Source organism: Plasmodium malariae (assembly GCF_900090045.1).
Source record: "Plasmodium malariae genome assembly, chromosome: 5".
Lineage (NCBI taxonomy): Eukaryota > Apicomplexa > Aconoidasida > Haemosporida > Plasmodiidae > Plasmodium > Plasmodium malariae.
In genome coordinates, this window is record NC_041779.1 from 378,926 (window position 1) to 488,235 (window position 109,310).

At 25.0% G+C, this 109,310-nt stretch overlaps 21 protein-coding genes and 2 non-coding genes across 23 annotated transcripts; 12 read left to right on the forward strand and 11 right to left on the reverse strand.

Moving 5' to 3' along the window:
- Positions 1–5,687: 5,687 nt before the first annotated feature.
- SIAP2 (sporozoite invasion-associated protein 2, putative) lies at positions 5,688–6,767 on the forward strand (the record flags this gene model as incomplete). The annotated part of the gene is made up of 1 exon (XM_029003357.1): positions 5,688–6,767. The coding sequence occupies one exon, from the start codon at positions 5,688–5,690 to the stop codon at positions 6,765–6,767; it is 1,080 nt and encodes a 359-aa protein (XP_028860310.1).
- Positions 6,768–8,857: 2,090 nt separating this feature from the next.
- Positions 8,858–12,843, reverse strand: PmUG01_05016200. Its single transcript, XR_003751931.1, has one exon. It is a non-coding gene; the product is annotated as an rRNA (ribosomal RNA).
- Positions 12,844–13,942: 1,099 nt separating this feature from the next.
- Positions 13,943–14,102, reverse strand: PmUG01_05016300. The gene has a single exon (XR_003751932.1). It is a non-coding gene; the product is annotated as an rRNA (ribosomal RNA).
- A 5,609-nt stretch (positions 14,103–19,711) lies between these two features.
- On the reverse strand, positions 19,712–20,242 carry PMUG01_05016400 (early transcribed membrane protein; the record flags this gene model as incomplete). The annotated part of the gene is made up of 1 exon (XM_029003358.1): positions 19,712–20,242. The coding sequence occupies one exon, from the start codon at positions 20,240–20,242 to the stop codon at positions 19,712–19,714; it is 531 nt and encodes a 176-aa protein (XP_028860311.1).
- A 3,949-nt stretch (positions 20,243–24,191) lies between these two features.
- On the forward strand, positions 24,192–33,980 carry PmUG01_05016500 (conserved Plasmodium protein, unknown function; the record flags this gene model as incomplete). The annotated part of the gene is made up of 1 exon (XM_029003359.1): positions 24,192–33,980. One exon carries the CDS (start codon positions 24,192–24,194, stop codon positions 33,978–33,980), a length of 9,789 nt encoding a protein of 3,262 aa, XP_028860312.1.
- An 876-nt stretch (positions 33,981–34,856) lies between these two features.
- On the forward strand, positions 34,857–36,179 carry PmUG01_05016600 (prolyl 4-hydroxylase subunit alpha, putative; the record flags this gene model as incomplete). The annotated part of the gene is made up of 1 exon (XM_029003360.1): positions 34,857–36,179. One exon carries the CDS (start codon positions 34,857–34,859, stop codon positions 36,177–36,179), a length of 1,323 nt encoding a protein of 440 aa, XP_028860313.1.
- Positions 36,180–37,357: 1,178 nt separating this feature from the next.
- LSM8 (U6 snRNA-associated Sm-like protein LSm8, putative) lies at positions 37,358–37,953 on the reverse strand (the record flags this gene model as incomplete). The annotated part of the gene is made up of 3 exons (XM_029003361.1): positions 37,358–37,484; positions 37,663–37,825; positions 37,920–37,953. 3 exons carry the CDS (start codon positions 37,951–37,953, stop codon positions 37,358–37,360), a joined length of 324 nt encoding a protein of 107 aa, XP_028860314.1.
- Positions 37,954–39,971: 2,018 nt separating this feature from the next.
- On the reverse strand, positions 39,972–40,790 carry PmUG01_05016800 (prohibitin, putative; the record flags this gene model as incomplete). The annotated part of the gene is made up of 1 exon (XM_029003362.1): positions 39,972–40,790. The coding sequence occupies one exon, from the start codon at positions 40,788–40,790 to the stop codon at positions 39,972–39,974; it is 819 nt and encodes a 272-aa protein (XP_028860315.1).
- A 1,014-nt stretch (positions 40,791–41,804) lies between these two features.
- PmUG01_05016900 (conserved protein, unknown function) lies at positions 41,805–43,549 on the reverse strand (the record flags this gene model as incomplete). Its single annotated transcript, XM_029003363.1, has 7 exons — positions 41,805–41,846; positions 42,099–42,194; positions 42,327–42,397; positions 42,533–42,623; positions 42,832–42,924; positions 43,062–43,163; positions 43,394–43,549. 7 exons carry the CDS (start codon positions 43,547–43,549, stop codon positions 41,805–41,807), a joined length of 651 nt encoding a protein of 216 aa, XP_028860316.1.
- Positions 43,550–44,711: 1,162 nt separating this feature from the next.
- Positions 44,712–50,163, reverse strand: PmUG01_05017000 (conserved Plasmodium protein, unknown function; the record flags this gene model as incomplete). Its single annotated transcript, XM_029003364.1, has 2 exons — positions 44,712–48,024; positions 48,284–50,163. 2 exons carry the CDS (start codon positions 50,161–50,163, stop codon positions 44,712–44,714), a joined length of 5,193 nt encoding a protein of 1,730 aa, XP_028860317.1.
- Positions 50,164–52,673: 2,510 nt separating this feature from the next.
- Positions 52,674–53,643, forward strand: PmUG01_05017100 (conserved Plasmodium protein, unknown function; the record flags this gene model as incomplete). The annotated part of the gene is made up of 3 exons (XM_029003365.1): positions 52,674–52,743; positions 53,078–53,227; positions 53,309–53,643. 3 exons carry the CDS (start codon positions 52,674–52,676, stop codon positions 53,641–53,643), a joined length of 555 nt encoding a protein of 184 aa, XP_028860318.1.
- Positions 53,644–56,584: 2,941 nt separating this feature from the next.
- GAMA (GPI-anchored micronemal antigen, putative) lies at positions 56,585–58,945 on the forward strand (the record flags this gene model as incomplete). Its single annotated transcript, XM_029003366.1, has 1 exon — positions 56,585–58,945. One exon carries the CDS (start codon positions 56,585–56,587, stop codon positions 58,943–58,945), a length of 2,361 nt encoding a protein of 786 aa, XP_028860319.1.
- A 945-nt stretch (positions 58,946–59,890) lies between these two features.
- Positions 59,891–63,118, reverse strand: PmUG01_05017300 (conserved Plasmodium protein, unknown function; the record flags this gene model as incomplete). The annotated part of the gene is made up of 1 exon (XM_029003368.1): positions 59,891–63,118. The coding sequence occupies one exon, from the start codon at positions 63,116–63,118 to the stop codon at positions 59,891–59,893; it is 3,228 nt and encodes a 1,075-aa protein (XP_028860320.1).
- Positions 63,119–65,925: 2,807 nt separating this feature from the next.
- FT1 (folate transporter 1, putative) lies at positions 65,926–68,086 on the forward strand (the record flags this gene model as incomplete). Its single annotated transcript, XM_029003369.1, has 4 exons — positions 65,926–65,992; positions 66,270–66,383; positions 66,479–66,556; positions 66,780–68,086. 4 exons carry the CDS (start codon positions 65,926–65,928, stop codon positions 68,084–68,086), a joined length of 1,566 nt encoding a protein of 521 aa, XP_028860321.1.
- A 2,073-nt stretch (positions 68,087–70,159) lies between these two features.
- On the forward strand, positions 70,160–72,181 carry PmUG01_05017500 (translation initiation factor eIF-2B subunit alpha, putative; the record flags this gene model as incomplete). Its single annotated transcript, XM_029003370.1, has 4 exons — positions 70,160–70,214; positions 70,449–70,524; positions 71,066–71,279; positions 71,492–72,181. The coding sequence occupies 4 exons, from the start codon at positions 70,160–70,162 to the stop codon at positions 72,179–72,181; spliced, it is 1,035 nt and encodes a 344-aa protein (XP_028860322.1).
- Positions 72,182–73,644: 1,463 nt separating this feature from the next.
- On the forward strand, positions 73,645–75,003 carry OXA1 (mitochondrial inner membrane protein OXA1, putative; the record flags this gene model as incomplete). The annotated part of the gene is made up of 1 exon (XM_029003371.1): positions 73,645–75,003. One exon carries the CDS (start codon positions 73,645–73,647, stop codon positions 75,001–75,003), a length of 1,359 nt encoding a protein of 452 aa, XP_028860323.1.
- A 2,053-nt stretch (positions 75,004–77,056) lies between these two features.
- Positions 77,057–78,888, forward strand: PmUG01_05017700 (conserved Plasmodium protein, unknown function; the record flags this gene model as incomplete). The annotated part of the gene is given in 2 exon segments (XM_029003372.1): positions 77,057–78,160; positions 78,175–78,888. The coding sequence occupies 2 exon segments, from the start codon at positions 77,057–77,059 to the stop codon at positions 78,886–78,888; spliced, it is 1,818 nt and encodes a 605-aa protein (XP_028860324.1).
- Positions 78,889–79,101: 213 nt separating this feature from the next.
- On the reverse strand, positions 79,102–83,472 carry PmUG01_05017800 (leucine--tRNA ligase, putative; the record flags this gene model as incomplete). Its single annotated transcript, XM_029003373.1, has 1 exon — positions 79,102–83,472. One exon carries the CDS (start codon positions 83,470–83,472, stop codon positions 79,102–79,104), a length of 4,371 nt encoding a protein of 1,456 aa, XP_028860325.1.
- An 850-nt stretch (positions 83,473–84,322) lies between these two features.
- PmUG01_05017900 (conserved Plasmodium protein, unknown function) lies at positions 84,323–87,301 on the forward strand (the record flags this gene model as incomplete). Its single annotated transcript, XM_029003374.1, has 1 exon — positions 84,323–87,301. One exon carries the CDS (start codon positions 84,323–84,325, stop codon positions 87,299–87,301), a length of 2,979 nt encoding a protein of 992 aa, XP_028860326.1.
- ROM3 (rhomboid protease ROM3, putative) lies at positions 87,298–88,965 on the reverse strand (the record flags this gene model as incomplete). The annotated part of the gene is made up of 4 exons (XM_029003375.1): positions 87,298–87,406; positions 87,805–88,245; positions 88,513–88,641; positions 88,841–88,965. 4 exons carry the CDS (start codon positions 88,963–88,965, stop codon positions 87,298–87,300), a joined length of 804 nt encoding a protein of 267 aa, XP_028860327.1.
- A 2,504-nt stretch (positions 88,966–91,469) lies between these two features.
- PDI8 (protein disulfide isomerase, putative) lies at positions 91,470–93,409 on the forward strand (the record flags this gene model as incomplete). Its single annotated transcript, XM_029003376.1, has 2 exons — positions 91,470–91,645; positions 92,134–93,409. 2 exons carry the CDS (start codon positions 91,470–91,472, stop codon positions 93,407–93,409), a joined length of 1,452 nt encoding a protein of 483 aa, XP_028860328.1.
- A 1,395-nt stretch (positions 93,410–94,804) lies between these two features.
- SET3 (SET domain protein, putative) lies at positions 94,805–101,356 on the reverse strand (the record flags this gene model as incomplete). The annotated part of the gene is made up of 1 exon (XM_029003377.1): positions 94,805–101,356. One exon carries the CDS (start codon positions 101,354–101,356, stop codon positions 94,805–94,807), a length of 6,552 nt encoding a protein of 2,183 aa, XP_028860329.1.
- A 4,150-nt stretch (positions 101,357–105,506) lies between these two features.
- On the forward strand, positions 105,507–108,116 carry PmUG01_05018300 (magnesium transporter, putative; the record flags this gene model as incomplete). Its single annotated transcript, XM_029003379.1, has 1 exon — positions 105,507–108,116. The coding sequence occupies one exon, from the start codon at positions 105,507–105,509 to the stop codon at positions 108,114–108,116; it is 2,610 nt and encodes an 869-aa protein (XP_028860330.1).
- Positions 108,117–109,310: the final 1,194 nt, after the last annotated feature.

Here is a 109,310-nt window from a genome sequence, read left to right on the forward strand (position 1 = left end):
AATAATTCTACTAATTTTTTGTAAAAATGGTATATTTATTTTTATTTTGCATGTGTCACCGGCACATTTTTTTACTAATAAAAAAAACATACATATAAAAACCTTGAAAATAATGAAAAAACAATTATTAAATTATATTAATGATTTATTTTTTTTAGTTATGAAACAGTACATAAAATTTAACTAATCTTTTAAATACATGTACAAATAATAATAAATTAGAATATAATTACTATTTAATAATAATATTTTTTTAATTATTTAGTAAAATATATACCCCTATACCCATTAGAATTATTTGTGAAATAGGATTTTTTTTAATAATATACTTTAATTTAATACGACCAAAATTAAAATACCTCTTATTTATTACTTATGACTCGTTGATACTTAATAGTAATTAATTGGAAATAGTTCGTAATTCACGATATAAGAAAATTGCTCCGCATAACAAATTAGGATATTTCCCCAATAGGTATCATATGTTATATGTATAATAATATGTTATATGTATAATATATATACATTTGTATGTATATGTAATATATATATAGTAATTTTGAATTAATACTTTTAAAGTTTATTACGAAATAATAAAAAACACATCATGTTTAAATTTTCATAGGATAAAGTCATTTGTAAATAAATATTTTTTAATTATTTATTTTTTATTCCTTTATAAATATGTTAATGATAAATGATGAAAAAAAACATGTTTAATATTTACTTAAAGGCAGCAATTTTTTTTTTTTTTTTAACAGTTTTTTCAAAATTATATTATACTGTTTTACATAAATAACACTATATGAAATTTTATTATATGTAGTGTAAAATAAAAAAAATAGAGTCTGTATATATATTTTATTTGTTTACACCTTATAATATTCAATAAGAACACATTAAAAAAATAAAAAAAATATATAATAAAATTTTTTGAATTTAATTTAATTTTTTTATTTAATCCATATTTTTTTCTTTTACTTCATCCTTGTATATATATATTTTGATCACCCCTCTTGTATATTATCAAAAATACTTTTTTATAATATATATCAAGCATTTTTTTTTTTTTTATATATAACTCTTTTATGTATTTTTAAAAGAAATATAGTAAAGTATAAACTATATTAACACACATTTGTGTATTTTTTTTTATTGTAATTTTCGTCTACTGTATCGCCACGTATATAGACATAATTTACATGTACTGCTTATTTAAAATCGCATAGGATTAATTTTATGTAGATTAAAAAAGTGTTTGTGTTCATTTATTGAACCAATCTAGATATAAAAAAGTATAATAATTGCTCTTTTTATAAACTTTAGTTGAATTTACACTTTTTCTTTTTCATAATAACTAATAATTTCTCAACACAGCAAATTGCATATATATAACTTTATATATAAGGGGAGAATATATACATATATCGCACTTAAAATAAGTATTTTGCATTTTTTTTATTATTCTATCTGAAAAATTGAAATTGTTTAAAATATATCAGCCTTTATATACATCTATGTTAGCATATATATGTATGTTACATTCCCTTAATTCATGTTTTTCTTTAAATATTATTATTATTAAAATTGCAAATACTTTGTAAAACATTTTCCATTTTTTTTACATGTTTAAATATTTTTATTTCTAAATAAACAGATATTAAAGGAAAAAGTTCATCCACTTCTTTTTTTTTTTCCACATTTAATTCACGTATTTCAAGAACAAAACCGATGTACAATCATATGTATGAAAATTAAATCCCATATAAAAGAGATTAGTATTTGAACTGTGTTTCCAAATAAATTTAATCTATATCCTTCTAGAATAATTTTTACCTTTTTGTAGGATACAAAAATTAATATTAAAAATGTTACTAGTGGCACAAGTATATAGGATATTTTTTCATTCACTACTTGTAAATAAAGATATTTTTGTTTTTTCCCTTTTATGTAATATATATTTTTTATAATTACAGCGCATATTACATGGAATGATATAATGTTTTCGTATTTTTCTTATGATAATTACATCGATGCAAATATATGAACCTATAATAGTACATGATAAAAATTAAAAAAAAATAATAATAAAGGATTAGTATATTTATTTAAAAAGTGCAAATATAATGAACACTTGAAAGAATTATTCATAGGAAATATACATTTTATTTAACAGTGCGTATAATTCTTTTAATTCAAAATGTTTTAACGACTACATAAGAATTTATGTTATTCTGAAATGTGTAAAATATACATATATATACGGAAATAAAAATAGTGCCTTATGGTACAAACGGATAAACCGACTATGCTCTATTTTAAAATATTTTTCGTTCTTTCATAATTTGTGTTGTTATTATAATTAACTCTTTTTATGTACCTTATGTTCCCCACCCCCATATAAAACGTTATCTAGAATGCCCCCATTTTTTGAAATGTTTATAACAATTTTTACAATCAAATGTTATTATTTCAGTGGCTCAATTATTAATACTAACGTTAGTATACTTATCATTATATTCAAATATACATGCTTACACCTAGTCATATATAATATCATAAATTTTAGTAATGGCTATTATTTGTACGAAATTTTAAAAAAATAGTAGAAATATAATAATTTTTCTTTTAAATCAATTACACATATTTATTATTTAATAGTTATCTCCTATCATGTAATATTAACCTTTGAAAAAGGAACATAAATGTGAAATTAATGCATATATATTGTATATCCTCAGTTACATTAACATGAGTTGACATTTTGGCGTATATTTTTAAAAAATACAATATACATTCAAAAAAAAAAAATTTTAATTACCTTCTGCTATTACATTTTTTTTATTTTATTTTTTCCACCCCTTTAATTTGCACATTTAAGTACCTAAAGCTAGTGTGGCCATGCACTGAACCAACATAAAATATTTTGAATAAAACGAAATAAGTGCTACTTGAAATGAATAAGTATAAATATAATACAATTTTAACGAACAAAAAAGTATGTTGAATCTTAATAAGTCTCATGTGAAATGTAAAATATTGCCTAAACTATAATTTATTTGTTATAATTTTTTTTACTGTTCTCTAAATTATTAAGGCAAAAATATAAAAAAAAGGTAACATACAATACATTTGGAAAAGGGGGGATTTATTGTTCAAAACATTATTACACACTGTTATGCAAAATAGTGCAATAACTTGTGATACATTTTCCTTCATTCCTTCATTCACAATTCATATATATATATATATATATATATATAGAAATACATATTTATATCACATTTTAATAGCTTATACAAAACACGCAAAAAAAAGGAAAATGATGAATATGCGAAAAATTGTTTAACTTTCTGAAAATTGTGTAAAAAAACATAAAAACTTATTTGAACTCGAATTTGCTTAATATGTCTTATTAATACCTCTTTTAAGTGAAAAATATAAAATGTAATGTGCAATAAATATATATTATTTAATTTTCACCAGTATATTTCAAATAAGTTCAAAAAAAAAAATATTCTTCAATAAATTATTAACTACATAAAAATGAGATTTTATGCTATATAATATTATTTATATTGAAAAATATTTTTGAGGCATAATTTTTTTGTTCCTTGTTTATTCATCAAATTCTTTTAAACGTGATAAATTTCATGAATTTTTACAATTATTTGTAATGGGTAAAATATAATATTACAAAAAATAAATTTATATATAAAATAATGTAAAATATACTACATAAAATTTATTTTCGTACGTATAAAAAATTAATAAATGTCATAATAATTACAATTTTTGTTTTTTGTTTTTTGTTCGGATTGTTCCCTTATACAATATAATTTTTTAATGAAATTTTTTTTAATTTTCAATCATTTTTAAAGGTGCAAAGTTCAATTAAACGCTTAGTTTTTATTATATAAGTAACTTATAAATTTATATGCTTTTTTACTACTGTTATTTTTAAAGGTGTAATAAGTTAAATTAAACGCTGAATTTTTATTATGTAGAGTAAATATAAATTTATCTGCTTTTTACTATTATTTAATCTTAATTATTATTGCTTTCTCAATTTTATATATATAAATGTATTATTTCATTGTAAAAATTATTTCACACGAAGCCGTTCTTTAATTCTTTAAAAAGACCTTTTTGTCTTCTTATATACAATATAAATAAATTTAATGAAATAAAATATCTTGTTCTAAATATATTATTTTAATAACATCTGATAAAAAGAAACTAAAAAAACAAATATAAATTTAAATATGTAAAATATTTTTATTTTTTACAAGTACACAATATGATGAAGATAATGGCTTTTTATTATTTTTTTTTTTTCCAGCTACATCAAAAAAATTGACCACATTTATTTAGTACCTCAAATTTTGGTTAATGCTTTTTGCCAAAGTTTTACTGTTGTACCATTTTTTTTGTTATCATTTAATATAATATTTTATTTAAAAAATATTATATAAATAAGGAAATGCGCAACTTATCTATTACAGATTAACATTAACATTTATATTATTTATTTTTGTTTTATTACATTTACTTTGTTTTTTTTGTGTCACTTGTTTTTTTTGTATCTTTTGATTTTTTTGTGTCACTTGTTTTTTTTGTGTCACTTGTTTTTTTTGTGTCACTTGTTTTTTTGTGTCACTTGTTTTTTTTGTGTCACTTGTTTTTTTTGTGTCACTTGTTTTTTTTGTGTCACTTGTTTTTTTTGTGTCACTTGTTTTTTTTGTGTCACTTGTTTTTTTTGTCACTTGTTTTTTTTGTGTCACTTGTTTTTTTTGTGTCACTTGTTTTTTTTGTGTCACTTGTTTTTTTAGTATCTTTTGATTTTTTTGTTCTTTTTTCTTTTGCTGTTTATTTTTTTTTTTATGCTTGCAATATAAGATGTTTAGATAAATGGATGTTTTATATTTATACATCTGGAAGTTGCATGCATATAAAGAATTTTTTACATATGGCGTGAATACAATACTGCAGTAAAAATATGATTTTACATGTAATAAATATTTCAAGTTCATATGATATAATTCTATTAAAGTGAAATAAAACCACATTAATTTTAAAGTATACGTTACGTAATTTAATTAATATACTATATATTTAAGGTTCAGAACCCTTAATAAGATACCCTTAAAATTAAAAAATTAAAAATATCTATTAATTTGAACCATAAGTATGAAAAAATAATTATATTATGAATTCATTTTTATTTTAAAATATTTAACGATAAAACTTTTTAACTGTACATTTATTGTCTTATTTTAATTACACAATTATAGTACTTTAATTTTTTTTTTTTGTCTTTTTTAAGGAAAAAATATATGCGCATAATATATATATTTGTATGTTCCACATGTGCCTTCAGTGATATAATATAAAAGATGTATCATAAATATTTTATATTTAACCAGAAAAAAACCACAGTTTTTAAATATTTAAAAAATAATTAAAATTATTCTAATCTAATTTTTATTATTTTTTCTGTACAATATTTTTTTAATGTCGTACATACCATTATAACAATAAAAGAACCAATATTTATTTAGTCCTTATAATATTTTTATCTAAAACTAGAAAATCCATTTTTATAATTCATATATATATATATATATAATTATTTATAAACACGAAAAAAAACGTACATGTGAGTACAAGTCAATATTGCCTTTAAAATGAAGTTATTAAAAATATATTATATTTTTTTTAATTTAGTATTATTTCTAAATATAGTTCAGTTAAGTTTATCATGTGAAACTCAATCTTCGCTAGAAAATCCAACATTTAACACAAATGTAGATTACGGACCTAGTATAGATCATATGTTTGGTAAATCCTTCAAAGAACTTGTGACATCACTTGAAGAAGATTTATTATATGAAAATTATTCATTACTATCAGAATTTAGTGGATCTCTCGAGAATTTTGAATATGTTCCAGAAGATGAAGGTTTTAACGAAATATATGAAGCAGTTAAAAATTCCTCAAAAAAAAAATCCAAAAAAAAAAATACGAAATCCAAAAATTACAAATCTCAAAAGTCAAAAAGCTCTTTGCCTCAAAACAATGAATACGATAGTTACGATTCATATGAAGAACTGGATGAAGATAATATAAATTTAAAAAGTTATGATAAAGAAGAACATAATGATTCTGAGGACTCATCAAGTGAATACAACGAATTAGAAGAATCGGACGATGAAAAAATAGTCTTTGGTAAGCTACAATTCTTCAATGTAAATAATCAGAAATCCGACTACACTAAAAATATACCTTCCCATGAAACAAATGCATCACATAATAAAAATGATACCAAAAAATCTGACGACGAAAACGATGGCATGGTTAATGCATTTAACGAAAGGTCTCGTATTAGAAAAAGAAAAAATAAAAATCCTTTTGAAAATTTTGTAATAAATTATACTTATGATGATTTTCTTGTAAAACATAATCTGAGCGATAATATTTCAGGACATAATAAAATGCCTGGAGAACGTTTTGCCCTTGACGAATTCTATAATAGAATAGTTAAGTATAGAAATATTGAAAATTATATATTAAAATTATTATTTGATAATTTTAAAAACCAAAATGATCTTGGTAGAAAATATATATTAAACAACTTTCAGGAGGTAGCATCTTTCGTTAAATTACTATTACGTAAGAATTTTGTACAACTAAATAGTTCTGAAGAAGAAATGTTATTCGAGAATGCTAAAAAATTATTACAAAAAACATACAAAAAATTAAATTAAAATATAGTCCTCGTACGTTATTATATTACAAATATGGTGTTTCTCTTTATTCCTAGTATATATTATTCTCTTCATATAATTGTTATATCAATATATATTACCCATATTTTAATATAATTACAATAAATATATATAATTTCCCATTATATTTTTAAACGCAAAATAAATATGTTTTTTGTCGTAACATGAAATATATCATAAATATACACTTTAATAATTCATTATACAGAACATTTATATTAATAACACATAATATATACAGTACAAATGTTTACTTAAACATATAAGTGAATAATATATCCGTTTATCCATTAATATTCTTATTTATATATTTTTGTTATCTTGTTCGTTCTCCTTAATGAACAAATTTTTAAAAAATTAAAATTTTAATTTTTTCATATTAAATAAAACAAAGATCTTATATAAATATGAAGTACTTATAAATAATTTATTAAATTTCAAAAAATAGTTTTTTGTTTTTCGTTCATTGTTGAATATAATATTATTCAATTTTTTTATTAATTTTACTCACATTTTATATTTGGTATAAAATTTTGCATGCTCCAATGAGAATTAATATATATTATGTAATGTGTTATATTATGTAATGTGTACATATAAATTTAATTTTTTTTTTTTTTAATTTATTTATAAGCTTTTATAACTTACCAACATTTTAAAGTAATATTTAAAAAAATAAAATTTCATACACAAGAGAAATAACGTAAAAAATAAGAAAGAAAAATAATAAAATTATTACCTCCTATTTAAATTAACTTCCAACTTTATGCTATTCAACTATATAATAATTATATCAAATAATATACATATGTTTTATTGGTGGTTGTAATTAAAAAAAATATTTTAAAAAATTAAGTACATATACATGGTGACTACTAAACTTATATACAATAAAGATTATGTATACATTTTATTATTTTGAAACAGAAATCGCATAAATAATACTTAAAATTTTTATAAGCTTTTCATTTTTTGAAAACAAAACACATATAAATACAATACGTATAATTTTTATAAGGTTTTAATTTTTTGAAACAGAAATCGCATAAATAATACTTAAAATTTTTATAAGCTTTTTATTTTTTGAAACAAAAATATAAATACAATACGTATAATTTTTATAAGCTTTTTATTTTTTGAAAACAAAACACATATAAATACAATACGTATAATTTTTATAAGCTTTTTATTTTTTGAAAACAAAACACATATAAATACAATACGTATATATAATTTTTATAAGCTTTTTTTTTGAAAACAAAACACATATAAATACAATACGTATAATTTTTATAAGCTTTTTATTTTTTGAAAACAAAACACATATAAATACAATACGTATAATTTTTATATGCAGGTTACTTTTTTGAAAAATTATTTCATTGATATAAAAATGTAATATTTAAAAAATTTATAGCAAGAATAATAACATATATTGTAAAATTAGTAAGGTTAAATAAACTTAACACCCACCATTCATGTATTACAGCAAGAATAATAACATATATTGTAAAATTAGTAAGGTTAATAAACTTAACACCCACCATTCGTGTATATTACATTACTTTTATTATTAATTAGTACATTTCTTATAATTTTTAAGTCATATTTTATAACTTATACAGTGAATAACAAAAAGTTAACTTATAAGCTTTAAAATTAACCATATAACTGTGATCAAATAATAAAGTTTAAAAATCAAAATTCCTTTTTTATCATTTTATCTTTTATATTAAGTCATAAAACACCATTACATCCATGCAAACACAAAATTAATATGTGAATATACATAAATATAGATACGGAAAAAATATACAAACACTACACATAGAAAAACAAACACGTAAAATATTTAAAACATGAACTCAACATATATAAGCAATAATATATATATGTGCATTTAAAAAATGACCATTGTTCCAATATTTTAAATAAATTTTATGTAAAATTTTTATATGGTTAAAACTGTAGAAAAATAACAAAATAATATGATCTTTTACAATGACCTTATATTTATTATTAATATGTTTTCATTATTACTGAAATTTATTGTTAATTTAAAGAAGCACAATTACCACAGGGGATAAGCCTCAACAGATCATAAAACTAAGTTTATTTTCATGTTTACAGCACCCCGAGGCAAAAAAGTCGTCTACAGTTTGTGAATTTCTTTTTTGTTGTTAAATTAAATATACATAATTTTATTCCTATAAGCCGAAACCGAAAGGAATGAAATTAAGTAATAGGATTATTTATATATCATAAAAAGCGTTACATATATTATATCTCTTTTACATTTGCAGTAAAATTATAACAAAAAAGAGCGTGATAATAGTATTGTTTAATCAGCATGGTTTCTGGCTTAAGAGGCGTTCAGCCATTATCCAACAGACTTAGCTTCGCAACACTGGTTTGTCAACCAATTGCTGTACCAATTGTCTGAACCAACTAATCCTCTCGTACCAAGTTGGATTACTGTCACAATACAATATATAATTAAAAATATACAAAAAATTATAATATTCATCAGTAGGGTAAAACTAACCTATCTCACGAAGGTCTAAACCCAGCTTACGTTCCCTATTAGCGGGTGAACAATCCGACACTTTGAGACTTCTGCGTCCCAATGATAGGAAAAGCTGATATCGAAGAATCAAAAAGCTACGTCGCTAGGAGCGCTCGGCAGCCACAAGCTAGTTATCCCTGTAGAAACTTTTTTCAGATACCTCTATATATATGCACATTAAGAAATAAATTCTGTTATTTTGCAAATATAAAGGATTGATAGGCCACGGCTTTCACGTTTTCTACTTTTTCTAAAAATAGAAATTAAACAAGCTTTTCCCTTTTGGTCTACAAGAGATTTCTGTTCTCTTTGAGCTTGCCTTTGGACATCTGCGTTTAAGTTTAACAACAGATGTACCGCCCTAGTCAAATTCCCCTCCTGGCTATGTTTCCATAAGATATGGGAGTGAAGCATGAACAAATAAGTAGTTACTTATTAATTCATATAATATATATACACCACCTTTCTTAAAGTGTGAAGTGTAATTATATTTCCTTATCAACAGATAAGTAAAACAACTTTAAAAGTAGTGGTAATTTCACTGTCGTAAAAACTTTTTTTAGTCCATACTCCCACTTATACTACACCTTTTAAGTCGTTTTACAAAGCCAGACTAGAGTATAAAGCTTAACAAGGTCTTCTTTCCCCGCTGATTTTGCCAAGCCCGTTCCCTTGGCTGTGGTTTCGCTAGATAGCAAGTAGGGTCAGTGAGAATCTTATTAATCTATTCATGCTCGTCACTAATTAGATGACGAGGCATTTGGATAACCCAAGAGAGTCATACGTATATTCCCCCGCCATTTATCTGGGCCTAAATGAATTTCACCAAAATGATATTCAAAGCATTGGGCAGAAATCACATTGTGATTATTACCATTTTTGGCATTTTTCACAATGCTATGGTTTTTAATAAAATAATTGGATTCTCTTTGTCCGTTTCAGTTCTTGATGTTAACATTTTGAATATTATTCTATCATACTGTCAGATACAATAAAACAATATCGAATAGAGGGGAAAGGTCAAAGAAATAGAAGAAGAACAGAAATATTAATGATAACACCCCTCATTGAATAAATAACGAATAATATCTTCAATATGTCTGTTCTCAACCATTCCCTTTTTCTTTTTCCTCTACTCAAATGTCCTCAGAGCCAATCCTTTTTCCGAAGTTACGGATCTATTTTGCCGACTTCCCTTACCTACTTTTTTCTACTTAACCAGAGGCTGTTAACCTTAGAGACCTGATGCGGTTGTTGGTACGCTCATACAAATACTTTGAGTATACAAACAAAGATATGAAAACTAAAAAATACCACGAAAGTACATTCTAACTTCCCCCCTTTATTTGCTGTTCCCTCCTTTTTTCATGGATAGTTCTTACCAACTTCGGATAATTCATAAAAACGAATTACTATTGCTACAAAACAAGTAAAGTAGAAACAAAATAATATATATATTCATAGAATATAACATACTATTTCCTAACTACCTCTCTTGAATTGCTTCAGCGAACCTCTTCTCCAAGTAAATTGATTCCAAGGTTTACTATAAAGGTAAAGTGCAAAGAAAACGCACCCCGAGAGTAAGACCTATGTAAAGGAGTTCATTTATATATATGTTACCATCTTTATTGCACTCAAAATATTATCGGCACAGGAATATCAACCGGTTTCCCTTTTGAGACGGAGATGTATATTTCTTACAAAATACACTCCCCCATATAAACACTTTTCAGCTATCCCTTAGGAGCGGCTAACTCTTGTACAATCACAGTTGACAAGAAACCCTTCTCCACTTCAGTCTTCAAAGTTCTCATTTGAATAGTTGCTACTTCCACCAAGATCTGCACTAGGGATATGTTCCATGAAAACTCACGTATTTCACTTCTATACAAAACCCCACGATTTTCTACTCATAAAAGGATTATAAAAAAAAAAAATAAAGAAAACTTTATTTTCCTTTTACTTTAAAAAATTCCTTTTATGGCCTGGTATCGGTAATCCGCTTTAGCGCCATCCATTTTCAGGGCTAGTTCATTCGGTAGGTGAGTTGTTACACACTCCTTAGCGGATTTCGACTTCCATGACCACCGTCCTACTGTCATTATGAACCAACACCTTTTATGGGATCTCATGAGCGAATATTTAGGCACCTTATCCAAGCGTTAGGAGCATCCCTCATCGCCAGTTCTGCTTACCAAAAATGGCCCACTTGGAGTTATTTTATTTAAAATAAAAAAATAGTGAACAAAATACAAAAAAGTTATTTTATTCCTTTTTACCTATTGGGAGTTTGAGAATAGGTCAAGGAAAACAATTTCCCTGATTCCTTTAATCATTATCTCTACCTGGTAAAATTATATAAGTCAACTCCAGCGATCCTGAGAGATATTTCGAAAATAACCAGCTAATAGGCTTTTCGATTAGTCTTTCACCCCTAAACGTGATTGAAATGAACGATTTGCACGTCAGTATCAATTCGATCCTCCATCAGACTTTCGTCTGACTTCAATCTCACCACGCTTAGTTCAAAGCCTCTCGGGTCCTACCAAATATGCTCTTACTCAATAAAGCTTAATTTGCTTACCGGTAATTGTATGCATTCAATGAAAATTACTTTTCATTCAATTCTACAATAAATATATATTACATTTATTACGCATAAAATTATATATTATAAAAATAACATATTTTTTGATTAATATCTTTATCACTTATACTTGCACATTTGCTAGACTCCTTGGTCCGTGTTTCAAGACGAGTGGGTTAAAAAAGTACTGTTTAGAAACAACTTAAAAAATAAGAATAAAAATTCTTACAATATTCAATTTCCTCAGCAATATAAATAATTATTAATATTAAAAAATATTTATAAAACCATATTTTTTAACCATTAGTGGAAAAAAAAGAAAGATAAAAAATAAATTTATATTCATTTTTCATCAAATAGTTTTATCTTAATTATCCAATATCACTGATGCTTCTTTTAATAAAGAAGAAAAATAACCCAAAAAAGAACTATTTTTCCTCCTTAATTTTTTTCTTTTTTAATCCGTTCCATCTTAACGATTTCAGGTACTATTTAATTGCTCATTCCTGAGTACTATTTCATCTTTCCCTCACGGTACTTGTTTGCTATCGGTCTCCTACACATATTTAGCTTTATGTGAAATGTATCACACACATTTGTGCTCCAATCTCAAAGAACACGACTCTACAAGAAATAATCTATTGAAAAAATAATAAATATAAACTATGGGCCTTTCACCCTCTTTGGAGGAGCATTCCTGCTCACTTCGTGTATATTTATTAAAAATAACAATTGAGTACTTCAAAAACATGACAATTCCCATAAAAGGCTTATAACCTTATAAAGGATTTTCCTATTTGAGCTTATCCTTATTCACTCGCCGTTACTAAAGGAATCATTGTTATTTTCTTTTCTTCCGCTTACTTATATGCTTTAAATTCGGCGGATTTGCCCTCCTATTTTATCAGTATTTATTTTAGTTTCTTTTTATTTCTTATACTCTTTTTATTGATATATAAAAATTATTGAAAAATACCACATAGCTTGTGATAACATGTTACCGCAAATACACGCTACCACATAACTATCCATTGTGCGGATAATATAGAATAATTATTTAGAAAAAACGTAAGGTATTATTAGTGCACATTAAAAACGTGCAAAAGTTTTATATAATCCATATAATTATCTACACCTCACACACTATGTAGTATATTTTAATAAAGTACCTAACATTACTATATATTTTATAAAAATATATAAAACATTTGAGTACTAATATCAAAAAGCTTCGTAATACATGCAGCATCACATTACATATAAAAATAAAGCAATTGCGCTATGGATTTTTATACTACATGGCAGCAAAGAAACCGAAGAACATAATCAAATGCGTTAGTATCATCACACTATAAAAGTGTAAAGAACAAGCACCTTGATCTTTTCGTACACATATAATAAAATACATATGTATATATCCATGCATTGTTTTTCCGACATTGATTCCGAAGCATAAAGACTTAAAATAAGATTTCTATTATACTCTGCAGCAAGGAACATTTTTCGCTTCTGTAGAAACTCGGCTTAGTAGTTAACCAATAAAAACAAGTAAAATCCAAAGTTTAAAAACATACCTCCTGATTTTCCTCTTGAAAGTCAAAAATGTTTTTATTATTTATAACTATTATAAAAAGAAAAAATATAATAAAATAAATAATATTATTTTCATTATCAAAAATGGCTCTTATGTACAAAAATATAAAAAAAAATAAAGCATAAATATATATTTTCTTCCTTCTCCTTCATATAATAAAAAGGATAAAAAAAAAAACACACCCTTATGCATAAATTTTTATATATTTTTGTACATGCGAGAAACATTTTTTTGTTCACTTTTGATACATTTCAAGGCGCAGTATATAAAACCTTATTCCTATGGTAACTCCAAACTCTTTCTATGAGCTCTCAGACAAGTACATGGCATCCTTCTTTTATACTAAAGCGTAAATTTGTCTACTGGTGGTTTTTAACAATATAAAAATTGCGTAAAAAATAAATCTAATAAAAATAGGAGTATACTACATTCAAATATTTCATGAATTAGTTTTGTTTACATTCAGCGTTCCGATGATTCACAGTTATTGCATTTTTCATTGCATATCACATTTTGCTGTGGCCTTCATCGCTGTAGGAACCAAGACATCCATCGTTAAGACTGTACAAAAATATAGTATATTTTATTTGTATGCCATAAATAATATAGGTGTTTATATATAAATATATATTTATTAATAATAATTATAATGATTTATTAAATATAACATACATAAAAGTATATATGAATATAAAAATAAATTAATATTATTGATTGAATGTTGTATTTGCATTAGTTTTAAATGAAGTTTAATATAATAAACTTTTGATTTTTATAAAGAAAAAGCTATAATAAATACAAATTTAACAACAATAACACTGAAAAAAAAAATCAAATGAAAAATGTTGATATTTTTAAAATTGTAAGTAGTTATAGCGAAACCATCCTTATCATTAGTATTATTTTAATGATACTGAATACGATGATGATTTTTAATTTTCAATTTTATTTCTATAAATTATTTTGTTTATATATACGAAATTCGTTATTTACAGTATATAATATTTAAAATTTATTAAAAAATTACTATAATAATTTATTTCAAATTTAAAAACTTTCTCATGTTAAAAAAAAAAAAACTGTGTGTTATAACAGTTGGCTATTTAAATGTTTGATATACTCTGTAATATATATAATTTCAAAATTTGTATATATGTTAAAAAAAGTTTTATTGCAATTCTTTTTATATTTATAATGTTATAGTTATATGTTGTTGCTTTATCATTATTTTTTTATATTATTTTTATTCTTATTTTGAGAATTATGATGATATAATAATAACATGCATAGTAAAAAATTTCATAATAACTTTTGTTGAATGGTAAAAATTGTAAGTATACACCTGCAAAATCATTCTTTTTAATATTTTTATATAACCTTTACTACATAAATATTTATACGAGTAGTGTTTGTAAAAAAATTCGTTATCCATAATAATTATTATTCAAATATAATAATATTAAAAAAGTTCAGAATATTAAAATATATACTCTATTAAAATATTAAAATAAAAAAATATATATAATATATTTAAATTACAAAATTTAAATATATTAAAAACTAAATATAACCAAATTATTAATGTTACATTTTATGCTCAAAAAAAAAAATAATTACTTAGAAGAGCCACCTATTTTTGGTGTATTCGAATATATTAATAATTATAATAATACAAAAATAACATATATATATATATATATATATATATAATTACTCTGAAAACTTATTCATCCTTGTGAAGAAAAAGTATTATATTTTTATGTGGTCTATGTATGCCATAAATTAATAATTTAAAATGTTTATATAAAAACTTATTCATCCTTGTGAGGAAAAAGTATTATATTTTTATGTGGTCTATGTATGCCATAAATTAATAATTTAAAATGTTTATATAAAAACTTATTCATCCTTGTGAAGAAAAAGTATTATATTTTTATGTGGTCTATGTATGCCATAAATTAATAATTTAAAATGTATATATAAAAACTTATTCATCCTTGTGAAGAAAAAGTATTATATTTTTATGTGGTCTATGTATGCCATAAATTAATAATTTAAAATTTTTATATAAAAACTTATTCATCCTTATGAAGAAAAAGTATTATATTTTTGTACGTGGTCTATATACTGTAAAAAAATTAATAATAAAAATCCTTATATAAAACTTTCGTCCTTACTAAGCAAAATTACTATTATTCATATGTTATAAGTTTTCTTTCCTAATTTCCAAAATTTTATTATTTTCCAAAAGGTAAATGACTTAAATCCTATATACTAAATATACTAAATAATTAAATATACTAAATATATTAAATAATTAAAACAATAAATACGTATAATAAAGAAAATTCATTTTTCTTTTTCAATTTTGAACAAAAAAATTAAACAAAAAAATTAAAATTTTGAATAAAAAATTGCAATTTTTTTTACTAAAAATAAATCAATTCTGATTAATGCGAAACCTCTTGAGTGCTTACGCACAATGGGATCGTTTTTCCCCAACGTTATATGTTTATTTATATATTGTTTTTTTTTTCCCTCAATCGTACAAAATAGGCAAAACTTTTGCTTCGGAAATCCTCCATATTAAAACCATACTAAAAAATTAAAGCAGTGGGTGGTACGTATAATAAAGAAAACTCATTTTTCTTTTTCAATTTTAAACCAAAAAATTAAACAAAAAAATTAAAATTTTGAATAAAAAACTGCAAGTTTTTTTACTAAAAATAAATCAATTCTGAGTAATGCGAGACTTTCTTAAGTGCTGGCGCACAATGGGATCGTTTTTCCCCAACGTTATATGTTTATTTATATATTGTTTTTTTTTCCCTCAATCGTACAAAATAGGCAAAACTTTTGCTTCGGAAATTCTCCATACTAAAACCATACTAAAAAATTAAAGCAGTGGGTGGTAAGTATAATAAAGAAAACTCATTTTTCTTTTTCAATTTTGAACCAGTAAATTGAACAAAAAAATTAAACAAAAAAATTAAAATTTTGAATAAAAAATTGCAAATTTTTTTACTAAAAATAAATCAATTCTGAGTAATGCGAAACCTCTTGAGTGCTTACGCACAATGGGATCGTTTTTCCCCAACGTTATATGTTTATTTCTATATTGTTTTTTTTTTTCCTCAATTGCAGAAACAAGGAAAAACTTTTGCTTTAACAAAATACATAATAAGAAGGATAAATCATTAAAACGCCTGCAAACATGAAAGAAAAGAAAATAAATAACATATTATAAAGTAACTCACTAAAACAGCTTGACCAAGACATCCTTGCTCCTAGGTGAAAGTACAAATTCATGTGAAATAGCTATATATACCACCAATATATGATATATATAACACTAACATTAATAAAAAAAAAAAAAAAAAAAAAAAAAAAAAGCTTGTTTAATATGGAATTAAAGGAATATCTTAAATAAATACTAAAGTTGAATTAAACAAAATAATATTATATATAAAAAACAAAAAAAAAATAGTATAACAAGGAATTAAAGGAATATCTTAAATAAATACTAAAGTTGAATTAAGCAAAATAATATTATATATAAAAAAAAAAAAAAAATAGTATAACAAGGAATTAAAGGAATATCTTAAATAAATACTAAAGTTGAATTAAGCAAAATAATATTATATATAAAAAACAAAAAAAAAATAGTATAACAAGGAATTAAAGGAATATCTTATATAAATACTAAAGTTGAATTAAGCAAAATAATATTATATATAAAAAACAAAAAAAAAATAGTATAACAAGGAATTAAAGGAATATCTTAAATAAATACTAAAGCTGAATTAAGCAAAATAATATTATATAAAAAAAAAAAAAAAAAAGCTAATATATTAAGAAAATAAAGGAATACTTTAAAAGGTATAAAGTTAAAAATAAATTATGAAGGAAAAATCTTAATGCTCAAAAATTTAAAACATTTATAAATAAAATAAAATAAAAAAAATCAATAAGAAAAATTATACTATGTGAAAATAAATGTAAATGCATAAGAAAAAAAAATATAAATATAAATATAAATAAAATTATATAAAAGAATTCAAATGTCAACAGTGTAACGAAATAATAGGACTACTATATCATATCAGCTTTCCTACTCCAATAATTCCCCTGCATTTAATTCATACATAAATATCATATTATATATATCTTGTTAATGGGGGGTGTATCTGAATATATGTAACCAGCATTTTACCATTTTTAAGAAAATGTACATGTAAGAGGCATAATTAATATTTTACTTCACAGGAGTTACAAGTTCGGCAAATTGCTGTTTTATATTTTACATTTCTTCTTTTATTGATCTTCCACTATTTTCATGTCATATTGTATGAAAAAATCCCATAAAGCTTTTGATTTTCTTTTTTGTTACATATTGTTTAAAAGTGTGAACTTTAATTTTTTTTTTTTTTATATACCACATTATATTGTATGATAGGCATAATTTTTATTCCCCTTATATGGCTGTAAAATCCTATTAAAAAAGTGTTGCATTAAAATATTTTGTTAACGCGCCTTCTTTTTAATTTTACATATTATCAGAACTCGAATTCGTTTTAACAAATTTTATTTAATTTTTTTTTATATCATCCCCAAATATAATTGGAAGAGTATTTACACTTATTACATATAAGGAATATATGACCCATTCTTACCAGAATATATATAAAGTCCATTTTGGTAATTGTAACTATCCTACAGGATAATTTAAACTTCAAATACAACATAATATATTTTTTACTCTTTAATACCATTAAATATACCTTGTTTTCAAGAGATGCTATAACTTTTTATGCACTCTCTATATTGTACACCAAAGCTTACATAAATTTTAACTAGGCATGTATCATCTCAAGTCCCTTTAGATAAATATATTGGAATAATATACTTGTGAGAACATGTTTCCCTGAACATATTTTCAATGCATAAGATTATTTATTCTCTCAATGTAAGTAGAGAATTCATAAAATGTTATAATAAAAATTTTTGAATATTAACAAGTATACATTTTCCCTAAAATATAATATCATTCTTATCGAATAAGATTCTTTACTACAAACATTCTTATTTTAATAACTATTTTTATTGAATTTGCTCTTTTTGGTTATACATTCCTCAAAAAATCTTAGGCTAGATGTCCCAGAGGAAAATTCGTTTCACACAACAATTCGAACCATAGAACTATACATAGGTGTACTAACCAAAAATATTTCATATACTCATATTAATAGAATGTGCAAATAAAAAGTTATAAAAGTTGTTTCTCTTATCATTAGTAGTATTTTTTTATGAAATTTATAAAAAAAAAAAAAAAAAAAGGAAAATTTTGGATGTTAAAAAAAGTGTTAATACAGTTTTATAATCCTATTAACTTTATTTTTTGTACTATTTGTAAATTATATGCATTCATTTTCGTTCTAAAAAAGATTTCTCCACCCATGCAAAGAGGAAGACTATAATATTTTTAAAATTTAGTCTATTATCAAAGTTGTCCATTAATATGTATCTATCTATCTATACATATAGATAGATATAGATATAAGTGTATGTATATATATGTACGCGTGCTTATGTTTAGGTAGGTATCAATATGTCGAAATTCTTTTTATTCTAATTTTCTTTTTTATGTTTATTATTTTATGTGCCTTACATGAAAAGAATTAATGTTTTATATTAATAAATATTTATAACTGTCTTTTTTTTTTTTTTAATATTTTATTTGTTTTTTTAAAATAAAACTCTATCAAGGTGTCCGCAAAACATAATATTTATGTATGTGTAACTACGAAGTTATGTATTATATACGAATAGAAAAATAAAAGTTCAAAATTGTATATATATATATATATATATATATATACATAACAAACTAAATTAAATTTCTCAAAAATATTAGTTAAACTTTACAGAATTATGTACAATTCATAAAAACAAATATACCATATAATTTACTAAAACATGTAATCATAAAAATATAAAATATTACTCATTAAAATCTAAATAATATTAAATAAATGTTATATGCATGTACTTTATGATCTTTCCTAAATGGTCACACCCTTCTTTTATCACATTTTTTAATACTTCATTATATATATATATATATATATATATATATATATATATATATATATATGTACGTACATAAGTATATATTATTGTATTTTAGTATTTTCATAGTTATAACAAGCCTTTCTGATATTAAGTTCAATATAAGGAATCATACGAATTAAATCCTGCTTCTGTGAAAATGTTAGATCCAGGTTATCACTTTTTAAATTCTTTAGAAGGTATTTCTTTATGTCTTTTTCACTTGGAAATGATTTATCAATATCTTTACCACCATAGTAATTCTTATGCGTAAACAGAATGCCATACTCTATAGCTTCTAGTACAAGGTTATGAACGTCATCCACTAAATCAGGATTATCCCATCTATCTTTACTACTTTGTCTACGATAAAAAATTCCTCCAACTACGGCTGACATTATGGTTATTAATACTCCTGCAGCTGCGGCTAACATTATCTTTTTTTTTTTATCATCATAATTCCTTAATTTGTTATTTAATGAATTGAATGCACTCTTAACTTTCTTCTGCATTACATTCTCTGTGCACATACAAGGCACTATCAAACTGACTAGAAATAAAATATTAACAAAATAGAAAATTGCTGAAACTCTCATTTTAAAGAAGGATGTCGCGATAAAAATCAATAAGATGTGTTTACAAATTAGTGAAATATTTATACAATATTTGCATATACATTTTTATATATGTATATACATACATATGTAACAGTGTTTATATGTACATATATATATATATATAACAGTGTTATTTATATGAAAATCATAAATGAATTAAATCTTCTAATATTAAAAAGTTCTTTTAATTTGTGACGTTATGTATTTATTCATTTATTTATTTATTTATTCATTTATTCATTTATTCATTTATTTATTCATTTATTTTTGTTTTTATCTTTTTTTTGTTTTAAAGTTACATCTGATTTATTCCTTTTATGTATGATTTCATCTGTTTATCACCTTATAGTGTCTTTTACATGCATGTGGACTTCTTGTAATGTAAGTGCATGTATTATGGAAAAGTCCATTATTATTGTTCTTTTTCCTTTTTCTTTTTTTCTCTTTTAGTGTTTTTCACTTTGGGTTATATAATAAATGAATTTCATTAAGGATTGAATTAATGTGTTTCATTTTATGTTAAGCTTATAATAAATAAAATGTCATGTACTTTTTTCCGATTGCACTTTTTTTTTTTTTCTATCTTAACTTCATTTAAAGAAAACATTATAACAAAAACAAAACAAAACAATTTCTTTTCAAATTAGTTTTTTTTAAAAAAAAAAAAAAAAAAATTAAAATTGGTTAATCACTGTTAACATAATTTTTAATATATTCCTCTCTTATAAAATGTATGTATATATATAAAAAATATGTATTATTACTTATTTTTGAGGATGCAATACAACAAAACAACAGTACGAAACAAGAAACAGCTTAAATTATATCTTTAACGAATATTTTAATATTTGATAAATAGTATTTGTGCTTAATTTTATATACTCCTTTCAATTTTACAAAATAAATTACTATTAATTTGGTCTTTTTAAAAATGACGTATATATTTTTTGTGATGCCCTTATTCCACTTAATTAATTTAAAATAATGTACAAAATAAAAATAAAACAAATGAGTTATCAATGCGTCTATGTTATATATGCTGTAACCATTTTATTATATAAAGAAATTTAACAAAAGAAAAAGATGATAACATATTTATACAAATAAATTAAAAGTATTATTGAAATATGCTATTAAATAGGTAGTTATCTTATGTTTTGAGGAACGGCCACCTCAATATGTTATTATACAAAAGTACATTATGTACTTATATGCATAGCATACATATAATAATATACATACGTAGCCCATCTTAAATTGCTTGAAATATATGTATTAAATTTATTTAAATTCATTTATACCATAATTAGCAAAAAAATATACAAAATTAATTGCGAATGTTATTAATTTATTTTAAATAAATTTTTTAATTTCAAAAACTTTCATCGAAAAATTTATTCAATATTGTAAATATTTTGTAATTTTTAATAAAATATATAATGCTTGACCTTTTAACTGTTTTACAATAAAGTCAGTTCGATATATGAATTTTAATTAATTTGAAAATATAGCCCTTGCTTATTTTATGTCACTGGTAAATACGTTAAATAAGACATATAAATGGTAAGAATAAAAAAAAAAGTATATTACTATTAAATTTATATATATATATATATATATATATATATATATATATATATATATATATATGTATAGATATATTAATACATACATATGTACACACATGAACGAATATACACCTTAATTATAGAAAAATTTCACAATTTTAAAGCATAAATTGTTGCAGTTATATTAATAAAGACGAACAGTTAATATATGAAAAGGCGTACAACCAGAATATTGTATTTACAAATGTGGATACTATTTATATTTATATTTATATTAATTTTTTACCCTTGCCAAAAAATATACATATTTCTTTTTCCTTTTATTAAATTTTATTCATATCTTAAATAAAAATAACCAACATATATTTCAAATAAAAAATATTTTGCTTAACTAGAGAAACTTTTGAGTAACAATTTACATTTCTTTTCAAAACTGTCCATAAAGCAATAAATGTATCTGTACTACTCTTACTACCATTTTAATTTTTTAAATTAAATAATAGGAAAAAATGTAAGAAACAGACGAATATAATATATACCCCTTTTTTTTTTTTTTTTTTTAAATAAATTAAAAAGTTTTTCACGTTAACATAAATAAGAATAAAATTACACTATATATTTACAATCATAAATATAAATAAATAATAACTGAAGACATGCTGTTTATAATATGTGTGTTTACGAAAATATGCTTAAGATAGGGATGCATGCAAACAATAAATATACCTATATATGTGAGGGGTGTGTGTAACACCACCTAGATCGTTATGAAGTTCTAAAAAAAAATATATATATAAATGGAAAAAAAAAGGGTATTTATAATAATTAATATCTGAAAATTACAGTATTAAGTAGCACTTCAATTGCACAAAGTTTTTATTTCCCTTCTTTTTATAATGTAATATAGGTCCTTTAACTAACTATTTTATCATTACAAAATGAACGTGCATTTATGTTTGGCGCATTTATCCCTTAATATGTAGTTTAAAAAAAAAAATACTTTCCAAAATAAAAATGATTATATTGGACTTAATTCTTTATATGTTCTAACTGTAGGGGTAATTAACTAATACGTGCAAATGTATTTTCTTTTTATAAATGAAGAAATATAAATATCCATACATAAAAAATTATTATAGGTGTGTACCAATTTTTTTTAATTATCGTCTTACCAAGATCTCTAAACGTTCTTACAGTTATTTTAACGCAAACTATAACCTTTTTTTTTATTTTTTTTATTTTTTTTATTTTTTTTATTTTGTTTTATTTTATTTATTATTATTATTATTATTATTAGAAGTAGTAGCAGTAATAATACTCGTAATAGTTGTAGTATTTTATTATTTTATGTTTTTTTTTTTTTTCAGATTCTCTCCTTTCACCTTTAATATAGTTTTTTAAATGTACATATTAAACCAAGGAAAACTATACTTTTATACAAGGATATGTCTACAATAATTAAAATACATTTGATAAATTCTTCCTCTCCTTTCTTTTATTAAGCCGAATTTGTTATTATATATTTGTTTAATTATGTAAATTATAAAATAATTTAACACTATATGTGTTCATAATTGTGTTTATTTATCCTTCCGATTATGTTCATGTGCATTATTAATATACGGAAAAATCAAACTAATATATATATATATATAATATATAATTCAACTAGTTACCTTTCATCTTTCACGTATTACCAATTATATCATTAAGTTCTTACGCTTAAATTATCTTGACAATTTCAATTTTTTTCATTAAAAATATGTAAATGAGTTACATTTAAAGTAGTTAATAATACTTTTATTGTGAATTTAGGTTATTAATCTATTTTTCCCGATTTTTATTCATATCGAAAGGGCCCCTTCATTTTATAAATAAATTGTATATATGATATATGTATATTATATATAATATGTATGATGTACTTATTTAACTAATTACCTGACTATTCAGCGATCTACTTATTTTTTATATACATTAATTAACAACGGCGTGCAAAATTTAACTATGAATGTTACTCGTCCTGTTATTTTTCTATGAATACATAGTTAGACAGCTTTTATTTTTCTTATTTTTCTTTACATATTTTTTTGTATTATATTTATTTTTAATTATTTTTATTTTCCTTGTAGAAATTGAGTGTTTATTAAATTCATAACTTTATTTTTACTTCCAACAGTTTTTATTAATTTGTAAAATTAAGAACTATTGCGCTTTACCTGATATATTCCTCTTTATGCTTCTTCTTGTACTTTTCATTATCTTCTTGTTGCTACTTTGTACAAGTAAAATTGAAAAGTGAATTTTCATTAGATAATGGGAAAATAAAAAACATTATATCCATTGAGAATTTTCAAAATATGAAAAAATTAAATTCAAATAAAAGGATTATTTCTTTGAATTATAAAAGTAGGTTGGTAAAGAAAAAATATATCAAAGGTAAATATGACAAAAACAAAAAGAAGAAAAAGCAAAAAAGATATATTCTTACCAAAAATAACCACAAGGATATTAATACATATCACATCATTTCGAAAAATAAGAAGACTAATTTAAATGAAAAAGAAGTGAAATATATTTTTGTTAATAATCATAAACTTTTTCAAAACAATAACTATGACATAAGATGTGTGCATCAAAACAAATGTACTAATCCTTCTTTTCAAGTAACACACTCAAAAAAAAGGGATTTCGGATTAATTCGGGAAGTAAGCAGTGAATATTTAACTAGAAAAAATTTTAAAAATATATTTTATAGTAAATCAAATGTCGTTAGATATTCTCCAGAAGATGGAAAATTCTTAATAGTTGATGGTGGAAATAAAAACTCTTCTACAAGAAGCTGCAGCAACTGTTCTCATAAAATATATAAAAACGAATTAGCCTCTACTCCTATACATGAGTCAAAAAACACCCAAAACAGTTTTAACAGAGATTATAGAAGAATTATAGAGGCTACTAATAAGAGGAAGATATGCCATATTCTTCTTTTAGATTCATTTCATAAGAATATCAACAAACGGGATAAAACTTGTATACAAAGTAACAAAAAATATTCGAAAATTTTTAAAAATTCGCAAAATTTACAAAAAAAAATGATCTATGTTCCACCCCAAAAAAAAAGAAAGATAAGCATAAATAATAATGAGAAGGTATCCAAAAATTTGAAAACAATTAATAAAGATAAACTTATCAAATATAAATATATAAATAAATCAGAAAAGGACAGCAAAAATGAGATGTATGTTCAAAACAAAACAAAAAAAACACGCACACATAAATCAAAAAAATGTAACAAGAAATATAACAACAAAATAAAAAATATGATAATTCAAAATAATTTAAATAAAATTATACTACACTCTAATAAGTGTCAAGAATCAAAGTTTGACAATCCAAATATTAACTACATCTCACATGACCAAAAGAACTACATAAAAAAGACCCTATATCAAAAGAACTTTATGATTAATGATACTGTTCTTAATGACGAAGATGCCAATAATGATTATAGTCATACGCCTGCGAATGATAACGTATTCAAAAATGAAATCACACCTAATAAAATGGAATTTGATAATGGTAACAGTAATAGTAGCAGTAGCAGTAACAGTGGCAGTAACAGTAGCAGTAACAGTAACAGTGGCAGTAACAGTAGCAGTAACAGTAGCAGTAACAGTAGTAGTAATAAGATCCATAAACAAAATATAAAAAGGGAGAAAAGAGAATATGATGCATATAATAATAACAGTTCCTTAATAAATAAAATAATAGATGACGCAACTATTCTAAATGACATAACACCCTCAAAGAGTCCTGTTCATATGGAAAATTTCTCTCATTCAAATTATGATTCATACAATCACTTATACGTTCCAGAATGCACTATAAATGGAAAAAGCAGCATAAAAATAAAGAATAATATAGAAAAAGAGAAATGCATACTGAATGCAAATGGAAAATACACCAAGAATTATAGCACACGAACTAATGAAAGCGGTAAAAAAAAAAAAGGTAAATATAGCAAAAATAGCAACAACGAAATAGAGCAAATTCCAAGAGAGCGTTTCACTACTCGTCAAACTGCTGCACGTGAAAAAAGTGAAGAAAAAATAAAAAGTCAGAAATGTTTAACTGAAGAAAAACATTATAGCAGCAAAGGAGATAAACCGAATAATATACCGAAGAATATTCCAAAACCCAGCGTTGTATATGAAAAAGAAGTTATATATGATGAAAGTGACAAAACACAAGTAATAAAGGTAAATGCGTTGACCAAATCAAATTTATGCTGTCGAAAAATCCTTGATAAAACGAATAAAAACAAAGAAAAAAAAGTACATGCTAACAATTTCAATGGAAAACACGTCTGTTCTGTTAAACCAAAAAAATATATAAAAAGTCCTCTTTCCATAAAATCTACAGCTTTTAAGAATAACAATAATGATATAAACGTAACTAAAGGAAATATCACCTCAACTAAAGAAGTAATCAATTTTATAAAATTAAAAAAGGAATATGTACTTCATACTGTTTATCATGATGATTTGACAGAGCACAATTCCAGTAGAAACCGATCCGAAAAGAAAAATACGTACAGGGAAAATAATTATCCACATAATGTGAAAGGAATATGCAATTCTGAATTTAATTCTAGATCTACTAGCAGTCAAGAAAATGGAAAAACGTATTCTCTTCAGATGAAACCAGAAAAAAGTGAAATTCCACAAGTGGAACAATCAATTGATGTCATAAATTTAAAAAGAACGAGCGAATTATGTATATACCCCTCATTTCATTTAACACAAACACACAAATCTAAGGGAATAATTAAAAATGGAAAAAAAAATTCCAGGAAAATGGATTCGGAAAAACTCCGTTCTTCTAGTCTGCTTAATAAATGCGGTGATTCAAATGTTAAACAAGTTTCAAATAAAAATAATGAAAAGGAAAAAATTAAGAAAGCAACGAAAATTAAAAATGTGGAAGAAACAAATAATAATTGCACAGTGGTTAGTCAATCTGGGAGAACAAACAAAAATATCAAAATAAACAAAAATAAAGAAGTCAAAACAAAAGGTCTTTTAAGAAAATATAGCAGCAGAAAAAATGATCAGACAAATAAAACATACAAAAATAATGACCTAAAAAAAAATGTAAATCAAGGAATTAATATCTGTGGAAAGAAAAAAAAAGAGAACATAGTGAAAAAGAAAAACACAAAAAAGCAGTTGAGTGAATCAAACGAATTACACACATATAAAAAGATAAATAAGTATGGGCACAGTCATCATCTTACTAAAAAAGGCACTAATACACAATTAAATAAAAATTTGAAAAAATGTAAACAAATACTAAAAGATAACATTTATCACAATATGGAATTTTATAAAAATTTCGATATAAAAAGTCAAAATAGTAACAGCATAAAGACAGAATATGTAAGCTCCATATCATCACCTACTAATAATTCAAGTGAAGACTATAATAATACAGATGATAAACAACAGAACGATAAAAAGATCCATAGATTCAAAACTTTTAAAAGTCAAGAAAGTTTACTATACGAATTAATAAACAAAAAGGATAATAAAAGTAAAATTAAAATATTTCTTGAAAATTCTTGTAAAAGCAAAGACATAGATGATGCAACAAATAAAGAAAAGGTTTCACCTAAGAGTGGTACAATTATATGTGAAGAAAAAATAGTATTAATAAAAAAGGAAAAGCAAATTTCTGTAAATAACGCAGATATAATATCAAAAACAAAGAATTATATAAATAACGAACATGTAATCAAAAAAAAAAGAAATTCTATTAATACAGCAGGTGAAATCAAAAAAAACAACTATGTCGGAATGAGTAGCACAAATGAAAAGACCTTTAACTGTAACAAAGAAAATTTGTCCAAATTATGTTCATCCCATGTTCCTAATACAATCATGGTGGAGACGAGCATTAACTGTAAGAAAGAGAAACAAATAAATCATATAAGTATTATTCCCAAATGGGAAAAAATTAGAAGTCAAGAAAGTTTACTGTACGAATTAATAAACAAAAACGATAACAAAAGTAAAATTAAAAAATTCCTTGATGACTCTGATAAACATCAAAATGTATATGAAACTAAAGATAAAGAAAAGGTATCTGCACAAAATGCTACAATAAAATGTGAAGAAAAAATAATGTCAATAAAAAAAAAAATGAGCAATTCTACTAAGCTTAGTAATATAATTAAGAAAGAGAATCATGTTGACCAAAAGGGCACAAATGAAATTACTACATGCATTAAAACAAAATGCAAGGAGCTAAGTTCGATACACAGAGACAAATGTAGTAAAAAAGAAGATTATAGTATAAATCATAAAAACAAGAATAATCTAAATTTACAAACATATAAACAAAAAGTTAAAAGTCAAGAGAGTTTACTATACGAATTAATTAACATAAACAGTAATAGAATCAAAATTCAAAATTTTCTTAAACAATCTAATCAATATGAAGCTAGTAATAATTTCCAAACTGTTCATGAAAATAAAGTTAATTTAAAAGAAAATGAAAAGAAAAACAAAATTATAAAGGATGTTTCATGCAAAGAGAGTACTTATGCTAGTAGACTTAGAACAAATAATAATTTTAAAAAAATATGTTTGACCAAAAACTCCTTATGGCATGTACATAATTCAACCAAAGAAGAGATAAACAATACTAGGGAAAAAAAATTACTACCAAAGGAACAAAAATTTTATAAAATGAAAAAAATATCATATCCAAAGAGTCCACCTCGCACAATTACTAAAAAATGTAATGATAAAATTGGAAATAAAAATGAAATGTTTAAAGGGAGTGAAAATAAAAAGGGAACTGAAGAGGGAAAAGATAATACAACACTTAATACAATAAATAACAAAATTAAAAATGGTATTAAATTAACGACTAATAAAAAAATGGACAAAAAACAAATTGTAAAAAATAGTAATAGGGAGCATAATGAAAAAATAAGGAATGAACTAAATAATGGTTATACTAAAGAAAATGAGACCAAAAAGAGGTTAATTGCAAGTTCTAAAAAAGACAAAATTATTAGATATAACTACCACATCAAATCTAGTAATGACCAAGCAAAAAAAACTACTAACATAAAAGGTTCCATATTGTCAATTAACAAATGCACAAATCTGAAATGGGGAAATGAAAATAAACAGAATTTTTGTAGGAACAACAACCTAATTATGAAAAAAGAAAATAAAACAATCAACCAAGCAAAATATTGCACAAATTTTAGAGTTCCCTTAAATCTGCAGAAAAAAGACAACACAGTATCGACGTTGTTCCACCTAATATACAAAACCCCCTTTGATAACACAAAAAATAAAAATAATTCTAGACATTATCTAAACGTAACAAAAGCATATGTAGAAAAAATTACGAAAAATAATAATGGTACAAAAAATAAAGAAAGCACAAATATTGCTGGTGATTACAAAATTTATAATAAAAATAATAATTATGATCTTGTTGAAAGAGAAATGATAATATATACTGAAGCGAACAAAGCAAAAAGAGACAGTCTTGATATTGATCTGGATAAAAATGTTGATGCATTAAAAAATAAGAAAAATATTATCACTCCAAAGTTTAATAGAAAACGTAAAATAAGTGAACTACGAATTGAATCAATAACTAAGAAATTTTATATCAAAACAATATTTGCAAATTCAATCATGAAATCACAAAAGAATAGTAAAAAAGTCATTAGTATGCACAATCAAATTGCCAATAATGAAGATCTTAAAAATAGGGACCCGTGTTATGATGAAAAAGAAATGAATAGTAAAAAATGCACAGAACGGATTATTAACACAAATCCTAAATTAAAAAAAAGGTATATTAATATCCTAGAACATGAAAAACGAAATATGGAAGTTCAAAAACATAACGTATTCTTAAACGAGACAAAGCAAAAGGTTGAAATTCGCATTTGTAATAAGACACACAAAATAATAGGCAATTATGTGAACAACCAAATCAGTGAAGCACCATTTATCTCACATGTGCTAAATCAAAATGTAAAAGAAGGAGTACCAAGATGCTTTAGAGAGGTACAAACAACAAAGACATATGAAGAAATTACTAAAATAAACTTTAGTGGTATATTAAAGGAACTCTTGAAAGAAGAGAAACTAGAAGAGATTGAATCTTTTTATGAACTAAAAAAAGAAATTCTACCATATAAAGAAAGTAAAATTTTACAAAGAAGAGCAAATAATTATACCATTTCAGCATGTTTAAAAAAAGAAGCAATGAAATTAAAAATTGTAAATGAAAAAATAATAGCACGAATTTTAAAAAAGACAACAGTACATGTAAAATATTTCTACTTAAAAGAAACATCTTTGCAAATTTCTAATAAGGTAATATTTGTAGTAAAAAATGTAAGCAAAGAAATTTGGAAAATAAAAGGACTGAAAAAAATGATAATACGTTTAGGAAAAAAAAAGATGAATAGTTTAGAGAGAAGAAAATACCATGTTGCAAATTTGAACTTCTTTAAAAAAGAAAATTGTTGGGAACGAGAAAAATGTTGGCCTAAAGAAATAACTAAAGAAAGATTAGCCATAAACTATCTTAATAAAAATAACTCTGAGCGAACGATAATAAAAGAACAGTACATGATGTTACATTTTTGGGGGAAAAAAATATATTTCAAAAATGTACCTATAAAATTTGTGCTTTTAGAATATTTAAAAAAAGAAGTTCCGATGGAAAAGAAAAAGCACAAAAAAAAAAAAAATAAAATAATAATGATAATAGTAATTATGATAATAATTAAACGTTTAGACTCCCAAAATTTAAAAAAATCAACGAAACAATTAACTATGATGCGAATAGAGAAGAAAGAATGCTTAAGCTGGGATATAAAGCAGAAGCTAAGTATCATAAATAAAGTCAAAAAATTGTATTTGAAAGAAAAGAAAAAGCAAATAACTGTACGAAAAATTTTAAGTTACACACGCAGTAAAGAAATGGAGCAAAAAGTTGTAATCACAGAAAACATGATATTGTATAACTTAAGTAAAAAGTACATTAAAAAAAATATAGAGAAAAAGTTAAATAATGAAGAGGGTAAATATATCACAATAATAAAGAACAGTCAAGAACAGAAATTGGGGGAAAGAAATAATGAATTGATTACAACATCATATATAAATGATATTAAAAAAGATATTTTTAAGCCTCAACAGATAAAAAAAAAAGATAAGCAAAAAACAGAAAAGGAAAAATTATTACTTAGTAACACAGAAAGAGAAATGATAATACCTAAAATTATGATAAAAGAAAATTTGCAAGAAATGAAGAAATACGTAATGATGATAAAATATTTGAAGGGAGAAATTTTTAAAGTAGGTAAAGGTATTTTTAATGTGCAACCTTTAAACAGAGAACCAGCAATGAGATCCATAAAAGAAGTCCAAGTAGGAACCTCAAAAGAAATTGAAGTAGGAACCTCAAAAGAAATTGAAGTAGGAACCTCAAAAGAAATCGAAGTGGGAATCTCCAAAGAAATCGAAGTGGGAATCTCCAAAGAAATCGAAGTGGGAATCTCCAAAGAAATTGAAGTGGGAATCTCCAAAGAAATTGAAGTGGGAATCTCCAAAGAAATTGAAGTGGGAATCTCCAAAGAAATTGAAGTAGGAACCTCAAAAGAAATCAAAGTGGGAATCTCCAAAGAAATCGAAGTGGGAATCTCCAAAGAAATCGAAGTGGGAACCTCAAAAGAAATCAAAGTGGGAATCTCCAAAGAAATCGAAGTGGGAACCTCAAAAGAAATCAAAGTGGGAACCTCAAAAGAAATTAAAGTGGGAACCGAAAAAGAAGTACCGAAGGAACGAATAAATGGTGACATAGAAAAAGAAATATTGGCCATAAAATACCTAATAAAGGAAATTCTGGAAGAAATAAGAAATGAAGTTATAAAAGACTACAAAATAAGAAGACCTAAAAGAACAAAAAAAGAAAAGATACATCATAAGAAAATGAAGGGATACGTTACTATCCGAGATATTGAAAATGAACACTTAAAATATAAAGAAAAGAAAAATAGACCGAATAAAAACATACAGGATGAAATAAATATAATAGAACGAATAAACGAAGGAAAATATCACAAAAGAGAAAAAGAAAAGGAAAAAGAAAAATTGGAAAATAAAAACTTAATAGAAATAAAAGACAAAGATTGGGCAAAAGAATATATCAACCAAGCCATATTGGTGGAAGATGTGAAATGTGAAAAAGAATTTTTAATTATTTCAGATTTAAGGGAAGAAAACAAGAACACACCGAGAGAAGAACTAAGGGAAGATCTTTTGACGGAAGTGTTAACGATAGAAGACGTAAGGGAAAAAACCTTAAACGAAATAGAAGAAGACGAAGAAGAAGCATTAACAGAAAAGGCTATGGATGAAATATTAATGATAACATCCTTAAGGGAAAAACACATGAACGAAATAAGAGAAGTATTAGGGGGAGAACTTATAACAGAAATGTTTACAATAGAAGACATACGTGAAAAAAGTATGAACGAAACAAAAGAGCTGAGGGAAGAACTTATGATCGAAATGCTTACGATAGAAGATGTACGTGAAAAAATTATAAACAAAACAGAAGAGGTGAGGGAAGAACTTATGATCGAAATGCTTACGATAGAAGATGTACGTGAAAAAATTATAAACAAAACAGAAGAGGTGAGGGAAGAACTTATGATCGAAATGCTTACGATAGAAGATGTACGTGAAAAAATTATAAACAAAACAGAAGAGGTGAGGGAAGAACTTATGATCGAAATGCTTACGATAGAAGATGTACGTGAAAAAATTATAAACAAAACAGAAGAGGTGAGGGAAGAACTTATGATCGAAATGCTTACGATAGAAGATGTACGTGAAAAAATTATAAACAAAACAGAAGAGGTGAGGGAAGAACTTATGATCGAAACGTTTACTATTACAGACTTAAGGAAAGAAACCCTAATCGAATCAAAAGAAATAATAATGGCAGAGTTCCAAACGGAAATAAAAAAGGAGAAAGAGGGTATCAAAGACTTAAAAAAGGAAAAGATAAAACAAGAAATTAAAAAATTAATTGAAATGGTCAAAGACTTAAAAGAAGCATATATAAAAGAAATGAAAAGCGATACATTAACTGAAGAAATTGATAAAGAAATTATGATGATGAAAAACTTTGAAGAGGAAATTACTTTCGAAATTGAAAAGGAGTTAATGAAAGAAACTGACATGGAAATTATTATGACAGATCATGAAAAAGTTGAATCAACTTTTGAACGTGCAAACGGAATTACAATGTTAGAGGATGTAAAGGAAGCATTAACGTTAGAACCTGAAAACGAAATTGCAGTGCTTGAGGACGTAAAGGAAGCATTAACGCTCGAGAGTGAAAATGAAATAACTATGTCAGAGAACGCAAAACATGATTTCTTCACAGAAATATATAATCAAGAATTGAGTAAAGAACGGGAAACAGACGATGAGGTGACAGATGAATTAGGAAATGACAGTATCTCAAACGACACAACTAAAAAATTAATTACCACAAACAATACGAAACAACGAAAAAAATTAAAAAGAAAAGGATTTAGTGAAAGATTTAAAATAAAATTAAAGCTGATGGACAACTTAAAGAAAAGTAGCTTAAAAGAAGAAAAAATTGAAAAAAGAAGAAATAAAAAAAAAAAAAAAAAGAGTTTGAAACAAATTATTAAAGATATATTAAATGAAGAAACTATAAAAGAAACCTTACTTGAAAACGAGATAAAAGAAATTTTGCATGAAAAGATATTAAAAAAAAATTTACTTTGTCAAGAAAAAGAAAAACTAAAACAAAATGAGGAATATCTACGCTGTGAAGAATATTCGGAGGGAAAATATGTAAGGGAAGAAAAAATTGTAAAAGGCCACTATGAAATGAAAAAGTCAAAGGAAAAATTAGATAGAGAAGAAAAAATAAAAAAAATTATGAGTAGTAAACGTGTAACATTAACTGAAGGTTTAGCCAAAAAAAGAGCAATTTTCAATGCAGAGAAAAATATGCAAGATTATTTTACTGATGATTTTTTTTGTCCTTGCTCATGATTTCATAATATATACAAAAAGAGAAGCAATTTAAGCAAAAAAATATATGTGGATTTCGAAAAACTATTAATAGGTGACATCTTATATTTTTTTTTTTGTGGTATACTTTATAAGAATAAAATATATTCGGCACGGTAATATTAAATTAGAAAACATACAAGAGATTCTTAAAAAAAAAGAAAGAAATCCAGATAAAATCTAAAAATAGGAGTAAAAAAATAAAATGATTACGCATATATATATAAATTTATACAAGTTTATGCATATATATATATATGATATACATGTATAAGTGTGTATATGTACGATATATGCGTAGTTGAATTCAAAAAAAAAAAATAAAAAAAAGAATAATAAAATATATGCATTTTATACTTTCTAGTTTATACTAAAAAGAAAAATGATAAAGTTCTTTCTTATACGTAAACATCCTAAAAACATACATGTGTACGTGTACATATATGTACAAATAACAGTCTGAACAAAAGCAACAATAATTGCGTATAATTTTTATACATGTATAGCACAATCTTCCAAAAAAAAAAAAAAGAACAGAATAATATATATACTTATGAAATGTTTGTGCAGCAAAATCTTAAAAGGAAAGAGCAAAAATTTTATATTATATATACATCATACACATAAACAAAATCTAGAAAAAAGGAAATATATGTAATTATGAATGTACAACGATATCTAAAATAGGAAGAGACAAAAAAGAAAAAAAAAATTAACAAATATATGAAGAGCAATCTTTTTTTTTTCTTGACCATATCGAGTTCAAAAAAAAGAACACAACCAAAAAGAAAAAAATAAGTTAGAAGAAGAATAAGAAGCAGTAAGAAATAAAAAGGAAAAAGTCAACATATATAAAAAATGGATATAAAAAAAAAGTTGCAAAACTCGAGAGATGAATATGATAACAATGATGAAAAGGAAAAATATACAAATATAAAAAGAAATGAAGAAAATTTTGAAGCTAGGAAAAATAGTGATATATATATAGATAACTATAAAATGCAAAAAGAAAAAGAGGACGAATTCGGTATTATATTATATGATAATGAGATAAAATACAGTGATGATATGCAGACAATTGTTCGAAAAGTAATTAATGAAAAGAATATTGATTTTTATAAAAAATACTCTTCTTTTCTTTTATACTTAAGCAATGAGACAGAATATAATGAAATAGATGAAAATAATACAATTGATAAAAACAATGCGAATGATGAAAACACGAAAGTTTTTTTTAAGATTCAACTAGCGCCCCAGAATATGAGCATTATTTATAATATAATTGATAAAAAGATGATTGAAAAAATTTTATCATTATGTGCTAATAAATATAAAAAAAGTAAAACATCAGTTGGGTATATAACAGATAAACAAGAACATTATAAAATTACGAATTCAATAAATAGAACCAGTTCCACTGTTTTTTTATATACTATTAGAAACCGATCTGTAATAGAAGAAAATAAATTTGATAATCAAAGTTCAATTGTATATACAAAGGATGAGAGTATCATTGAATTAGAAAATACCATATGTAATCTAGTTAAAATACCCTTGTGCTATTTAGAGCCATTAGCTATAGTAAAATATGAAAAAGATAATTATTTCAATTTACATCATGATGGAACATTCAGAAGAGCAACTCTTTTAATTTATTTAAATGATGTTAATAAAGATGGAGAAACTATATTTCCGTATTATAACTTAACTATCAAACCAATTCAAGGGTCTGGTATATTTTGGTACAATAATATACCTGTTGAAGAAGAATATGCAATTACTTATTGTGTAAATAGAATAAATAAAATATATGAACAAGAAAAATTAACACATAGCCAAAATTTTGAAGGAAATATAAATACTACTCCTACAAAAGAAAGTATTAAAAATGTACATTATCCTTCTTCAAAAAATGAACAACCACCAGAAATCTTACATAGTAATTCTAAACACGAATTCCCTAATGAAAATAAAAAGTGCATTAATAAAACAATGGATCTTATTAATTTTCTGAGCGAAAAATCAAACTTGCAGAAATTCTCTATTGATGTTATAAATGATGAACTTGGTAATATGTATATTGCTGATATGACCATGTTACACCAAGCTAACAAAGTTACAGAGGAATCCAAGTATGTTATTAATTGCTTTTTTAATGTAAACATAGTTCGAAATGTCTAATTTTTCCCTCATCCTTTTGCACAGGTTAAATCTTCCGAATGTTCAGCGTGCATATATATAAATACAGCAGGAGTGGGAAAAAACTATATTATCGCACACATGTGGAGTTTATTTTACCTTGTCATATCCACGCAATGAAATATTTTTATCCGTTGTAATAGAAAGTGGGAAATAAGTTTAAATACTTGAACTTATTCTATCAGTTATTAAAAAATGCAAAATACCAAATATATAAAATGAAAAATAGGGTAAATAGAAAAGCAAAAAAAAAAGTGCACAAAAATTGTAAAAAAAGCATTTAAAATTTTAAATGGATTAAATAATATAACTTAAAAAAAAATGAAACACACGTAATAAAACTAAAAAATATCGTGAATTTGTTAATATACACAAAATACATTTATATATATATATATATATATGTGAACATATGTACATAAGGATGTATATATGTATGTAAATATAATAATACCACTCTTTTTTAATTCTTTTCTTTTTCTTTCTCAAAGTTTATTTTTTTACTTATGTTTTCTTGTTCTTGAAATAATATTCCCTTAATAAATATTTGATTATGGGTATGCATATACATATGTATGCAAACTAACGTATATCATTACTTTACAAGTTATATGCTCCTTTTTTGTGTATAATTAAAGTATTTGTGTTACTTACGTTTTATCTTTTTTTTTTTTTTTCTGTCAGTTAATTAAAATATATTATACGTAAATAATTTATTCATTTAATATTTGCCTTTTTCTTAATGTTTTTTAATAAATTTTTTTACTTGATTTTCCCCTTTTCTGCACAATTATAATGTTGTGAATGTATATTATAATTTTTTTTTTATTTTAACAAAAATTTGTGAATTTTATAAAAAATTTTTAAAAGTGTCTTGTGATAATTAAACTTTTAAGTAATAATTCGATGATTTTGGAAATGTGATCTTCGAAAAAAAAAAAATTACTAATGTATAATCTAAAAAAAAAATAGAAAAAGAAAAGAAAGTATGTCATTACATGTATTCGTCGTACTTCATAGATTAGACCTACTTTATTAAATTTATAAGAAGCTTTGAAATGTTAACATTTTGAAGTTACAAAATTGGTGAAATTTTATAAATATGTTCACTTATGTAAAGATTTATATATACGCACACATGGAAATATATGCATAAATTGCTATATTAACAAAATATCTTGTGTTTCCTCTTTTTTATATCCAATTACTTGCTTCAGCATTTCCGGCTTAATTTTATTGTGTAAAATATTTTTATCTACGTCCTCGTCAATTTCACCGATTAGGGTTCTTGCAAAAAAAAAAAAAAAATTAAAAAAAATTTGAAAAAAATTAAAGGTTAATAAAACTCAAAGAAACAGATAACTATAGTAATTAAATGATGAAATTAAAACTAGTTAAGAAGCAGCTTTAATAAAAACAATTTTTTTTTTTTTTTTTTTTTTAATTCTGCTCTTTTGTAAATTACACAGTATCTCCTCTAATTATGTACAAGCCTAAACTTATTTTCTCCAACGATTCTTTATAAATTCTTTCATAACAATTTCCAAGTATTATATTTGTTGTTTGGTCAAAACCTTTTAATTTTCCCGTGAATATTCTACTATCATTTGTTATCACTAATATTTCATCTGAAAAAATAAAAAATAATTTAATAAATTTACAAATAACCATTTAGCAAAAATTGTTACGAATAATTACTTATCTTCGCAGTTTACTGCTTACTTTCTAAATAAGATTCAATGTTTATAGAAGTCATGATTCTGCAATTCTTAGTTTATTCAGGCATATAACACATATATGGTATATTTATACAAATGTATGTATGTACGTATAAATGTATATATTTTTAATCCTCTCAACTTTCCGTTCTTTTATTTTTAAGTTTCATAAAAAACAAAAACATTGGTGAACAGCATTCAGATTCTTCATCACCTTTGCTATATATATTAAACACTAAAAATATCTTTTGCTATATAGTAAAATTTCTAAAACTCATAAATAAATTTCATTTCATTTTTATCTTTTTAAAAAGGTTCAAAAAATGACTGTTGCACTTCATTCTAATATACCCTTATATCACAAAAATTACCTCTTAAATATTTATAAATACATATAATACTTTAAACATTTTAATTAAGCAGTGCTTTTATTATAGGCATTGGCCTATTTTTACGAATTCCGTGTGCACGTACAAATTTATTGTGTACTGCGCATATATATATGCGAATGTATATTTTTTTTTTTATTCTTCGCTCAGGTTTAATATTACTTTCTTATTTTTATTGTGCGTTATAATAAAAGAAAAACTATTTATGCAAATGTTAATATGATTAATGATGCAATATTATTTTTTCATCTATGCGTGTTTTATATTTTGCAAAAACGTATTTACGTTATGCAGTTACTCTTTAAAGGGGAAACGTAAAACTTTTTTTTTACCCACAACAGTTTATATGCAAATCAACAAACAATAGAATGATTAAGCAAGTATATACATATATATATATGCACTACTTCGTAAATATCTGTTATCAAACAACGGTTGATGGAGAGTACGAATATTTCCAAATATATTAAATATTATAACTGCGAAGTGTTCAAGGGGAATATTTAACGAGTCAAAATGTAAATCCTGCAACAAGATAAAAATTTTAAAGGAATATTTTTATTTCTTGAAAATTGTTTAGAGTTCAAGTATTGCATATATATGTGTATCCCAGTACTTACAAATATATTGCACTTGTTTCATTAAAGTATGTTTCATTTTATTGAGCTGAATAAAATCTCATCTTTTAACATATTTTTGCTTTTATATTTTTTTACCGGAATACATTTAAACGTGTACGTGAAATGTATTTTTATGTTATTATAAATAGGAGTTTATCTTTTCGAACTGAAGTATATTCCCCCTTTAAATATATGAGTAAAAAAAATTGCACAGTTTTCCTTCCATTTGTATTATATCTCAAGCAACTATTTCCGCTTGTATAAAAAGGGTGTCATATCAGATGTAAGAAAAAAGAAGGAAAATTTAATATATGTATTAAGGGTGATATAAGTAATACATAAACACAAGCGTACACAAATATACACATATATATATATATATATATATATATATATATATATATATATATATATATATATAACAATTGTGTGTAAATTCTGCCCTATTTTGAACTACATTTTTTTCTTTTTTTTTCCATACTTAATCATTAAATATTACACATTTTAATACAATACAATTAAGAAATTAGCTCCTTGTACAAATAAAAAAAAAAAAGTAGAGCTCTGAAAATATTAAATTTCCATTGTTATAATTCTGAAACTGTTTTATAATATTTTATTATATTTAATAAATACTGTTAGAAAAATATGTTCACTCAAATGAGGGCAAAAAAAAAAAAAAAATTTTAATTAAAATTAAAAGAAGCAAAAATGAAAGAGTAAAACCGCGTAAATAGTGTGCAAAGATGCACAACAATCATATTAACAAAACCTTAAAAAGGGAAATATTAAAAGAACTAATTTCTTCAAAAATATATAATATTAAAAAAAAAAAAAATTCCAAGTTAAAGGGTTAATATAATTACATATGAATTAGCTATAATCTAAAACTGTAAGTCTTTAATACACTTTTTTTTTTTTTTTTTTTTTTCCTTTTTTCTTTAGTCAAAGTATTCTACGGTTATATTCCCTTATTTTTAGCTATATATTTGTACTTCAAATATTCTTGCACTTATATTAGAATTACAACGATTAACATAATTGTCCCTATAAATTTTTTGGGTTTAACAAAATGTTTGAATTTGATGGAAAATAAGTAACATTTTTTGATTTGCTCAAATTTTCAGCTATTTCTTTAGCTGCTTCCAATTTTCTAATTTCAAGTAAACTATTCCCATATTCTTTAACTGCTGTGGATATTAATTTAGCAGCTTCTGCTTCTCCTTGCGCTTTAATAACAGCAGCAATTTTTTCTTGCTCTGTTTTTGCAACAATAAATTTTACCCTTTCACTTTCTTGCTGTGCAACTTGTTTGTCTTCAATAGCTTTAGCAAATTCTTTTCCATAACTTAAATGAGTAATTGCTACATCGTCTAATAATATATTAAAATGTTTAGCTCTTGCTGTAATACTTTCTCTTATTTCTTTAGAAATTTTATCTCTTTGAGTTAATAAGGATTCTGCATTATATTTTGCAACAACAGCCTTAAGTACTTCATTTCCAATTGAGGGTAAAACACGTTCATCATAATCTGGCCCTAAAGTACTATGCAAATATGGAAGATGCTTTGTATGAGGTCTAAATAATAGTCTTAAACTTAAGGTAACAATCTGTAAATCTCTTGTTCCTGTTGTCGTATTAATTACTTTCGGTTTCATTTTTATATCATATATATATGGAGTTTGAAACCAAGGAATGTAAAAATGACTCCCTTCTCCATATGTATTTTCACTTACTCCTCCAAAACGATTGAACATAACACACCTCTCTCCCCCATCTACATCATATATAAAAGTATATGGAATTAAACTTAACCCTCCTGCAACAACACTTAGCCTTCCTATTGAAGATAAAAGCTTCTCCATTAAAGAGTGTAACTGAGAAATGTGTACTTACGTATATAAATATATAAATATATATATATATATGCATGTGCAGGGGTAAGAACGCCTATCTAAGTATATACCCTCTGTTATCTATGTGCATGGACTACATATATATATTTTATGAAGTGGTGACAAAAAAAAATATCGTGGTTTAAATATATCTCTTTGGATGTGCCGTATTCTCCTATTTCATTTATACATATATATATATATATATATACACATACATGAGAACATACGAACTTACAAATATGCAAACATATACTATACACGTTATCAGTTTTTATTCATATTTTTCAGCCCATATAAAAATTACTCTTTACCTTTTAAATAAATAACCTTTGCTATTCTTTTAACAAATTCGTTTATATATATAAATTGTGTTGTTTCTTTTATTTTTTATTCTTTCTAACATTTACGATTATTTTCATATCTTTATAAAAATGAAAATATTGTAGAAGCTTTTTCCAGCGTTATAACGATGTTTTATTTTGCCTTTTAAAGCGTATTCATTGTTTCCTCTATACCCCTTATTAATGTAAATATTAAATAATATTTTAATTCTTATGTTAATAATTTTATATATATAATAATTTTACCTTTTTAATTATCAGTTTAGGGGGAATTTTTTACAATTCGAAAAATATATTATCATCAATCAAAATTAATATAAAAAAAATTGCATAAATAATGAGGTATATTTACGCAAACGAAAAAACTATATATAAATAAAATGAAAACAAGATCAAAATAATAAATTGGGCGTTACATACATGTACATATACGTATATGCATTATTTTCAAAGTATGGAATTTCTTTTCATTTTCGAAAATTTTTTAAATGAAAATAAAACAAAAAATAGAATAAATGAATAAAATAAAAAAGAATTAATTAGAATAAGATGCAAAAATCTTTAGCAATCTATTCAAAATAACTGAACTTTTTTTCCAGTACTTCCTGTTTTTCCCAAGTATTTCCATACGACATCAAATTTAATCTCTTTGGTTCATAGGGTTATCTGCCGACTTTTTGAACTATAAAGGAGGAAGGTAAACATGTAGGTATGTTTATTTATATGTATATATATATATGTAAGCGTATTTATATTTGTGATTATTTGCATGTGTTCATACTAATGTTTATTCGTTTAAGCTTGCGTAATTATGTGTATGAACCCATTACATATAAAAGCTTTTTATCAGTCTTATATAATTATATAACTCTTTTTTAATAATAGGTATCATGCGGCTTGATTTATTTAACACCGCGAATATATGTATGTATACCTGTTTCCATAGAATTTGCTTATACTGCGATAGTTTCAAGCCTTTATGCTCTTCTTTAACAAGCGGTAAATTTTCCTCTTCAAACATTTTATAAGCCTTAGAAAAAGGTAAAATAACATAATTAAATAAAGATATTTTTGTATGTTCTCATACATGTATGTATATGTACAATGGGATATATGTTTTCTTGAAAAAATAAAATAGATGTAATTTCCCATTTGAGCTTACAGCTTTAACACTTTTAGTTTTTTCGAATGACACATTATCCAAAGCAGATATAACATCATCAATTCCAGTAGCTAATAAAAAAAAAAAATTGTTCTTTTCTTATTTTAAGTTGTAATGTTTTTATAAATATAAAGGTTATTATAAATGAGTAACTACAAATATGCGAAAAATTTTATGTTTTTCCATGTGTTTTATCCCCCCCTTACCATTTATATACTCATCACAGTAGTTCATTTCTTCCCTTTGGATGTGATTAATGTTGTCTTCTAATTCCATCTGGTGCACGTTAATATTGTCCTGCAAAAAACAAACAAATAAACAATAAACGATAAAATTACTGAAAAATCTAAAAGAACTAATGTTAGCACAACCTTATACTGTGCTATAATTGAACAAAAGGAATAAAATCTTAAGTTTGCTAAAAACACCTTTTTCCATTTTTAAACTACATAGTAAAAAAAAAAAAATGTAATTTAAAACCTCTTAATTTATGTATATTCATTACCTTCTTTTTTTTTTCATTTTGTATTTCCTTCTTTTTCTCTTCAATCAACCTCTGTAATATTTGTGCCTGTGTCACCTTTGCATTTGTTGTTTTCTGAAAAGTAAAAAAAAAATTAAAACACATTTTAAAGGAGTTTTTTAAATTGTCATAATTAAAAGGAAAATGTTTAAATTGTTAAACGAACATTCCTGAATATAAATTTATTTTCTTTATAATATCAAAACACTTACGCCCTCTTTATTCGACTTTAACGATTTCTCTTCCTCTCCATATAATTCCCTCAATTCTTTTTTTCTGTCTAACTTTTGTTGCCTTTTATTTTCAGCTTCAGCCTAAAAGTAAAATGTGCGCATAAAGGGGATGATTTTAAGCATATCGCATATAACGATTACAAATGATGATGAAACAAAGGAAGAAAAAAAAAAAGAAAAAAGAACATATAAACAAACAAACATACGTACAAACAAACATACGTACAAACAAACATACGTACAAACAAACATACGTACAAACAAACATACGTACAAACAAACAAACAGACAAACAATCTACATGATGTTACTTTTCTTTGAATTTTCGCTTGCGCTTTTTTGTCATCATCTTTCCAAAATTCATCTAATTTTTTTTCTTCTATCTCTTTCTGTTTTCTGTCTTTTTCAATCTTTTTTCTTAGTCTGGCTTCTATAGCCCTTGAGTTTCCCGCACCCCATTGTGGCATTTTTTTTCAAAAATATTTTATTAAGATATTTAATAAATTAAAAAAAAAAAAAAAAAATCTAATTTACTTAGCTTGCAATTATTTACTGCATATAAAAAAAAAATTATTTATATATTCACATTTATATTCTCAAATATTAAGGCCTTTTTCCCATTTTAAAATCCACAACTTAACGAAATGCTATTATCATCGTTAATATATTTTTTTTTCTTAATGCTTCAAAAATAATTTTAAATTTTACAAAAAAATTAGCCCTACTTCGATTACTGCTGCGGACATGTATATAATAAAAAATAGTGTAATGAAATTGCAAAAATGTTTTACCCTTTTAATGGTAATTTCATTAAAACTTATATATATAGGCTATTTAATCGTAGATTTTCATTTTTTTTTTTTCCCCCCCATTAATTTTACAAATATACATTTATATATATATATATATATATATATATATATATATGCATAGGTGACCACTATTATTTCAAAAAAATGAACATAATTTTTTCTTTTGTTTTTCATAAAAATTGCGACCATTTCCTTTTTTGTGTTTACGTAGTCTCACATTTTAACAAGGGAAAAAAATAAAATAAATTAATGGTAATAGTAATAATAAAAATAATAGCAACAATAATAATAGTAATAACAATAACAGTTACAATAACAGTGGTAACAATATTAGCGGAAGGCCAAATCAGCCTATATTGGTGGAAAAATTCATATAGTGAAAAAAAAAATTTCTAGTACTATAAAAAATAAGTTAGGGGGTGAAACAATATTTTATGTAAATTCTAAAACGCTTTGTCGTCCTGAAAAAGTTGATTTTCCTTCATTCACTATATACATATGTACTTATACATATATATACTTATACATATATACTTATACATATATACTTATATATATATATATACTTACACATATATACTTATATATGTATATTTTTTTTTAATTAAAATAAAATTTTACGTGTATTATAATAAAGCCAAAAAAAACAATACGTTAGGAGTAAAACAAAAAAAAGAAAAAAAAAAAAAAAAAATGAGGGGAAAAAAAATAAATAAAAAGGAGAAATAACGAAAAAGCAAACAAAAAAACTAAGAAAGAAAACATAAAACATAATACATAAATAAAATTGTGCAACATATGACAGCAACACTTGATGCTATATTACAAATAATTCAATATTTTCTGATGAAAACACGTTTATATTGTTTTTTATTTTCGTTTTTCTTTTAATTAGTACATTAGGTAAGTTTACAAAACCATAGGTAAAAGCAATGAAAGACCATTTCAATCGAAGTGTTTGATATGGCAATAAAATATTTTTCATTATTCTAACTCCAGTAACTATATATTTCTTCTTACAGTTCTTATTTTCATCATCTGATATATAGTAATCTTGATCAATTAAATTTTCTAAATCATTTGATGAAAACGATGAAGAATCTGAACTACTCTGAGATACGCTTTTATTATTATAATATTCCTGTTTTGTCCTTTTTTTAAAATCTAAAACTTTATTATTACTTTTGTTATTACTATTTGTTTGATCCAAATAAAATTTATTAAGGTTCGCTTTTTTTTTTCGTCCTTTTTTTTTATCATATAAAAAAATAATAACTTCTTCTGTAATATTTGTTTCATTCCTTATTACTGACTCAACAATAAAAATTTCGTTACATTTTACAATTTTTGAATAAATTAGGTCTATTCTGATTTTGCTTTTTTTCTGCTCATTCATAGTAGAGTTCAATTCTTTAAAATAAGTCAAATCATCGTAAGGAACTTTTAAAGAGTTGGTAAATATTACATCCTTAAAAATTTTATTAAATGGAAAAAGGAAATTTCGATAATTAAATTTATATTTTATAAGTATATTTCTATTACTATGTATTGTTACTAAGTCACAATATGTACTTTTATGAGATAATGTTATTGTATTATTTAAATTCCTATTCGTTATACTTTTAAGAAATATACTATTTTTATTATTGTTATATACATATATATAATAGCTCGTTAGATCACTCCTCATCCTTCTGTTATCATCTTTACCAATATCCTTATGATTTTCCTCTTCTAAATTATACTTTTCTAATTTTCCTTGATTAATTTCATGTTCGTTGTTGCTACCATTAGCATTTCGCTTGCGATCACTTTCGTCTGCACATTCATATTTTGTATTCCAGACCTTTTCTACGTTATGCCCCTTTTCTGCACTTTCGATAGAATGTCTGCTTTGTGTTCTTTCCTCCACCTTGTTTTTATTCCATAATGCGTTTATTCGAGTAATCATAGTTATTATGGAAGGCTGAACTGAGTACTCAACTGAAAAGTTTAACTCATCTTGAAAATAAATGTTCTTAAAGGATAATTCAAATTTTATATTTACATTCTTGGTATTTGTTGGACGCACAAGAAACGGTATACATATCAGTTTATTCTTACCACTTGTATAAAAGGAAAAAATGCTTCGTGTACAATTTTTTTTCTTTTTTTTAATGTTATATGATATGTAGCATTCGTTGCAAAAATTGCTTCTTCCGTACAGTCTTTTAACACTTTTTTCTCTCCTTTCGTTTTTTTCTCTCCCTTTTTTTTTTTCTCTTTCTTTTTTATTTTCTCTTCTCTCATTTTTGCCTCTTCTTCCTTTTTTTTCTTTTGCTTTCCCTTTCTTTCTTTCTACCTCAAAAAAAAACAAATTCATTTCTTCATTGTTAATCCTCTCGTTCGTTTCATCGCTTAATTCATATGATAATAATTTATGAAAAGTTTCATCTAGAGCTAACTCTTTCACTTCCTCATTGTTAATTAATAAGTTAGCTGTATCATTTACACATTTATTACTGTCATTTGTTCGATCATCATCCTCTTCATCATTACTAGAACAACTACTGTTATCGAAACCTTCGGAGGTACTTTCAACACTTGTAACTTCATTGTTCTGATTGACCTCTTCTATCATTCCTTCTTTATCATAATTTTTAACATTTAAATGTGTCGTTTTATCATTTGTTCTCCCTTGAGATAATTTGCACATATTCTTATGGCCCTCGAATTTAACCTTTTGCTCCTTATTAATTTGTTGAACACCTATCACATTTGCACGTTTTGTTAATAAATAAAAGGTGGAATTATTCAAATTGTCAGTTATATATGAAAAATATAATTCAAAATTTTTTATACATTTAGAAAAAGTAATAAATATATATGAAATGTTGTACTCATTCAAATAGAGAATGTAATTATTGGGATAAACAAAATAATTTACATATTTCATTAATAACCTTCCATAGATATATTTATTTTTATTGCAAATAATTTTATTCTTATATTGATTTAAGTACAACCCTTTCTTTAATTTATAAAAATATGAATTATCAACTTCATCGCAATTATTCCTAATTTCAAATATTTTAACTTTTTCTATATTCTCTTCATTTGAATAATTGTAGGTGCTCTTAAACCCTCCTGTGATATTTTCTCCCCCATTTGCATAATTATAATCATTCTTCCTGCTGACCTGTTCAGAATTGTTAATAACTGGATCATTATTTAGCTTGCTTAAATTAGTTGAAATATGATCGTTTTTAAAAACTTTGGACTTGATACTTGTCAACAATTCTTCTTCTGTGTATTTATCTACTGCGCTTTCCATCACCTGTGACTGATGTACCTCCGAATCATCTATTCCTTCCAAATATTCTTTTCTTAGCATGCACGTACAAATTTTATCTATTTTTATTTTTATAATTTGCTTATATATGTAAAGATACAATTCAATATATTCAATGTCTATTTCATTCTCCACTATATTGAATAAACCTAGATTCACCATATTTCTTTCATTCAAAAAAAATAAAGCCTTCCTCCTCCTCCTCCTCTCTTTCAATTTGTTATCATTCATAGAATAATCTTCTTCAAGTAATAAATTTTCCTTCCTTATATGATCAAGAAAAAAGGATTCCTCTTTATCTTTGTCATTTAAAGCGTGTGCATTGAGGAAAATTGTTCCCTCATAAAAATTAGAAAAATTTAATTTAAAAATTAATATTTCTTTATTTATTAACATAGTAATAAATGGTAGAAAAACGAAATTGGTATGACTCTTATTTTTTATTTCTAAAAAAATCTTAAGATTATTCTTTTCAACTAAATAGTATATCTTTGCATAAACATAACAAATGTTTAAGCTCATCTCCATAGGAATAACTACATTTCCACCATATATGAGCTTAAAATATCTTGTAATAAAAATAACAAATTCCTTCTGTTCCTTATGTTTTTCATTCTTAATTAAAATATTTAAATATTCAAAGCATATCTTAACAAATAATACTTCGTAATCCTTAATATTAAATTTTTCATTCTTTAAATTCCTGTCATCTACTTCTATTCTTACCCTATCGTAGCTTAACAAAAAACCTAAACAGTTCAACACTAAATATATCATAGGCTCGTATGTATGTCCATTGCTGAAAAGGTGGAGAATAAATATTTCTTGCTAATTTTTACAAACACTGGAGTACATATGTATATGCATGAACACACGAGAAACTTTTTTTAAAATACAAAAGAAACATTTGCAGCTGATTCATAAATTATTATTGTGTAAAAAAATATTTTATAAACAGTAGTGCCTAACACTATGAATAACAGCGTAGACAATATGTAAAGGTACATGCAGATATACATATGCGTAAACATACAAATCACAAGAAAAGTTTTTTTTACCTCATTTTCAAATAACTGCTATTCCCGTCGAAATTTTGCAGAGCAGAATAAAAATCATTCAAGTTATATATCTCGCTTTTCAAAATAGCTGTGTCGACTGAACCAGAAAAGAAAAACTCTTCACCATTGTTAAAGAACATTAACAACAAATATAAGCAAAAAATATAATTTCCTTTTTCAAAATAAATCATACATAAAAAATAAATAACAATTCTTGATAAACTGCTAATTTTATTTATATTAATAATAGGAAATATTTCGATTAAGAAATTTAGAATAAAATCATATAAATATGATTCCGGGGCTAAATTAAAATAGGTAGCAAATTGTACATTTGAAAACTCACTAAGTAATTTGCTTCTTTTTGTAAGAGTTTTAATTTTATAATAAATACATAAACAACTGTATATGCCATACAATACTATATCATGAGTATTCATATTAAATGTTTCAATAATTCTATAAAAATAAAAGTAAATACATGAAAGTAAATTATAATATAAATATTCCTTAATAATTGTATCATATAATGTATGCACCACTTCGTTCATTCCTTCAGTTTTAGCTTTATTTAACTTGTTCTTCTCTTTCTCATCCTCGCATGCAAAATATTTTACATAGTTTATAAAATCTTTTCTGCTTGTAATGTTAAAATTATTAATAACTTCTGTAAGTTTGTTATTAGTATTGCTATTGTTACTGCTATTACCATTCCTGTTTCCATCATTGTAGGTACTACTCTCATGATTATCGTCATGTTCTGTATTTTCCTCCTCACTCATTAGAGCCAAAAAAATTATTTTGTTATGTGTATATATATGATGCACACTTTTCTTAATGTCTTTAAAATACAAATAAATAAATATCATTCTTATACTAATATAATTAAAAAAAATAACATACTCAAAAAATGTTGACTTATCTGAAAAGATTTTTTCTCCCACATTTTCATAAAATACTTTGCATAAATTCACATAAAGTTTCATACTTTCATCATACTTTTCTAGCATCTCTAATATATATGCTTTTTTAAAATTATAGTTAAAAAAACTTTGCATATTTTTTGCACTCTTACTTTCATAACTTACTATATATTGTTTGAAAAATGAATTAACACAGTCTTTTAACAAATTTTCTAATTTTTTTATTTTATTATGTATCTCTTTTAATCCTAACGTGATAAATATAGCACTTATATTCCTAGAATTTAACAAACTAATGTATTTAATATATTCTTCCGTATTCTGCGTATTTTCCGGTAATATAACTAGTAGAATTATTTTACAATTTTTTTTTCTTTCCATAATTATGGTATTTATTTCTTCTATTCTTTTAATTAATTCATTATTTACATCATTCATAAATTCAACATTTTGAACACAAGCGTAATTTGATAATTTTTTTTTTTTTTTTTTTATCTCATCCTCATTTACGCTATCTGCGTTTACATTATTTCGGCGAAGGTTTTCCATATCTAGAATGTCTCCATTCAGACTATCTATCAATGTGTTCTTGTTTTCTTCATTTTTACCATTAGTTTCATTATGCGTATCGTCTATATCACGGAAGTCAATGTAGTTATCCACATCATTTATAATATTTTGCCAGTCAACACAAAAAATAATAACAGATGAGACGATTTTTATTTTTCTTAACCACGCTTGTTGTAAGATACAACATTTTTTTTCAGGGATAAATGAATTATTCGTAAAGTTATTTATTTTATTAATATTGTTATAATTATAGCTATTTATTGTAACATTTTTATTTTTCATATCATTTTGAAGATTTTTAATTATTGTTTCTCTTATGTTATCATTAACTATTACAGCCACATTTATGTTTGCCCTATCGTATATTTCCTCGTTGTATAGCTCCATTCTTTTTGTATACAAAAATAAACGAAATGTGTATTATATGTGCCTAAGCACGTAAGATTTGTGTCTCCATATATATACATACAGTCATACATACATATATATACATAATTGCATACACACTTATTATGTGTGCTTTTTTATTATTCCCCAAATATTCATATATTAAGCCATATACTCTTCTCAAAAATTTTCATAAAAGTTTCCTTCATATGTACTCTCTTTTATTCTTTTCTTTTCTTGTTTTATAATATTTTATGTAATTTTTATAAACAATTAAATTACTCATAAAAACTATGCTCTATCGCAAGTTCATTGTCTGTAACCTCTTATAAATTTTGTGATATTTTTAAAAATACAGTTACGATGAAAATTCCTCAACACAGTTATACATTCGTTCATTCATTGTTTTAGCTATTTATTTTTCCTTTTTTTCTCTGTTTAGTAAGTGTTATAATTTTACTCAATAATGTAGCTTTACCACTACAATGACTTTTATTACTTTTTTTTTTTTTTTTCTTTTTTAAATAATTAAAATTGACAGGTGGAGGTAATCCCAATTTTTCTACACTAAAAAAAAAAAAAAAAAAAAATTCGTTTGCTTAAATATGCCATATATATACATAAACGTTCTCACATGTACATGCTGCATACATATATATATATATAATACAGTTTTTTATAGTTTATTTAAATTTAATACTTTAGATGCTCACATTTATATTTTTCCTACAGAAATATAAAAGACCTCGTTTTATTTTTTTATAATTGAGGAAAAGATATACCTTTGAGTTAAGAAGAAACCTTCAAATATTGTAGTAAATACATGATATAATATCATCATAAAATTTCGCTGTATGAGATGCAAAATATAAAAGCCAAAAATATTATAGCATTTCCTTATGCATTTTTTCTTGAACTACGAAATATTTTAATATAAAAATATGGTATTATGTGTATAAAAATTTATTCTATTTGAAAAAATTTTTGCCTTAGCAGAATTTGGTAGAAGTAATTTATAATATAATTTTCAGATAAACAAGTATGCATAGCAGTATAGCTGTAAATTAATGCTACAGTTAATTTGAGAGTATTATGGTGTTTAAGCCAAATTATATTGTGCTAAGGAAAATTTTTACTATCTGAAAAGTGTAGGTATTTAGGGGGAAAAAAAAAATAAAATAATGTGCTTCAAGAATTTTCTTATTCTTTTCTATTTATGTATTATTAATTTCATGTAAGCATTTTTTTTTTTTTTTTGTTAACAATAATACTAACATTATAAGTTAATATAATTACTTATATGCTAAATGAAGAAGAGAAAGAAATAATACTTTTGCTTTTATCTAAAATGTAACTGTAACAACTTAAATAACTCACACCTAATAAACATAATTACATGATCTCATGTTAATAATAATTTATCTAAAAAATATAGCCCTTTCTGTACACACATATTTATTAAACCTTTTATTAAATCTTTCATCTTGTGTAAACATAATATATATACACATATATATTTCAAGTTTCGATTTAAAAGAAGCCATTATATCTTCCCCTTTCAACACATTTTAATTTTCCTTATTTCTCCTATATTTAGAGATTTATTACAATAGAACTTTATACATACTTTTGTTTAATTGCATATAAATTTATATGTAACAAACTTTTTTTTTTTTTCCTTTTTTGTTCCTTAATTTTGAATATTTTTTTTATTTAAAATTTCAAAAAAAAAAAAAAAAAGTGCTATTTACAAAGATAAAAATTGTCAATACGCAGACAGTTTATAATCAATTTTAAATATTTTTATTAAGAAACAATTTTTGGAAATATTTAATATGTTTAAATATTTCTAAAAGTGTTACTAAAGAACAAATATATTATATATACATAAATATTAACTTCCTTTTAAGACTAACAGAAAACTAAACAAATTTTTTAAAATAAATTTGTAAAATCGGTATTTCAAAAAAAAAAAAATAAAATCATTTAGCTTCAAGATATATGTTTAATATATATTTTTTGTAGGCATAAAAAAATGCATCTTATGAAAAAACAAGAGAAGGAAAATCACACACACACAACAAAAAAAAAAAAAAAAAGCACAAAACAAAAATTAACAAACCCTTCATTCTGGACTCAGAAAAAATTTAACACTTTTTTGAATCTGTAATTGCTCTTTTTCTTTTTCCCCTTTTTTTGCGTATTCTTTTTTTCCCTTTTTTTATTTCACGCTTTACCTTATGCGAAAAATGAGCAACTAAAGTTGTATTAGTTAACAAAACTGGTAAAAAGAATTTATAAGGGAACAGTAATTTCCTCTTTTTCTTTTTATAAACCTCTTTTTACGAAAAGACAAATATGTTATATATAGCTAATTATAAATTTATATTGTACTGTATGTGTTAAAATGTTTAATTTCCTGTTTTGATGTTATTTACATTAAGCTTAGTACACAATCAAGTAAAATATATAACCAAAAATAAATAATATATATATGCACATTTTTGAAAATGGAGCCTGAAAACGCTGAAGCTATCGATGATCAAAATTCCAACCTGAATGATGACCAAAACAATGAAGGTAAGTTTAAAAAAAACTAAAAAAATATGCACATCTTTTCTTTTTCTCCTGAATATCTTCAAATGGATTCCGAATTTTTTTTTCTTTTTTTAGAGCAAACTGGGGTGACAATAGGTATACATTAAATAAGAAAATGAAAAAAAAAGTAGTTGTTACAACGACGAAGCATTAAGAAGTGCATATGTATATATATATATATATATATATATATATATATATATATATATATATATATATATATTTATATATTTATTTATATATTTATGATTATATATGCATGTACGATAATTATATTATTAAATATAGAAAAATTAAAAAAAATTATCTTTTTCAGCGCAAGAGGCGGAAATTGTATTAATAACAACTTCTCTTGGAGGAATAAAGTCATCATTTTTTTCTTCTTTGAGAGCACAAAATTTGTTAAATTGTAAAAAATTAATGTATTTTGTAATAGACTCCAATAGGGACACAAGCACAGCAAAAAGTAAAAAAAAATGTATATAATTTTATTTTTTTACCAACATATTGAATTCTTTTCTTGTTATAATATATAACCTTTTTGCAGACTTAAAAGACGGAGAATTGTTTAATAAATGGAAAGAAGATGAATTACTGCTTTCTAACGAAGCTGGAGTAATTTTACCTCAAATATTAGTTGATGGTGTTTCGATAGGAAATGACATCGCATTACAAAATTTAGAAGATGAAGGAAATTTAGATTTCTTAATAACTAGATTAAAATGCCCCAATTGTTTAAGTGATAAATCTAACACTGACATAAGTTGTCCTAGTTGTAAATATGATTATGTAAGTTTAATTTCTGAAGACTTAATTAAAAATAATGGCGTAATAAGAATATTACAAGGAGAATTATATAATGAAGAACAAATAGCACAATAAAAATTAATAATAGAAGAATTTATAAAATTGTAAAAAGTAAATTAAAAATAATTAATTTTTTGTCTTAAAATAATCCATTTTTTTATTATATTTTATTTTATATCAGTTCATCGCTTTTTATTGCAACTATCAAAACAAAATAATTTTAAATTTCACAAAAAATAAATAAATAACATATCACATGAGAACAGCATATATTTTCGCCCAATAATTATGTCCTATTTTTACATATTCAATAATTTTCACGTGTTCAACTTCATATATGTGCATATAAATAAAATCCTATTCTAGTTGCATTTGTCTTGACCTCCCTACCCGTGAATCCACATCATTTTTAATTTTTGTAATTGGGCTTTTTGAAAAAATATAAATGTCCTCTTTTTTAGTATAATAACTTATTACTTAATACTTATTTTTTATTAACTAAGTAAACTAAGCTTCTTTAAAACTTTCATTAAAAAAAAATTAATTTGTTAACATGAATAAATATCATGCGTATTTATAAAGACTCGCAAAGCACTGGAACTCTTACTTGTTTATTACTTAATTCCGAAAATTTAAAGGTGATATAGTAATCATTCTTACTTTCAGGATCCACTAATATGTTATCATGCCCCTTTGGTTATATACATACATATTTCCTTACGTGTTAACACAAATTTGAGACAAAAAATAAATGTGTATACATATACATACAAATTTTCTATTATCTCAAAGCTCTAGTAAAGTTACTTTGTTATAATTTTATCTTTTTTATATAACTCTTTCTAAATGTTTTAACCCTTTCATTTTTTCTATATATAAGCTTTTCATATTATAAAACGAAGAACATTTTAAGGAGAAAAAACATATTCTTAAAACTAGTGCATGTAAAAAAATATAAAAAAATTTTTATCTTTCCTTTAATTATTCACCATATATAACTTGAATTACAAAATATAATATAAATTCAATTAAAAAACTTACTGCAGAAAATTAAGAAAAATTCGTTTTTCTTTCATATATAACATAAATTACTTTTGAGATGATAAAAAATAAATATAACTTATGTTTTATGTATCCAGGTTTTATTTTTTTTTTTAAATTTAAAAACATCAAAAAAGAAACAGCCTTTTTTCTGAAAAAATGTTTCAATATTTTCCTTCTAGTAAATTTTGCAAAAATTAAAAAAAGGAAAAGAAAGAATGGGAAAAAAAAAAGGAAACAGAGAAAGATACATTTTTAAATAAAGGGTTTATGTTTTTTAAATAATCTTAAAAAGTGTAAAAAAATGTTATTAGGGATTATATCTGTTATTTATAAATTATATTTACTTTTTTTTTTTTTTCCACGTAGCTCGATGCATGCAAATTAGTAACTTTCATGTTTACACATGTGTATATTAAGGCAAAAGCAAAAGTTTTTTTTCATAATGTATAAATATATATATATAATATACATTTATATATATATATATATATATACATATTATTTATATTTATTTATACAAACAATTTAATATTATTTATGAGTACTATAAAAATGTCTGTAATAAGTAATTTTTTTTTTTTTTTTAACATATTGCAACTTAATTAAAATGTGTAACATTGATCCTTTTAATTTACGACACACGAAAAAATTGAACATAAATGAACCTTATGGAATCAACTGCATGTGTTAATTATAATACCTTTATAAGAGAAAAACAAAAAATTTACATAAAAAAAAAAAAAAGAAAGAAGAAACATAAAAATTATATAATGTTAAAATTTGTAAACTCCTTTGTGTCTCTCATATATAATAAAATTTTCAATTTACGCATTTTAATTTGGAAATTTTTTTAAAGTTTAAATGTTGATGATTTTAAGTCTTGTTTTTTTTTTTTTTTTTATATATATTATTATGTTGTTTTGAAAGAAAAATGACATTTGTCCTGAAAAACAATTATTTTTTTTTTTGTTTTTGAAAATTATGTTTTTTAAGAATTACGTTTTTTTTATGTATATGTTTTGAAAATATTGCTTGTTAATGCTCTATTCAAAAATTTATTACAAGTCAGAAAAAATTCATACTTAACTATATATATAAAGAGAGTAAGAGTTTTTTTTTTTTTTTTTTTTTTTTAACGTTACATACGAAATAGCCAAAGTTTTCCTCATTTGTGTATTTACATAAATTTGTAACATTTTTTTTTTTTTTTATAACTATTTTTTTGGCTTGTTCTTTTTTTTTTATTTTTTTATTTTACTATTTGTTGGAGAAAAAGTTGACTCGTTTTATATATATATAAAAGGTGAGGGTTGTTTTTAATTTTCTACAAATAGGTTAATTATTTATATACGCTTCTTTTTAATTTTTTTTGTTCAATCGTTGCTTTTTTGAGATCATAAATAATTCTATGTACTTACATTTCAAAAATAAAATAATTTTAAAATAATACATATATTATTCTGCAGCATATATCGCTGTCTTATTTTTATTTTTTTTTTTTCTGTGAACAATTAATGGTGTCTTTATGAGAAGAGGCCAAATAAAAAGAATTTCATTTTTCTCTTTAATTGATTAAGAGATAAATTTTAAAATAGTTACAAAGGTTAAAAAGTAGGATACACGAATATTTTAAAATTTATTTTTCTTAAATATAGAATAGAAGGGTCAACGACATTTAATAATTGTCATAACGTAAAAAAAGGAGGAAATAATATAGAAAAAAAAAAAAGGCACAGAATAGAATAGAACAGAACAGAACAGGATAGAAGAACCAAAAATAAACATATAAAAATAGAGAAAATAAGGAGAAAGTATCATATCATCATATAACGTATTAGAACATATGTCATAATAAAAAAAAAAAGGATTTTTATTTTGAGATTGTATCTTCAATTTTTATGGTACAATCACAACTTTTTAAAATCCGAATTAAAATAGTATTATATAGAGAAATATACATATGACATAAAGGATGAAATATAATAACTTCTTCTTCGTAGTGCTAACAATTGCATTATTCAATCTTGTAAATACTCTAATAAGAAATGGAAACAATAATACGCAAGCTTTAATTCCTGATAAGAATAACAGTAAAAATGACAACCAAAATAGCATGTCCAATAATAATAACAATAATGAGAACACATGTGAGATCCAAAATATGGCAGAAGAAATGATGGAGAAATTATTAAATGAAAAAGATGTATTTTCCTCCATAATGGAAGCTCTACAAAGTAAATTAAGTGATGACTCTCTTTGCACACAAACAAAATATACAAACATTTGTATAAATGAAAAGGATAAAGTCCCTTTAAGCTTCCCATGCACTAGCCAGAAATATGAGCATTTAATTCACCAATTTACATATAAAAAATTATGCCATTCTAAAATAGCTTTTAGTAATATATTGCTCAAATCATTCATCGATAAAAATAACGAAGAAAATACATTTAATAACATCATCAAAAATTATAATGTTTTATTAAGTTGTATTGATAATGATTTAAAAGATATTTACACCTCCTCTATTAAGCTGTTTTCTGATTTAAGATCTTCTATTGTGGATGTAACCGAAAAATTGTGGTCTAAAAATATTACTGATGTTTTAAAAAAAAGAGAACATTTAATTGCAGGTATTTTTTGTGGATTGCGAAACGGAAGTAAATCAAACCTGGTGTCCAATAGTTTATCATATGAAAATTTGGGGATTTTAAAAATTAATAGTGAAGAATTGATAAATGAAGCCTTTTATGCCTTCTCTGAATACTATTATAATTTTCCATTATTTACGATGCAATTATTAGAAAGGGGAGGGTTGGTAGAAAGATTAGTAGCTATACATGAAAAGTTAACCAATTATAGAACTAGAAACATATTGAATAAAATAAATGAGCGGTCAAAAAATGAAGTATTAAATAATGAGGATGTTCTTCACAATTTAAGTAATTATAAGCACCACAGCCAAAAAACTAATGGCTCTTTTGTCCAATCGAAAGAAATAAAAATCATTTCGAATGTAGGTCCCTATAATAATGCAAATGAAAATGCAAATCCAAGTGCAAATGCTAGTACAAATGCCAGTACAAATACCGATGCGAATGCTAACACGAATGCTAACTCAAACGCTAATACATATGTCGATGCGAATACCAACACGAATGCTAATAAAAATGATAACTTAAATGCTAACACAAATTCTAACTTAAATGCTAACACAAATTCTAACTTAAATGCCAACAAAAATGTCAACACAAACGCCAACACAAATGCTAACGCAAATACCAATACAAATGCTAACTCAAATGCTAACTCAAATGCTAACTCAAATTCTAACTCAAATGCTAACTCAAATGCCAACACAACTACCAACTCAGATGCCAACACAAATGCCAACACAAATGCCAACACAAATGCCAACACAAATGCCAATACAAATGCCAACACAGCTACCAACTTAGATGCAAACACAACGATAAACAGCCAAGGCGGCTTACATGCGAATGACCCATTAAATAACCCTTTATATTCAACAAGTTCATTAAAACCTAAAAATGTGGCACAATTAATAAAAGACTTAATAAAAAACTTAGACATTGTAAAGTTTGAAAATAATGAACCCACTAATAAAATAGATGAAGAAGGAATTAAAAAACTTATAGGTAATTCATTCCTTGATCTAAGTGACAATATTATGTTAGTTCGCTTGTTAATAAAACCACAGGCTGCAATCCTTTTCATAATTCAGTCGTTTGTTATGATGACTCCTTCACCCACAAGGGATGCAAAAACATTTTGTAAGAAAGCCTTAGTTAACGGACAATTAATTGATAGTACTAATTTAGGTGTAGAATCAGAAGAAGAGAACTTAATCAATAACTTCGCTAGTAAATACAATTTAATTTATGAAAAAATTAAATTAGAAGAATTGAGAGAACTAGAACAAAGTAAGAAAACTTTAAAAAGTTCCAATTCCCATTTATCCGCATTACAAGTTCGAAACACAGAAAATAATAAAGAAAGTAATACAGAGAGTAATACAGAAAGTAATACAGAGAGTAATACAGAAAGTAATAAACAAAATAACAACCAAGGGATGAATTTTAACAATAATTTTAATCTTAATAACAGTGCTCCGTTAATTGCTATAGTAAGCGACCCATTAGGGGAGAAAGCAGATGATATAATAAAAAATAATTTAGATTTGTCTAGTTTGTCATCTGGTGTTGAACAAACTTTTCAAACTTTAAATGCAAATAGTAGAAGTTTTACTGCGAATGTTTCATATGTGGTCCTTCTCTTATTTTCCTTTTTTTTATCTTACTTAATTTATTAATTTAATTTGTCATTTAAAGCTGTAAAAATTAGGCTATTCTATACTAGTTTTCCAAATGAAGCTATTATATTAATACGCATAATTAGACGAACATGTTAATTTTCCCTATTTATTACTCACATTAGTCTACCGAATTAAGCTGTTAATTTAATTGGTCATATATATATATATATATATATTTGTCTTATTCACTTCTTAACTTTATTTTATTTTTCTGTGAGTGCTTATTTTTCCACTTTAATATGTACACATGATATTCTCATATTTATATATGTGTGTAATATGCATGCTACAGAGCGCATATTTGCTTTAATACATTTTTTTTATTTTGTTGTTGTTTTTTCAATTTTTATGTGTGCTTTTTTTTTGTTATATACTTAACTTTTTCTTTTTACGAAACATGAAAAAATTTAATTAGATATACTTATGTGTATAAGTATATAAATATATATATATATACATAATAATATAAAAATACTAAAAATTAATTAACTCTTCTACATTTTTTTAACTTAACGTAAGCACAAAATCCTATTAACAAATTAAATTTTGGGAGATGATAAAAATTATGTATGTAGTTTTTAAGCGATGATTTAACTGTTCTGTACAAAAAAATCTCTTACATTTGTAAGTTCATAATTGAGAAATGGGGGTTTTAATATTTTAACTTTGAAGTCCCGATATGGAAAAAGGGCGATAAATAGGAAATAATATATGTACATATGTAGGTGCTTACAAATATATACATGTATATTCATATATCGGATGAGAGCTATTTTCAGAAAAGCAGGTGTATATAGGGATACATTCTTATAGACATAAACGTCCACAAATGTATGGGCATAGACGTGTTTAAAACTTTTCACCATTTAATAAATTAGGAAAAGATGAAATTTGGCATGTGATATACATAGTATAATATCCATTTATTTTATACTTATTGTTTTACTGAGCTTCTTCTACTACGTTAAGTATTTCCTTAACAAATTCATTGTCCTTACAATTGTTGAGACATTCAAAAAGAAAAGATATTTTTTCTTTTAATGACTCCATCTGTATTTGTTTAAATATTTTTTTTTCCAACGAAATATTTTCAGATTTATTATCATCCTTATTGTCCATATCTTTCTTCGTTGTCTCAAATATGGGTAATTTTTTGTTAGTTCCAATAAGATTTTTTAATTGATTGGAGGCTCTCTCAATTTTTATGAATATATCATTAATTGTATACTCCATTTTTTGGCTATTTTCCTTTAAGGTATTTATTTGTTCTTCCATGCTTTTACTCTCTAGTAGCACATTGTCTAGTTGATTTTCTGCTACTTTTACTTTTTTATTATAGTCGTTAATATTTTTCTCTATCTGAGTTATTTCTTCATTAATTTCATTTAATTTTTTATTTAATTTTTTTTTTTTTTTAAAAAGTAATTTATACTGAGGATCTATACATTTTATATTATCACTAAACGTTTTGTTAGTTTGCAAAATATCATTTAATGTCTTTTGAAATTTCTGTATTTCATTATTTTCTTTGTCTACTTGTTCGTCTAATTTCTTTAATTCTTCCTTCAGTTTTATTATATCTTCTTCTATTTTTATTTTATAATAAATATGTTTATTTGCACTTTCTTCATTAATAACGTTTTCGTCATCTTGTTCTTTATTCATTGCAATTATACCATTTAGTTTTAGTTCCAAGTTATTGCATTTACTTTTTTTATCATATACTTGAATATTTAATTTATGTATTTCATCATTAATATTCTTCATAATATTTCGTAGTGATTCTATATGAGCGTTCATATCCTGTTCATTTAATTTAGCAATTTTTAAATTTTCCCTTTTTTGGTCTTTTAAAATATTTAAATTATCTAAATGTTTTGCGAACTTTCCCTTTAATTTGTCAAGTTCTATTTTTAAATTCAGTTCTATAAGCATAATATTTTCCTTCTCTTTATTTTCATTATTTACAGTATTTTCTAAAGATTTAATTTCTAACTGAAATTTTTCGCATTCTTGTATAATGTCTAAGTTCTGATCTTTTAAATCACATCGATGCATATTTATACTTTTTAATTCTACATTAATTCTTTTAATTTCGTTGTTGAGTGTATTAAAAATATCTTCATGTTTTGACAGTTCCTTTTCTAAGGTCAAAATTTTTTTTTGGTTTTCTTTTTTTTTTTCAAACGTACTATTACCTGATACTACATTTAGCTTTTTTGTTAAGACTTGTATTTGAAAATCGAATTTATATAAAATTTCTTTCTGTCTTTCTAGTTCTTGTTCTATTTTCTTTATATTATTTTTCATTTGTTTTATTTTTATATGTGTTCCCAAAACTTCTGATTCTAAAGTAGTATATTCATTCTTGCTCTTTTGTAACACTTGTGATAAGCGAAATTTTTCTTCATCTAATAACTTTATTTCGGTTATTAGATTATTTAATTTATTTTTTTGTTCATTTAATATATGTTCACTAGATTTTATTAATTCATTTTTTTCCACATTTTTTAATTCTTCTTTATGGAGTTCTTTTTTTGATTCCTCTGAACTTTCCAAAAGGTTTTCCCATGTCTTTGTCAACTCCGTAAGGGAATTTTCTAAATTTTTTTTTTCTTCTAATTTTTCTTTAAAATTAAACTTTGCATGATCATAATCTTTATTCAACAAGTCTCTTTCGATTAGAACCTTTGCCCAAGTGTTATTTACATTCGTTTCTTCTTTTCTTAATATATTTAAAGCCATTTTAGTTTCTTTTATTTTATGATTTAATTGATCGTTTTTACTTTTTTGAGCATCTATATTTTTAGTAATATGTTCATATTTTTGTTTCAATTTTTGTTCCTTGTTAAGGTATTTTCTAAAATATTCCTCAAACTTCATAACAGTATGATCTCTGTTATTTATAGCATCTACTATGCATTTCCATTTTTTCAACAGATCTTTTTTTTCCTTCTTTATGTCTTCATTATCGTTAACAGTTGCTTGTAACTCAATATTTAATTTCATATTTTTTGTTTTTAATGTATTTAAGTTCTTTTCACTTTCAACATTTTCTAGACATAATTTTTCAAGATTGTAAGATAATTTTTCTATTTCTTTATCTTTTATTAGTCGGAACTTCTCGATCTCATATTCTTCCTTTTGTACCTTATTAATTTTTTCAAACCATTCATTTAATTCGTTTTCTTTACACATTAACTTTTTTTTTATTTCTTCTATATCATTATCACATTTGACCAAATCATTTTGAGTCTTAATTATTTTTTCATTATTTTTTTCTCTCTCCTCTTTTAACTTTTTATTTTCTTTATTTAAAAATACATTTTTCATTTCGATATTCTTACACATTGCATTTTCTTCTTCTTCTATCTTAGTTTTATCCTCTATACTTTTTTTTAAATCCTTCATCTTTTTTTTCTTTAAATTTGTAAACTTCTCTATTTTACTAAATCGATTTTTTAGGTTCCATATATTTTTGTTCTCTTCTTCTAATATCTTTTCCTTTTTTCTTATCTCTTCCGATAATGCACTTAATTCATTGTTATTCAAATTTTCGTAAATAAGTTCTTGACCACCCCTGTTCTTTGCATCCTCCAACATTCCACTTATATCATCATCATCAATTCCGCTTTCAGTTTCTAATCCGCTCAAAATCTCATCCGTAGAAATGTCGCTCATATCGTTTTCTCCCTGCAGAGTTTTTTCGTAATATTCTTCATCCCAGTTGGTACTATAATTGCGACTATTATCATGACTACTATCATTATCATCATTGTTTTTATCCTTACTAATGCTGCTGCTATCTTCGTTCTTGTAGACACCCTTACCGTTCTGGTTTCTTAACCCTACATTATCTTTCAAACTGATACATGAGTCATTTAACGCTTCAACAAAATTCTTTTTAAAAGGTTTCCTTTGATCATATTCCTCATTTATATGCTTTTCTTTTTTATCCATATTATCTCTTTTTAATTTTTCAGAAAATTTTTTGATATCATTATTTTCTAACGTATTGTCAATACTGTTGCTAATCATTGTCGTATTATATTGATCACTTAGCTCAAGGAGACAGTTTTTTTCTTCCCCATATTTTTTACAATTCACTTCACTGTCTACATTATCACCTTTTGCCTCACTTTTTTTCTTTTTAATTTTTTTTTTTTTCATTTTATTATACTTTCAGGAATGGCAAAAATATTTATCTCGATGTTGTATCAAAATAAAACGAATTTTTTGAAAAAAATCTAGTTTCTTAAATGGCATTACTCTTATTCAAGGGTGCTAAATTTTTTTTTCTTCTCGTTGATCTATTTCGCCAAAAAAAAGCGGGAAAAACAGATGACAAAACGAAGAGGTATCGTTTTGAAGCTTTTTTACAACTTACATGTATATATATAATATATAAACTTGCATATATGTGTATATGACCAAACAGTTCACTACCTTTTTACCGATTTACTTACTCCTTTACACTTAAAAATAATAGACCTTGGAGGAAAGAACAATGAAAGTATATTTTCTAAGGTGGTGATATATTTTGCTAAATGGCAACTTCAGAAATTCATAACTAGGCAAAAGTAAAGAAATTATATACATACATATATATATATATATATATATATATATATATATATATATATATATATATATGTATTCGTATGTATACGCTTATATATACACGTATATATTTACTTATGTATATTCATGTATACGCTTTTACTTCCCCTCTGTTGAGAGCGTTTAAAAGCATTGTATTACACTGAGAAAAATTGCAGAACATTATAACGCAACGTTGAGACACTGTTTATTCTGCTTTTTACATTAAGCGGTACTTTTGTAATCACTCAAAAGAATATTTACATAAATGCATATATATGCTTATGCATATGTACATCTTATAGGCTCTTTTTACTTTTAAAAAAATGGCCATACACCTAGTCATACTTTCTAGCGCTTAATGTGTAATTATGACAGCGTCTATTTCTGCTTATGAATGGATGTATATGTTATTTCATTAAATAAAGAGTTTTATAAAATTTGAAATTAAGCTGATGCACATATGAACGTATGCCTCGACATAGTTCAGACAAGTACATTACATCAAAATAATACTTGCATTTTTGCAAACCGTCGTACTACCTTTTAATATTTGAAAAATAAAATAAATATAACAAAAATAAAATAAAATAAAGCAGAATGAATGAATTAAATAAAATAAAGCAAAATTGATGAATTAAATAAAATAAATAAAATGGATGAAATAAATAAAATAAACCAAATGGATAAAAGAAAATTACGAAATGAACTGTTATTTTACTCTTAATATCATTCATGAAATACCTAAGAAAAGAAGTGATTTATGTTCGTTTCCATTTGCTTCATATTAATTATATTTTATTATGCCGTTAAATGATTTATTTATTTTTTTTTTTTTTTTTAATACTTTAATTCTAAAGAAAAAATGTACTACAAAAAAAAAAAAAAAAAAAAAAAATATGCATAACAGGAAACTTGAGTCTATTCTTTAATTTCCATTTTAAAAATATAACTTTCGAGAATATATAATACAGTATTTTTAAATATTAAAAAGAAAAACAAAAAAAATTTGATTATACTAAAAAAAAAAAAATTATTTAACACTTCATATTTCACAAGATGAGTAATTTCGCACATTTTCAAAAGTCAAAATGTAAGAAAATGTGCATAAATTAAAATTTAAAATTAATTTAGCTAATTTTCTTTTACGTTTATATTTTATGTTTGTAATACATACCACAAAATTCATTTTACTTCTTTTCACTCTGCTTCATTTTATTTTTTTGCTCATTCTTTTAATTTTCCGTGAAATTCCATCATACTTTGTGCAATTGCATGTTTGCGCTATTTCGCGTTAGCTTCATTGTATAATCTTTCGACTGATTTATAGTGTGAGTGTTTGACTGTTTTATTATATAACAGTTTTATTATTGTCTGACTCTCTGATTACTTAATTTTTTTCTTTGTACGAACAAATATAGTATTTATTTTCCTTAAATTATACTGTTACTTGGTAGTTTTATTTCTACATTTTTCATTATTTTACTAATTTCAATTTAAGTACATTGTTTAATGTTCTATTATTTTATAATAATATATATTTTAAACTTCTTTTACGAAATGAATTGTTACTTTTAGTCCATTTTTTTACATAAAAATATAAGATGCAACTTCTACTTACAATATTTATCATTAGCTCAACCCATGAAAATATATCATAATACATAAGTGTATACAATTATATTAATGTAAATATTTTTCATAATTATTTACGATATTTCTATAAATTTATAATTAAACAAAATATAATCCATTCATTCAAGTATATTTTACTTTCTCAATGTTTTAATTTGAACGTTTTTTTTTTTTTATTTCATTTATATGCTTCTTTTATTCATTTATTTATTGTACTTTTTAGACAACTCACATTTCCTAGTTATTCTCTTTTTACACAAATTTTTGTGTTATTTATTTTCTGACTGTATTAATTTGCATGTCCTTTTAATTATACTTTAAAAATGTTTTTCATATGTAAATAGGGGAATAATTAATTAATTAAGCTTTTTTTTTTTCTTTTTTTTTTTTTAAGTTTATTATTTTTTTCTTCGATCTGTGTTCAAAATGATTTATACGTTTAATTTCTCCAAATTGTGATAATTTGTTGTTCCTCTCCTTTTTCTTTTTCCTTTTTTTTTTTCTTTTTGAGTTTTTAATTAAATTTTGAAGAAATGAAAACCAGGGCATATTAGTTAATTACAATAAATTGATATTTTCAAAATAGAATAATAGCTATATACCATAACCCGAAAATGCAATACTTTTATATAATCGTCTGTTCGTTTTTGTTATTTTACTTTATTTGATTCTATTTTATTTTATATTTATTTTATAACTAATTTATTTTACTCCTTCATTGTTGTGATATATTAATTGACACAATGGACAAGGACGACTTCGATGCGACAGAAAAAAAAGATAGCTTGGAAACTTGCAGTACCTTAACAAGTAGGCTTAAAAGAAAAAAAAAATTAGAAATCTAAAAATATGAACAAATTACACACGAATACAACTGTTTTTTCTGTGTAACACATAAATGAATTCACCTCTTTTACTAATTTAGATGTTCGCGTGCAACATACATGTATATAATATATACATACATTATAATTATAACAATTACATAAATCGTAATCGTAATAATAATAGGCTGTTCTGCAGTAATATAAATATGTGTTTGTAAAAAAAAAAAACAAAATAGACTTCCTTCTTTTTTATCCTTTAGTTACGTCCTGCAATTCTTTTAACGAAAGTAGCTATCTAATTGAAAAAGTAGCACATGATGAGACAGATTTTGATGCTGACTCTATTTTTAACAAAATTTCTTCAAGTCTTATAGGTGTGCATATATTTTCAAAATTAACATCCACTAAATTACTTTCAATATATTGTTCACAAAACCTTTTATGTATATTTTTTTTTTTCTCCATTTAGCCATGCTTCAAGGGGTTGAAGTGCTATGCAACTTTTCAATTTTATACCTCTTTAAAGATAACTATGAACTACACCCAGGTAATAAAAAAAAAATATAACGTATAAAATATAAATTAAAAAATATAAAGTATAAAATATAAATTAAAAAATATAAAGTATAAAATATAAAATAACTACACCAGCACCATACACACAAGCTATTCACACATGTATATTATGCCTATCACACATATAAGCACATTTACACATTTTTACGTTTCATGTATTACATTTTTCGAACACATTTCTCTTAATTTTGTAGCTTCCTTAAATGTAATCCTCAGTTTGATAAAAGTTCCTTGGTCTATTAAACTGCTATGGGCAGTACTTTCGGACAGTTGTCCTATATTTGGGCATCGAAGAAAATATTACTTACTATTTGGATCGTTTTTGTGCGTATTATCTTTAATAACCTTAGGCTTAATAAACCATACAAATATTACTTTAACTGTTATCTTGTTAACAACATACTTTTTCGGTAGTTCTGTTTGTAATGTTATAGGAGAAGCACAAGTTGTTGAATCGAGTAGGAAAAGTAGTATCAACTGTTCAACAAAGAATGTATCCATTTTTTTTGCTTTTCGAAAATTAAGTTTTGCCATAATGTCATATTTATCAGGGTACTTACTATCTATTATGACAAAACAACATATATTCTTGATTGGATCCTTTTTACCTTTATGTGTTTTTGTATCTGCATTTTTTATAATTGAGAAAAAAAATTATAAAAAATCCTCTATTAAAGCACAAGTAAAATGTATTTATGATATAATAAAAATATCGTATATTAAAAATTTCATTTTATTTATTTTTATTATGATGTCCATGCCATCATGTGGAAATACATTATTTTTTTATATGACCAATGAATTAAAATTTAGTCCTAATTTATTAGGGAAAATGTCCATGTTTCAATCTTTAGCTAGCCTAATAGCCATATTATCCTATATGTTCTTTTTTAATAAAATAGATATGGCAAAATTATTATTATATTCTACAATTATTATTACTCCTTTCTGTTTATTACCATTAATAGTTGTAAAAAAATTAAATGCTTTCCTATATATTCCAAATAGTCTCTTTATTATAACAGATACTGTATTAATAGAATTTATAGGCGAATTTCAGACTATGCCAATATTAGTACAATGTTCACGAATAATACCTGAAGGTTTCGAGTCAACCATTTACTCCCTTTTATTATCATCAAATAACTTGGCAATAGTTATAAGTTCATTTTTTTCTTCTACATTAACATATGTACTTGGAATTACATCAACTAACTTTAAAAATCTGCCTATTCTGATAACGGTTTGTTGCCTAACAAATATCATTCCAATATTCTTTCTGTATTCTTTACTTGGCTTTAATAACGAAAAGAAGATGAAGAAGGAAAGGAAAAAGAATAGGGAGAAGAAAGATAAGAACGGAAGCTTACCAAAATGTGGACTTACCTCTGAATATTATCATTACCAAACTACTCATTATTTCTCTCCTGAAAATTCAGATATCGACGAAATAACACATCTTTCAGGCAAACTTGAAATTAATGATTTAAACGATGAGTAGATTAACTAGATGGGTAAAGTCATCTCCCATGGGTACTTGTTTAAGAAGGGCATCAAGATGGATGAAGACAGTTGGGAAATGATAATGAAAAATATATAGGGGAAATGGAACAACATTAGGAAAAAATATTTAAGTACTTAAATGACTAAAAATAAAATAGAGATATAGTGGAATAAAGGATCAATGAAAAACAACATACAGTCGTAGTTACAACAACCACGTAGAATTTTTTTACATATTTTCATCAAATATTTCCTTAATTTTTGCCTTCCTACAAAGAAATATGTTCATTTTTAATCTTAAATATAATTATATAAAAATGATCAATGGAGTAAATGTTTCGATTTGCTTTCCTTTTAAATCATTTCATTTAATAAAGCTTTATATTAACATATCTGAGGTGATACATGTACACGGATATATATATATGTGTGACCATTTATATGTACCTGCGTGCTAACGTCGATTCATTATGGTATATTCTTTAATTACGAAAAAAAAAGCTAGAGGTGTACCTCTTCCCATTGTTGATTCTATTTTTGTGAAATTCGTAAACACTATTTATTAGAGTATTATTAATTATGCTTCTTCTTTTCCTTTTTTTCCTTTTTTTTATTTTTTTTTATTTTTTAGTATTACTTTATATAATAATTATCCGTTTCAAAGGAGGAAAAAAAAAAAGAATTTTTTTTCCCTTTCGTAATAAAATTAAAATCTACCATTTGTTCTTCTACTTTATTTTATTTTAAAAAATAATCTAATATGCTAAAATTTTCTTTTTCATTTAAGCGCATTATATCGGTTAGACATCATCAAGGAGCGTTTTTATTTTAAAAAAAGGGTTGCGCAATCATAACACGTTTAACCAATTTGTCATTTATATTTCTACAAGTTCAAACGTAAAATAGTAACCAACTTTTTCTTACAGAATTTTAACTTACCTTTTTATTTGCTCACCATTTGTTTATGAAACGAAAATACCATTTTACTTACCGGGAAAAAAAAAAAATTTTATTAAAGTGAAAAATCTATCATTTTAATTTTGAATTAACTAAAAAAATATATATATTTATATATATGTTTTGTGTCTCAAACGTTCCTAAATTATTATCACTTTAATAAAGTATAAATCAAAGCACTGCTATAATGAGTAAAAATAAAAAAATAAAAAAAAAGTCCCAATTATTTTATACTTTCAAAAAATACTAAGTCCTTTTCTTTTTACATAGTATGAATCCTTAAACAATTTATCCGTTTGATGTAATGTTTGCTATATTATATGAACATATACATATGTGAGTATGTAAATATATATATACATATATGTAAATATATGCACATAAAGACATATATATTGTATATGTGTGCATATGTATGTATATATAAGTATATATTTATATATGCATGTACATATAAGCATATATATAAATATATATATTTATATTTATATTTACCTACAAATATAAGCAACATGAAGAACAGCTTTTTTAAAGCAAGCACTAGAAAAACTTTAATGTTAAAAATTTGAAAAAATAAAGAAAAAATGTACTTCTATTAAAAATTGACATATGCTTAACAAAAATCAGGCTTTTCTTTTTCTTTTTAATCTTTTCTTTCATTTCATGTTTGGGGATTTACTTCAAAAAGAATTATAAATATTTAAGGACTCGATAAAATACATCATTACTAATTTTTCAAGTGTAGGAAGAATAACTGGGAACGTTCAGAAAATAAAAAACAAAAATAAAAATAAAGAAAAAAAAAATAAAAAAAAATAAAATAAAAAAAAAAAAAAAAAAAAAAAATAATAAATGCCTGTAAATGAAAAAATAAAATAAATGCCTGTAAATGAAAAAATAAAATAAATGCCTGTAAAAGAAAAAATAAAATAAGTGCCTGTAAATAAAAATTAAAAAAAAATAAATAAAAAATGGCCAAAAAGATAAAGAAAAAAGCAAAACATGAGAAAAGGATTATAATCTTTTTTTCACAATAAAATATTTCACACAAACATTTATAATTAACCATTTTCAGTGGAAAACAAATTAAATAAAAAGAAAACTACAGTTGACAATGGATCAATATGGTAACGATTTGAACAAAAATGATTTGCTGGAAGAGCATGAAGGTATGCAAACTATTACAATATTATTATTATACAAATATATGTGTATATATATGCATAAATGTATGTAATATATGCGTGCTTTTTGTAATTTGTGACCAGGTTATGTGATTAATGATTCTTATCTTTAAAATTATATATATTTTTTTTTTTTAAACAGCTATTACACATTATATCATATCATGAGGTTTATATAAAAAAGTGACTTATATTCATCCGTGTACTTTTTAATTACAGTTGTTAGAAGTTTCAAGAAATATTATTTTGTAGACAAAGATGAAATGCACATAGCTGCCATAAAATCTATAGCAAAGTTAGCGAATAAATATTTAAGAAAAGAAAAAATAACGCATGTAAAGTAACACGCGCATAGTGAAAAATGAAAGAAATTTAAGTACCATTTCTAAACAAATGAAAGTAGCAGTGAAAGTTAACAATGAAACAAGTTTTCCATGTATACGATAAAGAAAAAACACAACGAACGCATATTATCATACATGAAGAAAAAAAAAAAAAAAAAAAAAAAAAAAAAAATATATATATATATATATATATATATATATATATACATATGGCCGCTAAAGGCCAAGTGTTAATACAAAATAAATGGGAAAGGAGCTACATAATAACATAAGTGATAACATCTTATATTACACTTTTAAAATACAAAACATTTTATTAATATATAAGAAAAAAGTTATAAATTTACATGGTAGAAAAAATAATAAGTGTGTAAGTTTTGCTACCGTATATGCGCATACTAATTTACGGATACATACATATGTGTATATGTTTGTATATATATACATATATATATATACGTGTGTATTAACTTTATAATTTAACCCTTACAGCGTTATAAAAAGTAGCTTAACCAAAACGAATTTCGAACTGTTTATTAGTTTGAATGAAGCTAAATTTAAATTGAACAATTTCATAAAAGATAGTGAATCACAAAAAGTTATTATATCTGAGCCACACTCAAAAAGAATGACAATATACCCGATTATTTCATCTTGTGATATTTATCATCATTTTGTTGTAAAAAAATACACCTACAATGAAAATGTAATAAAACATGGACTTGTACAATCACGTGCTTATTCCTTTTCGTATATACATGCATACCTATATATAAATGTACTCGTTTATTCATGAGTTCATTAATATCCCCTCTATTTTTCACTAACAACTTCAGATTATTTCATGTCCACATTTATCTGCATCCTTTTTGACTCATTTTTTTCATTTTCACTTTTATTTTTTTTTCTCTTTAAAAGAACTTCAGCGACTTGAAGAATATCATGTCTACCAGCGCAAGTGAGTTTCCAAAAAGCTTGGAAAAGAGTTTAAGTATAATAGGAAATAGTAGTCATATAATGTTTTCCAATAAAAAAACGGTTATTCTAACGCATAGTAATTCTGAGTGTGTAAAAAGTTTATTAATAAACGTTGTTAAAAATCAAAATAAACAAATTTCTGTTTATTTTACAACTACGGAAAATATATGCAATAATTATTTTGAGAAGGACAAAAAATTTGATGATAAGTTTATAGAAGATTTAAAAAAAGAAAGAATCAATGTAAGAAAAATTGATATTAACAAAGTTAAAAATATATTCAATATAATTGATTTTGTAGTAATAGGAACAGAATTAGTTATAGATAATGGAGGAATAATAAGCAAAAAGGGTATCAAACTATTATCTACATTATGCTTACTAAACAAAAAGGAATTTTATGTAGCTTGTGAAGCATATAAGTTTTTAAAAATAGAAAAAATTGAAAATTATTCTCAGGAGTTCTATGCATATTGTACAAAAAACGTATCTAACGAAAATAATAATCTTTATGAATTTGTTCCTCATCATCTTATTACACTTTTTTATACAGATATTGGCATATTTCCGCCATCCGCTGTTTCGTATGAATTGAATAAAATATATATAAATGATGCATTTTCATTTTGAAATAAAAAAAAAAAAAAAAAAAAGCATCTTTGAATGAACATATTATCCTGGCTACGTCTATATACTTACCAATACAACGCTTGTGTATACATCGCTATGTTAATTTAAATACCTAATTTCCCCTTTTTTAAATATTTTGATTCGTACACATGCCCACATATGTATATACATGTTTGTGTGCATAGATTGTTACCTATGTGCAACTTCTTTTTTATTGTTTTTTCTTATTTTATTTTTTGTATACATTCGTTTCTTAATTACTAAGAAATGTCCATTTTGTAACGGGAAAAAAAAACGCTACAAATTATTTACATATATTTTTGTTATTTCAATTTTTAATTTATTTCCATTTTTCTTAAATAAATTTTTTAATTCCTCTTTAAAATTTTTTTTTTTTTCCATATTTCATAATGATGAATTTATTTCGAACATAACAAAATTTGATTTAATTTGTTATGTATTAATACAAAAAAAAAAAAGAAAAAAATAAAGATGAAATTAATTAAATTTCTTTGTATGTGTTGTATTATTTGGATTTCATATCGTAATTTATTTAATTCTGTAGTACCTTTTTACTTTCACAAGTGCCACATTATATGTAATACTGTACATCATGCGACATCTTACCTCTTATGTATAACGTTTTAATTAATATTTCCCTATTAACTTTTTTTCTTTTTTTTATTTAAGTGAACAAAAAATATCTTTATTTATTTAACTCCGTTTCGCTGAACTATTCCTTGCGATGTTACATTTTTCGACGCTTTTTTTTATACTTCTTTTTCATCATTGTTAAAATTTAAATTTGTAGAAAAAGAATATGCTATTTTTACGTTAATTAAAAAAAAAAAAAAAAAAAAAAAAAAAAACTGCATATCTTTTAAACATTTCTTCTGCATATTTAAAAATTTGATATATATATAATATGCATACATATACATATGTGTATACATGTCCATATATACACAAGTTACCCGAATTTACTTTTCCCTTTTAACCACTTTTAAAATGTACACGTGTATACATGATGAAAGAAAACAAAAAAGAATAAAAACACTCTACACATAATTTCAGAGTACAACTTTTTTTTTTTTTTTTTTTAATTTAGCAAATAGTTTGGAGTTCCCTTATGATGGTTATTTGCTTGAAACAATGATTTTTTCATATGTTACCCACTGCTATTACGAAAAACTATACACATGTACATTTTGCGAAATAATGTGAATTCGCAAGGAAAAGGAAAAAACATATATATATTTGTATGTATGTGTAAAAGGTGACTATATAATATATTAATTTTGTTTGTTTTTTCCTTTTTAAAGCAGTATATGTTTATGAAGTACGCATTTATTTCATCTTATTAAACTGTCACACTTCGTAATAACGCCCATGTATAGATAGTGTTATACTATTTCTTATTCATTCACTTCTTTCATTCGCACGTTTATTTTATTTTTTTTATTATGAACTTCCCCCTTTTACAAATTAAGCTTCATAATGGACAACTGAAGAAAAACTCTTTAAATATATTTCTTAGTAACACCTTTTTTAAAAGAGGAAAACATGACTGTAAAAGGAGTTGGAATAATAATAGCACCCGTTTGCGTAGTATAGATTTAAGACGTGTAACAAGCAACCACATCCCTTCATCTTCATGTTTTGTCGCCCTTCGCAATTATTTTAATTATGTGAACAGTGTTGTGTATAACGAATGTTTCACGGAAAATGATAACAGTCAAAAAGAGAATGGAGTCAAAGATACAGCACACACACACAAGATGGAAAAAATAATTGACGAAGAGAAAACAAAGGAAAAAAGCAATAAACTATTTAATAATGAAGAAGAAGGTGTAGCCTCAGATAGTGCAGTTACACAGAATATATATGATACATGCTCTACGTATACTGATTTTATAATAGATAAGTGTAAGGATAATATAAAAAATGATGAAGACACATTTGAAAATACTTGGTATGTTAAAGTAATATATGAGTTGTTGAACTGTACAAAAATCATGCTTGACTGTTCATGGGTAACGTCAATTATAACAACAACTGCTTTTATGAGAATAATTATTTTGCCCTTAACAATATCAGCTGAAAGGGATAGAAGAAAACAACAAATATTGAATCCTTTAATAAAAGAATTAACAAATAAATTAAAAACAAATGCCCAAAATGGAAATATTAAAAAAGCATTAGAATTTAAAAAAAGAATTTTGAATATAAGAAATACTCATGGTATATCTTTAATACCTAAATCAATTATATTAATGGCTTTTTTCCAAACTCCTTTATTTTTTATTTTTTATTTTTCTATGAAAAAAATAGCATCACATCCTGATGTTTTTAAAGAATTTACATTAGAATCCCCATTATGGTTAGACAGCTTATCTTTACCTGACCCCTATTATATTTTACCTTTTTTGTCTTCTTTATTATTACTTTCAAATAACGAATTAACAGCACTGATTGATAAAAATTTAAGTAGTAATATATCGAATAGTACGTATATAAGCGGAGCAGGGGAAGAAACCGATTTTCAAAAAAATATCAGAAAAATATCAAAGATAGGCATTAGATTATTTTATATATCTTCAGCATTCTTTTTTAAGTCTATGCCCTCAGGATTATTTATATACTTCATCACCAACACCTTTTTTCAGTTATTAATAACCCAAACATGTAAAATTAAAGTTATTGAGCGATTCTTAGATCTACCTCCTTTACACTCCAAAGGCTTGTCATTTCAAAAGATGGATGACCATACCAACATTAAGAGAAAAAAAAGTGTTCATATAAATGACTTAATTCAAGATTAAGCTATAATGGTATAATTACAAATAAGAATTGTGAATATATGCGAACGGAATATTTTCCTATTTATGCGTAATTTAACTTTTCTTTGGTATTTATAAGCCTTTATTCAGCTTTGCACAGGATCCTACAGCCCTAAATGTCTATTCGTACGCTTGTGAATATATGCATATATCTATATATATACATTTATTTATTAATTTATTTTCTTACTGTGCGTGTGATTTTCCCCCTTCCAAGTATAACACATGCGCTGTAAAACTTGTAGCACCTTCCCATTATGCACATTTTTTTTTGTGCATACCAGTAAAAATAAATATATTACAGCGCTTAAAATATTGTTTATGCACATATCCTCCTTATGCCCTACACAATTTTGAAAATAAATACACTACTAAATCTTTATTTTTATTATTATAATTTTTTATTTTAATTTTTTTTTTTTTTTTTTGTTTATATATCTTCAAAGTATCACTTTAAACTTAACACGTTTTGATACACCTTTTAATAAATAATAATTTTTGAAAAGTAATATATTTTTTTAAGTTCTCAGTTTTACGTGTAAGCATTCCCGTTTTGGTATGTAAATATATGCACATTCGCATATGTACATGTGCATGTTTGTATATATGTACATATATACACATGCAAATATGAAGAATAAGCAGTTTCATACGAAATTGCACTTAATTACATTTCCACCCCCATAAATCTCGTCTGGCACATAAAGTTTATGTACATATGCATGTATATATATAATATGTATAGTACATACGTACATATAAACGCATATATATATATATATATATAAGTGTACAATATATATATATGTTTAGTGTATAAGTTTATATAGTAAAACCGCATGTGGGTACACTTACTGCATTCTTTAAAATATGCTAAAAATGAATAGGTACGGGTCACCGCCAATCTAATAGATAACGTATACACCATGCTATTTTTTAGAAAAAAAAAAAAAAAATACAATATTCACGTTAACTTCTATTTATTTTTAAAATAAAAGTTTAATATATTTGGTAATTTTTATTTTTTCCTTTATTTTAACAATAACTCTTTTTTTTTTTTCTTTTCTTTTATTCAGTTTTATTTTGTTCCATTCATTCGTTTCCATTTTGTATCTTTTCCATTTTTGTAAAATTATACACAGGAATTTATTTTTTTTTTTTTTGTGCACAAAAATTAAGTGAAATTTTTTTGCATTTATATATATTCCTCCTATTTGCATTTTCATTTTTCTATTTCAAATGAACTGCCTTTTCCTCGTTCTTTTTTCGTCATCCCCATATTATATGTATTATGTTATATATATATATATATATATATATATATATATATATATATGTATACATGTATATACCGCTAATCGACATTAAAAGAACATAGAGGCAATAAATTTTCCATTGAAATCGCATTAAAATATCAGTTTGCTTCTGCTAATATACGGCTATTTGTACTTTTGACCTTTTTATTTTATTTTGAAATAAAAAAAATGCCGCTACAAAAATATCATTTTATGAACATTACGTTGTATATATTTCTTACTTCAATTTTATGTTTTTTCGTTCGACATCTACGCAGATATAGCTGTATGCACAAATTTTGGAATGGAAATTGATTGAATATTTTGCATTACTGAATAGTATATATTACACATATATGCATATATATAGATATATTTATTTACATGTAAATATGTATATATGCATATAAGTAAACGTCTTTATTTGTACAAATAAGTGAGAGTGTGAATATATATGTGTATATTCAAATGTATGTGCAATTATACAGGCACTTAAACATTAACACAATCAAGTGTTCAGCTAATCGAAGCTTCACTAGAGAATAAACAGTTCGGACAATCAGTATTTAAGTAAAAAGAAAGAAAGAAAAGAAGAAAAGAAGAAAGAAAGAAAGAAAGAAAGAAAGAAAGAAAAGAAGAAAAGAAGAAAGAAAGAAAGAAAGAAAGAAAAAAAGAAGAAAGAAAAGAAGAAAAATATAAGAAGAAAAAGAAAAAAAGAATGTTGTTCAGGAAAATAAAAAATGCATAACAACGAAAAGGAAAAACTCCAAAATTTTGAAAATGATAATGATGTCAAGAAAACATCTAATTATAAGAAAACAACAAGCAATGATTTCAACAAATTATATTGCTCTGTTAAAAAAACAGAAAAAGAGAATTTACAGAAAACCGAATATAATGAGAGCTATAAAATCCCACACAAACATTGTTCTGAAAGGGAAATTACAAATTATAAAGTGAATTATGATGACAATGCAACTAATGATAAGCTCAGCAGTGATCAGGCATCGAATGATAAGATGACCATTGATCAAACACCACACGACAGAATGAGCGGAGACGAAACTTCAAATGATAAACGGAGTAATGGCGATTTTGAGGACAAAATAATAAAGAATTATTTAAGTGAACAAATGAATAGTTTCGGTTTAATTAAAAACCAAGAAAAAAAAAAAGGAGATCATAAACACGTTAGTGTTATCATAGAAAACAACAGCGATATGGATGACATACCATTACTAGAAGTGCTTAAGGCAGAAGAGAAATGCAAAAAGGAAGGAAAAGTGGAAGGTGCCTTATTAAAGAAAAAGGAAAAAAGTCATGATAATGATAAAACATTGATCCAAAAAAGGCGTTCATTAAATAATTCTAAATGTACTCATGAGAAAAAAAAAAAAAAAAATCAGGAATCAGGTGTAAGTAGCGATGATGAATTTTTAATAAATTTAATTAAAAAAGATAGTATATTAAATAAGGATAAAAGTAAAGAGCTACTTACAAGATTGAATAATTTAAATGAAAACGATAACAATAAAAATAAAGATAGCGATTTTTCTGATTCATTAAGTGCAGATTCAGATGAACCCCTTTTAGTTTTAAGTAAAGGAGAAAATAAGAATAATGACACGACAAATAATGTAGGCAACAATTTTAAATATAACAACATAGTAAAAAATAGTATTCAAGTAAAAGCTAACAATAAAGTAATTGATAAAAAGTTAAATGATAATTCTAAAAAAAAAAAAGAGAAAGCAATAAAGGATAACGTAGCAAGAAGTAGTGGTACTATTAACAAAGAAAAAAAAAAGATTAAGGATTTGAAGTCGCCAACAAAAAATAAGAGGAAAAAGAAAAAGAAAAAAAAAAAAAAAATAATAATAATAGAGTAAATAGTAACGTAAACAATAAAGTAAACAATAAAGTAAACAATAAAGTAAACAATAAAGTAAACAATAAAGTAAACAGTAAAGTAAACAGTAATGTAAACAGTAATGAAAAAAATAAAGTAAAACATAAGCAAATCCAAAAAAAAAGGACCTCAGAAAATAGCAACATATATAGTTATAATGACAACGACACTGAAACAGATTCTATTATTATAGGTACATTTGATCCTCGTAATAGATCAGCGAAAGAAAAACTAGTAGCTCAATTACTAATTCGATGGTGGTATGTGCTACCTGACTGGCCAATACCTGACTATGATTATAAAGACGAATTAACAAAAAGGAAATTAAAATTAGTTTCTTTAGAAGAATATGAAGATAAAGAAGATATAGATAAAGATGGATTTAGAAAAGTATATCAAATATCAGCGTTTCCAGGTGTTTTCCGAGATGCAATGGGAACAGCTTACGACTTAAGGGACAAGGATACATGTCCGTGTTATAATAATTTTATAAAAAAAACAGATCTTGAATTATTAGAATTAATTTGTGAAGCTATTAAAAATCAAATAAAATGTTTAAAAAATTCGGTTTACGATGAAACATACAAAGAAAAAACATTGGAAAAGGAGCTTAAAGAAGCAGAGTTAAAGCTAAATAGAATTACAAAAAAAAAGCGGCAATAATGAGCCTCAAAAAAAAAAAAAAAAAATTACATAAAAAAGTGGGATATTTTATTACCCCATTTGGCACTGCTTTTACGTGGGTGCAGTATACATATTTGTTTATGCGTGCATATATTAAATTTGTGGGTTTTCCTTTTCTTCTTTTTCTTCGTACCTTATTATTATTATTATTCATTTATTTTTACATATATATATATTCCATAATATTTGTTCTTATTTTATTATAAAATTGATTACCTTATTAGGAATATTTATAATGTTAAATATTTTTTTCCCCTTTTTAATTTCATTTTGTATGCGATCCTTTATCATATTTGTTGCCACACTAATAATATTTTGTTCATTTTGGGGATTATTTTGAATAATAGCAATATGCTTATTATTTATTTTAATAGACACATTTACAAATTTATTTTCTTCTTTTATTTGAAATAAGGAAGGCCATTTTGCATAATATAATAAACTAGAATTACAAAAATAGCAAATTTTTTTTCTTTTCTTTTTTTTATATTTTATTAAATAATAAAACCAAAATTCTTCGCATATATGAGGACAAAAGGGGTATAACAATTTTATGAATGTTAAAAATATTTTCAAAGGAATGTAATCCCAAGTCTTTATTTCATTAAAAAATTTCATAAAAAAGGAAACAGCTGTGTTAAGTTTGATCGTACTTATACAATTCGTAATTCTTTCTATATAATAGTTTGCTCTTTCTTTTTTCTCATTTTCAATTTCATCAACTTTTCTTTTCTTAATTTTATTTGATAATTTTTTAAAGATTTGAGATTCGTCCCTTAGTAGCTCGAAATATTTCTTTAGCTTATCCCCTCTTTCGCTACTAGTCACTCTTTGAGCCATCCCTTCACATGTGCTTCTACGCGCGCTTCTATCCCCCCCAGTACTATCCTCAAAGTTTATAACCAATTTTTTATTCTTCTTTCTATTTTTGCAATTTTGGCAGATTATGTCCTCACATTTTATTGTAGTACCAGTTTTATCCGCTATATCTTTGGGGTTCTCTTCTCTTTCCCTGTAGTCTTTTCCATATAGATGTTCTTCCTCGCCATGTTTTCCCTTTTTATCAATTGCATGTGCTCTCTTTTCATTACTCTGTATAAACAAATTGTACAAATTGGTAAGAAATTTGAAGGTACCCTTAATGCCTTTAATGCTCCATCTTTTGTCTTGATCCAAGGGACCTAAAAATAGCACGTGCAATCTTAAGCAGTCTGATCCATATTCTTTAATTATATCCATGGGGTTTATTGTATTTCCTTTGGATTTCGACATTTTTTCAAAATTCGGCTGCACTTCAATTGAAGGAAAATCTTTCATATAATATCTTTGCCTCTCCTCTTTTACATATTTTTCATCAATTAGATATTTCTTGTATATACCTTCTACTACTATGTAGTTATCACTTTTTAGTATTTTTTCTTGCACGTCAATCTTATTGTTCACCTCTTTCTTTTCACTTGACAGAACACTCTGTTCGTACTTCACATGTAAAAGCACATCTTGCGCCTCCTTCATATATGCCTCATTTTCTACTTTATTTCTAGCCCCATTTTCTGCTTTATTTCTCGCTCCATTTTCTATCTCCTTTTCCAATACAAACTTTCTTAACTCCTTGCTGCTTTCCTTAGAGTAAGCCAAATTTTTTTTTTCACAATTCTGTCCCCCCCCTAAGGAATTGTTACTTTTATTGAGCTCATAATTTTCTGTCATTCTCCTTCTTTTTTCTAACTGCTCAGCAACCTCACCATAACTCACTAACTCATTCTGTAAATTTGTATATAAATAAAACGAAGTAATGTTCAATAATATTCCCTGATTATACAATTTTTGAAAAGGCTCCTTATGTTTAACTAATTTAAGGTCATATAAAAATTTATGAAAAAATCGTGCATACAGTAAATGTAAAACTGCATGTTCGCTTCCTCCAACATATAAATCAACTGGAAACCATAATTTTGCTTTTTCCTCATCAACTATTTTTTCTTTATTTTTCGGGTCAATATACCTTAAGTAGTACCAACTAGACCCCGCCCACTGAGGCATTACATCACTCTCTCTTTTATACAGTATTTTTTTTTTTCTTTTGACAACCCAATTTTTAAATCTTGATAAAACAGAGTGTACACTTTTTATATTATTATCTTTTTCGTATATTCTTTTATTAAATTTTGGTAAGCAAAGTGGAATTTTATCTATATATATATCCTTTGTAGGAGTATTCATCACTTCCTTTATTCCTATTTTGAATGAGCAACGTTTCTCTTCACTTAGAAAATCCTCATTACAAGTACCCACCTCTTTATTAACTCCACTTACTAGGTTACTTGCCTCGCAATTTGTATTTCCCCCCTCTATGGTCTCTCTTTTTGCCTTGCTTTCTGTCTTCCTTACTGCCTCTCTTTTTTTTTTCTCCCCTACTAACTCTTCTATTGCCTGACTTGCATTTCCCCCTTCTACCTCTCCTTCCACTTTTTCCTTTTTCCCGTCCTTCTTTCCCATTTTGTACAAAACGGGAAATGGCTCTCCCCAATATCTCTGCCTTGAAAACAGCCAATCCTTCAAATTGTATATGCTCTTTTTTTTACTATATTCAGAGGAGAGCAACAATTTGTAGATGACCTTTCTTCTTTTATCGTCCCCTACTGTTTGCACTTTTTTTAGAAACAGAATACTCCTGTTATTGTCTAGAATGTAGGAACAAATATATATTGGGACAAACTTGTTTATTATAGAGTTGTAAATAACTGAACCGGAAAAATAAATCTTGTCATTTTTTACTCTCTCCGTGTCCTTTTGAACAACTGTTTCGTTTACAAAATCTAGCAAAATTTTATTCTCATTTACGATCTTCTTAATATTAGGATGATTTACACTCACAAGAATTTTATCATTTTCTAAGATAGCTTCATTTTCATTTAGAAATATTTTAACATATATGTCATCATCATTTGTTACTTCATTACCATTTTTCCTAAAACTTTTAAGATAATATCCTTTTTCTTCCAAGTTGTATATGCCTTTTTTCGCTTCTATATAGGTGAGAAAATTACAACTACTTTCGCAGGCGCTTATCTCAGTATATGCATCAATGAATACATTATTGTTTGCATTGTCGCCTACACCACTCACATCGCTATGTACATCGCTCCTTATATCGATAATGGCGTCCCCATCATGTAAAGGCTTTTCCCTTCTACAGTTATCATCATTTACTGGGGAAAAGGTAGTAATATGGGAACCTGATCCCCCTGCTTGTCTTCTAATACAGCCATGCATTTTCCTTTCCTGTTTATGTATTTCCAAACCGCTTTCACAATTTACTGGTCTTAGGATGGAAGAAAAAAAAGGATAATTTACCTTAACATCCTCACATATTCTTCCTTCGATAATAATGTAAAAATAAATATAATTAAACAGAAGAAATAACGAATGGTTGTAAATACTGTTGTAACAAACGTGCACAAACTTGCTTGGATGTTTACACAGAATTTTACTCCTGATCAACTTGTTAATTGGAATAATTTTCGCCTTTAAAATAATACCAGATTTTTTGGATATCCAATTTATTTGCATATTTTTAATTTTATTCGGCCAGTCAATTAATTTTAAGTCCCTAATTAATCTATTGGCATATTTCGTAATTTTAAGATACCATTGTAATAATTTGACTTTTTCAATTTTTAACTTTTGTAAGTTCAGTTCATTTTTTAACTCGTCATTTGAAATAACACAATTAATTTCTTTTGACCAATTTACATAGGACCATTTTTTATATGCCATTTTGTTTAAATACATTTGTATGAATATCCATTGAGTCCATTTAAAATAAGTTTTTTCACAAGTATTTATTTCATTATTCCAATTAAATAAAAATCCTAATCTTATTAATTGTTTCTTAAAATTAGATATATTTTCTTTTATAATTTTTCTTGGGTCAACTTTTAATTTCATAGATAATCTATCACAAGGTAAACCAAAGCTATCCCAACCGATAGGATGAAAAACACAATGATTATTCATCCTCTTAAATTTGCTAATAACATCTGTTATGGTAAAGCACAAAATATGACCTACATGTAAACCCTGAGAAGACGGATATGGAAACATATCCAGAATATAAAACTTCTTTGCCATTCTGTATTTTCTTTTTGAACCACTATTATTTTCATTACATACTTTTTCATCCATTTGTTGACCTTTTTCACCATCAACTTGTCTGCATATCTCATCCGGAACTTTGTCATATACAACATTTTCTTGTAGACCTGTATATGTACTTTCCCTTTTTGCGCACTTGTTATATTGTTCAAAGTCTTTATCTAACAACCTCTTAGAATTCCATATGACTTGCCACTTTTTCTCTACAGAATTGAAGTTATACTGTTTGTTTTTTACTGAATATAATTTCTTGATTCCTTTTTTCCTCTTCAAAAAGTTACATGTTTGCAAAAAGAAATACCTCCTTCTTTTGTTCGTTCGAATTCTTAGAGTATACACATTATTATTATTTTCATAAAATATAATGTATAAAACAACTATGATAAAAATTAAGTTGAATAACATAACCACCTGACATATTACAAATAACTCACGAAAATGTGCAGCACGCTAAAAAGGGGGCCATGCACACTCTATGCCCATACGTATATATATATATACATATATATACATACATATACATACATATACATACATATACATACATATACATACATATACATACATATGCATACATATACATACATATACATACATATACATACATATACATACATATACATACATATACATACATATACATACATATACATACATATATGCATTCATACAAACATATATAGGTGGATGCTCATGTACGCGCACTTGAGGCCCCTTTCAGTATCAAAAAAACATGCATATATATACATGAATTTGCGAATACGTATACATTTACTCGTTTTTATTCTCTCTTTGTGCGGTTAGTATTAAAAAGTCAGAATGTTTTCACCTTACAATACAAACGCAACTATTGTCATTTGTCATAAAAATAAAAAATAAATAAATAATAATACAAGTTACGAGAAAAATAAAATATTATCCACATAAATATTGGAAAAACACGTTTTTTTTACCTCTAAGGGAGGCATTGTTCCATTAACTTTATACATGAGCCGAATGAATAAATGTTTTTTTCGTTATATACTTCTTCTTATACTTCTACTTCTTATACTTCTTTTTCTTTTTTTATTTGCTCTTTTTATTTTTTTTTTTTCTTTTTATAACTCCATTTTTCGGATTGTTCAAACTTTTGCACTCGTTAAAAAATTACAGCACCATGTAGTAACTAAAAGGAACCACAACTGAGACCCTCAAATTAAAATATGAATAACAACTGTATAATTTATCGTTTTTTGTATTTTCCTTGTTTGTTAAAATGTTTAATAGAAGAGGCTCATCAAGTACATTTTCTAGTAAAAATTACTTGCTATTAAAAATGTATCACATAAAATCATATAGCTTTAAAACTCATAAAATAGCCATTTGTGGTAAAGCCAAATGCAGAGAACAATGTCGCTTTTTTCATAATGCAACTTATTTGGAAGACTTAAAAATGTATGATTTAAACTTCATTGAACGAGTAAAAACTGATAGCAAAGAAAGGTACAAAGAAGGTGAGACATATGGTAACGTGCAGGAGAATTCTGCAAATGTAGAGTTGAAAAGGGGGTACTCACAATGTAGTAGGGATGTAATACCTAAAGACTGTAAATATGATATATATGGTAAACATGAAAAATATGGTAAATATTGTAAAGATGGCGAAGAAGAGGACGACCCAAAGTACAAAGAATCCCCTTCCAGTAGTAACCCTAATGAGGTTCAAAAAAATCGAGAAACAATCAAGAATAAACTAATATATGAACTATTAACCGGGAAAGAAAATAAAAGTGAAAGAATCTACTACCTTTTAGAATTCCTATCAAATGAAAAATGTAACAATAATAACAACTTCTCTACCCTTTTTATGATAACAAAAATGTATAAAAATGTAATTATGAAAAATGATAAGGCTCGTTGTTCTAACACCAAAATTATAAACTATGTTAAAGAAAGTATAAATTTTGTAACACATTATTATAGGTATCATGATTACTTATTTAAATGCTTTGAACTTCTATGTATATTTAATATAAGCGATATTAAACTATATCAGAAAGTCCTTTACCTAATCCTCAAGCATTCAACTAATGAAGAGACAAATATTATTTCATGCTATTATATTATTAAACATTTATATAGTAAGAAGTTATACAATAAATTAATTGGTAACTTGTTAGCTAAATATCTTATGAGAAAATCATTTTTCAATTTTTTGGAAAAACAAAATTGTGTAAAATCTAGCTTTTTAATATTTTTGAATTATATCATCCACTCTAATGTGTATATAATATCTCATGATGTTTTACAGAAATATGTACATTATTTTAGTGATGTAATATTAGTGAAACACTTAGAATATAAAAATGTAAGTAATGTGAATGAATTAATAGAATTTCAGAATATATTATTAACATGCAATTTCTATAATGACAAATTAAATTCATTGATTAAAAAATATATACAGACATTTTTAAATACCATAATAAGTCCATCTGATATGCTACTACTCTCATCAAACTTGTTGCTTAGTTTTACAAGAAATGATCATATTTTGATTTTTCCAAATAAGAAATGTCCAAATTATTTTAGCGAAATACCATCAGAGGGAGAAAAAATGATTAATAATGTTACACAATTTAATCAGAATTACAGAAATTTTTTATGTATGAAGACCCTTGCAAATACAGTTGTTAGAACTAATGACAACTACATTTCAAATGTTAATACAAACACTAACCTAGATTATATTCTAAGATATTTTGTATTATCTTCATATTGTCATTTTACCCTATTCTCCAATTGGTGGTCTGACACTTCTATATATTGGAAATTAAAAAAAAAAAAAAAAAAAAAAACCATTTTAAGGGAAAGATTACCATATAAAAATCATTTAAGGGAAAAAATTACGCATCTTTTAAATGTTATACTATACAAGTATAAATATTCTAAAAAAGCTAGCCAAAATAATGTAGAACAAGAGGAACAAAATGCACTTTTGGAGGACCAACAAGAAAGAAAAAATATAGAGGAAGAAAACGAGTTACAGTTACTTAGATATAAATACGTACCATATTTATTCAAATCACTTGTTCGAATATCGATATTTAACACCAATTTGATACGAAGCGAACCTATTATTCTATTATTCGAAAATTTATTTTTAGATTGTGTTAATGCTTATATAACGAACTATGAAATGGAAAGGGGGAAAAATTATATGAACACTGATAACTCTGCAAAAAAAAGTGACCAGAGAAAATTGGGACCCTCTATCACGTATACTAATTGTACTAATAATGAGATATCAAATATTGTGTACAGGTTAATAAAAACACATGAACAGTCAGATTTATTAGAAAATTATAACCTTAGCCTATATGAAATAAGTTCTATATGTGAGTGTTCTTTTCTTTTGAAATATTTGCAAGAAAAGGAAATGGAAAATATGGAAGTAAGATTTACTCTAAACACTTCTGTTGATATATTTGAAAAAACGCTATACATGTTTTTAGATAAAATTAGTATAAAATGTATGAATACAAAACTGAATCATTTTATCTTAAATAGACACTATTTACACAATATCTTATTGCATGAGTACGTAAATTATGGAAATGCTTTTTTTAAATACTATTTGTTGTTAAGAGTAATTCTACCTCTACTGTTTAGTGATTCCCTCTCAGAATGTTTAAGTGTAACCAGAAGAACTCTTGTTCATATCATGTCTTTCTTATTTGTCTCTAAATTATCAAGCTTCTCTTCGCTTAGAGATGATATAAACGAAACAGCTTTCGACATCAGCAGAAGCCGCAACAGCAATAGCAACATCAATAGCAACAACAACAACACCAGCAATAACGCCAACGATAACACCATCAACACTAATAGTAGTAGTAATAGTATCATTTTAAATAATTATGTCAAATGGGAAAATTCTATCATATCTATAAACAATCAAAGAAGAATAAGAAAGAAAACGAAAACAAAAAGATTCTTATTGGATTTCATATACGCTGGAGAGTTAATGAGGCCTACTTCCATATACATTATGTGCTTATTTCAGATAACTAAGTATGATGATATGTACGATTATTTTTTAAGAGATGTTTTAAAAACTGATTATATCACTCCTGAAAATAAAACAGAGTTTTCAATTTTTATAAATAAGTTGAGTGCCTCAACAAATGTGAGTATTAGGAGAATTCTTAATGATAACAGAAAAAAAAAAAAAAAAGAAATACAAAAAACCTAATACTCAAGTTCACACGGCATATTAATGACAAACAGCCTAACGGGAAAATAAAAAATAATTAAGGCACAAATAGAGGCAAAGCTATAATATAGTGTCTTTTGAAAGCTGCAAAAAAGAAGCAATAAAAAAAAAAAAAAAAAAGGTGAAGGCATGGCGCATTAAATTTTTTTTATATTTTCATCTTATTGTTCTATCATTTTTCTCATTTTCTATCATTTTTCTCATTTTTATCATTTTTCTTATTTTCTATCGTTTTTCTCATTTTCTATCGTTTTTCTCATTTTTATCATTTTTCTTATTTTCTATCGTTTTTCTCATTTTCTATCGTTTTTCTCATTTTCTATCGTTTTTCTCATTTTTATCATTTTTCTTATTTTCTATCGTTTTTCTCATTTTCTATCGTTTTTCTCATTTTCTATCGTTTTTCTCATTTTCTATCATTTTTCTCATTTTTTTTTATTTTTCTTATTTTCTTTAATTTTTTTCAGTTTTTTTGTCTGTACAAGTCATATCCCACAAACTTGTTGAAGTGGCAGGCCAAAAAGGCCCCACACAAGAAACCCCCTATATGGCCAAAAAAATCAACAGTCGGAGAAAAACTAACAAATAAAAAGAATATTAAAAAAACGCATATATTGAAAATATAATACTTTTTTGCCTTCTTCGATAAATTTTTCCAAGCCAAGAATATTTCTAAAATTGAACAACCAATTAACCCAAACCCACTAGTTGATGCGCCAACAGCAAGCTGGCAAGGGTTACATATTGTAGTTAACACATTCCCTGTTAAACCAGACAAAAAATATATTAACAGAAACTTGCTTGATTTATATTTACTTTCAATTACTAAACCTAAATTTAATATGCATATAATATTTATAATTAAATGCCACCAATTCGCATGTAAAAATATGGGAAACACCAATCTCCACAATTCTCCTTGCCTGTTCAGGTTTTTTTTCCCGAAAAACACAAAGAAAAAAGTACACATACATATGTATATATATATATTAGCAGAGGGTTCATATGAAGACTAGGAAATAGTCATCGCTGCTGTAAAACATATTCGTTGGCAGTTAAACTGGGGTGCATTTTATTGTACGTTGTAAAAACATAGTATTATATAAAAGTGCATATTTATATATATGTATACACATCAGATAAAAGGATATATATATATATATATATATATGTATATATAAAGGAAATACTTAATAGACGGGCCGTAAGTAGCACCAAGAAACATCAAGATCTGCACATTTGGCAATGCTAAGTTTTCGCTCAATAAACAACTTATTATATAAATTATTATTTGGAAAAAACTAATCCATACGATTATTCTACATGTGAGGAGCGGAAGAAAAATACGTATATATATGTGAACAAATGTATGTGCCGTGCTTCTGTGTTGCACAATTTTGTTTGTATATATTAATATATGCTTAATATTCATATATAAGTACATACATACATATAAACAAAAATACATGCATGCACACGTTGATATTTTATGTCGAATGTTTTGCCAATTTCATTTACTTATTTAGAGATATTTCAGGAAACAAAATATCATAAAATTTATTCTTTGAGTTGCTATCAATCAATTCAATAGTTTCAGGTGACAAATGAGCGATTTCTTCATTTTCCCAATCTCTTCTTAACATTATTTATGTTTATATATATGTGTATATATATGTATATATATTAAAAAAAAAAAAGAAAAAGTCAACAACACTATTTATTTAACAATTTACAGTGTTATTTTTATAGAGAAGTAAAACTATTCAATACATATACATATGCTTACGTACTCATATAATTCTATATATAAGCGTATACATGTTTTTATGTGTTTACATTCTAGTATATATTTTTTTCATATACATTTATTTGTGATGTCCATATATCATAATGATAATATTTTACCTATTTAATTAATACATTAGATATTTACACCAAAAAAAATTATGCGCCTCTAAATAATTAAATAAATTATTAAAATTTACTTACAATACATTTTCGTTAATTTGTCTTACATTAACATTAAAAGCAACAGCAAAAATAAAAAAAAAAAAAAAAAAAGGAAAATAATGTGTAAATACACATATATTCCTTTTTTCTTATCCCCTAAATAACAACTTTACAAATACCGCATTAAATATATATATATGTATTAAATTCTAGAGGTTATTCCCCTTAAGGAATAAAAAAAATATCCAAAGGCATGTTTGCTTGTAATAATCAACAAAAAAACAATCGAGTGTTAAACGATCATAGAGGATAACAAAAGTAAAACAAAGGAATAGTAAAGAAAAATATATATGCTGAAGTAGCTTTGATGCATAAAAGAAAACAAAATGATATGACATAATCACTAATTTTTTTTTTCTACTTCTAAAAAATATATTTTTTTAAAAGGGTGCATAAATGGAAATTAATCTAGGAACAATTAAGCATAGTTTCCTCAAAATTAGAAAAAAAGAAAAAGAAATGCATCAAAATATTTATCATATGGTGTTGATTTTCCCTCCAAATTTCAATTTAGTTCGAAAAAAAAAAAAAATATATATATATATATGCCTACATTTAATATAACCGTTTCACTTATACTCTAGGAATTAGTTCTTTAAATGGTAAAAATAAGCCCCAAATATATAAGTTAAAAAAAAAAAAAAAATATATTATATATATATATGCCTACATTTAATATAACCGTTTCACTTATACTCTAGGAATTAGTTCTTTAAATGGTAAAAATAAGCCCCAAATATATAAGTTAAAAAAAAAAAAAAATATATTATATATATATATGCCTACATTTAATATAACCGTTTCACTTATACTCTAGGAAGTAGTTCTTTAAATGGTAAAAATAAGCCCCAAATATATAAGTTAAAAAAAAAAAAAAAAACTACCAAGTCTTCATTTATCATATATAAAGAATAAATAATATACTCATATACATCATGATAAATTTATTCTAAAAAACAAGAATTAAAAAGTTAAAAATTAATGAGTACCCATTTAGACCTAATTATTATTTAAAGCCGTACCTACTATTACTAAACATTTATTAAAATTTTTTTTTAAAAAAAAATTGTACCTTCTATTAAATATATTTATATATATATATATGGTTTATACAAATTTTAAATATACATATTCTTTCACATATTATCAGAAGTAGAGTTTTTAAATATGTTCTTCCCATATTTAACATTTTAAAAGCAAGGTAGTTACTATATTCCTCATTACCGAAAAAAAAAAAAAAATGCACTTTAGTTTTAAGTGCACACATACATTTACTTACCCTTGTTAAGAATACACTTCTATAAATAATATAATATTCTTTTTGTTTTTTTTGCTTTTATTCTCTGATATATGAATTTTTCCGTTTTGCTTATTAAATACTATTTTATTTAATTCTTTTCAATGCATATATACATATAAGCACACAATGAAGGAAAAAAAGTCCAAAAAAAAGGCATAAAATTTAAAACCGTTTTACATGCGCCATAAATAAATATGCGTTCTAGTAATAGAGCTATAGGCGTCAACTGTATAATGTAGTATCTTCATATTCATATATATAGATATATATTATATGTTTATTTTTATACATATGTATATTATTTAACGTATACACGAGTTTCCATATACGTAGTTTAAGTGAAAAAAAAAAAAAAAAAAAAAAGCCCAAAATACATTTCTTCAAAAGTTGAAATAATTATGTAAGAATAATAAATAAGAACGCATGAGGAAATAGTAGATTTTTTTTTTTTTTGAAAAGATATTTTTTTTTTATATTGGAATTTTATTTTTTTTAAATGAAAAAGCACCCTTGAAGAAAAAAAAGTATAGTGTACATAAGAATTTACATTATTTATATTATATTTATATTGTATTGTTTTATATACACATTTACTTCGCATATTCACAAATATTGAACGTTATAGTTATATTTAACTATATATATATATATATATATATATATTTATTTATTTATTTAAATATTGTTTAAAGAAAAAGAAAACAAGATCCTTTTAAAAGTTAGCATATTTTTGTTTAATATTTTTTTTTCCTTCACAAGATTAAAACACAGTTATAGTAATAATAATATTCATATATGATAATATTCAATATACATTTATATAAATAGGCTTAAAAAATGAATAATGCAAAGTATATTTCCTTTTTTTTATTTTTAATTTTCGTTGTTTTGCAAAAACGTGCCTATTCTCATGATGATCTTTTTAATGAGAACGTGAAAATTTTACATACTGGCGAACTAAGCAAGTTTATAACAGATAATGACATTGTTTTGGTCATGTTCTACGCACCATGGTAAGAACAGTTATAAAGAAAAAAAAATAAGAAAAGAAAGGGGAAAATGAAAGGGAAAAAGAAGAAAAAAAAGGAAAAAAAGAAAGGAAAAAAAGAAAATGAAAAAAGGAGGGATCAAAAGAAAGGAAAAAAAGAAAATGAAAAAAGGAGGGATCAAAAGAAAGGAAAAAAAGAAAATGAAAAAAGGAGGGATCAAAAGAAAGGAAAAAAAGAAATTGCAAAAAGAAAAAGTTTATATTTCCGCAAATTTTTACATTTTCCAAAAGTTTGTTTTCATTGTTAATTATGTGATACTATATACATTCGTCCATATGTCAATATATATGTATATATATGCGTCTGTAGATGCATATGTACATCTGTACGTGTGAGGTGTATGTGCACACGTGAATACATATACCCCGCGTATATATGTGTATGCATATACATATATGTATACGTGTGCACATTTTAATTGCGCTTCACTTCTTTCCCCCTCCCCCCTGAAGGTGTGGACATTGTAAAAGGCTAATTCCAGAATACAACGAGGCAGCAAATATATTGTTAGAAAAGAAAAGCGAAATAAAATTAGCGAGCGTAGATGCAACGACAGAGAGTGGACTAGCCCAAGAATATGGAATAACTGGTTATCCCACTTTGATTCTATTCAATAAGAAAGTTAGAGTAAATTATGGAGGAGGTAGAACAGCGCAATCAATCGTAGATTGGTTATTACAAATGACAGGTCCAGTGTTTACAGAAATAACAGGAAATATAGAAGACGAGTTAAAGGAAAAAAAACCCTCTGTTGCCTTTTACTATGAATATAAATCGAAAGATGATGAACTATATAAAAAATTTAATGAGGTAGGTGACAAAAATCGTGAAATTGCTAAATTTTTTGTTAAGAAAAATGATAAACATAATAAAATTTATTGTTACAGGAAAGATGAAAAAAAAGTAGAATATGATGAAAACACCGATTTATCTGAGTTTGTTTCAACAGAATCCTTTCCATTATTTGGTGAGATAAATACTGAAAATTATCGATTTTATGCAGAGAGTCCGAAAGAATTAGTATGGGTTTGTGCTACGATTGAACAGTATAATGAGATAAAAGAAGAAGTACGTTTAGCTGCAGCAGAATTAAGAAATAAAACACATTTTGTTTTATTAAATATTCCTGAATATGCAGATCATGCTAAGGCATCATTAGGCTTAAGTGAATTTCCCGGTTTAGCATATCAATCGAGTGAAGGAAGATATATATTAACAAACCCTAAGGAATCTTTACGTAATCATAAAGCAATTATAGCCTTTTTTAAAGATGTAGAAGCAGGGAAAATTGAAAAATCTCTTAAATCAGAGCCCATACCAGAAGATGATAAAAATGCACCCGTTAAAGTAGTTGTAGGGAATTCATTTGTAGATGTAGTTTTAAAAAGTGGAAAAGACGTACTAATTGAAATATATGCACCTTGGTGTGGACATTGCAAAAAATTAGAGCCTGTTTATGAAGATCTTGGTAGAAAGTTAAAGAAATATGATTCCATAATTATTGCAAAAATGGATGGTACTCTAAACGAAACACCAATTAAAGATTTCGAATGGTCAGGTTTCCCAACCATCTATTTTGTAAAAGCAGGAACTAAAGTTCCTTTGCCTTATGAGGGTGAAAGGTCCCTAAAAGGATTCGTAGACTTTTTAAATAAACATGCTACCAACACACCTATTTCTGTTGAAGGGGTTCCTGAATTTGAAGATGGAACTACAGAAGAATTGTAATTGGTCCTTCAAACTTGTGCATATATTTATATATTTGTAAACATGTTAATACAGAAAGGGGAAAATAGATATGCATGGACCCGAAGAGATGACATATTAAAGGTGTACCATAATTACTTATTTTGAGAATAACAAAATGTTATAAATAAAAAAAATAAAAAAATGAAAAAAAATAAAATAAAAAAATAAAAAAAAAAAAAAAAAAAAATATATATATATATATATATATATATATATAAAATGAATAAAAAAAAATCATAAAATATATAATAAAATATACATTTCTCATCAGAATCTACAAACTGTATACATTAGTGCAGGGAATAAATTAAAGGTGCATAAGCAGGAATATATACGTCTACCATGAAAGCAGTTAATTGTTACTTAACCCTATCATTAAATCTTGAACACTTAACGAACTAGGAATGTTGACAGTTTTTCTGTGTACATATGTATATATGTATATATATATATATATATGTGTGTGTATATGTTGCCAAATGCATATTAAGATATTTGTGTATACAATAATATAACCTTATGGTTAAAACTACATTTTTTTTATCCCACATGTGAGTAAAGGGGACATTTTATTTCGATTATTAAATAAAAAATACTGTTATGAGAATATATTTATTTGTAGTGCATTTTTCTAAATAAGTTTTACTTTTATTTGCATGAAGGCATCATATATTTTTCATACGATAATATATATATATATATATATATATATAGCTGTCATATGTATTAGATATATATATGTACATAGTTATGTACATGTGTGCACGTAGTACATGGGAGTTTTTCATATTTTCCTTTTCAAACGCTTCATAATTCAACTTTAATCAAGGTTGTAATTTATATGAACACATTGCAAAAGTGGAAAGACGTCTGTAACTCATTTTTTAAAAAAATAAAGGAGTAAAGGTGGGTATAAAGAAAAGTTTCCCTTTTTTGTATAGCAAGAAAGTGCAAAAATTGCGCAGTTCAGCTTCGTGTGGGACAAACATGTTTATATATATATATATATATATATAAGGACACACACGTAATAATATAATTCCACTTTGCAAAATGGAAAACTTTTAAAAATGTTTGACAAATTTTACGTTATTCACTCATTTTAATGCTACACTTGATAACTGAAAGTTACACAAGTATGTATATTTAACTATAAAAAAGCAAGAGAGGTAATAACATACATACATATATATATATATATATATATGCACCCCATTTTGCGTTTAAACGCAAGCACAGGAATTAAAATTTTCTACTAGAGTAATTTTCATATATATATATATATAACCAAATGAAAGTAAAAACGAAATATGCACAGGGGGGGAATTTTTTTTTTTTTTTTTTTCTTCCCCTTCAAGGCAAACACATATTTTATCATCCTATGTACCCCTTGCACTTTTTCGAATGACACATACACTTAATATTTTTGTAGTTAATTCCATAATGATATTTCAAGGGTTCATCTGGTTTTATATCTCTTGAAGCAAAAATGCCAACTGATGGATAGTTGTCACCTCTCCATATTGTAATGACATTTACATTAGGCTCACATGAATGGTTTAAAAAGCGAGCAACATTAGAAATAAACAGAGCATCAATGCATGGAATTTTCCAATCATCTGGATATGTTTCATCTACTTCAGCAGTTTCGATAAAGTAATTAAAATAACCTTTTTTGTCATATTCATGTTCTCGTGAAATCATTTCTTTTCTTGTTGTTATTTCACCAACGTAATGCATAATTAACGAATTTGCTTTAATATATGAACAAGAAACAATATCCCATCCAATATCTCTTGTTTTAACTACCTTAACAGGGTAATGTAACCCCTCAGGGAAAACGTTAGTACATTTTGAAGGGTCACATAAACAATTACCTGAACATGCAGCTAAAACGTTAAAATCATTAATATCATAATTTTTATTTCCATCGCAATAGATTCTGTTTGTCCTTTTATGTCTTAACCCTTTGCAATATCCATTAATATATATTTCATCAAATTCTTTTTTATTATAATTTTGAGGAGCACATCCTGAACAAAGTGGTAATAAATTATATGGAGGAAGTCTGGAAAAAAAAATGGTTTTATTTACATAAGTAAAATTCATAGGTGGTAATGCATCATCTACAACATTCTCCACTGGTATTTTAAATTTTTCCTTTCCAGCAGATAAGTCTTCATAAGGATTCCATGAATCACAAAATGGTTTTTTCAATTCAATATATGCTGATATAGCTTCTTTACTTTTTATTGGTATAAATAAATGAGCTGGTCTTTTGGCTAGCTCACAGTTTATTGGAATTTCTGTTCTTTTAATAGATATATCTAAATTTTTCAAATTTTTCATTTTTACTCTTTGATTTTCATTTATTTCTTTTTCAAAATTTAACGTTTCTAAAATGAGCACAAGTGGTAAATATTTTCCTAAACACCAGAAGGGGAATTCATTAATCAAATTTTTACTCTTATTTTCATCATTATGACATTTATTTTCTTTATTTAATTTTTCCTCCGATATATGTTCTTCTCTACCCGCTAATGCTCCGTAATTTGTAAGTCTTCCTTCTCCATTAAACTCCTTTTCACTATTAGGATACAACTGAGTAGTTTTTGTATTATCATCTTGTTTGTTCCCCCACCCAAACTTCTTATCTGCTATTATACCACACTCGTTGGAATAATCTTCACGATTTGAATGATTATTGTTCATCAATATATTCTTTTCATTATCTGATGTGTGTAGTAGTACACAATTTGATTGGTCTTCAATTGCATCCACTTGTTGTGTTGTATCATTTTTTATCTTCTCACCAGAAGCAGCACTATGAACTACTTCTTCTTTAAGTCTTTTCTTACATTCTTCATACATTTTCACATCTGTTTTGATCCATTCTGTAGCCAATTTCTCATTAATACATTTTTTTCTTATAAATTTATATATATGATTAAAGTTGGTAAAAGTAGTAGATTTATAATTTTTCAAGTAAGGAACAGTTAAGGTCATAACTATTTCTTTATTTAAAAAGACATTAATTGACACAGAATTTTTCTCAATAAGATATTTTTTCCTTTCATTTCTATTATCAAAAATACGACAATTATTTGGAATAAAACATTTGTCCACATATAGTCTTTTAAAAAAGTAAAGAATATCCCTCTTATATTCAGAAGTAGAATAATCATTTATCGTATATGCATTAACTATTTTGTATATACCATCATATCTTATACCGTAGTTTGGACTATATTTTGTTTCTAAATTATTATGACGAAAAATTCTTATAGGCATTTGTAATAAATAAGAATTATATAATGCATTAGCATAACATTTTCTAAGACTTGATATTTTGTTACTTAAAAAGGACAATAAATATCTTAACACGAAAAAATTACCATTATCTGTTAGTACATCATTTTTTGAATTCAATATAATTGAAGAAACGATATGTTCATTTTTATTTATTGGATGTAAAAACAAATTATATGATGTATATTTACACAAAAAAAATAAAGAAATATGATAATTATGAGAAAAATGCGTATTAACCTTTATATCTAAAATGTTGAAGTTGTTGCTATATAATGAGTCTACTGTTAACATATACCTCTTTTCCTTATCCGTCATTTCATTCCCATTATAGTAGTTATAGCCATAGTTAAAATTGTAGCTATTGTAATTATCTTTGCTACAACTAATATTATTATTATTACTATTATTGCTGTTACTACCGATATTACCACTGTTAACATTGTTATTATAATTAGTACCCCCGTCATTACTACTGTTACTATCATTATTACCAATAGTATCTTTTTTATTATTTCCATTAGTATCATTGTTTTTACTGTTGTACACGTGGTTGTACTCATTAAAAGATTTCATTCTGTTAATTTTTGACTTGTTCATTTTTCCCTCCATCTCTCCATCATTACCATAACAGTAATAATCCTCTCCATTTCTATTCTTTTTATTAAGTTTATCATTCTGCATAATCATTTTATAATTATTTTTTATTCTTTCTAAAAGCATCACATTTACATTTTCAAGCTCATTTACATCTTCCGGGTAGCACCCTTCCTCTCTCTTTTTTTTTTTCTTCTGCTGCTGTTGATAATGCTGATGTTGATATTGCTGTTGTTGTAATTTATTTTTTTTGCCCTTCTCTGAACTCTTCTTACCTCTAGGTATTCGGCCCCTTCTACGTCTGTTCTTCATTAGAGAAAGATTATTATTACAGAAAAATTTCTTCCTCCCCCTTTTAATAGGTACATTATTACTATTATTATTATTATTACTAATTTGTTTAATTTCCTTCTTTTCTTTCACATTCCTATTTCTTAATATCAACTTTTTTTTATATTCTCCCGTTGATTCACTGTTTTTTTGAACTCCTTTCTTTTTAACAATATCTTTACTATATTCCTCTTTTTTTTTTATTTCAGCATCCTCATATTTGTTCTTATCGCTATCAAACTCAACAGAGACGCGATTCCCCTCACTATTATTATTCATAACATCTTCACATTTTGGTAATAACACAGGAATTTTTTTTTCTTCCCTTTTGCATTTTCCCCATTCTTCTGCCGCACTGTTCATATGTACATCTTTCTTATGATAATTTGCTTCAAAATTGTCTTTACTCTTATCTTTCTTACCATTTTCAGTTAAGTCGATTTTTTCGCCCCTTTCGTCATTTTCACCCCTTTCACTCTTACAATATTTCATCATTACCACATCCTCATTTATTACACTATATTCATGCTCATCCTTTTCCTCTTTTTTATTAACCGAATGATATTCATTATGGTTACGTTGAAAACACTCTTTGTTCAAGTTAGCAGTTTTTCCTTCATTTTCGGATAACATCTTCTGCTTCTTATAAACATATGCATTGTTTTCCTCCTCATCGCTCGAAAATAATTTTCTTCTCTTTCCTTCACAATTAAGAAAATCCTTTTTTTCATCAGTCATGTCATCATCACTAATATGCGAACTTTCCTTTTGTTCACTAGAAACACATAATTTGTTTTTTTCATTATTTAAAATTTCATTTTTTTCTGTTTCCTCAATTTTGCAACTTGTATCTTTCTTTTTCAAAGATAATTCATTATCTTTCTTTCCTACGCCTGTAATATCATTGTAATCAAAGTTTCCATTCTCTGTACTTGTGTCAATAGTACCGCAAACACCATTCTTACTGTTTTCGTTCTTTCCTCTGCTTATTTGTGGTGAATCTGAAATGGAGATAACTACTTCTTCCTTTACCACTTCAGGAATGACCTCTTTCGCTTCTCCTGTTCCTTTTGCACTACTACACACATGAAAGCGATCAAGTTGTTTATTTTCATCTGCTCCATCTGGGAGTTTATGGACCGCGTCGATATAACTACTTTCCTTATTGTCTACTTCTTCCACAGCATGTTCTACTAATTCATTCCCATTCCTACCAATGTTAACGTCATGGTGTTCACCCTCCTTTGGGGAATTCTTTAGGAACGCAGAGTTCTTCTCTATTTTATTTGTAGTTTCCTTTAGAGCACTTTTACGCATAGCACTGTTACACTCGTTTTCGTCATTCGAATAACTAGAGTATAAATATGGTCTATTTTTATACATAGTGCTAATTTTTCTATTATCCTTTTCGGGTAAAATAATATCGTCATATGTTTTATTAGATTGCACATTTTTTTTTGCAAATTTTATATTATGTATGTTAAAGTAGTAGGAATTTATAAAATCAGCTATAGGTATTTTTTGCTTGTTAATATTTTTATAATAATTATCAAACATAGCTAAAATAATAGAATGAGTGTCAATTAAATTATCTTTAATTCTACAATTTGAAATAGCTTTTTCATCTATATATATATTTTTGTTTTGTATTTGATAATATAATCGTAAATTTTTAAATAAACAAAAGGTATATATAAACTTTAAGGAGCTCTTTAAAATTGCAATATCGTAAGAAAATAAATTATATAACATAAATTGTTCTACTAACGAATCTTTACTAGATAATGAATCAGTAAAATTGAATCTTTTCATATGTTCTTCACGCACTAAATTTAAAAAAATAGCATTTTCATCATCTGTTAAATATCTTTTCTTAACTTCATTAACAAAAGATATATCATTATTTTCATTTTCATCTAATATAATAATTTTTTTTTGAAAACATTTATTATTTAAACAAAAAGAAACTGAACTATTCTTACTTGAATTATCATCATCCATTTTAAGAAAAAAATGTTTTGAAATATTTATATTCGAAAATTTATTATTCATATCGTTCACATTGTTATAATAATTTTCTGTTAACTTACTTTTATTTTCCTTTTTATTTATATTCCCTACATATCCTTGATCATATTTATATTTACTGCCACTAATACTACTATTATTATTATTTCTATTATTATTACTGTTATTGATATTTCTTAGTGAAGAACGTAGTATTTTCTTGCGTGTGTTTCTTCTTCTTTTCTGTTTTATCCTTCCCCGGCGTAATTTTCTTTTTCTTCTTTCACCCACTCTTTCACTAATACCCTTTTCAAATTGCTCGTTATTATAATCTCTTAAATTACTATTAATGCGAAATGAATTACTACCTTTTGACATTTTTTTTTCTCTCCGTCCTTTTTTTCTACCTACTTTGTTTAAAGCTACCATATTGTTACTACTAAATAAGTTGTTACTTCCGTTCTCTTTTTTGTTATCATTATGATCATCTTTGTTAACAGCTCCAATATTGTTTTTCGCCCTATATTCCTTTTTCAAGAAATTTGGATTACCTCTTTTTCTCACTTTAACAATCTCTTCGTTATCTCCTACAACACTGCACTTAACTTTGTTGCTTGTACCGCCTGGGTCATTCAGTTCGTCACTGCGACAACTGTTAATAAGGATGTTACTAGCATCACCACTGTTGTTTATGCTACCGTTTCCAATACCGGTATTATTGTTAGTGCGCCCACTAATAATATCGCTACTGTTACTGTTAACATTGTTGTTCATGTTGCTGTTAATGTTGCAGTTATTGTTACAGCTATGATCGTTATTATTATTAACACATACTCCATTAATATCTTCCACTTTGTTTCCAGTTGATGTATTCTTATCCGTGCTTCTTCTTGCAATATTGTTACCTCCAACATTGCTCCAGTGAATGTTATTCGCATCAATAGCTTTAAAATCAGCCGAGTTGAAGTGAATGGCTTTCATATCAACACCATTCTCATCAACACCATTCTCATCAACGCCATTCACATCAACGCCATTCACATCAACGCGGCTCGCATCAAGGCAACTCATATGAACAGTATTAGCGTCACTACTACTTACATTAACATTGCTTTGTTTAAGTATTTCTTCGCCCCCATAACTTGGGCAATTTGCGTTAAAGTTATATTTCAAGTTGCCATTTATGTCAACCTCTTGCTTTTTATTATTTGTTTCTTCTGAAGCATACGTGCTGTAATTGTTATTATTACCAAATAAATTATTAACTTTTCCATCATCATTTTCGATTTCTTTCTTTTGACTAGTTTTTACATATTTATTTCTTGGATTCACTAGTTTTCCTTTTAGTATTTTTTCATTGTATTTTTTTAAGTTGTTTTCATTCTCGCTACCTTCATACAAGTGTTCCTCTTCTAAGATATTTAAATTTGTTGCTGTATCATTTCCATCCTTATTTTCGTTCATTTTCAATCCTTTATTGTTATTCTTCAAAGTAACAATATTATTACTACTACTATTATTACTACTATTATTACTACTATTATTACTACTATTATTATTATTATTACTGTTACTACTATTACTAATGTTAATATTACTACCACTACAATTAACACTGTTGTTTATGTCATTTTCTACTTTTCCATTTCCACTTGTATTCTTTTTAATATTCTTTCCCTTCATATTTTTCTTTTTACTCAATTAATGTTACTAAATGTTTGTGTTCCTTCTTTTTTTTTTTTTTTTTGTTGCTATATTCATTTAACCTTCTGTTCCCCTTCCTTTCTTTTTTTTTATCATATATACCATATAATAAAAATACGGCTTCGTATAATTATTATATTTGTCTTTTTTATTTTTTTTTTTTGATAAATAATGAAAGATGAAAGAACAAAGGTAAGAGAAATGAAAATGTTATATACAAGCAAAAAGCAACTATTACTACTCACATATTACAAGCTGTCTTACATGTTACGCAATAAATACTTCAAAAGGATATATACATATGTATATACATGTATATATTATATATATATATATATGTACATGCTTATATATGTACAAGTATTTACGTATGCATATGTACATACTTTTATTCTATTTTATTATTACATGCTTATAATTCTTTAACATTATATATATATATATATATATATATATATGGCAACAAAAAATTTAAGCTTTTTTTAATATCCTCAGTATAATCCTTCATCAATTTTTTCGCAATAACATATTATTAAACAAAGTCAATAATTCATCATCAATGTACTAGCATGTATTAAAACATTTTTAAAAAATATCTCTTAAATATTAAGCTTTCAAGAGAGTCACTAAAATGTATATTTTAAAACTATGAAACAAGAGTATCATCTTTCCCTAGTTAAATTCGTTTATTCATATATGGGCATATAAATTGATATATACATACATGTACGCATATAAATTGATATATACATATATGTACTCATATAAATTGATATACATACATATTAGCATATGAAATAATATATAAATTTATTGACAAAAAAAAAAAAAATATAAATATATTCTCATATAAAATAATATATAAATATATTCTAATATAAAATAATATACAAATATATTCGCATATAAAATAATATACAAATATATTCGCATATAAATTAATATACAAATATATTCGCATATAAATAATATATATATAATATACGTATTTAGCACTTATGTATTATATATATATATTTATTTAAAGAAAAAAACTAAATTGAACTTACATTTTTTTTTTTTTCACATTTTAATTATACTTTAGTTTTAAACATTGATTTATTTTTAACTTAAAATAGCTTAATAGTGTATTCTTCGAATTCATAATTTTTTTTATTTTTCTTTCAGTAAAATAGATCAATTATTTTTTAGATTAAACAGATGGTTAAAATAAAAAAAGAACAATACTATGTAATTTTCGCATTTGTATTTTTAAAATAACAAAATAAATAAATATACATTTATTTATATATATATATGAAGATATACTCTTAGTAATATAAAATGAATTTATAGTAAAATGAAATATACAACTTTTTGTGTCAAAATGGAAAAATAAAAAGATCGAAAGAAAATCGAAAAACCCACATTTTATATATTACTATAAATATATTAGTTTGTACGTATATTTTGTATATATATATATATATATATATATACATAATATTTTGAACTTCATTATATGACTATATTATTCCTTAGACGTTCGGTTTTGGTTCAGTACAAAACCAAATTTTCATCTTATAAGGTATATAAAATAAAAAAAAAGAAAAATTGCTACGTAGAATATTATATATATGTTTAAAAAAAAAGAGAAAAAATCTTAACACAACTATTAAAAAAGTTTTAATTCCACGAGTTTTCGTTACAATAAATACTGCTCAAATTTATTTGTAAAAATTTACCTTTTTTAAAAAGAACATATTTTAAAGTCATTTTTTAAAATTTACCCTTAATTTAATTTCTTATTCAAAAGCCATTTAAAATAGCAAAAAGAAAATTTAAGTGCAAATAATATTCTATATATATATATAATATAATATATGTACCTAAACATGACTACCTTAATACCTTTTCATTCAACTTGTTCGAAAAAGCTTAAAAAAAAAAAAAAAAAAACAGCTAATTAATAGTTGCCATTTTTCCTCACAGAATATCTCGATAAAAAAATAATAGGGCTTACTAAAAATGTTAATATTAATTACATTTTAATATGTACAAATTATTACATTTTTTAATATTTCCTATTTTGCTAGTATTGAAATTAGTGAAATGTTTTTTTTATATATATATGTTTATTGTGCTTTTAACTCCTTTGATATGTGTTTATGGTTACATGTATTATTTAATTTATTAAAAAATGCGATTCCAAGTTAGTAAGTAGGTCACTTAGTTCTGTTCATTTATATGGTTAAACTTTTTGGTTCAGCTTATTGGTTCAGCTTATTGGTTCAATTTTTTTTTTGTTTTTTTTTTTTTTGTTTATCTCCATTGAGTTATATCTATTGCAATTTGTAAAAAATCTTGTGTTGTGCAAGCTTTTTCTCACATAATCTTTATAACCAATGTGTATGTTTTCTTTTCCGTAACCACTTAAACACACTTTGGAATATTATACTCTTTTTTAATTATAACTATTAGGAATAATTAAAAAAAATTAAAAAAATTGTAAACGTTATTCTTAACAGCAAACCTTGAATAAAAATAAAAATTATTCCTAAAGAAATAATTTTACTTTATTTTTTAATCCTTACCCTTTTTTCCTTTTTACCCTACACTTACAAATGTTGTAGCAATATAACCCCTAATCTTACTTCTTATAAACTTATTATATTATAATATTTCATTTAACAAAGTGTTTTCATGACTTCATTGGACACACAGTTTCAAGATAAACTGCCATCATAGCAGTGCTCCCATTGGGAAAAACGCTGCATAGTGATATTTGAACGAACCCATAAAATACATATGTTATGTATAGAAGTACATATATATAAATACGTAAATATATATAAATACGTGTATATATATATATATATAAGTATGCATATACAAACACGTACCTCTCTAGGACCAACTCTACATACAATACTTATCACGACAAATTAGCAGTTCACCTCAGACAAGGGTGAAATACCTCAAACATTAAAATTATTAAAAAAAAAGTATCAAAAAAAAGTGAAACACTGGAAAAGTGTATTTTCTCTAGAAAGTCGTTCAAATCAGTTTAAAGGTATTCCTTTATTCATTTAGTCTTAATACGTTTACATCGTTTTCGATGCTTTCAAGAAAAAACATACAATATTATTAGTACGAATAGTTACATATATATGTACATGTTTGCGCATATGTATGTATTCATGTATGTGCAAGAGTTATAGGTAACAACGTTTTTTCCATGTACTCCAGTCCTGCCGCTGCTTAATTGGGGTGTAAGTTTGGCTGTCATTTGACTGTTCTCCCGAATGAGTTTTGAAATTTTAAATTTATAGCTCTACCACAATGCTTATTCATACTGTTGTTACTGTTATTGTTGTTACTGTTATTGTTGTTATTGCTGCTGCTGTTATTGCTGTTATTATTTTTTTTTTTTTTTTTTTTTTTAATATCAAGTTTAAAAATGCTTTCAGATAAATTATTCACCACTAACGGTACAAAAAATTCAGATACCCACACTTTTGCATTCATCACTTTGTATCATTCGTTAGAGGAATGTTTTCCTAAAGTTGTTTCCTGCAAAAAAGATTCAAAAATATATTTATAACGAAAAAAAAAAAAAAAAAAAAAAAAAAATTACAATGTAAAATGAAGTATCCCGAAAATGTCCGATGACAGTGACCTATGGAAAAGTTTTCCTTTCTCCTGTCATGTAAGTATAATTCTTCGGTCTTTTTTGTGAATGTTCAATATTGGCAAGTTCCCATGTTTTTGTGCATGTGTGTATATATACGCATATGTGTATGCATTATACTCGTATGTACATATACACGCAAACACAAAAACACATATATATATATATATATACATATATTAGTATATCTATTTCTATTTATGTCTGCATTATTTATTTGTGTGTGTGTGTGTGTGTGTGTATTTTTTTTTTTTTTTTTTATATCTCTTTTCGCAAGCGTAAAAATTTGGCGTCTCTTGCAAAGGCATGTCAACCAATGTGCAGGGATTTTTTCAGGATTATTCCTGCACTGTTGTATAATTTTTTTTTACATTTTCCCTATAAATACTTATTATATCCTTTCGGCTTCACTTGACTACTTTTCCTTTTCTCTACTGCATACCTATAGAGTAGGAAATAATGGACTCGTCACTTATCGGAATAGCAATATGTTTTGTTGGCTCCTTCTTAGGGGCATTAGGAGATAAGTATGTGCATGATAGTTATAGTGTAGAAGAGAATAAAAAATATAAGATCCCTAAAGTAATAATATGGGTAATAGGAATATTACTGAGTGTTGTTATAGACCCTATAACGACAGTTATTGCACTATACTTTTCTTCAGCTGCTTTAGTTGCTCCTTTTGCAGGTGTTCATATATTATGGAATTTAATAATAACAAATATTACTTTAAAAATAAAAATTAAACTACACCAATATATGGGGGCTCTCTTTTTAATATGTGGTATAGCTTTGATTATATCCTTTTCAGAAAAAAAAGTAGATATACATAACATGAACCAATTAATTAGTATATACAATCAAACGAAGGTCATCATATACATTGTTATTACTTTTTCCATAGTTCTTATACTTCTAATTATATGTATTATTCCTTTACTCTTTAAGGAAAAGGATAAGGATAAATACCACAAAAAAAAAAAAAAAAAAAAAAAAAAAAAATTCTTTTTTCACACAAATACAGTAACAATTAGATCCTCAAAAAATTCACGCGAAAATTCTTTCCTTCAAAAAATAAATGGACACAAGAATCATTTTGATACTATGTTTTCCAGTATAACTGATAAGAAAACCTCTCCTTTTGTAACCCATTCTAAGAAAAGCTACACAAATATTGTATCTCTTCCTGCTTACACTGATAGTAGCGATATTATTAACAGTACCAACTCTCACAAAGATAACGACAATATTTTAACGGAAAATGAGGAAAAATTTTATAATAGAAATACAGGAGGAGGCATATTCATTAGTCAGGATAGTTTATCTTTCTATTCAAATTGTGAAAATATAAATAATATAAACCATTTAAACAATTTAGGTAATGGTGTGACAGAACTATGCAACGAAAAATGGCTCAACTTTCCTGCTACTAAAATTGCAGATATAAACATAAAACGAAAAAGGGGAAAAAAAATGAAAAATTTAAGCGAAAAACGAAACAAACATATAAACAAAACACTTAACAGGTACGTGATAAAAAATTATAACAATGCAAAAGAGGAACCTCTTCAAATGCCTTCAATAATTGTACTACCGTCTAGTAGCTCAAGAAAAACAAAAAAACATAATTTACCTCAATTTAAGAGGGGGAAAAAAAAATGTATACATAAAAAAAAATTCCCCTTTTGTAAAATCCCAGTCTTATTCAACACACTAAAAACGGATGGTAAGGAAAAAGATGAACATAATTTTGCTTTTTCTGATAAGAATAACTCATACATAGAAGGCGTAAACGCATATCACTTGTCTATTCATAGTGAAATACAAAAAGATGAAAATGAAAATGAATATGAAAAAAAGAATGACATCAAATATAACAGTGATTATGAGAAAAATAACAAAAGTAGTTCCATTCACTCAGTGTCAAAAATAATTGATTCCTCACAAAACGGGACCAACGAAAGAACAACAAGCCATCATAATAAAAATAAGCTCTTCTTAACGTCATTTATGAACTCCAAAATTTTATATTACAATCAAAATAAAGATATGCAAAGATCAAATATGAGTGAACAAAAGGAGAAATTGTTCTTTCAATATATACACTGGAGTAACGTGAAGAAGAGTAGTAAAATAATTGAGATCTCTCAAAAAAAAATTAAACTAAGTCATAAAAATGTCTCAAATATTATAAATAATTATAAATCGGATATTACTCATAAGGAAGAAAATGTAAGAGAGACAGAGGAAAATGATGGAGGAAACGAAAAGGATGAAAAAAACAAAAAAAACGAAAAAAACGAAAAAAACGAAAAAAACGAAAAAAACGAAAAAAACGAAAAAAACGAAAAAAACGAAAAAAACGAAAAAAACGAAAAAAACGAAAAAAACGAAAAAAACGAAGAAATAGATAAAAATGCAAATTACAGTAGTAGAGAAGAATTACCTCTAAACTATTTTATACAAAAATGCAGTGTCCAAGGTAATGAAGTAAATGGGGACAATAGTGTCAGAAGTTATAGAAGCCGTATCATAAGTGTTGAAAGCAGTCGTCATAGCAGCAAGTGCAGTAGTAAGTTTCAATGCTTGTCCTTCATCGCGTCTATTAACCTAGTGCCATCGGAGAAGAAATTAACACCGACTAATTCTATTTACTACAGAATTTGCTGTTGCACCCTATGTGGTATATCGGGTGGATTCGTAAACATATTTTCTGAGCAAATAATAGCAGTATTTTCACACGAGAAATTTTATATGCTTGAATACCCTTTTGCTTTCATCATAATATTCTTAAATTTATTTTGTTTATGCAACCAACTAATTTTTTTAAATGTTTCTTTATGTAAATTCAGCGTTACGTCAGTTATTCCTTTAATCATGTCCAATTTAGTCTTTTTCAGTAGTCTAACAACTATTATAATGCAGGCTAAGGGGTCCAGAATGGAGCCAAATAATGTTCTTTTCTTTTCCTTAGGTATATTGCTCGTGATTCTGGGAATACTATACTTACAATATAATATAAACAAAATAGTTTTAAAATACGTAAAAAAGAAGAGGACGTTGGAATAGAAATGAGGAAATAAATTGGAATAGAAATGAGGAAATAAATTGGAACAGAAATAACGAAATAAATTGGAACAGAAATGAAAATAAAAATAAGAGAAAATAAAATTACAATAGAAGCTGGAACATGAGAAGAAGCAGACGTGGATGAAGAAAAAATGCTTCCAACTTTTATTCTTTAATTTTTACACACATGTAGGGGCATCATAAACGTCTACAACTTTTGTGTACGTTTTTTTCATTTAACGCTTCTACCACTATAGTATTCTCTAATAGCATTTTTTCACTATTACTGCAGCGTTCGTTATTTTTATTTTTTTTTTTTGAAAAGATATTAAAATTGTAGTGTGTATATATATCATATTTACACGCATCCGCATTTGTGTGCATTAGTTATGCAAATGTTTTTCCACTATGTGTTTTAATTTTTTGCTTCCTTCGTTCGTTAGTTGAGCAATTTATCCATATTATTTTTTATTTTATTATATATATTTTTTTTTTTCTGTGCTTAAATCCCTACCTTGAAATATGATTCATATTAAAACATGAACACATTTTTCATTTTGTATTCCCACTCCCCTCTTAAAAGTTTTGTATGTGAAACCTCAATTGTTTTAGGGTACCCTCTGAGAATTTTTCAAAAGCTTTAATCTGCTTATTATCGACAATATATGAACATTCTCACCACATCCATTTTCACACATAAATGTCAATAACGGCTTAGCAATGTCAATAAAAAATAAAAATAATGTATAAAATAAAATGAGAAAAAAGGGTAAAATTTTAAGGTTTTCTGAATTAGTAACAATAAATAAACACATACATTTGTACGTACGTATGTTCGTACACACAATGCTTAACATAACTTGAAATGACTAAAACGTACGTGGGTAAGATCAAAGGGTTAAAAAAAAAAAAAAAAAAAAAAAGCTAATCAAATTAAAACAAGCGCAAGCAAAGTAAACATAGCAGAGCAGCATTCAAATTGAGAGAATAAAAAATATAGGGAAAAAAAAAAAAAAAAATTTCATCTCTTCCTAAGGTATACAATTAAACATTTCAGTTAAATTGAGAATGATCAACATTTGAATGTTTCATTTTTTAGTTTAACAAAAACAGCACTTCTTTTTCTTTTTCATTTTTTTTTTATATTTTGTTTTAAACTAAATGAACGGTACATATTTTCGCGTAGTTGTAAAC